This window comes from Neoarius graeffei, chromosome 20 (genome assembly GCF_027579695.1).
Source record: "Neoarius graeffei isolate fNeoGra1 chromosome 20, fNeoGra1.pri, whole genome shotgun sequence".
Lineage (NCBI taxonomy): Eukaryota > Metazoa > Chordata > Actinopteri > Siluriformes > Ariidae > Neoarius > Neoarius graeffei.
Window position 1 is genome coordinate 18,959,622 of NC_083588.1, and position 125,088 is coordinate 19,084,709.

The 125,088-nt window shown below is 41.8% G+C and overlaps 2 protein-coding genes across 3 annotated transcripts; one reads left to right on the forward strand and one right to left on the reverse strand.

Moving 5' to 3' along the window:
• Positions 1-3,069: 3,069 nt before the first annotated feature.
• hid1a (HID1 domain containing a) lies at positions 3,070-70,136 on the reverse strand. 2 transcript variants are annotated; one of them, XM_060901386.1, is made up of 19 exons: positions 69,975-70,136; positions 67,260-67,409; positions 58,648-58,818; positions 57,316-57,438; positions 44,556-44,662; positions 44,160-44,276; positions 36,516-36,723; positions 30,888-30,944; positions 30,641-30,781; positions 27,263-27,353; positions 26,981-27,132; positions 23,998-24,076; positions 23,720-23,884; positions 21,832-22,059; positions 21,606-21,751; positions 15,064-15,153; positions 12,122-12,213; positions 4,224-4,382; positions 3,070-4,070 (listed from the first exon to the last, which is right to left on the reverse strand). In XM_060901386.1, exons 1-19 carry the CDS (start codon positions 70,038-70,040, stop codon positions 4,007-4,009), a joined length of 2,406 nt encoding a protein of 801 aa, XP_060757369.1. In that variant the 5' UTR covers positions 70,041-70,136; the 3' UTR covers positions 3,070-4,006. The 2 variants fall into 2 exon arrangements, with proteins under 2 accessions (XP_060757369.1, XP_060757368.1); XM_060901385.1 differs by having other exon boundaries at positions 57,316-57,441.
• A 6,613-nt stretch (positions 70,137-76,749) lies between these two features.
• On the forward strand, positions 76,750-97,991 carry LOC132869201 (protein FAM104A). The gene is made up of 4 exons (XM_060902536.1): positions 76,750-77,132; positions 77,286-77,398; positions 77,548-77,662; positions 96,949-97,991. Exons 2-4 carry the CDS (start codon positions 77,382-77,384, stop codon positions 97,174-97,176), a joined length of 360 nt encoding a protein of 119 aa, XP_060758519.1. The 5' UTR covers positions 76,750-77,132; positions 77,286-77,381; the 3' UTR covers positions 97,177-97,991.
• The last annotated feature ends 27,097 nt before the right edge of the window (positions 97,992-125,088 follow it).

A 125,088-nucleotide genomic window follows, 5' to 3' on the forward strand; every position in this document is an offset into this window, starting at 1 on the left:
CAGGGTCTCCTTTGTTGTATTTTGCACTTCATAATATGCCAAATGTTTTAAATGGGAGACAGGTCTGGACTGCAGGCAGGCCAGTTTAGCACCCGGACTCTTTTACTACAGAGCCATGCAGTTTTAATATGTGCAAAAAGCGGTTTGGCATTGTCTTGCTGAAAAAAGGAAGGCCTTTCCTGAAAAAGATTTTGTCTGGATGGCAGCATATTGCTCTGAAATGTGTATATATCATTCAGCATTAATGATGCCTTCCCCGATGTACAAGTGACCCATGTCATGTGCACTAATGCACCCTCATACTATCACAGATGCTGCTTTTGAACTGTGCACTGATAACAAGCCGGATGGTCCCTCTCCTCTTTAGCCTGGAGGACGTGGGGTCCATGATTTCTCAAAAGAAATTCTACTTTTGATTCGTCAGACCTCGGGACAATTTTCCACTTCGCCTCAGTCCATCGTAAAAGAGCTCAGGTCCAGAGAAGGTGGTGGTGTTTCTGGATATTGTCTATATCTGGTTTTAACTTGCATTTGTGGATGCAGTAATGAACTGTTTTCACAGACGATGATTTCCTGAAGTGTTCCTGAGCCCATACAGTGATTTCCACTACAGACATGTGTCTGCTTTTAATGCAGTGTCACCTGCGTGCTTGGAGATCACAGGCATCCAATGTCAGTTTTCAGCCTTGTCTCTTGCATACAGAGATTTCTCCAGATTCTCTGAATCTTTTAATGATATTATGTATGATGTGATCCACAAATTCTTTGCAAATTTACATTGAGGAACATTATTCTTAAATTGTTGCACTGTTTGCCCACGCAGTCTTTCACAGAGCGGCGAACCATCTTTATTTTTGAGAGACTCCGCCTCTCTGGGATGCTCTTTTTATCGTCGTCGTGGTGCGGGATGACTCAGGGGGGCTGAGCGTCCGTGGCCCGTCGCACAATATCCCTCCAGCCCTCTCTGTCTTTCACCACGCGGGCAGCAGTCGAAAGCCCCATCCCGGTCAAGGCCACTACTCCGTCCATCACACGCGTCTTTTGCCAGCCTCTTCGTCGCGTTCCGAAGACCATGACAGTGATGAAATCGGCCACTGTTCCCTCTGCTCTCATAACATGGCCAAAATGCCGCAACTTCAGCTTGTCACAATACTTCATCAGATTCCAGCTGCCTCCAATCTGTTGCCTCACGTAGATGTTCGATTTCTTCTCAGTCCAGCTAATCCTTAACATTCTGCGGTAAGACCAGTTCTCGAACGCTTCGATTCTCTTCCGATCAGACTTTTTCAGCGCCCAAGACTCGGCCCCATAGGTGGCAATCGGAAATACCAGTGACCGGAGGAGGCGTAGCTTTGTGCGTTGGTGGATGTTCCTATCCGTCCATACAGGGGCCAGGCTGATAACTGCCGTCTTCACAATCGCAAGTCGCCGCCGTATCTCGGTTGTCTCATTGCTGTCTGGGTTGATCATCGCTCCTAGGTAGTTAAAAGCCTGCTCTTTTTATACCCAATCATCTTACTGACCTGTTGCCAATTAGCCAAATTATTTTTTTTAAGCATTACACAAAGTTTTTCAGTCTTTTGTTACCCCTGTCCCAACTTTTCTGAAATGTGTTGCTGACCTCAAATTCAAAACACAATAAAATTTCTCAGTTTCAACATGTGGTATGTTCTTTGTACTATTTTCAATGAAATATCGGGTTTCCATGATTTGCAAATCTTCACTTTCTGCTTTTATTTAGTTTACACAGCATCCCACCTTTTTTGGAATTGGGGTTGTACAAATATTTGTATTTCCAATCCAAAAACTGCACTTTACGAAGACAATAAAACTAAAAATCACCTTATATGGACTCAATTATAATTCCTATTGAAGTCTTTGTGCAGTGTGAAATGAAGGAGGGAAGGGAGGAAAAAAAAGCAAACCCATAACACTCACTGTGGCCTGTTTTTATGCCTCTGCCACCTTAAGGTGCAGGAGGCATTATGTTTTCAGGTTGTCCATTTGTGCATCCGTCCCGAAACCTTGTGAACACGATATCTCAAAGGCTAATGAAAGGAATTTTTTTTTTATATTTTTTGGGCTTTTTTCACCTTTATTATTGGACAGGACAGTGTAGAGACAGGAAATGAGCAGGAGAGAGAGACGGGGAGGGATCGGGAAATGACCTCGGGCCGGAATCGAACCCGGGTCCCTGGATTTATGGTATGGCGCCTTATCCACCTGAGCCACGACGCCACCGCTAATGAAAGGAATTTCACCAAACTTTCACCATTTGTGCGCTTTGGGACAAACATGAACTGATTAGATTTTGAGGTTAAAAGGTCACAGGTCAAGATTACTGTGAGGTCAAATGTCCATCCCCAAACCTTGTGAACGCCATATCTCAAAGACTAATGAAAGGAATTTTACCAAACTTTCACCATTTGTGCACTTTGGGACAAAGATGAAATGATTAGATTTTGAGATCAAAAGGTCTAAGGTCAAGGTCACTGTGAGGTCAAATGTCTGTCCAAAAACCTTGTGAACACAATATCTCCAAGGCAAATGAAAGGAATTTCACCAAACTTTCACCATTTGTGCATTTGGGGACAAACATTAACTGATTAGATTTTGAGGTTAAAAGGTCACAGGTCAAGATTACTGTGAGGTCAAATGTCCATCCCCAAATCACAACTTAAGGCGTGTAGTCTACCAGGCGGAGGCGTCGAGTTCTATCTAGTTTGTTTCCTGTCCCTACCAAAAGTAAATATATCTGCGCGCGCACACACACACACACACACACACACACACACACACACACACACACACACACATCTCAACATTCCCAATGCAGTTCCCATCCCTGGTCCCCCCCATAAATAACAACATTCATGTGATTACAGAACCACACTCATCACTGGTCACTTCCTCTTTCTGTCTGTCATTCCTGTTATTAGTATGTTGTAAAATTGCACCAAACGTCAGTTCCCAGGTTTACTACAAGGAAATTGAAGACAAATTGGTGAGACGGACCATGCAACCAAGTACAGTATAATGATTCACAGGACGTCATGATTTTGACCTCAGCATAGATTATTCGTTTTTAATATTGCGACAAAATTTTTTACTTTAAACATTGAGCACAGTATATACATTAGATCATTTCATTGACAAATCTGTTACGCAGACAAAAATAGTAATATCAGGTCACCAGAAATGATTTTCAACAGCACATAGCAGATAATTTGTTTCCACCTGAATACTGGTGAAACATATGAACCGGTACTGGCTGAAATATTTGCCAGTCTGATCGTGTTTCAAGAAATGTTAACCTGAAAAGGAGAGCGAGAGGAATGCAGACATTCCTCTGTTAACCACAAGTCATAAGTAGGGTTAAACAACACAACCTACAGAACAAACAATTACCTGTTGAACAGAGATAGCTGTAGTTATGCTGCCCTCTAGTGGCATCTTCATGGCAACACAGTCACAGCCAATGCTGAAGGTCACGCTAGCTTACAAACGTCACTCACTACTGGACTACATGCAACCAAATTCATGAGACTTTTAAATATGCTTCCATCAAATATATATATAATGTATATGTTTTTATATACAGTGGCAGTTCATACGGTAGGAAAATCATTCATTCATCCACAGTGAGAGATTCTCAATGGTTTAAGCTGCTGGACATTGTACGGTCTTATCAAAAGGCAGAGCTATATGTAGAAACGTTATCATTTGTACACCAGCCCTTCCAAGCGTCCACACATGCCAACTCGGTGAGCCATGAACACTATTAGATTTTCTGAGGTCACTGAACCCTTCAGGGTTGAGACAGAACGTCTTTTTCCATATTACTGGAGTCAATCTGTGAGATTAACAATTAGCGATTCAGCACTGCGCTGAAATTGAGGACTAAGCTTTAAATGGTGTTAGGGTGACTGGAGTGAAGATGGAAATAATCAACCAGGCCTCTTTATTCACTCAGTGACGCGCAGCCCTGTGACGTAGAGCTACCCTTCTACATTCTCTGGATCTCAAAGAGACGAACATCTGTGTCATACCAGATTGGTGGGTCCACGTTGCTAAAATAAAGAAAAGATAAAAGGTCAAACAGCTCGCCGTTTCTTCTGAGCTCATTAATCATATGTCGTGATATTTGAAAACAGAATACAGAATGATGTCTGGAATTATGGACAATTAGAGGTTGAGGTTTTTTTGTGTTGTATAGTGTTTACCGGAGATAGACGACGCCCCACATGTACGTGCGGAACCACGTGGCAGTGCCTGCGTTGGCCTGGTATTTTCTGATCAGAATAGGGTGAGGTACAGGCAAAAGCCCCACCAGGGTACCGTGCTGGAGGAATTTCAGAATCTCTGATTCGTCTGTCAAGCCCCTATAAGGAAAATACACACACACACACACGAGTTAAAAAGAGTAGATATACAGATATCTGTCAATTTGAACATTTTCATACTTATGGCAAACCGTTTAAACACTTAATAGCTAGATTGGATAGTCATTACTGATATCTGCAACATCATTTTGCTTAGTCAAAGCTCGTATTCAAGATACAGTTGTGGTCAGAAGTTTACATACAGTGACATGAATGTCATCTTGGATATGAACGTCATGGCAATATTTGGGCTTTCAGTAATTTCTTTGAACTGTTCTTTTTCTGTGGCAGAATGATTGTACAGCATACATCTTTAATTAAAAAAACACTAGAATTTGGTGCACAAGTTTTAATTTTCTTTGGGTTTTCTGAAATCAACACAGGGTCAGAATTATACATACATGGTCAAAATTTTTACATACGCTCACTTAGATTATTCATTCAGAGGTGCTGAAACTTCCAAAATGTCTTTCATCTTGCCAAGGCCGAGGTCTCTTAACTTCCTGTTAGTGATCATGATTGACTACAGCTGGTAGCTTCTCTGTGCCTTCAGGATAAAGGGTTTGTTTACAGCACTCATTGGATTGACCAACACACAGTAAAATGGGAAAGTCCAAGGAGCTCAGTGCAGATCTGAGAAAGAGGATCGCAGATATACACAACTCCGGAATGTCTCTTGGAGCCATTTCTAAACAACTGAAAATTCCAAGATCAGTTCAAACAATTGTATGCAAGTTATTGTGAGGTGTTGTCACTTTGCCAAACCACTTTGCTTCAAGAAAACCCAAACTGTCACCCTCAGCTGAAAGGAAATTGGTTTGGATGGTCAGGAACAACCTGGGAACCACCATGGCACAGCCCTGCCATGAACCGGAAGCTGATGGCTCACTGTCTACAGTTCAGATCACCATGGACTAAGAGACTGCTATCCAAGAAATAACCCCCTGCTCCAAAACTGACACCTTCAAGTTTAACTAAAGTTTGAAGCTGACCACACGGACAAAGAAAAAGCCTTCTGGAGGATAGCTGTATGGTCAGATGAGACAAAGATTGAATTGTTTGGCCACAATGGACCACCATGTACAGAGGGACACTGTACCAGCTGGTGGTGGTAGGATCATCATGCTCTGGGGCTGCTTTGCTGCCAGTGGAACTGGTTCATTGCACAAAGTGGATGGAATAATGAAGAAGGAAGACTACCTCAGAATTCTTCAGTATAAACCATCAGAAACTTGAACACAACTTGGGAGTTACAACAGGACAGTGAACCCAAACACACATCAGAGCTGGTTATAGAGGATAAAGCAGGCGAACATTAAGCTTAAAACAAGTCCTGACGTCAACTCTATTTAAAATACAGTGGCATGCAAAAGTTTGGGCACCCTTACTGAAAATGTCTGTTACTGTGAATAGTTAAGTGAGCAGAAGATGAACTGATCACCAAAAGGCATAAAGGTAAAGATGACACATTTCTTTTCAGCATTTTCTGCAAGATTTGTGTATTATTTTTGTTTTGTACAATTGGAGAGTGAAAAAAGAAAAGGAACACCATGTGAAAGTTTGGGCACCCCAATACATTTGAGTTCTCAGGTAACTTTTACCAAGGTTCCAGACCTTAATTAGCTTATTGAGCTGTGGCTTGTTCAAATTCTTCATTAGGAAAGGTCAGATGATGCAGATTTCAAAACTGTATAAATTCTCTGACTCCTCAGACTTGTCCCTAAAATCAACAGCCACGGGCTCCTCTAAGCAACTCCCTTGCATTCTGAATAATAAAATAATTGATGCTCACAAAGCAGGAGAAGTCCTACAAGAACGTAGCAAAGTGTTTTCAGGTAGCTGTTTCCTCAGATCGTAATGTTATTAAGAAATGGCAGTTAACAGAAACAGTGGAGATCAAGGTGAGGTCTGGAAGATGAAGAAAACTTTCTGAAAGAACTGCTCGTTGGATTGCTAGAAAGGCAAATAAAAACCCGTTTGACTGCAAAAGACCTTCAGAAAGATTTATCAGACCCTGGAGTGGTGGTGCATTGTTCTACTATGCAGCGACACCTGAACAAATATGACCTTCATGAGAGAGTCATCAGAAGAAAACCTTTCCTGCGTCCTAGCCACAAAATTCAGCGTCTGAAGTTTGCAAATGAACATCTAAATAAGCCTGATGCATTTTGGAAACAAGTCCTGTGGACTGATGAAATCAAAATAGAACTTTTTGGCCACAATGTGTTTGGAGGAAAAAGGGTGCCAAATTCCAGGAAAAGAACACCTCTCCAACTCTGAAGCATGGGCGTGGATCGATCAGACTTTGGGGTTGTGTTGCAGCCAGTGGCACAGGGCGCATTTCATTGGTCGAAGGAAGCATGGATTCGAATAAATACCAGCAAATTCTGGAAGCAAACATCACACCATCTGTAAAAAAGTTGAAGTTGAAAAGAGGATGGCTCCTACAATAAGACGATGATCCAAAATGCATCTCAAAATCTACAATGGAATACCTCAAGAGGCACAAGCTGAAGGTTTTGCCCTGGCCCTCACAGTCCCCTGCCCTAAACATCATTGAAAATCTGTAGATAGATTTCAAAAGAGCAGTGCATGCAAGACAGCCCAAGAAACTTGTAGAACTGGAAGCCTTTTGCAAGGACGAATGTGTGAAAATCCCCCAGGTAAGAACTGAAAGATTATTAGCTGGCTACAAAAAGTGTTTACAAGCTGTGATACTTGCCAAAGGGGGTGTTACTAGGTACTAACCATGCAGGGTGCCCAAAATTTGCTTTGGGCCCTTTTCCTTTTTTGTCATTTTGAAAATGTAAAAGATGAAAATAAAAAATTGTTTTTGCTTAAAATATAAAGGGAATGAGTCATCTTTAACTTTATGCCTTTTGGAGATCATTTCATCTTCAACTTGCTTAACTGTTCACAGTAACAGCAATTTTGACCAGGGGTGCCCAAACTTTTGCATAACACTGTATATGGACCGTACTTGTAAGTCGAGTCCATGCCAAGGGAAAAAAAAAAATAATAAATTGAACTCTACCAAGTCTACCATGAAGAGTCGTGAAATATCCAACCAGAATTCTGCCAGAAGCTTGTTCATGGTAAACAAAAATGTTTGGTCAAGGTGAATCTTGCAAAGAGACATTTTACCCAAATATTAGGTGTGCTGTATGTATATTTTTGACCCTGTATTGATTTTAGAAAACCCAAAGAAAATTAAAACTTGTGCACCAAATTCTTGTTTTTTTTTAATTAAAGATGTATGCTGTACAATCATTCTGCCACAGAAAAAGAACAGTTCAAAGAAATTACTGAAAGCCCAAATATTGCCATGACATTCATATCCAAGATGACAGTCATGCCACTGTATGTAAACTTCTGACCACAACTGTATCTGTAATTCAGTTTTGACCATTAAGATTCAAACTAATTTTGCCCTTCATTTGTATGGGGTTTCGCGTTATAGATACCTACAATTCACTTGTGGATATCTGGAACTGAATTGTGAATATCTCCAATTCCAGTTTCAGACATCTACAATTTAATTCTAACTAGTCCTAATTCGAGTTTAAGATACACTATATTGCCAAAAGTATTTGCTCACTAGGGTGCATCAGTTGCCCCCTAAAAATGAAAAGTTCCTCCGATCATGATGCATTTTTGTTTTTATGTTCCTTTTGGTAAAAAAACACACTGGGTGAAATATTTTGACAAAATTCAAAAGTTTAATGGTGGCACCAGGAGCTCAAAGTTATGGAAAAAGCTGCTATTTTATGACTTTTATGACAAAATTTCGATCACTTTTCATGAAACATTATGGCACCTTATAGAGTATACCAAATATCTTAGATACACATTTTTAGTACATATTCTAAATATATCATCAAGCACAGTTTGAGTTTTAGCTGTTCATTGAATCATTGTTCAACTACTTTTAAACAATACAAATGTATTATGAATCACATTAATGCTTCTCAATCCCTTGCAAAGGTTCTTAACATGATCTCTGGGTCACAAGAAATCAATAAATGGAGTCCAACATTGTGATTCAAACCTTACGCGAAAACATAAAATAAGCGTTTTTTGGCAAAAAATGAACCTCATGGTGCCACCATTAGACTTTTGAATATGGTCAAAAAATTTTACAGGATGTCTTTATTGGTGAAAAGGAACACCCGAACAAAAATGCATCAGATTTTATGAAAGTGAGGGCAACTGATACACCCTAATGCTCACCCATCCAAATTATCGGAATCAGGTGTTCCAATCACTTCCATGGCCACAGGTGTATAAAATCAAGCACCTAGGCATGCAGACTGTTTTTACAGTTTGGAGCTGGCCCCTTCCTCTTCCAACATGACTGTGCACCAGTGCACAAAGCAAGCTCCATAAAGACATGGATGACAGAGTCTGGTGTGGATGAACTTGACTGGCCTGCACAGAGTCCTGACCTCAACCCGATAGAACACCTTTGGGATAGTCTGGTTAACACCAGACCATATCACAAGTGAAATATGGTCTGGAATCCGCCTATTGAATTTTTCGTAGGGGAGGTGTGGTTTACGATTGTCAACGGCCGTTTATTGGATGTTGCGAATGTCTATCATTTGGCGTATACGTAGCCCATGGCCAATCATGGCAGTTGTACCCGGTGACGTAGTTAGAGCGACGAAGAAGACGAAGAGGCGAAGAAGAGAAGGAAAGAGAAGGCAAAACAAAAATAGGAAAACAATGGCACCGAACGATTACTGCCGTTTGTGCAAGACAAATATGAGAGAAGCTGGTTTGGTTAGTTTGGTTCGTATCGCTCGCCGCCATGTTAAATGTGATCCGTAAACAGTCCCAAATAAACTACAAGCTTCCGTTTGTCGAGTAGTACGCGTCACAGTCTTTCCACCCCTCCCCACTCTCTGATTGGCTCCCTAACTCAGGCGAGCCTTTAGACCATAGTTTCCATGCTGTCTTTTCAGATCGGAACGATTGTGCAAAGCAGCATGGGATTTCCCAGGCTACCTTTGGGATGAATTAGAGCGGAGACTGAGAGCCAGGCCTTCTCATCCAACATCAGTGTGTGACCTCACAAATGCGCTTCTGGAAGAATGGTCAAAAATTCCCATAAACACACTCCTAAACCTTGTGGACAGCCTTCCCAGAAGAGTTGAAGCTGTTCTAGCTGCAAAGGGTGGACCGACATCATATTGAACCCTATGGATTAGGAATGGGATGTCACTTAAGCTCATATGTGAGTCAAGGCAGGTGAGCGAATACTTTTGGCAACATAGTGTAATTCCCCTCAATTGAAGATATCTACATTGTCCTTTTTAAATATCTTCATTTAAGTTGCAGACAGTCGGAATGAAGTTGTAGATATCTTGAACTTGAATTAGGACTAGTCAGAATAACATTGTAGATATCTCAAACTGGAATTATAGATAGTCACAACATAATTATAGATATCTATTATCATCAAGTTATTGATATCTTGAAATCAATTTAGATTAGTAATATCAGATATCTTTCACGCTTTTTCTGCCTAGTCAAAATATAATTAGAGATATCTTGAATTAGAGTTTTGACTAGGCAAAATGATGCCACAGATATCTCTAGTTATGTCAGAATCAACGCTACGGCAAGTGGGAGGTGGGAAAACATAGCACCATGTCGGAGCAGCCAGAATCTCAGGTGTTTGACAAAATTTTTAATGCTGCAGCCCGTGCACATGATAAGCTCTTTCTATTTCATGGCATTTTCTAACTATCTTATCCACAGCTGGCCAAGTGGCCTAGTGGTTAGCATGTCCGCCTCTCGATCGGGAGAGTGCGAGTTTTACTCACGGTCAGGTCATACCAAAGACCATCATAAAAATGGTGCCTACTGCCATGTGGCAAGGCACGCTGCAGTACAAATGCGAGTGGGGAGTCGAACTCTCGCGGTTACCAAAGGACTAGTCCCCCACTGTAACTCTAGCTATGTAATATAGGCGAGAGGCCGAGGGCTACGAAACAGAGATCGGCGCCGCCAAACGCGCCATTGTATGGTGCAGGAAGGACTTTGACTTTTGACTTTATCCACGACTGTGACCATCATGGCCTCTGCTAAGTCTTCAAATTTGGTTCAAAACAAATGCTTTGCTGGGCCAATATCCAGTGGGAAGCCTCACATAAGCAACGTCATGCACAGCAAGTCATAACGGAAACAGAATTACAGATATCTGGAATTGTTATATAGGTTGTGTGACGAGTTGAATGTCGTTTTGAGTTACGTCACTGATGATATCTGTAATTCAGTCGCGATTAGTCAAAACCGAATTACAGATATCTGTAACTGTAGTTTTGACTAGACAGAATGACATTATAGATATCTTCAATTAAAATTCATACTCGTCACAATGAAATTACGGCTAGTCAAAATGACGTTGTTGATATCTGTAATGGTAATTCCGGATAGTCAAACTTAGCTGTTAAAGGGGAACTGAAGGCAAATTTATCATCATCAAAATTCTATTTCTTTCATTTTATTAAATATAGGAATGCATTTTTGATCGCTATTTTGTCACTGCTATAGCAAAGTTATGAGTGTTTGAAAAACGCTATGTAATATATCAGTCCATATGTCAAAGCAACGGCCGTAAACGAGATTCGTTGAGACCTGTGCGAGACATCGTAGGACGGAAGTAAAACGTACAGCGGAAATCAAAGTGACCAACATCTGCCAACGTTCCCTGTGTCCGAAATCACTCACTCGTTCACTACTCCCTATATAGGGAATTACTATATAGAGGACTATATAGCGAGCTCATTCATAAAATGAAAAAATGCTTTCGGACACCAGTCTATCGTGCTGGTATTTATGTCATTACTGTCGCACAATTAAAATGTGCCAGATTAGTCGGCTGGTGGGTTTTCAAAATAATAAATAAATCCATGCATGTATTTTTGTAATAAATCCATATTATACGGAGCGTATTTACCACATTAATCAATACAAAGTACCTGCATCTTTCAGTTTTTTTTAAATCAAGGCTGAATACTTTCTTCTTTGCCGCTGCCTTTTATTAAATCAAATTTGAGACTTTTAATTTGATTTCTTTCAGCATGACCGCAGTGCATGATGGGATATATTGCTTTGGTTAGTGACCATCGTTGTACCCTACTTTTCATGATGCATTGTGGGATACTTTAAATGCACTATATAGGGTGTAAATAATTCTCACTAAGGTTTCGGACAGTACTATAAAATGGCGTCCCCACTATATAACGCCCTATGTAGTGAGTAGGGAGCGATTTCGGACACGGGTTGTCAAAAGATGCGCACGCCCTCTTTCGAATGCTGATGTAATCAAGCCGGAAGTTTTGTTTGTTTTGATAGCAAAATCAGGAAAGTTTGAAAAAGTAGGCAGCTATCGTCATTTAAACTCGTTTTTGTGAAATATTTCATTTGGAAAACAGTTTTCAAAATGGCGGCACTGACACCTTGCTGACACTTTGAAGTCTCGCACAAGTCTCGTGAAGACCGCACGGATAAGCGACGCCTGCCATGGACCAAACAAAATACTTTCAAAATGGCTAAAAACCGAACAGGCCGATAAGTATAATGTTTAATTGCAATTGGTTGCCAATATGAGTCACGATATAAGGTTACTAAAACCGAAAACGTAATTGAATAACATGTTAATTAAGAAATAAAGCAAGTTTAAAAATGACTTCAGTTCCCCTTTAAATGTTTAAACAGCTTGCCATACATACTTGTCGATGCAGATCTTCTCCACTTGGGGCACCAGGACCTGCAGCAGGCGCATGATGGTCTGTAGAGGGAGCTTGCTCTTCCAGGAAACGACCTACACCGAAGACAGAGAGCCGAGTTTACAGTCAAGTCTGATAATACGAGTCTGATTAAGAATGCCAAGCTCATTAATAAATGAAAGCAGATGACAATCAATAAACATGGTCTTACCTGCCGTCAAGATGCTGTTCACATCACTGACTTGGCTAAAAACTCAATGGAATTGTAATAGAATGGTATTGGATTGCGGGGACTGAGCTATCAAATCTAGTTTATGCTAACCGTTTATGTAAGAGGGCAAACAACATTATCAAGGACTCAACACACCCATGTCATAAACTGTTTGTCCCCTTCCCATCGGGCAAAAAAAAAAAATTACAGGACCATCAGAACACGTACAAATAGGACTGAGGAACAGCTTCTTCCCCAGAACTGTAGCCTCCATTACCCCCGCCTCCATACACACCCCCAAGTTGCGACTAACGCACTAATCACTTTACATTCAGCACTGTAAATACAATCATTCTAATGCAATATCTGTGCAATATCTGCTTACGCTGCACTTTATTTTACTGACTTGATCACTTTACACATAGGAACGTAAATACACCTAGTACAATTGTGCAATATCTGCCTCCACTGCAATCCCCCCACTTACTTTATGTTATACTGAATTTATTTCATTTATATTCTGTTTTTTTTTTTTTTTACTGCTGCTGTTTTCTTGGAGAGCTACCAAACTAAGTTTTGTTGGATAACTACAATGACAATTAGAGGTACTGTGCCAAGGGCACAGTGGTATTCCATTTCCACACCTGAGGCCTTGGGACAAAGGTCAAGGTCACAGACCTGAGAGAAATGAGGCCACTGGTGGTCTGGAATCTGATGACAAAGGGAAAAGGATATAATACTCATCATCTCATTATCTCTAGCTGCTTTATCCTTCTACAGGTTCGCAGGCAAGCTGGAGCCTATCCCAGCTGACTACGGGCAAAAGGCGGGGTACACCCTGGACAAGTCGCCAGGTCATCACAGGGCTGACACATAGACACAGACAACCATTCACACTCACATTCACACCTACGGTCAATTTAGAGTTGCCAGTTAACCTAACCTGCATGTCTTTGGACTGTGGGGGAAACCGGAGCACCCGGAGGAAACCCACGCGGACACGGGGAGAACATGCAAACTCCGCACAGAAAGGCCCTCGTCGGCCACGGGGCTCGAACCCGGACCTTCTTGCTGTGAGGCAACAGCGCTAACCACTACACCACCGTGCCACCCCTGGATATACAGTAATACTTCCATGGTTAATAATATTAACCAAGTTCATATCTTTCACCAATTTATTGATGCAGGTCAGTGAAAAATATTCATATCATTGATCTGACCTGTCAAGGTCACTCCAGGGCAAAACCAATGTTCGCAAATGAAAGCCCATATATATGACTTCCTATTCATGGTTAATAGTAACCATAGCCTTATCTTGCTCCGTTTTTGAGATATAGGCCGTTGAAAATATGTGACCTAATATTAACCTAGGTCAAAGGTCAATAGATCAAAACTATAAATATTCATTAAAACGTTTTTCTAACGCAATGGAACAAGGCTAGCTCGCAGACCATGAAAAATAGACAAAACTCTGACTTTTTGCTATAGAGGTCACCTAATTGACAAGTTCAAGGTCACGTAACTCAGTGAAATTATTATTATTATTATTATTATTATTATTATTAATAAAACAATTAATGAATTTCGGGCCATGTGTCCCTAAATGCGCCGCTATTTTTTCCTGCTTCACTATGACCCAATTCAAGATACGATGTCATGCATCATGTGGTGGGCTTTCCCCGTTTGCACAAGGCATTGTGGGATACAAATTTGAAACAGGAGAAAAAAATGGAGGACATGAGCATGTGAATGAAACGTGAAAGACCGACTACAGTAACAGAAAGCAAGAAGAAAAGACGTTATGTTGCGAAGGAAAGAAAACGCAGGACCAAACTAATAAATATCGGCGGTCAGCGAGCACCTCGGTGTGATCAGCTGTTTGTTTAGTGACAGAATGATATAACTGTCAGTGCACGGTCAAAGGTAAACCTGTAGATGGCGGTAATGCAAGACTGTGGATGCCAGCTGCCGTAAAACCCAAAAGAAGAAGGAAAACCTGCGCATGCGCACACAGACTTCCTCTGTCTGCTTGACTGCGCAAAGCGAGCGATTTCAAGCACATTATTTGCTCGGGAATCTCCTCAAATTAAATAACTTCCCAACCACAGAATGGCCTGTTTTTTGAGATATTACAGAAATCAACATATATCACAATGACCAAATTTCAGAGGGAACTAAATGAAATCGAAAGGCCGTCTAGCTTTAAACATAGATTCTAGCCAGACTACAGACTATTCTACTACGTCTGAGGCAGAACACTACGGCTCACACCTGAAACGTTGGCGTAAACATGATGTTTCCGACATTAGAAACTTTGTTAGAAGAGGATAGTAACCATAATCATATACTCATTCATTATGTGTATGAAAGCACTTAACTCACAGCCATGCACTGTTGCATTATATTAGCGAGTACATTTTTACATAGTCAATTATGTTCACAGGCAACCAAATCATGCGACTGGGCAGCACACTGGAGCTTTTACTTGCCTGGTCTGCCAGCTAATGAATTTATGAGGACTCCTCAACGTTATTCTTAGCCAGTTTTTTTTTTTTTTATCAAGTTTTTCCTTTAAAATTCAATTTTGGAAAAAAGTGATCTTAATTCGCATTCAGTTATATGCCACAAACAGCAAAGCTCCATAACAGATAAAGGCAGAGCTCTATCGACTTCCTTACTTGCTTTATTTTTCGAATATGACAGCTTCATCGCAAAAGCTATAAAAGTTACGCACCCACTCTGGTGTTGGGACCCAGTATGTAGGGGCCGTTGATGCACTTGACAGACGTCTCCTTGCCATTTCTGCCTCTGTGTAGAAGACATCCTGTTTGGGAACATGAAATGGTTTTCACATGCATCCATTTGCACAAACAATGAAGAAAAACCCAAACACAACAGTAAGTGATAATACCAACAACCTCCACAGGGGTGAGGCATCACAGTCCACCACTCAACAAAGACTTCGAGAGCAGAAATACTACAAGATACAAACCACTCATCAGCAGTAAGAATCAGAAGGCAAGGCAAAGAAATACAGAGATGAGCCACAAAAGTTCTGGAACCAAGATGAACCTCTACCAAAGTGATGGAAAGGCCAAAGTGTGAAGAAAAAAAAAAAAAAAAGATCTGCTCGTGACCCAAAACATACAAGATCATCGGTCAAGCACAGTGGAGGTTTTCATGGCTTGGGCTTGTACGTCTGCTTCTCGAACAGGCTGACTAATCTTTACTGATGACGTAACTCATGATGACAGCAGAAGAACAAATTCATGAGTCTACAGAAACACTGTCTGCCAATTTACTGAGAAACTCATCCAATCTAATTGGGAGGAACTTCAACATGCCGCAAGACAACGACCCAAAACACACTGCCAACACAACAAAGGACTTCAACACTGGAACAAAGTGGAAGGTTTGAGACAGGCCAAGTCAAATCACCAGATCTCATTTCATCTCATTATCTCTAGCCGCTTTATCCTGTTCTACAGGGTCGCAGGCAAGCTGGAGCCTATCCCAGCTGACTACGGGCGAAAGGCGGGGTACACCCTGGACAAGTCGCCAGGTCATCACAGGGCTGACACATAGACACAGACAACCATTCACACTCACATTCACACCTACGGTCAATTTAGAGTCACCAGTTAACCTAACCTGCATGTCTTTGGACTGTGGGGGAAACCGGAGCACCCGGAGGAAACCCACGCGGACACAGGGAGAACATGCAAACTCCGCACAGAAAGGCCCTCGCCAGCCACGGGGTTTGAACCCGGACCTTCTTGCTGTGAGGCGACAGCGCTAACCACTACACCACCGTGCAGCCCAATCACCAGATCTTAAACCTAACTGAGTAGCATTTCACCTCCTGAAAGAGACTGAAAGGAAAAACTGACCAAAACAAAGACCAACTGAAAGAAACTCTGGTGTGAGTCTGGAAAAACATCACAAAAACAGTTTGGTGATGTCAGTGGGTCACCTTGCAGGAAAGAGATATGCAACCAAATATGGAGTGCTATTTATTTTCATTCAGACTATCTGTTCCTATACTTTTGCTCACCTAACAAAAGTGCTCTGAGAGCACACTATCGCCCCCGCTGGCAACTATATCTATGCTTAATGTACCCTCCTGAAATTGTCAAAGTGCAAGTTTGGTAATCAAGGGCCATAACTCTGGTAAAATGCGACTAAATTGAAAGAAATTGCAACATGCGTATTACCGACATATAACAAAGAATGCTGTCAAGTTTCATGAAATTCCTCCAAAAATTGTGAGAGGAGTTGATTTCAGAAGGTGAGCACCCTTCCTGGGACGGACGGACGGACATTGCCATGACATAATATCCCTTCAGGCCTTTCAGCCAATGGGCAATAAAAAATTGTGAGAGGAGTTGATTTCAGAAGGCAAGCACACTCATGAAATTGTCAAATTATAATTTTGTTAATCAAGGGCTGTAACTCTGGTAAAATGTGACCGAATTTAACGAAATTACAATACGCATACTACCGACATATAACGATGCCTCTTGTCAAGTTTTGTAAAATTCCTCCAAAAACTGTGAGAGGAGTTGATTTCATCGCCATGACATAACCCCCGTTCGGGCCTTTTGGCCAGCGGAGGATAAAAATTGTGTGGTCTGCCAGCAAAGGTGCCATGATACAAGTTGCCCGACACATCTCAGGAAATAAAAACTGAAATTCTGATCTATCGTCTCATGTTCATCTTTTAATCTCAAACCCACATGTCTTCAGCGTATTTACTACTTTCACATAGCCATAATTCTTTGCATTTTGGGTGGTAACCAGGTGATGTATGTTATTTACCAGCTGGGAGGTCCGTATCGTGAAATACCGTGACCGAGGTCTTGAAAGTACTGACCGAGGCCCTCTGGGCCGAGGTCAGTATTCAAGGCTGAGGGTCACGGTATTTCACCATACGGACCAACCTTAAGCTGTTAAATAATATATTTATTTTTTTCTTTACGAAATTCTAACAGAAAACGAGAATGCCCGAAAAGGGAAAACCAAGCCGAGCCGAGCCGCCATTTTGAATCCTCATTCACGGCTGTAATGCAAATTGCTTCCTCCTCGGTACACAAGAGCACTTCCATTGCAGGAAAAAAGAAACTACATTTTGCCGCCTATGTAGTCCCCTATTTATACAAATAGGAGTCATTCAGGATTCAGCCATGTTTTTGCTCGGCATTAGCAAGTTAGAGGTTTTTAGCTTTCTCCTGAAATGTTTTATTTTATTTCTTCTTCCTCAGGGTAGTAAAACTCGCTTTCATTGTGAACACTGTCGTTATCGCTATCCATGCTGTAAAATTAATGCTATTTTCCTGAGAAATGCTGGCAAAAATTTATAAGATTTTTGATAATCTTAAAAATAAATCTTAGAAAAAAAAAAGATAAATGTTGACAAAAAATGCTACTATGTTTGTTGTTGTGAACGAGCAAGTCACCAGAGGTCCGTAACTGGGGTCCATACTGTAGGATACGGACCCGCTTGCCAGCCAATCAGAGCGCAGGATTTGATGGAAACCGCACCGCGAAAAAGAATTAATTTGTTTACTAACTCCGATAACCTCAGTCATTTTTTTGAATTCACACTGGGGGGTGGGGGGGGGGAAGAAAAATTCCTGATTTAAAGTCTTCTAGAATACCTAAAGAAACTAAGCGCTGAAAAGCATGGTTGGACAGAATTCATGGTCAAAATTTTACACTGACTGACAACATGCGACTGTGTTCTACACACTTCAGTGGTGGAGTAAAATCTGATGATCCAAGTCACGAAGCATACAACCCCTCTGTCTTTGTGTTTAGTCATAAAAAGTGCAAAAACCAAAAAACAAGGACAAGTCAAAGAACTGAAAATGACAACTTTATTGAAGAATCAGCTCCCAAAACAAAGTGCAAACGATGCAGTGTGAGTAAGCTTACATGTCCTTCCTCTTTTAGTGTTTCTGTGGGTAGATCGAATGTAGTATTTGACCCTGTTGTCCTAACAGCCCAAAGATTGTCGTAATCTGGTAGCATATGAGCTCTCGGAAAATCAGAGTGAAGGAAATCAAAATCAACTTAAAGAAATTTGACAGTCCTGCTGTGTTTACAGTACTTACTTGATGGAGTGAATTCCTTGCTTGTGTTCGCATGCACGAAGCGTTTTGTATTTTCTTACGGCTCTCTCATCGTAACCAGCACCCAGCAAAAATGATTTCACTGTGGATTCTTGTATGATCAGTATCGATCTTTTGAAGCTCTTCTGCCAATCTTTTAACTTCTTCAGGTAAGTAATTGTTGGAACACCAACAATTTGTTGACAGACGAAGGCTGCTGCTGACTGTCACTCGAAGTAGAGACATTCAAAGCGTTCAGTACAATATTTACAAGCGCTTTTTTACCGACTGATTTCTCAAAGTCCACAGAAAAGGCTTTGCAGATTTCCTTAAGCTTTGGTTTAGTTAGTTTTGAAATTTCTTTGAAGGTTTTAGGGAGATTTAAATTCGAAAGATTACGGTCAGTGTGTGACGCCGTGTTTTAGTTCGTTTATATTTTGGTTACGTGCCTGGGGTAGGTGTCAATAGCAATAAACAAAAGAATTGGCCTTGCCGTTCCAATACTTTCGGAGCAGATCTGTACCTCAAGTGAACGTGAGCAAAAGGCACATCAGCGATGCCCCGACCAAGTATGGTGTCATTTATAGCACATTTAAACTTCATTTCAGGTGAGAGGATGCTGTTCAGCTTATCCTCATTCAGCAAGCTCTGCTCAGGATGCTTCGCCTATCTTGACTAATAATAAATAAATAACATATCAAGCTGTCACAATGCCAATGCGTGCATCCTTTGAGACATGCGGTGAGAGAGCAGCACATCATTTTGAACATCACTGGGCAGCTAAAAGCTCTGGGAGGAAAGTGTAAACTGTCTGTTCTTTTAAATACGAGCTCATAGACAGCCATGATGGCGAATTTTCATGATGGTCACCGAAGTGAATCATCGACAGAATTTCCACTCACATTCAGTAGAACTAATGAAGCCCCTTGGATTATCGGTAAAATGTATTCAAGATTACACTCACCAGCCACTGTATTAGGAACACCCATACACCAGCTTTTTGATGCAGTTATCTAATCAGCCGATCCCTTGACAGCAGCACGATGCATAAAATCATGCAGGTACAAATCAAGACCTTCAGTTAATGTTCACTTCAAACGTCAGAATGGGAAAAATTGTGATCTCAAGGTGTGACTTTCACTGTTGCATGGGTGTTGGTTTGAGCCAGATGGACTGGTTTGAGTATTTCAGAAACTGCTGACCTCCTGGGGTTTTCACACACAACAGTCTCTACACAGAATGGTGCAAAAAACAAAAATCATTGACTGAGCGACAGGTCTGTGGGAGGAAACAAACATCTTGTTGATAAGAGAGGTCAGAGGAAAATGGCCAGATTGGTTTGAGCTGCCAAGAAGGATATAGGTACTCATAGCAACTCTTTACAACCGTGGTGAGCAGAAAAGCATCTCAACATGCAACAGCAGACCACCACATTGGGTTCCATTCCTGCCAGCCAAGAACCTTAGACTCAAGAACAAGTTCCTATTAAAGTGGCCAGTGAGTGTACAACCCCGATTCCAAAAAAGTTGGGACAAAGTACAAATTGTAAATAAAAATGGAATGCAATGATGTGGAAGTTTCAAAGTTCCATATTTTATTCAGAATAGAACATAGATGACATATCAAATGTTTAAACTGAGAAAATGTATCATTTAAAGAGAAAAATTAGGTGATTTTAAATTTCATGACAACACATCTCAAAAAAGTTTGGACAAGGCCATGTTTACCACTGTGAGACATCCCCTTTTCTCTTTACAACAGTCTGTAAACGTCTGGGGACTGAGGAGACAAGTTGCTCAAGTTTAGGGATAGGAATGTTAACCCATTCTTGTCTAATGTAGGATTCTAGTTGCTCAACTGCCTTAGGTCTTCTTTGTCGTATTTTCCGTTTAATGCACCAAATGTTTTCTATGGGTGAAAGATCTGGACTGCAGGCTGGCCAGTTCAGTACCCGGACCCTTCTTCTACGCAGCCATGATGCTGTAATTGATGCAGTATGTGGTTTGGCATTGTCATGTTGGAAAATGCAAGGTCTTCCCTGAAAGAGACGTCGTCTGGATGGGAGCTTATGTTGCTCTAGAACCTGGATATACCTTTCAGCATTGATGGCGTCTTTCCAGATGTGTAAGCTGCCCATGCCACACGCACTAATGCAACCCCATACCATCAGAGATGCAGGCTTCTGAACTGAGTGCTGATAACAACTCGGGTCGTCCTTCTCCTCTTTAGTCCGACTGACACGGAGTCCCTGATTTCCATAAAGAACTTCAAATTTTGATTCGTCTGACCACAGAACAGTTTTCCACTTTGCCACAGTCCATTTTAAATGAGCCTTGGCCCAGAGAAGACGTCTGCGCTTCTGGATCATGTTTAGATAAGGCTTCTTCTTTGAACTATAGAGTTTTAGCTGGCAACGGCGGATGGCGCGGTGAATTGTGTTCACAGATAATGTTCTCTGGAAATATTCCTGAGCCCATTTTGTGATTTCCAATACAGAAGCATGCCTGTATGTGATGCAGTGCCGTCTAAGGGCCCGAAGATCATGGGCGCTCAGCATGGTTTTCCGGCCTTGACCCTTACGCACAGAGATTCTTCCAGGTTCTCTGAATCTTTTGATGATATTATGCACTGTAGATGATGATATGTTCAAACTCTTTGCAATTTTACACTGTCGAACTCCTTTCTGATATTGCTCCACTATTTGTCGGCGCAGAATTAGGGGGATTGGTGATCCTCTTCCCATCTTTACTTCTGAGAGCCGCTGCCACTCCAAGATGCTCTTTTTATACCCAGTCATGTTAATGACCTATTACCAATTGACCTAATGAGTTGCAATTTGGTCCTCCAGCTGTTCCTTTTTTGTACCTTTAACTTTTCCAGCCTCTTATTGTCCCTGTCCCAACTTTTTTGAGATGTGTTGCTGTCATGAAATTTCAAATGAGCCAATATTTGGCATGAAATTTCAAAATGTCTCACTTTCGACATTTGATATGTTGTCTATGTTCTATTGTGAATACAATATCAGTTTTTGAGATTTGTAAATTATTGCATTCCATTTTTATTTACAATTTGTACTTTGTCCCAACTTTTTTGGAATTGGGGTTGTAAAATACATGATTAGAACACTTCAGAATACTGAAAACCTTTATCGAGATAATCCTCTCACCTCGTTGTCTCTTCCAGAGTTGGACTCTGTGTCACTAGCCCCACTTAAGACGCCATGTTCTGGTGAGTGAGGAGTCTCTGTCTTTGGCACTGTGACCATGGTACCATCCTCCGATACTTGGGACTTCTCTGTTAGTTTATCAATACCTGAAAATAATATTTTATTAAGAGTAAGCTTTCCTTTGAATAAGGAGTTCCATTGCCATAAAAACCGGGCAGGTTGTTACCTGGCATGGCCACAAGGCTGGCCTTCAGCGTGCCTGGCTCGGCAGGTACGGCTGGCCGAGAGCCCTCCATGGAAATGGTATCCTGAGAGTTGGTACGAGAGATGGCATCGGGAGATTTCCTCTTCTTTTGCAGTGCCTTCTGGATGGATGCAGAGTCAGTGGGCAGGTTGGCAAGCTGGTGAAAGACGTTGCGCTTGCGAATGATGGCGTATACCAAGTTGCAGTTACCTGAGGTATAACGGACAGTGAAAGAAGTGTGTTGTGACGTAATTCTTCATCATATTTAAGAGCCAGATTATGGAGTATACAAATACAATGCCAATATGTACATGATATCAACGAGAAATCTTACCCGATACTGAAAGGCTGAGTATGAGCCAATACCTGTACCCATCCTAGATTCTTTTCTTTAAAAACTACTACGTTTTAAAATGTTTTGAAACATTCACGGTTAAATCCTTTCATGCAAAAATCACTTATATTGTAAATATAATAAAATATAAAAATAATAAAATCCATCCATCTATTATGTATAGTGTTTATCCGTCAGGGTCGCAGGTGAGCTGGAGCCAATCCCAGCTGACTTTGGATGAGAGATGGGGTCACCCCATCTGGACAGGTCACCAAACTAACATGGAGACAAATGACCATTCACACACTCATTCACACCTATGGAAAACTTCAAGTAGCCAGTTGACCTAATCCACATGTAACATGCAAACTCCACACAGAAAGACCCCAGTCAGCTACAAGATTTGAACCCAGAACCTTCTTGCTGTGACGTGACAGTGCTAACCATTGCACCATCATGCCGCCCAATAAACTCAATCATTAAAGAAAAAAACAGTCAAGTCTTGTTATATGTAAATATGTTCAGTTCCAAACTTTGCCAGCTTTTTGTTACGGGATCTGATATTCAGTACATTTACTCAGATTTCTTTTTCTTCCCATATTGATACTGGGTATTGGATCAGTGCCATCCAGTGTTGTAGTTGAGTCACTAAACCTTGAGTCCGAGTCCAGTCTTGAGTCCCCAGTGTTCAAGTCCAAGCCAAGCCATTTAAAATAAATAAATAAGAGTCGAGTCCACTATTGATCCGAGTCGAGTCTGAGAACAAGACTCCAACCACACCATTTGACGGTGGCCGTTTTTGCGCCATTAACATTAGTTTGTTCCTGAACATGACGTATGAACAGGTGAATGTGCATTCTCTTTCTCAGGGAGTGTGAAGTATTCTGTCAGAGATGGTTGGGAGACGGATGTAAGTGCAGAAGGTGTGTTTATTAATACAAGTGAAGACAGGTAAACAATCCAGAACGGCTGGCAAAATCGTAAAACAGGTCGAGCAAGGCACAAACAGGCTATCATAGACTCAGCAGAATCAAAGACAAGAAACAGGAAATCAGGGATCAGGAAACCAAACAAGGAAATAAGGCTCGTTAATGTGTCAGCAATGCAACTCAATACTTCGCAAAATAAGTGTGTTTTTACAGTTTTTATACAGGCGCACTGATTGCGCCTTAATCCTGTGCAGGTGCGATTTGTTTACGGTGTACGTGAGAGTCTATTTGGCATGCGCACTGTCCGGAGCGCGCCCGAAAGTCTATCTGATGCACATGCCAAGGCGCACAGGTGTGGCACTCTTGCACAAAATTTGTACAAAAATGAATGTAGATATAAATATCTTATGCCAAATTATTATGGTATGTCACAAAAAATAAAGAAAAAAATCTGAGTCCCCATCTCCAATTTACGAGTCCGAATACAGTTAATGCATGAGTCATCAGTATTCAAGTGCAAGTCAAGTCACGAGTCCTTAAAATTGGGTCCCGAGTCGGACTCGAGTACTACAAGCCTGGTGCCATCTCTAGTAACAATACATCTTACCATCAAACTGGTACTGGATAATATTATTAAAGGCTTCCAGCAAAAAGAAGACCAAGTGGTGGTTCTGAGCAGCAGAGAACAGGAACCAGTTGGTGGAGAAGGCTTCCAGAAGATGCAGCAGCTTATTGGCTGCCACCATGGACAGACTCTTCAGGTATGGAGACACTAAACAGTGCGAGGACACAATTATTTGGACATTACACACAGATGGGTGACCAGACAAAACCCACAAAGAAGAATCTGAAGTAGACACAGCTATGAATGGTGAACGCATTTACCGTTCACTACAATGGTGAGCAGGCAGTCGAAGAGTGGCTGCAGACGCTGATGGCCACTTGTGATGATCTTGTGGAAAACCTGAAAATATGTTAAAATAAAGGATAAAAAAAGAGAGATTGTAAGGGTGACAAACCTGACACATAACAGATGTTCCTTCCCAATAAAAAAAAAAAAAGGAATTCTTTACACTCACTAGCCAATTTTTTGGGAACACCTGTACAAATCATGTGGCAGATACAGCTCAAGCAAGATCAAACCAAAATTGGAAAAATTTTTATCTCAGTGACATGGCATGGCATGGTGTGGTTTGAGTGTTTCGGAACCTGCTGATATATTCACACACACAAAATACTTTCACAATGTCAAATGCACTGAGATCACATTTGTTCCTGCATTCTGAAGTTCACTCTGAATATTAACTGAACCCCTTTACCTGTATTAAGCATTTTGTTGCTGCCATATAATTTGCTGATTGAACACTTAATTATCCCAGTCCCACCAGTAGAAATGATTTTCACAATGTAACTATCATCAAGTCAAGTCAAGTTTATTTGTATAGCGCTTTTAACAATAACCATTGTCGCAAAGCAGCTTTACAGAATTTGAACGACTTAAAACATGAGCTAATTTTATCCCTAATCTATCCCCAATGAGCAAGCCTGTGGCGACGGTGGCAAGGAAAAACTCCCTCAGACGACATGAGGAAGAAACCTCGAGAGGAACCAGACTCAAAACGGAACCCATCCTCATTTGGGCAACAACAGACAGCATGACTATAATATTAACAGTTTTAACATGAAGACAGTTTCGTTGATGTTGTAACTCTTCATTGATGGAAACTTGAGTGCAAAACTGTTCATGACAACTGCAGTCCTAAAGTTAGCAAGTCAACTGTAGTCCTCAGCCATAAAAGCATTACTGTAAGAGTCCAGAGCGTCCTCCAGGTGTGACTTTCAACTGTCCACATGGGGCCGTCCTCCACAGGAGCTGATCATCTATGGGACTCTAATGTATAAACACACAGCGTCGCAATCTTGGGGTCATGACCTGACAATGGGGTTGTCAGAAATGCCACAGAGCAGAGAAGTGAAAATCTCACTGGAATCTCAACAAACTTTGTGATCATATACAGTGCTAATGTGTTTAGAATATTTAACAATTTTTCACCAAAGGTGAAGTGAATATCGGTGATTATTATACAAATGGGCCACTTTTTCCATGAAATAAAAACATGTATTCTATTCCCTTCCCTTCTAGTGGGCTTAATGATGGCATGCAATATTATCATATCGCTTATCCTACATGTATTACGTCGCTCTCCCCAATGGAGAATGAGCATGCAATATTGTTATAAATATTGCACGTTGTCAAGACAACACAACGTCACACATCGGAGCTCATGCGAAGATCCAATGACAACTTTTCTGCTGCACATGTGTACAATCATTTCTTTGTCTGCCAGAAAAGACAGATGATGATGAGGCGAATCCAGTGCTAGATTTAAACACTAAATAAATAAACTGAAAACTGAAACTAAAAGACGCACTGAACACCCGAAAGGCTACCAAAAAAGTTCATTCGATATTCTTCACGCATATTTACAAGAGAAAAACATACCAACAGACATAGAAAAACTGGGAGAGACATGTTGGAGATGTAAAACTTCCACGCTAGCGAGCAACTGTGACAGTTTGAAAACAAACATGGCCGTGAGGTTTTCTTTGTTAAAAGTAGAAGATTTAGAGAGAATTTTGAAAGAGAAAGACGTGCTGAACACCCGAAAGGCTACCAAAACTTCACTGGATATTCTTCATGCGTATTTACAAGAGAAAAACATATCAACGGACATAAAAAAACTGGAAGAGAGAGCAATAGCTGAAATATTGTCAAAGTTCTACTTGGAGGTGAGGAAAAGTGACCGAGACTTTTACAAATGGACTTCACTCGTGGACTTCACTCAGCAAAGCCCTTTTGTTTTGAACAACTGCAGTGTAACAATTAACTCCAACCAAAAGTAACCTTGAACTTGAACTGTCGACCTGGATATAGCTTGTACTGTATATAAGGTGGGTTGTTCAGGCTTTTTGGACTTGTATCATTTTTTTATTGTTAGAACTTTGTACAGTACACTGGATTGACAGTACATTGAATTACATTCGATTAGAATCAGCATACAATATTGGTAAGTTACCACCCTGTTCTTAACGTCTTGTAAAACCTATAATTGTTCCAACAAATGTGTATGTATAATAATAATATTGGCTGGCTTTGTTTCGTGGTATATCAGATCTATTCCATTCAGCTAGCATGATACTGAACTTGTCTTCGACTCTCAAAAACCACAATAACCGAGACGAAGTCGAGATACTCACTGAGCCTGAGGTGGATAATTTTATTTTAGTATAAATACACTGGTGATCATTTCAAAATAATAAACATAAATCCTATTTAAAAAATAATTTATTTCAATCTTCAAAAGCGGCATGCAAATGTAATAAAGGCACAGCGCAGACTCGTATCACTTATCTATGCCGAGTCACATAAAATACTTTGCTTTGAAATAGATAAAATAAAAATCACACTTCCACCTCACCTTAGAATAGTTTTAGCACAAACTTCAGAGCATCTTAAGTGCTTTTAGGAACAGCATTTTCTTTCATAATTTGTAATTCTTCCTCACTTACGGGTACAAAGCGATTGGCCGCTATTTTGCCAAGTCACTCGAGGTGATTATCGAGAAACGGTCTGAATTTCTTGACCAATCAGCATGTGATTTCCTACAATCACCTCCATATTTATACTAATTATAGATATCTGCATGTGAGCCTGTACTTAGCAATCTACAGGTTGTGCACTTGTACACAGTGATGCACTGTGAATTTTTCATAAGCATTTTGAGCCTTTAAAATGGGGTCACTGGGTAAAAAAGGCTGAAAAAACATCAACACCAACAACGAAACCCAGTAAGAAATCAGCACTTACTACAATGAGGAGGTCGGCATGTGTGCCGGTGAACACTGGAATATCCATCGGGACACGAAGGGAGTACGGTTTGTTCAGACGCACTCCGAAATTCCTCTCCCCACTCAGCAGCAGCAAAATGAACACCCCAATGTGCATGAGACCAACACGGGCTACCCAACAAACACAACGTTTAAGTGCCGACTATGAATCAGCGTGATGTACAAAACAAACATGTCATCTCTTGTGTCAAATAACAAACAAACAAACAAACAAACCAACACTCATGTACAGAAGACTTACACTGGTCAGCCCTGGCATCATTCAGGTAGTAGAGAATAGGCACCAGGATATCCAGCACATCACTGCTCTTCAGAACAAAGAACAAGAATTTCTGGAACAATGGAGAGACAGGAAATTGAGTTAGTGTGGTGATTTTATATCCTTAATGTAACCACACACATACAGTGCTCAGCATAAATGAGTACACCCCCTCTGAAAAGTAACATTTTAAACAATATCTCAATGAACACTAACAATTTCCAAAATGTTGACAAGACAAAGTTTAATATAACATCTGTTTAACTTATAACCCTGATTCCAAAAAAGTTGGGACAAAGTACAAATTGTAAATAAAAACGGAATGCAATAATTTACAAATCTCAAAAACTGATATTGTATTCACAATAGAACATAGACAACATATCAAATGTCGAAAGTGAGACATTTTGAAATTTCATGCCAAATATTGGCTCATTTGAAATTTCATGACAGCAACACATCTCAAAAAAGTTGGGACAGGGGCAATAAGAGGCTGGAAAAGTTAAAGGTACAAAAAAGGAACAGCTGGAGGACCAAATTGCAACTCATTAGGTCAATTGGCAATAGGTCATTAACATGACTGGGTATGGCAGCAGCTCTCAGAAGTAAAGATGGGAAGAGGATCACCAATCCCCCTAATTCTGCGCCGACAAATAGTGGAGCAATATCAGAAAGGAGTTCGACAGTGTAAAATTGCAAAGAGTTTGAACATATCATCATCTACAGTGCATAATATCATCAAAAGATTCAGAGAATCTAGAAGAATCTCTGTGCGTAAGGGTCAAGGCCGGAAAACCATACTGGGTGCCCGTGATCTTCGGGCCCTTAGACGGCACTGCATCGCATACAGGCATGCTTCTGTATTGGAAATCACAAAATGGGCTCAGGAATATTTCCAGAGAACATTATCTGTGAACACAATTCACCGTGCCATCCGTCGTTGCCAGCTAAAACTCTATAGTTCAAAGAAGAAGCCGTATCTAAACATGATCCAGAAGCGCAGACATCTTCTTTGGGCCAAGGCTCATTTAAAATGGACTGTGGCAAAGTGGAAAACTGTTCTGTGGTCAGACGAATCAAAATTTGAAGTTCTTTATGGAAATCAGGGACGCCGTGTCATTCGGACTAAAGAGGAGAAGGACGACCCAAGTTGTTATCAGCGCTCAGTTCAGAAGCCTGCATCTCTGATGGTATGGGGTTGCATTAGTGCGTGTGGCATGGGCAGCTTGCACATCTGGAAAGACACCATCAATGCTGAAAGGTATATTCAGGTTCTAGAGCAACATATGCTCCCATCCAGACGACATCTCTTTCAGGGAAGACCTTGCATTTTCCAACATGACAATGCCAAACCACACACTGCATCAATTACAGCATCATGGCTGCATAGAAGAAGGGTCCGGGTACTGAACTGGCCAGCTTGCAGTCCAGATCTTTCACCCATAGAAAACATTTGGCGCATCATAAAACGGAAGATACGACAAAAAAGACCTAAGACAGTTGAGCAACTAGAATCCTACATTAGACAAGAATGGGTTAACATTCCTATCCCTAAACTTGAGCAACTTGTCTCCTCAGTCCCCAGACGTTTACAGACTGTTGTAAAGAGAAAAGGGGATGTCTCACAGTGGTAAACATGGCCTTGTCCCAAATTTTTTGAGATGTGTTGTTGTCATGAAATTTAAAATCACCTAATTTTTCTCTTTAAATGATCCATTTTCTCAGTTTAAACATTTGATGTCATCCATGTTCTATTCTGAATAAAATATGGAATTTTGAAACTCCCACATCATTGCATTCTGTTTTTATTTACAATTTGCACTTTGTCCCAACTTTTTTGGAATCGGGGTTGTAGTTTTTGTTGTGGGGTGTACTCATTTTTGCACCACCCTAATTTGAGTAAAACTGAAAAATGTGTAATCTGACTTGTATTATTAACCTTACTTTCACGTTATAAGTTAAACAGATGTTATATTAAACTTTGTCTTGTCAACATTTTGGAAATTGTTTGTGTTCATTGAGATATTGTTTAAAATGTTACTTTTCAAAGGGGGTGTACTCATTTACGCTGAGCACTGTATGCAACCACGTACACATGCCTTGATGTTGTCATTTAAGCAATAATTTGGTTTAGGATGAATGTATTTTGATTCAAAGCCAGTCATGTTGATTTTCAGTAAAGAGTTCATGAACTTGATATTACAAATAGATTGGTCAAAGCTTTATACTGTTAATAGAACCCTGAGGCATGTGTTAAACCAGAATCGAGCCTTGTTTGGATTTAGGTTACTGGAATGACCTTAAAAGCCTTGTTCAGATACATATTTGTCACTTAGCACAGGTGGTCTGTTTTAATATTAAAGAAGAGCTAAAGGCAAGTTTTTTTATTATCAAAATTCTATTTCTCTCATTTATTAAATATAGGAATGCATTTCTGATCACTATTTGTCACTGCTGTAGCAAGTTATGAGTGTTTGGAATATGCTATGCAATATATCAGTCCATATGTCAAAGCAATGGCCATAAACGAGATTCGTTGAGACCTGTACGAGACATCGTAGGACGGAAGTAAAATGTACAGCGGAAATCAAAAAGTGACCAACATCTGCCAACGTTGTCAAAAGATGTGCGCGCACTCTTTCGAATGCTGTTGTTGGTTTTGATAGCAATCAGGAAAGTTTGAAAAAAGTAGGCAGTAATCGTCATTTAAACTCGCTTTTGTGCAATATTTCGTTTGGGAAAACAGTTTTCAAAATGGCAGCACTGACACCTGGCTGACACTTGACGTTTCGAAGTCTTGCACAAGTCTAGTGAAGATCGCACGGATAAGCGACGCCTGCCGTGGACCAAACGAACTAAATTCAACATGGCTAAAAACCGAATAAACCGATAAGTATCATATTTATTTGCAATTAAGTTGCCAATACGAGTCACGATATAAGGTTACTAAAACTAAAAACGTAATTGAACAACATGTTAATTAAGAAATAAAGCAAGTTTAAAAATGACTTCAGTTCTCCTTTAAGAACAATCAGGGAGGTCTGTCCTTGCATTAAGAACAGTACAGTCCACTTTGGAAAGATTGGGAGAGCGAGGTTGAACTGCATCCTTACATAGTGCAAGTCTGGCATTGGTGGCATACTATAAAAATGGATGATTTGAGATTTGGAACAAGTTCACTCTGCAGACTGTACTTAGCTTTTATTCATTAATTTAATAAAAAGGTCTAAACTTTTCTGCAACCTCTTTGACTTTGAATGATTTTTGCTTGGGAGAGTTTCCACGACATCAGACAGGGAAAAAAAGTCATTCAAAAGTCACATCTGATATCACATTACGCCATCAAGTGTGGTCTCCTACCTTGTTGAAATCACAAAATTTCCAGAAGAGGACCAGGAGCTCTTGGTGGAACTGGATCTTCTTGGTGGAGTTGGGCAGGTAGGTCTGAGTGAGCGGGTTAGTGAGCAGGCGAGCCAGACCTTTCAGCACAAAGTCATAATCCTGGAGGCAATTGGGCTGTTTTGTTTATTTGCTTTTTACAAGGCAAGAAACAAAAGCGATAAGCGGTACAACCCATTTGATAACATTTTCAGGATAAGGTACATACCTCCTCCCTGTGAATTCTGGACAGGTAGTTCACAAACAGGTTCTGTGGGCCTGCAGACTGCCGAAAAAAAGACGACAAGTTTAGTTGCGTAGATCATTCTTTTATATTAAATAAACACATTTCCGTGAATTTGAGCCAACTTTATATTCGTTCGCAATAAATGGCTATAAATTGATTTAAACGATCTAAAGGAGCAGTGTGTAACCTTGAACAGTTTTTCTAGACTGCTTTAAATCATATAATTTTAAAATCACCCCCACTAAATTCCTTATATCATAATTAGCTTCTTATTATTGACCACAGCTTCTGAATTTACCACCAAGTGCAAAAGAACAAACAAGCAAGCAAAAAAATTATATATAGGTTCTTTCACTTGAGAGATTTCCCAAATGTCTTCCCCCCGACCATTTTGTTCTGCCCGATTCATGCCAAGTCCTTTACCTCAACAAGCGGTATGAAAGTGACTTCTTTCCTGTTCTCTCTGTCTCTTTGTAACTGAACGGTAGTGAGATAAACTGCATTTTTAAATGGTGAGAGCAATGAGAATTACAGTTGCACTGTGACTGAGATAATCAGGATCTAGTACTATAAAGAAAGCTGTATTTTTCTCTAACACATACATATACACTACTGTTCAAAAGTTTGGGGTCACCCAGACAATTTTGTGTTTTCCATGAAAAGTCACACTTTTATTTACCACCATAAGTTGTAAAATGAATAGAAAATATAGTCAAGACATTTTTCTGGCCATTTTGAGCATTTCATCGACCCCACAAATGTGATGCTCCAGAAACTCAATCTGCTCAAAGGAAGGTCAGTTTTATAGCTTCTCTAAAGAGCTAAACTGTTTTCAGCTGTGCTAACATGATTGTACAAGGGTTTTCTAATCATCCATTAGCCTTCTGAGGCAACGAGCAAACACATTGTACCATTAGAACACTGGCGTGAGAGTTGCTGGAAATGGGCCTCTATACACCTATGGAGATATTGCACCAAAAACCAGACATTTGCAGCTAGAATAGTCATTTACCACATTAGCAATGTATAGAGTGGATTTCTGATTAGTTTAAAGTGATCTTCATTGAAAAGAACAGTGCTTTTCTTTCACAAATAAGGACATTTCAAAGTGACCCCAAACTTTTGAACGGTAGTGTACATACAATATTATATGGACATGAGCGTTTTACTGGGAAATGCACTACTCGTATTTTTCATACGAAGGGCAACCGTGACACATTTCTCAATATGCTACTTGTGAGGATATCGATAAATTGTTGAGATAAATTTAGGTACTTTTTGTTTGTGAACGTGTCTATATAATTAAAAGAAAATCAAATGTTGGCTTGAAGATATGAAGTTTATCTTCTCGTGTTGAAAAACTTGCATTTTTCATATGAAATACATTGCGGATATGAGTGATGTATTTCCAAGCCAAGAAGCCTTTATTTCTCAAACATACACTCAAGCACAGACTTAAGTACACCGTGAAATTTAACCTCTGCATTTAACCCATCTGAAGCAGTGCACGCACACACACACACACACACACACACACACACAGCAGTGGGCAGCTATGCTACAGCACCTGGGGAGCAGTTGGGGATTAGATTCCTTGCTCAAGGGCACTTCAGCCCAACCTCAGCCCAAGTCTGCCCCATGTTAACCTAACCACATCTTTCCCGATATTTCACTCAGATGATGTCACTCCCACTGTTTTCCCACTGACTAGATGCACGTTGTCAAAATGGTGAACCAGTTCAAAATGAAAATTCTTTTGATTAACTTGCATAGTTTTTGTGGATGTGTCCATATAATATAAAGAACATTACACGGTGGCACGAAGATATGAAGTTTATCTTCTTGTGTTGTAAAATATATCGCTCCTTCACTTCGCTCGCTCATGAAATATACATTCACCACTCGAAGATGAGCTTCATAGCTTCACACTACCATGTAATTAATAAATTATACATTTTTTTCCACTGGATATGAGCACTCAGATTGGCTACTCCACTACTAGGATATCAGCTCATATACCGTGAGTCAAGAAAAACAAAATGGCAGCACACGTTGCTGAACCAACTGAGGACGAAATAAAAACTCTACTTGAAAACAAAACCCCAAAAAAGAAACAATATGGAAAAGCATTTGATGGTAAGAACGTATCTTTTTTTTCCCCAAAGAATTATTGCATTTTTCACAAATTGCTACTGTCATTTCACCGGTTTGTTAACATTCTAAGTAGAAATGATTTTGTTGGACATTTTGTATTTTATTTATTGAATTTGCAAAAAATAAAAGAAAATGTTCCGTTTCTCAAAATCCAGTGAATGTGGCTAGAATAAAAACAGCTATTCCACTCACTCAATCTTGACGTACATGGCTTATAGCCAACTTGGCATGAGGTGCCTCGCCTGCGACTCGATTGCATGGAATAATTGTTTTAAAAAATTAAAATTTTAAAACATTATAAATTTTATACACACACACACACACACACACACACACACACGTGTGCACACACACAGTACTGTGCAAAAGTCTTAGGCACATGTAAAGAAATGCTGGAAACCAAAAATGGCTTTAAAAATAATTAAATGAAATATAAATGAAACAAAGTCAGTATTGGTGTGAAATGACACTTTGCTTAAAAAAAAAAAATAGTAGTCTCAGGTACAGTGAGTGTAGTTTGATAAGGAAATGAGCTGTAGGTTTTACTGAATATCTTGCAGAACCAGCCACAGTTCTTCTGGACACTTTGACTGTCACACTCGCTTCTTAATTTTGTACCAAAACCCAGTAGCCTTCATTATGTTTCCCTTTTTAATCTGAAAAGTGGTCTCTTATGGAATATGCTGCTCAGATACAGTGAGGCAAAAAAGTATTTAGTCAGTCACCAATTGTGCAAGTTCTCCCACTTAAAAAGATGAGAGAGGCCTGTAATTTTCATCATAGGTACACTTCAACTATGAGAGACAAAATGAGAAAAAATAATCCAGAAAATCATATTGTCTGATTTTTAAAGAATTTATTTGCAAATTATGGTGGAAAATAAGTATTTGGTTAATAACAAAAGTTCACCTCAATACTTTGTTATATACCCTTTGTTGGCAAATGACAGAGGTCAAACGTTTTCTGTAAGTCTTCACAAGGTTTTCACACACTGTTGCTGGTATTTTGGCCCATTCCTCCATGCAGATCTCCTCTAGAGCAGTGATGTTTTGGGGCTGTCGCTGGGCAACACGGACTTTCAACTCCCTCCAAAGATTTTCTATGGGGTTGAGATCTGGAGACTGGCTAGGCCGCTCCAGGACCTTGAAATGCTTCTTACGAAGCCACTCCTTCGTTGCCCGGGCGGTGTGTTTGGGATCATTGTCATGCTGAAAGACCCAGCCACGTTTCATCTTCAATGCCCTTGCTGATGGAAGGAGGTTTTCACTCAAAATCTCACGATACATGGCCCCATTCATTCTTTCCTTTACACGGATCAGTCGTCCTGGTCCCTTTGCAGAAAAACAGCCTCAAAGCATGATGTTTCCACCCCCATGCTTCACAGTAGGTATGGTGTTCTTTGGATGCAACTCAGCATTCTTTCTCCTCCAAACACGACAAGTTGAGTTTTTACCAAAAAGTTCTATTTTGGTTTCATCTGACCATATGACATTCTCCCAATCCTCTTCTGGATCATCCAAATGCTCTCTAGCAAACTTCAGACGGGCCTGGACATGTACTGGCTTAAGCAGGGGGACATGTCTGGCACTGCAGGATTTGAGTCCCTGGCGGCGTAGTGTGTTACTGATGGTAGCCTTTGTTATTTTGGTCCCAGCTCTCTGCAGGTCATTCACTAGGTCCCCCCGTGTGGTTCTGGGATTTTTGCTCACCGTTCTTGTGATCATTTTGACCCCACGGGGTGAGATCTTGCGTGGAGCCCCAGATCGAGGGAGATTATCAGTGGTCTTGTATGTCTTCCATTTTCTAATAATTGCTCCCACAGTTGATTTCTTCACACCAAGCTGCTTACCTATTGCAGATTCAGTCTTCCCAGCCTGGTGCAGGTCTACAATTTTGTTTCTGGTGTCCTTTGACAGCTCTTTGGTCTTGGCCATAGTGGAGTTTGGAGTGTGACTGTTTGAGGTTGTGGACAGGTGTCTTTTATACTGATAACGAGTTCAAACAGGTGCCATTAATACAGGTAACGAGTGGAGGACAGAGGAGCCTCTTAAAGAAGTTACAGGTCTGTGAGAGCCAGAAATCTTGCTTGTTTGTAGGTGACCAAATACTTATTTTACCGAGGAATTTACCAATTAATTCATTAAAAATCCTACAATGTGATTTCCTGGATTCTTTCCCCCATTCTGTCTCTCATAGTTGAAGTGTACCTATGATGAAAATTACAGGCCTCTCTCATCTTTTTAAGTGGGAGAACTTGCACAATTGGTGGCTGACTAAATACTTTTTTGCCCCACTGTACAAATATTTTTTCCTGTAACATTTAATTTTGTGCTGGAAAACGAAGGTTTGGAACTCTAAAATGTTTTTGTACTGACTTGATGATGTAGAGGTAATAAAATAGAAATCTATAACAAAGTTTGTATGAGAAAACAAACTTCTACACAGGACTCCATGTGTATATTTATATATAAAAATTCCTGAGGCTGTTCGCTAAGAGGAACGAAGGAGACTGAGGACTAATGAGCGTCAGAGCCACTATCCAGGATGAAGCAACAAAAGATACATGAGTACATCAGGGAGATATACTGTATATAAAAACACTCATTACTTCCATTTGGGCACAATGTTTCTGCCAATCTCACAGTGTTATAAGCAGAATATCTGACAGAAATATCTGAAGTAAATGTGACCTTGGTGAGCTTCAACGCTCTAAAACTCACAACCCTGAATAGTTTTTATTAAACCAGATGCAGTTACTGCACTGTTCATGCATGTTGCTGTGGCATGACCTACTGTTAAGTATAGGATGTCGCATTGAAGTGCAAACAAACTGCAATCTTACTTTCTGTATCTTTCTGCACCACGGGAAACGTGTACAAAATATATCAATGCATCATGCAACGTTCATTCACCACATTCTGCTTTTCTCGCACTAGTGCTGTTGACAAGTTGTTTGCGTTGCTACTGTCAATCAGTAGGTGATCTGACAAAAAACAGAAATTTCTCTGCTTTGAATTATGATATGATTAAATCATAAATTATGGATATACATTTCTTGAGTCTCCCATTGTCGCTTGGAGTTTTAAAGCTTAAAACACGCCACACGATGGGTTTCTTATTTGGTCATTTCTGACTTATGTTTACACTTTTCAGAAAATACCTGCTTAGCTACACCCCTTTGTTTCCTTAAGAGATGATTCACAAGGCATACATGGTTTCAACAGAAGGCCTGTGCTTAGGGTGGGCGCTAAAAATTTCAAACAGTGCTTTTAAATTAATGACTTAGAAGAAATCCCAGGCTTATAAATAATATTGCTAAATTTAAATGCATCATGGTAAACTTCAGGCACAGTGGAAGTTTTTCACACTTTCGAGCACATTGCACACGTAGGTGTGCATGTGTGTGTGTGTGTGTGTGTGTGTGTGTGTGTGTTAAAGGTGTGGTGGCGCGCCTACATCCTGCTCGTCCATACTGGAGGGGGAGGGAGCGCGCGGAGGCTGAGCATTCTCATGTTCCAGAGTGACGATGAGGATCTGCACTGCCTGCTCCACCAGCTGCTCCCGGTAGTCTGAGAACAGCAGGTGGTTGTAGGGAATGCCGTAGCCCACCGGGTCATACGCACACACCACGTTGATCAGGGAGGTAAACAGAGGCAGGGCGTGCCTGGAGAGATTGTGGAGAGAGAGACACAAACATTTACTCTGCCTCTGGACTTGCTCTCTTTTGATCAGTGATTTTTTTTTTAAATACAAGTCAAACACACACATACGTACATACATACATACATACATACATAATATATATATATATATATATATATATATATATATATATATATATATATATATACATATACATATACACACACACACACATATATATATATATTTTTTTTTAAATCAGATAACCCTTAAATGTCATTTTATCAGCTATCAGAAATTACCATTTTGTCTGATCATATTTTTCAACATGTATGTTCGGAAGATACAGCTGAGTGTAACATATGATATAATACAAAATACAGAGAAATACCAATAACGTGAGGTATTAAATTTCATCGGGGAAATTTCATTAAAAAAAAGACAAACGTTGAAGATATTAATCGCAAAATGATACAAATATGCCTGAAAGATATCCTCTTTGCAACTGTAATATAAATAAATCAGTCGGAACTTGAACTGCCGGCGCTTTGCTTTCGAACAGCTTCTGACGAGATGATGAGCTCTGAGCAGATTTGGCAAACCTTCATACTCAACTATATGAGTGTTAGCATTTGAATGAAACTGATGGCATCGTGACAGCCTTTTCTAAGCAAAGCTAATGGTGTTCAAACAGGATGTTCAGATGTACATCGAGTTGCTAGGTAACTACATTCATTAGTCTTTTAATCAGGTGAACCTACCTTATGGAACATTACATTTAACTGATTATTATTATTTAGTACCCATACATTTACTCGCTGTAGCCCATCTGTTGCTGTGCACAATTTTTCAGTCTGTCACTACCTATTCATCAGTGGATGGGGATTAGTACAGGACCACAGCTGGCCTGATTATTTAGGTGGTTTACTGCCAGCACATTGAGGACACTGATGGTGGTATGAGGTACTGGTACGGACTGTGAAACATCTAGGCTGAGATTAATAGCCTAAAACTTTAGATGGTAGGTTTACCTGAGATAATGGGTATAGATACAATGTATGTGTACCTAATAAACTTGCAATGTGTTTCTGTTTTTCCCCCCAACTGGAAAAAAAAAAATCTATTTATTGTTAAAAAAAACGAGAGAGAGAGAGAGAGAGAGAGAGAGAGAGAGAGAGAGAAACACATACTCTACTTGGACTACGAGTGACATTTAAGTGTACAATTAATTCATTTCATAAATAATTCATAGCACACAGACATCATAATAATAATAAATTAACATAATTCAGTTTGTCCATCTACACACACACACACACACACACACACACACACACACACACACAGCTACAACTCGGAGATTTGTCACATTCAGAAGTTCGCCAATGACACAGGCATAGTGGGGTGTATCAGGGACGACAGAGAGGAGGAGTATAGGAGCCTGGTGAGGGACTTTGCCGTTTGGTGCAATAAGAATCATCTGCAGCTCAACACCTTGAAGACCAAGGAGCTGGCCATTGACTTTGGGAGGTCCAGACCAAGGTCACGACCAGTTCTGATCGAGGGAGTCAAGGTGGAGGCTGTGGATTCCTACAAGTACCTCAGGCTGTGGCTGGACAGCAAACTGGACTGGACTTGCAACACCAATCACTTATACAGGAAGGGACAGAGCAGGCTATACTTCCTGAGGAGACTGCGGTCCTTTAACATCTGCAGGAAACTCCTGTGGATGTTCTATCAGTCCATGGTCGCCAGTGTCCTGTTTTACACCATGGTGTGCTGGGGGGGGCAGCACATCCAAGAAGGACACATCCAGGCTGGACAAACTGATCAGGCGGGCCGGCTCTGTGGTCGGCATGAAGCTGGACTCTCTGGTGACGGTGGCAGAGAAGAGGACTATGGACAAACTACTGAACATCATGGACGATGCCAGTCACCCTTTGCACACTGTCATCAGCAACCAGAGGAGCCTGTTCAGTGACAGAATGCTCCTTCCCAAGTGCAGGACGAACAGACTTAAAAACTCCTTTGTCCCTCACGCCATCAGACTGTACAACTCCTCTCTGGGGTGGAGGAGGGGGAACAGGAGGACAGAGGACGGGAAGGAGCAGTAGCCTAGCCTGACAAAAAGCAACGCTGGATAATGTGCAATATAAATGTGCAATATAATGTGCAATACCTCTCCTGCTAGATATTTTTCCCCATATTTTATTTTTTTATATTTGTATATGTTAATAATTAATTTATCTAGAAGTTCCCTCTATTTTTTTTCTCTGTTTATTCTGTAATGATGCTGCTGGAATTTTAATTTCCCTGAGGGAACCCTCCCAAAGGGATCAATAAAGTTTTATCCATCCATCCATCCATCCATCCATCCATCCATCCATCTATCTATCTATCTATCTATCTATCTATCTATCTATCTATCTATCTATCTATCTATCCACACACATCAATAGAAACAATGTAGCAGTAAAGAAATCATCCATCCATCCATCCATCATCTGTAGCCGCTTATCCTGTCCTACAGGGTCGCAGGCAAGCTGGAGCCTATCCCGGCTGACTATGGGCGAGAGGTGGGGTACACCCTGGACAAGTCACCAGGTCATCGCAGGGCTGACACAGACAACCATTCACACCTACGGTCAATTTAGAGCCACCAATTAACCTAACCTGCATGCCTTTGGACTGTGGGGGAAACCAGAGCATCTGAAGGAAACCCACGTGGACACAGGGAGAACATACAAACTCCACACAGAAAGGCCCCTGTCGGCCGCTGGGCTCAAACCTAGAACCTTCTTGCTGTGAGGTGACAGTGCTAACCACTACACCACCGTGCTGCCCGTAAAGGAATCAGTTAAAACAAAATTTTCCCTGACTTAACCCCATTGTTTACAGATTGCTTGGTTTAAACCAAGCATCCACTGAAAATCTCCCGAGAATCCAGGCTGAGGTGTTTGCTATGACACTGATTTAGTTATAGTTAACTAAACGGCTTCCCTTTGCATATTTGGCTAAATGTACGCAGACGCTTCATTCATTTGGTGTTCACTGCATTTTCTTAATTCCTGACGCCATATAGTGAAGCAAAAAAAAAAAAATCTGAGCAGAAACTACAGGCAAGGTGGAGTTAATGGAGATATCTGCACATTTTAAAATGTACAAATAAAGAAATAAACTGTCACAATGTGATACTGAAAAAAAATTTCAAGTCAAAACAGTGATAGTGCTTGTGACAATACAGACACGAGGCGGTGAATTGAGACGGTACAAATGCAGCAGAAGGGCATGAAAGCAAAACAAAGAGCCAAAACAAGCATCGCATGAGAAGTAGTCAAGACAAAATAGACAAAACTCAGAGAAACTCTGATAAATACAAGAAGCTTACAGATTAGAAAAAAACTCATTGACCCACTATTCATTTCAGATGGAGAATCAGTGACTGACAGATCCCTGTGCGTTTTAATTTTGAGGAACAGCAACTAAAAAAATTTAATTAACAGATTAATTGATGGGCGGCACAGTGGTGTAGTGGTTAGCGCTATCGACTCACAGTAAGAAGGTTCTGGGTTCGAGCCCCGTGGCCGGCGAGGGCCTTTCTGTGTGGAGTTTGCATGTTCTCCCCGTGTCCACGTGGGTTTCCTCCGGGTGCTCCGGTTTCCCCCACAGTCCAAAGACATGCAGGTTAGGTTAACTGGTGACTCTAAATTGACCGTAGGTGTGAATGTGAGTGTAAATGGTTGTCTGTGTCTATGTATCAGCCCTGTGATGACCTGGTGACTTGTCCAGGGTGTACCCCGCCTTTCGCCCGTAGTCAGCTGGGATAGGCTCCAGCTTGCCTGCGACCCTGTAGAACAGGATAAAGCGGCTAGAGATAATGAGATGAGATGAGATTAATTGATGTTAATTAATTTAAACACCCCCCCCCCCCCCACACACACACACACATACATTTTAACCAACCATATCAGCTTGCATTGCACACTATGGGGCAAAACAACAAGGAATCAAGGACCATTTGAAACTGCCCATATTCTTGTTTCCTATCTTCTGAAGTGCCTTCAAACTGCCTTCAATTGAAGGCAACATCAATGTATTCTTGATGCTGTCTATTACCTGTACTACTATTGATGCTTGCCGATTACTACAATACTACTATTGACCTATAAAGCACTAAATGGTCTTGCGCCACAGTACCTGAGCAAACTTCTGGTCCTTTATGACCCACCAAACCTACAACCCCAAATCCATAAATTTGGGACATTGTGTAAAATGTAAATAAAAACAAACAATGTGACGATTTTCACACCTTGGAAACCCTATATTTCATTGAAAATAGTACAAAGACAACATATCAAATGTTGAAACGGAGAAATTTTTTTTGTATTTTGAAAAACATATAATGTTCATTTTGAATTGGATATCAGTAACACGTTTCAGAAAAGTTGGGACAGGGCAACAACAACAACAAAGTTATGTAATGAGAAAAAAAACTAATGTAGTTAATTGGCAACAGGTCAGTAACCTGCTTAGGTATAAAAAGAGCATCCCAGGGAGGCAGAGTCTCTCAGAAGTAAAGATAGGGAAGGGTTCACTGCTCTGTGACTGCGCTGGCAAACAGTGCAACAATTTAAGAATAACATTCCTCAATGAAAAATTGCAAAGAATTTGGGGATCACATCATCTATGGTACATAATATCATTAAAAGATTCAGAGAATCTGGAGAAATCTCTGTATGCAAGAGACAAGGCTGAAAACGGACACTGGATGCCTGTGATCTCCAAGCACGCAGGTGACACTGCATTAAAAGCAGACACGTGTCTGTAGTAGAAATCACTGTATGGGTTCAGGAACACTTCAGAAAACCACCGTCTGTGAAAACAGTTAATTACTGCATCCACAAATGCAAGTTAAAACCAGATATAAACAATATCCAGAAACACTGCCACCTTCTCTGGGTCTGAGCACTTTTACAATGGACTGAGGTGAAGTGGAAAATTGTCCCGAGGTCTGACGAATCAAAAGTACAAATTGTTTTTAGAAATCAATCATCGACACCACGTCCTCCAAGCTAAAGATGAGAGGAACCATCCGGCTTGTTATCAGTGCATAGATCAGTGATAAGGGTGCATTAGTGCACATGACACGGGTAGCTTATACATCTGGAAAGGCATCATTAATGCTGAATGATATATACATGTTTCAGAGCAATATGCTGCCATCTAGACAAAATCTTTTTCAGGGAAGGCCATCTTTCTTTCAGCAAGACAATGCCAAACCACTTTCTGCACATATTAAAACTGCATGGCTCCATAGTAAGAGAGTTCGGGTGCTAAACTGGCCTGCCTGCAGTCCAGACCTGTCTCCCATTTAAAACATTTGGCGCATTATGAAGCGCAAAATAACAAAGGAGACCCCAAACTGTTGAGCAAATTAAATTTTATATCAGGCAAGAATGGGACAACATTTCTCTTTCAAAACTACAGCAATTTGTCTCCTCAGTTCCCAAACGTTTACAGTGTGTTGTTAAAAGTAGAGGTGATGCAACAGAGTGCTAAACATTCCCCCATCCCAACTGTTTTGAAACCTGTTGCTGACATCAAATTCAAAATAAGCATACTTTTTTTTTTTTTTTTTAAAAACAATAACATTTCTCAGTTTCAGCATATGCTGTCTTTGTACTATTTTCAATTAAATACAGAGTTTCAAAGATTTGAAGAAAACCTTTATTCGTCACATGCACACTTCAAGCACAGTGAAATTCATCCTCTGCATTTAACCCATCTGAAGCAGTCAACACACGCACACACACTCAGAGCAGTGGGCAGCCACACCAGAGCGCCCGGGGAGCAGTAAGGGGTTAGGTACCTTGCTCAAGGGCACCTCAGCCCAAGGCCACCCCACGTCAACCTAACTGCATGTCTTTGGATTGTGGGGGAAACCGGAGCACCCGGAGGAAACCCACGCAGACACGGGGAGAACATGCAAGCCCCACACAGAAAGGCCCTCGCTGGCCACTGTGTTCGAACCCGGAACCTTCTTGCTGTGAGGCAACCGTGCTAACCACTACACCACCGTGCCGCCCGTACAAATAGCAAAACATCATATTCTGTTTTTATTTATGTTTTACACAGTGTCCCAAATTTATTACTGGGTTTTACTTAGATCAAAAGGCTATCTGTTGGTACCTCATATAGTAAAGGCTACATCAGGGGACAGAGCCTTTTCTTACAAAGGTCCCACAGTTATGATATAGCCTTCCAAGTTCCAAGTGTTCAGGACTCAGACAGTCTCAATGTTTAAGTCTCGGGTGAAAGCATATCTTTTCAGTCAAACCTTTTGTTAATAGTTTTTATTAGGTAAAGGAGTAGATCTAGAGGCTCCTCAGGCATAGAGTGTTTTGGTAAACTGGGATGTATGGATGCTGTCCCCCCACTCTCACACATTCACTCAAGTTTGTTGATGGTGGAGTAGCTGGCTGTTTTATGTCCCAGGGCTCCCTCATGTCTGTGTTACCTTCTGGCTCTCTCTTTTAGTTATGCTGTCATAGTTAGTCTTGCTGGAGTCCCTGCTTGCATTCGGCGCAAAATATATACTGTTCCTAACCATTAGGTGACACTGGGCATACCCAACAACCTGTGTCCCCCCCCGAGTTGCATGTCGATCCTGAGACACCAGTGATGCTGACCTCTTCTGCTCTTCAGACCTGTCTGAGTCATCCTGATGCCCAACATCTGGCTTGAGTCTCATCACATCACTCCTGTGGATGTGATGGCGTGGGGCGGCCTTGGGCTAAAGTGCTCTTGAGCAAGGTACCGAACCCCTGACTGCTCCCTGGGCACTGTAGTGTGGCTGCCCACTGCTGTGTGTGTGTGTGCGCGCGTGTTCACTGTTTCAGATGGATTAAATGCAGAGGATGAATCTCACTGTGCTTGAAGTGTGCATGTGACTAAAGGTTTCTTCTCTTCTTCTTCTTCTGGAGGATGGCCTCATATGGACAGTTGAAAGAAACACTTAAAAGATGGCTCTGGACACTTAGTTTTGCTATGATGGCTGAGGACTACAATTGCCATGATATGACCAATAAATCTGTGCGGCAGCACCCCCAAACATCAGAAAAACTAAAAAAAAAAAAAAAAGATGGCTGACCAAACGTCACAGAAATGTTTTTCTATACAAATACAAGGTTTTTTTGTGCTTAGGGTTTTTTTTGAAAAGTTACCAAGAAACAAACATCTCTCTTATAACCTTGTGACTGTTCCCAAATAAATTTGTTTGATATGATTTGTGAGGCATCCATTAGTCAACTTGCTAACTCTTGTTACATGGCAGTCTGCTGCAAGATGTTCCCATAAATGCAATCCTAAATGGTCATTTAAAACGAATGTCCTTAGAAGATGACTTCATTTTCCTCCCCATTTGCACTTATTTACCTTATTGTAGGCTGAACAACTCACCTGTTCTCAGTGGAGCAAAAGAAAGTGACCCAGGGATTGATGATGTTGCCATCTGAAGATGGTGGTAAGTACATGGCCTCAGAGAAACAGGTCAGCAACAGCCTCAACAGCTCAGTCCTGCACACCCACACACACACTTTAATGCTCACAGTTCACTCAGAGTTCCTTGCTATAAACATGCCATAGACATCATTCTGCCTTAAAAACATCCTGCACAAGTAGGAGAAGAAAGCAAACAGCCTGGTCTGGTTGCAACCTAATAACCTCAGATGACGTGATTTGAGATAATCTCTTTGAATGGGCCTTGTGTGGTGGTTACTGATTAAAAGGTTACCCAGGAAACATGAGAAAAACACTCTCCTTTGGAAATAGAAGTACATTTGATCGCATGCTCACCTGTTAAGATCATGGAGGTAGTTGAGTGGTGGCGACTGTGCAAAGCCCACCCCTGCCTCCCAGATGTACTCGCAGCTGTCCAGCGACTGCATGTCCTCCAGTGAATCCTGAAAAGTGTAGCCATATGATTACAACTGACTTCCAGTTGATTCTCACAGAGAAACAGCGTAGTCATCATATTTTCCCCATGTTTTCAAGTCACCAGTAGAAGAGGTGGTCACTGTAAGTTCAGTGTTTCCAACATATCAATGATATTTTGCCATTGTGCCCAGGTGTTAATTAGGAGAAATTAACATGCCTTGTTTCTAAATGTTTCTTGCTGTGGGAAAATAATTACTGTGTCAAGTCAAGTCAATTTATTTATATAGCACATTTAAAAAAAAACAACAGGAGTTGACCCAAAGTGCTTTACAGGCATAGCTAGTAATAAACTTAAAAACATAGCCTAGCTAGGCTTATAGCTCAGAGCTGAGGCACCACAGAATTACAGCTGGAATAAATACATAAGAGAATATATAATAACAATAGTACAAGAACAAATAATAATAAAAGCAGTGCAAAGTTGTAAAAAAGGAAAAATCACGAATTAAAAAAAAAACAATAATACCGTAAAAGAAAATAAAAGGGGCCTCAAACTGAGTTAAAAGCAAGGGAGAAGAAATGGGTCTTGAGAGAAGATTTAAAACTAGAAATGGTGGGACATGACTTGATATGAGGGGGGAGAAAGTTCCAGAGTCTGGGAGCAGCTACAGAAAAAGTTCGGTCCCCTCTGGTCTTGAGGCGGGTGCGAGGGACAGCAAATAGATTCTGTGAGGATAACCCAAGACACGTAAAAGCGGAATGTGGATCTAAGAGCTCAGTAATGTAAGATGGAGCTAGACCATTAAGTGCTTTAAAAACAAAACATTAAAATTTTAAAAATCAATTCTGTACTTTACAGGAAGCCAATGCAGTCGGGCTAAAACTGGAGTGATGTGGTCTTTCTTCTTTGTGCCTGTTAAGAATCTAGCAGCTGCATTTTGAACTAGTTGTAGTCTGGAAATGTTGGCCTGACTAATACCAGCGTAAAGTGAATTACAATAGTCAAGTCGGGAGGAGATAAAAGCATGAATAAGAGTTTCCAGATTATAATGAGATAGGAGGGGCTTAAGTTTGGCTATTGAACACAGCTGATAAAAACTGCCTTTGACCACATTATTGATTTGTTTATTAAAATTCAAAGAGCTATCCAACATGACACCAAGGTTTCTGACCACACTGTGTAAATTAGCAGATAGGGGACCAAGAGCATTAGTCAGGTTTGAGACTGCACTTGGGGAGCCAAACAAGATTACTTCGGTCTTGCTGTCATTAAGCTAGAGGAAATTGCTAGACATCCAGAACTTTATTTTGTCTAGGCAGCTAAATAGCTTATCCAAGGCACAGGAGCTGCTAGGAGTAACAGGAAGATACAGCTGTGTGTCATCTGCATAGCAGTGATACTGAATGTTGTACTCCTTGAGTATGGAGCCTAGAGGTAGCATGTACAAAGAGAATAATAACGGGCCTAAAATAGAACCTTGAGGGACACCACAGGTAATGGGGGCAGTGGAAGACGAGTGGTTACCCAGCTCAACAGAGAAAGTTCTATCTTTGAGATAAGAGGTGAACCAGTCTAGAGCTTGGTCTCGCAAACCAACCTCATCTTTCAAATGCTTCAGCAAGATGTTATGATCGATTGTATCGAAAGCTGCACTGAGATCTAGAAGTAGGAGAATTGCACAGGAACCAGAGTCAACACAGAGAAGAATGTCATTGTGGACTTTTAACAGTGCAGATTCTGTACTATGCAAGGCTCTAAAACCTGACTGAAATTTGTCTAAAATGTTAAAACTGTTCAAGTAGGATGAGAGTTGTTGAAACACCACTTTTTCTAATACCTTGGAGATAAAAGGTAGTTTGGAGATTAGCCTGTAACTTTTTAGATCGGAGGGATCCAGGTTGGGCTTTTTTAACAGAGGTTGGACAACAGCGCTTAAAGCCAGAGGGGACAACGCCGGTAAGTAAGGAGCTATTCACTATGGCAAGAATAATAGGGCAAATGAGGGAAAAAATGTATTTGAAAAGACGAGATGGAATAGCATCAGAGGAACAACAGGAAGGCTTCAGGTGAGAGACCACCTCGGACAGCTGGGAAGGAGACACAGGTGAGAACTGATGGAGAAGGCATGCTGAGGTGTGAGACTCAGAAAGGGCAGAGTTAGGAGGTACAGTGGTGCTTGAAAATTTGTGAACCCTTTAGAATTTTATATATTTCTGCATAAATATGGCCTAAAACATCATCAGATTTTCACACAAGTCCTAAAAGTAGATAAAGAGAACCCAGTTAAACAAATGAGACAAAAATATTATACTTGGTCATTTATTTATTGAGGAAAATGATCCAATATTACATATCTGTGAGTGGCAAAAGTATGTGAACCTTTGCTTCAGTATCTGGTGTGACCCCCTTGTGCAGCAATAACTGCAACTAAACATTTCCGGTAACTGTTGATCAGTCCTGCACACCAGCTTGGAGGAATTTTAGCCTGTTCCTCCGTACAGAACAGCTTCAACTCTGGGATGTTGGTGGGTTTCCTCACATGAACTGCTCACTTCAGGTCCTTCACAACATTTCGATTGGATTAAGGTCAGGACTTTGACTTGGCCATTCCAAAACATTAACTTTATTCTTCTTTAACCATTCTTTGGTAGAAATACTTGTGTGCTTAGGGTCGTTGTCTTGCTGCATGACCCACCTTCTCTTGAGATTCAGTTCATGGACAGATGTCCTGACATTTTCCTTTAGAATTCGCTGGTATAATTCAGAATTCATTGTTCCATCAGTGACGGCAAGCCGTCCTGGCCCAGATGCAGCAAAACAGGCCCAAACCATGATACTACCACCACCATGTTTCACAGATGGGATAAGGTTCTTATGCTGGAATGCAGTGTTTTCCTTTCTCCAAACATAACGCTTCTCATTTAAACCAAAAAGTTCTATTTTGATCTCATCCATCCACAAAACATTTTTCCAATAGCCTTCTGGCTTGTCCACATGATCTTTAGCAAACTACAGACGAGCAGCAATGTTCTTTTTGGAGAGCAGTGGCTTTCTCCTTGCAACCCTGCCATGCACACCATTGTTGTGCAGTGTTCTCCTGATGGTGGACTCATGAACATTAATGTTAGCCAAAGTGAGAGAGGCCTTCAGTTGCTTCAAAGTTACCCTGGGGTCCTTTGTGACCTCGCCGACTATTACATGCCTTGCTCTTAGAGTGATCTTTGTTGGTTGACCACTCCTGGGGAGGGTAACAATGGTCTTGAATTTCCTCCGTTTGTACACAATCTGTCTGACTGTGGATTGGTGGAGTCCAAACTCTTTAGAGATGGTTTTTTAACCTTTTCCAGCCTGATGAGCATCAACAACGCTTTTCCTGAGGTCCTCAGAAATCTCCTTTGTTCATGCCATGATACACTTCCACAAACATGTGTTGTGAAGATCAGACTTTGATAGATCCCTGTTCTTTAAATAAAACAGGGTGCCCACTCACACCTGATTGTCATCCCATTGACTGAAAACACCTGACTCTAATTTCACCCTCAAATTAACTGCTAATCCTAGAGGTTCACATACTTTTGCCACTCACAGATATGTAATATTGGATCATTTTCCTCAATAAATAAATGACCAAGTATAATATTTTTGTCTCATTTGTTTAACTGGGTTCTCTTTGTCTACTTTTAGGACTTGTGTGAAAATCTGATGATGTTTTAGCTCATATTTATGCAGAAATATAGAAGATTCTAAAGGGTTCACAAACTTTCAAGCACCACTGTACAATGTTAGCTCTGATTGTATTGATCTTATTAATAAAGAAGTTTAGAAAATCTTCACCGATTTCTGGGGAGGAGGTGGTGGAAACAGCAACTGGGTTTAGAATAGAATTCATAGTTTTAAACAGAACTCTTGGTCTGTTGGCTTGTTTGTTGATTAACATGATGTGGGAGAGGGATTAAAAAAAGTCATATGCACAAACACCTCCTGGCTGTGATTGGGGGTGGGAAAGGCAGAGAAAATGAATGAGCAGACAGATAGCAGAAACAAACGCCCCTTTTACAAAGCCTGTTCAAGGCAGGAATCGTACCCCTTGCATTCTGTATAAAATGTCCAAATGCGGAACAAGGGGTCTGTGTTGTTCCACCTCTTAGCTGGTAGTAACAGAGCCGGAATCGATGTCTTTGTAAAAGGAACAGTCAGAACGGTAGGACAGGGGTGTGACTTTTTTTTTTTTGGACATCCTTCTTTCCAAGACCAGCACGAATTCAAACATGTCCGTCTACAGTGTCTAAGGTCCGTGTGCTTTTCTGCCTCAAATCACTTCCTACTTCTCTTCACTTTCTCCTCCAACATATTTCTGATCACAGAAATATGCTGCATACACGAAGTTTATCTACTCCCCTCTGCCTCCTTACCATTCTCGTTCTCTCTCTGTTTGTGAGCTCAGTTTTCTATCACAGACCCCCCCGAAAGCCAGCTCAACTAAAGGACACAATCATGTGATTTAAAAAAAATAAAAATAATAATTTATATATGAGAGAGGCTGTTACTTCCTTTACACACGAATTATTCACGTTGCATATGATGCTCAGCAACTTTGCTTGTGTTTACAGACTGGTATAAATGTGACAGCTAACAAAAGCACCTCAACACTCAATTCACCTGCTGTTCTTTTTAAAACAGCATCAGTATGATTGGGGTATTCATATTTTCCAGCACGTAGATATGTCACACTAGATGCCGGTGCTCTGTTGTGATACACCACACTTCTGGTTGTGGAACACCAGCTCACAATATTTACAAATAAATAAACAAGCTAATAAATAAATAAATGAAAGTTAAAAAATAAAAAAGCACCACCACACACTGGTGTGGCTTCATACCAGCTTTATTTTTTCAGCTGGAAAACTGGAATATTGAGGTGCCTTCTTTATGCCAATTACATAAACAGTTATTCCACAAAATCGAGTCGTACATGAGCTAGCCAACAAGGTGCATAGCGCTGAGTTGGCTATAAACCATGTACGACAAGACTGAGTGGAATAATTGTTCCATTTCATTTCTACTGACCACCAGAGGTGGTGCTTTAAGCGCCTGGATGTTAGGGGTGGGCGATATGTATCGTCTGCGATGTCATCGTGAATGTTGTTTTGACGATGTGTAATTTTGCATTATCGAGTTTTTTTAATTAAGCCGCCAAAAATCAATACAGAGCGGAGCAGACCCGGCGCCAGACACGGACTGACGGACGGGCCTTGAATTGCTTTGGGGGGGGGCACACATTTTATACGCCAAGCCAGGGCAACACAACTGTTTCTAGCAACCCAAGAGAGCAGCACAGACGTGACGAGTTAAATATTCTAAGAAACCTATAAAGCAACCAAAACAACTTTCCAAAATGTATCAAACATTGCTCAGCATATTAAAAGTTTTTTTTTTTTTTTTGCTCCGCTGGCCTCACAACGCACAAAGCTGATTTCGGGTATCTACCGGAAGATGTCGTGATATGATCCCGTCCAGCAATAAAATGTGATTGGCTGAGACAGCTGCTCATTTACCCAGATACCATCTGAAGAAAAAATGCGATTGGTCGGTTGGTTCATTCCATTACATTAACCCATTGGTTCCCAAGAAATATTAGTCCACGTTTATAGCAATGATCCAGAAATTATTACTAGTGTTTCTGTACTCACGGATAATAATAAATGAACCGATCAGCCGATTTCGAATAGTTTCAATACATTTTAAATTGAGCACATTTTTCTTTATTATTGTTATACTGAAAAACTTTGACTTGTAGTTTACGTTTTTTTTTTTGAGGGGAAAAAAAAAAACAAAGAAGCTGTGACAGACTCCTATCAGGCCAAGTGCTGTCACTCGCCAGCCACTTTCAGGCATCTTTTTCGGATTAGTGAGACCAGACCCTCTGAAAATGAATGGGAAGATATCAATACTGGACTCTGTGAAAACTAACGGTCGCGAAGAGCATATGATTGAAATCGCCATGAAAAGTTGATTATACTTGAGTGTTAGGTTGGTTCTCATGACTCAGGAAAAGCTTTAAAATCCACTTTTCTCGTAGATTATTTTGACACTGCGCAGGCGCAGTACTTCTATAATGGCAGGAGAGGGACAGCGGAGCACGAAGCTGCAAGATGGTTGGAAAGCTGTTGGTTCAGATCGACATATGATTGGTTGTTGGCAGCGGAACAGGCGGGATATTTGCAGACCCGTACTGCCGTCAGAGACGGTTGATTAGAATGTTTGCTGCCGTTACGAACTGTCAATTGAATTATTCATTTTTATTAATTTAAAGTTGTTTAAGAAAATAAATATGGCTTTTCCTTAAATACTTGTGTCACTGCAATGATTCTTTTAGTCACTGTAATTATTGTAATCTTTAAGCAAGTGTTTTTTTTTTTAAATATCGTCAAAATATCGTTATCGTTAAAATCCTAAAAAATATCGAGATATTATTTTTTGCCCATATCGCCCACCCCTACTGGATGTCCATTACGTGTATGTGCAGGTCGAATGTTTGTATCAACAAAGTCACCTGTGACCTGGGTGATGTATATCCCCTCCCCAAGCACTAAAGGCATGTTCACCTCTTGCCATCTTCTTGCATTGGTAAGCAGGTTTTTTTTTTTTCAGGAGTGTATAGGCATCGCTGGTAATCTTGTACCTCGAGACAAGTTGGAGCTGCAAACTTTCATCCTCCAAGACTGCAATTAGCCTTTTATTTACAGTTAAGTGTGTTCCATAGGCTTTCAAGCAAGCCACAGATAGTGTTATACAACAACAAATAAGTAAATCTTTTTCATTTAAGCCATATATGAGTGGACCCACTCTGATTCGGCAGTCTAAGAGGAATAATTAAGTTCATGATCAGGTGGTGTTGCTCACCTTAATGCTGATCTCGAATGCCATTGCTTTGAGTATCGGGCTGGGATCTCCCCCCGTAGCTCTCAGTGATGAAATGCAAACTGTGTCAGCATAACAGGCCTTTGTTTGAAAGTTGGAGGGTAACTATCCACTTTTATGTTAAATTGTTATTGAAGACTAGTTACTTGCCTGGACGAATTAAGAAACTACATTTAAGTTAAGGGTTATTCCCCACAATTTTCATTCATATTGTAGAATTGACATGTTGTTTGTACGGAAGCCTAATTATGTAATTAGTCTGTGTTCATTTATTATTAACTAAGTGCAAGGTGGTTGTTCACCCCTAAGTGCACAAAGTACACTTGCCACACAGTTACATAGCTACTGAGGAGAAACCTGCCAAATAGGCTAGTAATTAGGCTACTGCGTCAACCTAGGTCTAGTGGAAGCAGTAGTTGATAATATTTATTAGTGGTGTCAACAATAATCGATTCGGCAATGCATCGCAATGCGGGGCATGGACAAATTTAGTATCGATTCGGCAACATACCAGATCGATTCAGCGTATTAAAAAAAAAAAACTTCCGTGGGCATTTCCGGAGCAACATCACAGACATGCGCAGTCTGTAGCTGCACACCAGTCGAGAGAGCACTAGCTTAGCAAGATGGCTGAGGCGGAGGAAGAGGACTGCGAGAGACAGGTTATTATTAACGCATCCAAAGCTTGGAAAGCTGACATCTGGGCACATTTTGGATTCTACGAGGTTGATGGGAAAGTAGACAAGACCTGTGTGTAAAAAAGAAAGATCTGGTCTCATTCAAAGCACTAAAAAGCTGTAATTTGTTTTCTTTTTCATATTTGAAACTCTATAACATTCAATTTTATTTTGTTTAAAACAGGAGTGACACACACAACAGCCAATAAAATGTTGTTCAGTATCTGACTGCTTGTACTGCCTCATGACTACTGAAAAATTTGCCTTGCTTTCAGTAAAATTTTAACGCATCACAATGCATCGTAGAATCGGACTGAATCGAATCATTACCCTCCGAATCGTAATCGAATTGAATCGTGAGGGCTGTGCCAATGCACACCCCTAATATTTATGACACGCATTGATTGCCAAGCCTTTCCTGAGCCAGATGATGGCCATGATCAAGGTCGCTCTTGCCTTGGGGTTGAACACTTAAGGCAGGGACTCACTGAGCTGGCGTGCATGAATTGTAGCTGCATGATTCTAGCCCACCTAGAGAGCAAAATAAGCTCTCAATTGCCCTCTGCACAGAGGAACAGCGCTGTGTCTCCTAGTGCACACAAGCACTGCAGGTCTGAGTCACAGGAGGCCCCCACTAGGGGCAAACACAGGAAAATAGATCCCCTGGCCCAAAAGGTTGATACTTTGGCCTCTGAGTTTGTACAGATTAAGACCCTCCTACTTAATCTGCAACAACCGAGTGCACAGCCTGCTAGCATACCTGCTACAGCCACACAACAGTCTCCTTCTGAGGCACTGCCTCTGATACCGTCACCAGCCTTTGAGATCCAGGAAGATGCCCTCTCCACTAGGGCTTCATAGAGCCTAGTTCTCAGTGGTAGGGGTGTTGAGGAGGGGGTAGAGGAGAACTCCCACTTCTCTCATCCCAACTCCCAGCAGACAAGGCACAGTCGGGCTCTAAGACTAGCCAGACATCAGTCAGACCTGCTGTAAAGATGGCTCTAGCACATCTGGGGTTGGATACAGCACCAGCCCAGGGGACTCCTTAAAGTGCCTTTTTGAAGAAGACCTCTCAGTCTTCACCTTTCTGTGTCCTGCCTTCAGCCCCATATATTGAGGAGCTGCAGAGATGCTGGGCTGACCCCAGATATTTCTCTCATCTCCCCAGCGACAGCAGAGTGCTGGCTAGCATGCAGGATACAGCTGATCACGGCCTAGACCGCATGCCCAATATAGAGCCAGCTGTTGCCGTCATGGTGCTGTCACCTAATGAAGCATTTAGGCCCGATGCACGCTGTCCCTGGTCGCAATGCCATTTGACAGACAATCTGATTGTTAGAGAGCTACAACACAGCAGCTTATATTGGACGCATTGGGAATTCTTTGTCACACCTTATACTTGCCCTGTCCCAGACATTGCAGACCTCTGAGGTTGACCCTTCTGCCCAGAGCCTGAGTGATGCCTCTTTACAGACATTTGCCTATATGACCAGAAAGCTGGGAAGGCTAATATCTTCACTAACCCTTGCTCTGCATCAGGTATGGCTAGCCCAGTTTCTGCTTCTGGAACCCTGCAGGAAAGCTCTCCACTCTCTTTCTGTTGTTCCAGGACAGCTGTTTGGACCTGCTGCACAGCAGGCTCTGGAGTGTAACCTACAGATTACATAGGTTAGACAGCAGTTTGCCAGTCTGCGCCATGACCGCCCTCCAGACAGAGGCCCTCTGGTCACAATACATATGGCTCAGACAATACCACAGCCGATAATGCAGCCGAGGGCACAGCGCTCAGCCAGGTTTCACCAGTCAACCCACACCCAGATCCCTCGCTTGGTACAGCATGGCCAGTCTTCTGGCCATTGCTCCTCTAGGAAGGGGCGAAGGGGCAGACAATGACCGTATCTCTCCCATGGTCAGGTGCTTCACCAAGCAGCAGCTCAGGTGCTGGGAAGCACTTACATCAGACCCCTGGGTTGTGTCAACCCTGTCACAGGGTTACAGCATTCAATTCAGACGTTGACTGCCGAGGTTCTGTGGGGTGAAAATGACCACTGTCAAGGACTCGAACAAGGCTCTGGCCCTACGCCAGGAGGTCTTGACTCTCCTGGAGAAGGGTACCATCAAGCCATTAGACAGTTGTTCACAGGGAGCCCTGGTGCCTCCCTGTACAACGGGACCTCCTCTCACAGCTAGAGGGTCAAATCTGGCATCCAAATCCAGCTCGGCTGCTACTCTGGGTCTGGCCTTTGAAGGGTCAGAGCCATTGTTAGGATCCTGTAATCCAACAGTTGTGCAGACCATCAACAGCTCCCAGGCACCTTCCACCAATGTGCGCTACACTAACAGATGGGAGCTGTTTTCTGAATGGTGCCATGCACAAGATCAGGAACTGACATGCTGTTCTATACCAGTAATTCTCAATTTTCTCCAGCCCCACCTTGACGAAGGCCTTGCAACCTCCACCATCAAGGTTTACATAGCTGCTATCTCAGCTAGGCATAACAAGGTAGATGGGATGACTGTTGGGTCCCATACTCTTATGACACACTTTCTTAAGGGTGCACAAAGGCTAACACCACCTCGGAGAAACCCAGTACCCTCTTGGGACTTGCCCTTTGCATTAAAGAGACTGTGCCAACCCCCATTTGAACCTCCAGAGAGGTTGGAATTGAAGTATTTGTCTATGAAGACAGCCTTTCTCTTAGCCATGGCTTCAGCCAGATGAGTAGGTGAGTTGCACACCTTATCAGTGAGCCTACATTGGAATCCTGGTGACACAGGAGTAACCTTATGGCTTAACCCTTCCTTCCTCTCAAAGACCTTTTCATCATCTTAGACAAACCAGACCCTCAGTCTGGTAGCTTTTGAACCCCCAAATCAAGAGGATGAGCAGAGGCAGAGTGCATACTTAGTGTGCTCAGTGCAAGCATTAAAGACTTGCATTCAAACCACTGCTGACTTCCAGGAATCAGATTCATGGTTTGTCTGTCATACAGGGCATAGGCGAGGTCCTGCCTTGACTAAACAGTGGCTGTCGAAATGGACTGTAGACACTATTGTCAATGCCTATAGGGGCAGTGGTCTCCCAATCCCTCATGTGAGGGGTCACTCAATGAGGAGTGTGTCTGTGTCAGGGGTGGCCCTACGAGGGGTTCCTCTTTCAGATATTTGTGCAACTGCATCATGGACATCAACCTGTACATTTGCAAGATTCTAGAGGGTTACTGTAGTGTCTCTCAACCCAGTGGCAACAGCCATTCTTCCTACTCCTTCACAGCTCTCTTACAGGGGCAAGTAGGTCTTCCTCGTGACTTTGTTGGTATTAGTCATCCAGGTGCTTAAAACACTGCCTCTGGCAGTCAGTAGAAATGAAATAAAATGATGGTTATGTATGTAACCGTGATTCTATGAATTTTGGATGACTGCCAGAGCTTGGCAGTCACTCGCAATACTTGCAAGAAGATTGCCAAGAGGTCACTTTCTAGGTGAACGTGCCTTTAGTGCTGGGGCAGGGGGCATACATCACCCAGGTCACAGGTGACTTTGGTGATACAAACACTCCAAATGCATGTACACGTGATGGACACCCAGGTGCTTAAAGCACCGCCTCTGGCAGCCATCCGAAATTCATAGAACCGTGGTTACATATGTAACCATCATTTTATTCTATCCACATTCACTGGCTTTTGAGAAACAGAGCATTTTTATTTTTTTGCAAATTCGATAAATAAAAACTTTTTACAAAACATTCAACAAAATAATTTCTGCTGAGGCAGACTTCTTAAAAACCTATCGATGGCTGCACAAATTGACTTTAGTGTTTTTTGTTTTGTAGAAAGTGCCGTCTTGCTGAGGTATAGAATCGCTTTAGACATTTATTTAATTCTTCCTTGGACATTTCAGATATGTAATTTTCAAACTTCTTTGAGCTTTTGAACCAGTCTAAAAAAAAAAAAATCAACAAATTTTAATGCTTAAAGATGAAGAATGTAAGCAAATCGGCGAAATTACAGTAGCAATTTGTGAAGAATGCGATAATTCTTGAGAAATTAAAAAAAAGATACATTCTTACCATCAAATACTTTCTTTCTATATTTTGTTGCTTTTTTGTATTTTCTGGAGTTTTGCTTTTGAGTTTTTATTTCATCCTCAGTTGGTTAAGCAACACGCTCTGCCATTTTGTTTTTCTCTACTCATAGTATATGAGCTGATAGCCTAGTAGTAGAGTAGCTAATCAGAGCATGCAACTGCTCATATCCAGTGAATGTGGCTAGAATAATATGGAATATCTGTGGAAAAAGGGCTACAGAGAGACAGAAGGACAGAGCAGCAGTAACAAAATAATGAGAGAAATAAACAGGACAGTAGGTAAAGCATTCTAACTGCTTGTGCAAATTCACTGTACATCTACATCTCATTTTCTTTGCACACAACAATATCCACCCAACAAATGAGGACAGTCGGTTGGAAAAAAATAGATGCTGCTTATAAAACAGTAACATGGACCGAACTACTGAAGTGATGTGTTAAACAAAACAGTGAGTGATTAGTTCCCTCGTTCGTTCAAATTTATTTAGAGGACAGCATATCCTGTTCCAGCATTCATTCATTTGAAAGAATTTACTTTAATGCGAATCCATTTTCAAGCTGCAGAATTTGAATTATATTTATAATCGGTCATATCAACAAACGTACTGCACATCAGTTTGCAATAATACGTAGAATCACTTTGACTGTTCAGTTTGGAGCATCACATTAGTTATTATAGAAACTATACAAACAAACTAAAGAGATGATTGATCTAGAACGTTGCTGATCTTGTCAGTTGCAGGACTCTAACTTAATGTGAAAATTATTAATCATTCAGCTTGATACACATCCAAAATGCTTCACCTACTTCCTCATACCTGTCAGTCAGTAATCCTTTAGAGGATTACAGAGAAGAAAATGGAGAGAAAAAAAACCTTGTTCAGGTTACATATGAATAAGCAGAACCAGGAACTTAAGGGGATTTGGCCAAGTGTAACAACAAGGAAGGAGTGACGGAGTACACATGGTACAAAGATTCTGACAAGTTACTCACAGGTCCTCCTCTCTTATGGCTCTGCACGGTGAACTCGGGACAGAAGAGCAGGTCAGAGATGGCCAGAAGCAGAGACTCTGCCAGCGGCCGTGCTCCATCATCATCGTCGTCCATCTCATCCATCTGCTGAGACATGAGAGCTGACTTATAAGAAGAGCCAAATGACACCAATATAGTTAACAATTAATGAACGCAAATAGTACTGGCCTCTTATCATGGCCTCAGATTATTTCAATATTGCACAAGTGTGTGAAAACACAGTGTGTGGAATGTGAAAGAATTTTAAATTTACACTGCAAAACTTTACAGGGACTATGGCAGTGCTGTAGTGATCATCCCTGTGAAACAAACCCCAAACCCCCCACTGATTTAATTAAATAACATTCAACACCACAGGATGTACTGTTATAGGAAAATAATCCACAATGAGGTGGAGGCAAAAAAAAAAAAGTCATGATACTAAGAAACCACAAAGTACTAAGTCCTCTATCCTGAAAATACCTAAAGGGACTAAATATTAAAAAAAAAATCATTACAGAAAGCACCATTATATCAACCATTATACAGTTTTCTTTGTTAAATAACCATGCATTTTTAAAGGAGTCTCAGATTATGTACATCATCCACCACCATACAAGCCATACAAGTAAATGAGTTGTTACTATAGAAACAGTGATGTATTACAATAATGCCATTAATATAATATAAACCTATCATTTGAAATACTACCACGAGCTGATCTCTCGAGGTTACCAGAGGACTGGGCCCTCACTGCAACCCTAGCTATGTAATAGGTGAGAGGCCAAGAGCTATAGAAATGGAGACTTGATGCGCCACCCATGCGCCTCAAGAGCTGGTACTAGTACAGGAGTACTGGGACAGGAGACTGCCTGGGAAGGCCAGATCCTGGTGTGGGAGGGACTTTGACTTTGCTTTGAAAAACTGTTTGTGTTTATGTGCATATATGTTAATGCAAGACTGGACTCTAAAGATCTCAAAACCACCTTAAATAGACAATTATACTTTCCCGAACCAGTGAATACTCATTTTCTATTAAAAACCTACAGTGCCATTACGTTTCTGGTTACTTCATGCTACAAAACAGCCAGGTCCGCGTTGATCTTGTGGAAGCAAGACACCTGATACACGCAGGCCAACCTTATTCTCATACTTTCAAACAGCAGCCTGAATCAGAGCTCTGTGTGAGCCACAGCTCTGTTCCTTCACCGAGAAGAAGCACTCACCCCTCCAGCAGTGTGGGCGTCTTATCTCTGTCTTTGTAAGTGCTGTTTGAAACATACAAATCCTGCAATGCGGAGAAAAGTTACTCACTCCAGCTCGTCCGGCCCCAGGGACGGTGGACCAAAAGAAGCCCCTCCAATCCTGGTCTTCAAAGATATAGGGCAGGATGCGGCTAAGAATACGTGTGCAGTTCAGGACAATCTGCTTCTCTCTCTCGCTGGGGCATCCTGATTCTGCTGCCTGCACCAGCTTCTCCACTGCCTGCGAAACGGGAATGTATCAAGGAAGAAACCATGTATGCTAGTGCACATGCATATAGAGTACATATAAAACACAAAGTCAGGTGTAGAGACTGCTCTCTAGTCTTTCCAGTTGTTTAAAGCTACATGGCTTGGTGGAAGCCATAATGCTACTAACCTTTCACTCACAAAAAGCAACCCACTTCTTCTGATCCTTTAAGTGCTAACTGAAAGGTCATATACCAACCGAATCCAAATTCATCCATCATCTGGGCATGTAAACATATACTCAGGGTTTGAACCTATAAGACTAGTACTTTTAGTAGGCATATCAGACGCTCGCTGGCCATGCTGTGAAAACAGTGCATGCAGATGCTCATCCAAGTTTCCAAATCTGTCATGGCTTAACTCTTGAATATTTTCTATTGTGAATATGATCACTAAAACGCTTATAATTTCAGCTTTCCAAAGAAATCTCTCATTAATATCTGTTCAGTACTTTGGGAGTAACAGCAGGTTGAAGTCGGTACAACAGAGTTCACTCTTTGCTTGCAGGACGTCGGGAAACTGCTGGTGCTTTTTGAGTCACGGGAAAGTGCTCAGGCTCTCTCTCTCCTGATCGGTTTCCGACTGGATTACTCGTGAATATCAATCAGATAACTTTTATAGGGATGTTCTCTCGCTCTCACTGTTTCTGATGAAGTATTCAGCAAAATTTTCAGTCTGCTAATTTTGAGGTTATGCTTCAGGGGAGACTCTGAAGTGAGCTTTCAGAGCTTTACCTACTTATTTTTTCAAATCAAACTGATTCATGTAAATAAATAACTATTTTAGAATATAACTGTAGTTGTTTTGATGAAAAAAATATTGAGATCTTAGTGGTCAGAATGAAATAAAAAAACAGAAGTCAGAAACGCGAGTGTCAATTTCAATTCAATTAATTGGAATTTGTTTATTGGATGTGGCTCACACAGTTTTTTCGAGGTTAGCCTTGAAGCTGTGAACATTAATTGAAATAATCATTTATATTCTTTCATAGAAACACTGGTAGCCCCGACTTTTGAGAAATACAAAGGCTGACAGATCACAAAGAGGGGATTAGGAATAATCTTTTATTACTTTTTTTTCTAAATTGAGTGTACCGATTTAACTTTTTGCCCAATTAGCATAATGAATACTAATTAAATACTCATCTCATCTCATTATCTCTAGCCGCTTTATCCTGTTCTACAGGGTCGCAGGCAAGCTGGAGCCTATCCCAGCTGACTACGGGCGAAAGGCGGGGTACACCCTGGACAAGTCGCCAGGTCATCACAGGGCTGACAGATAGACACAGACAACCATTCACACTCACATTCACACCTACGGTCAATTTAGAGTCACCAGTTAACCTAACCTGCATGTCTTTGGACTGTGGGGGAAACCGGAGCACCCAGAGGAAACCCACGTGGACACGGGGAGAACATGCAAACTCTGCACAGAAAGGCCCTCGCCGGCCACGGGCCTCGAACCCGGACCTTCTTGCTGTGAGGTGACAGCGCCAACCACTACACCACCATGCCGCCACACAATCATCTATATGCCTGCCAATTTCCATGTAAATATCTTGAAAAATAGAAAAGTTATTAAGAAAAAACCTTTGATCTCATTGGCTAATGAGGCCCATTTTGGACCATGTGATCCTCATACAGAATATTACGGCAGTTTTCTAAAAATGAAGCTGGTTTTTTTTTTTCAATCTTGGATTTGTAATATCTCAAGAACGGATAAACATTTTAATTCTGCAAAAAGCATGTTGTTCTGCATTCAATTCTGAATTCAGTGGGAGCAGTTTCAACCAATTCGAATTGAATTTGAAGTATGCCTACTGAGTGAGGAATTTTCAGTTGTTTTAGTCAAGACGGGGCTTCAAATGTTGAGCAAAATGCACATGTACTTATGAAATACAATTAAAGGAGAACCGAAGGCAAATTTTTTTTATCTTCAAAATTCTATTTCTCTCATTTTATTAAAATATAGGAATGCATTTTTGATAGCCATTTTGTCACTGCTATCACAAGTTATGAGTGTTTGAAATACGGACTGATATATTACATAGCATACATCAAAGCAACGGCCGTAAACGAGATTCGTTGAGACCTGTGTGAGACATCGTAGGACGGAAGTAAAATGTACAGCGGAAATCAAAGTGACCAACATCTGCCAACATTCCCTGTGTCCGAAATTGCTCACTCGTTCACTCCTCCCTATGTAGAGAATTACTATATAGAGGACTATATAGTGAGCTCATTGGTAAAATTAAAAAATGCTTTCGGACACTAGTCTGTCGTGCTGGTATTTACGTCATTACTGTCGCACAAAAGTTTTTCCTTTACTGGATTTACTAGTTTACTGAGCTAGCGCGCTCGGGCAAGCTGGGAGCTAGCGCGCGCCGGCCGCAGGCAGGCTAGCGCGCGCTAGCTCCCAGCTTGCCCGAGCGCGCTAGCTCAGTAAACTAGTAAATCCAGTAAAGGAAAAACTTGAGACTGAAAGGTTTTAACAGTCATCCAAATGACTGAACGTAAACATTGCTACAGTAACATACTAGCTACTGTTGTTGACATTAGCTAGTGCTAACAGCTAGCTGCTAGTACACTGCTACAACTACACCGACCCTAATAATACAGTTCTTGGTCATTGCCTGGTAACAGCAAATTTATAACGGGCCATGTCTCAGCAGACTAAGAAGTTATTTCAATGACATTTAATAACATTTTGTTTATCCTGAGGACTGAAAGTAAATGGAAATGTGAACAAACCTTAGCTGTAATAAGATGGCGACCACCGGCTCCAGGGACGACCCGCTGATGTAGGCATGTTACCCAGCCTGACACAAAATATTTGTCGGCATCCAAACTCTTATACGCTTTCAGATCAATACCTGTGTATGGCGATGGGTTTTTAATGACATAGGTATACAGATCATGTGGGCCGAAGTCAGGTAAAGACGAGGGCTTCGTGTACTTCCGTACGTCAGTGAACAATCCTGGTGGAAGCAGGTAAACGTCGTTCTCTAAGCCTGCTAACCTCAATTTTTGCAAATACCTCTCCCTCTGCTCGCCCTGTAAATGCCCTACGTCGCTGGATAGTGAAGGTGTTTTCTGCATCTCGCTCCTTTTTCTTTTATGTTTTTCGTTTGTCGCCTTCCTCGCATTCAAACCGATTCGAGCCGTGCCGTCCAAAATGGCAGCATCACATGACTTGGTCACGTGGGTGAAATACCTCAATAGGGAGCGATTTCGGACACGGGTTGTCAAAAGATGTGCGCGCCCTCTTTTGAATGCTGATGTAATCAAGCCGGAAGTTTTGTTTGTTTTGATGGCAATCAGGAAAGTTTAAAAAGTAGGCACCTATCGTCATTTAAACTTGTTTTTGTGCAATATTTCGTTTGGAAAACAGCTGTCAAAACAGTGGCATTGACACCTTGCTGACACTTCGAAGTCTCGCACAAGCCTCGTGAAGATCGCGCGGATAAGCGACGCCTGCCGTGGACCAAACGAGCTAAATTCAACATGGCTAAAAACCGAATAGGCCGATAAGTATAATGTTTAATTGCAATTAGGTGCCAATACAAGTCACGATATAAGGTTACTAAAACTGAAAATGTAATTGAATAACACGTTAATTAAGAAATAAAGCAAGTTTAAAAATGACTTCAGTTCCCCTTTAATCTCATCTGCATGTACTACATACAGGTGACAACTGAAAGGAAAGCCCATCATCTCATCTCATCTCATCATCTGTAGCCGCTTTATCCTGTTCTACAGGGTCGCAGGCAAGCTGGAGCCTATCCCAGCTGACTACGGGCGAAAGGCGGGGTACACCCTGGACAAGTCGCCAGGTCATCACAGGGCTGACACATAGACACAGACAACCATTCACACTCACATTCACACCTACGGTCAATTTAGAGTCACCAGAACATGCAAACTCCGCACAGAAAGGCCCTCGCCGGCCACGGGGCTCGAACCCAGACCTTCTTACTGTGAGGCGACAGCACTAACCACTACACCACCGTGCCGCCAAAGCCCATCATAAAATATATTATTAAAGTGTTGGTTGACTACAAGCCATCCAAAACAGCTTCCGGAACATGACTGCAGGGGATGAACACCATTCTTCCCAGTGATATTCTCTCACGTGTTGTTTTAATGATAGTCATGAAAACACTCTCGAATATGTCACACAAAAACCTCCCATGTGCGTATTAACGTCATCAGTAGAACAGGTGGTCAGTGTATGTTGAGCGTTTCGAAAACAGAGGTGATATTTTGGCACTGTGCCCAGGATTACTGAAGACCAGCCAAGTACATTTCCTCCCATAAAGTAAAACCATTTCATGTATTAATACACTGGGAGATATTAACATGCTCGGTTTCTTATTGTTTCTGGCTGTGCATCAAGACTGGAATCCCATGAAACTCCCCACAAAAAAACAAACAAACCCACAAGTCAGGGAAAATGGACAATTTTTACTTTCACGTACACCGGAGCAGGTGTATGGAGTCACAGGAATAACATAAAAAAAAAATCTGCAAAAGAATAAGAAAATAAATTATTTTCTTTATTGCTTTTTCGTTTGCTTGAGTGCCCAAGTTGTCAATAAACTGGTTTTGGGCGGGCCTTCCTGCCCAGCCTGAGTACTCAGTTCCTGCACACGAGTCCTGCTTTGCGCAGTGTGAATGTGGTTGTGGTTTGAATCGAGGAGGGAAAGGAAGGATTTGCTTCGTCTGGCCATTATCTAGTCTTATTCCTTTACAGTTGTACTCTTTTTCATGGCACTCCTATGACAGTGTTCCATTTCCTCCACATTATTTTTCGGTGTAAAATGACTTGAAAATGACTCATTATTTGTTTCAACGGCTGCGTAGTGTAGCAAGGTAAAGTCACTAGGTCAGAACTCGAAAGTTGCTGGTTTGATCCTCAGCTCAGGTGAGCATTTACAACCCCGATTCCAAAAAAGTTGGAACAAAGTACAAATGGTAAATAAAAATGGAATGCAACAATTTACAAATCTCAAAAACTGATATTGTATTCACAATAGAACATAGACAACATATCAAATGTCGAAAGTGAGACATTTTGAAATTTCATGCCAAATATTGGCTCATTTGAAATTTCATGACAGCAACACATCTCAAAAAAGTTGGGACAGGGGCAATAAGAGGCTGGAAAAGTTAAAGGTACAAAAAAGGAACAGCTGGAGGACCAAACTGCAACTCATTAGGTCAATTGGCAATAGGTCATTAACATGACTGGGTATAAAAAGAGCATCTTGGAGTGGCAGCGGCTCTCAGAAGTAAAGATGGGAAGAGGATCACCAATCCCCTTAATTCTGCGCCGACAAATAGTGGAGCAATATCAGAAAGGAGTTCGACAGTGTAAAATTGCAAAGAGTTTGAACATATCATAATCTACAGTGCATAATATCATCAAAAGATTCAGAGAATCTGGAAGAATCTCTGTGCGTAAGGGTCAAGGCCGGAAAACCATACTGGGTGCCCATGATCTTCGGGCCCTTAGACGGCACTGCATTACATACAGGCATGCTTCTGTATTGGAAATCACAAAATGGGCTCAGCAATCTTTCCAGAGAACATTATCTGTGAACACAATTCACCGTGCCATCCGCCGTTCCCAGCTAAAACTCTATAGTTCAAAGAAGAAGCCGTATCGAAACATGATCCAGAAGCGCAGACGTCTTCTCTGGGCCAAGGCTCATTTAAAATGGACTGTGGCAAAGTGGAAAACTGTTCTGTGGTCAGACGAATCAAAATTTGAAGTTCTTTATGGAAATCAGGGACGCCGTGTCATTCGGACTAAAGAGGAGAAGGACGACCCAAGTTGTTATCAGTGCTCAGTTCAGAAGCCTGCATCTCTGATGGTATGGGGTTGCATTAGTGCGTGTGGCATGGGCAGCTTACACATCTGGAAAGACACCATCAATGCTGAAAGGTATATCCAGGTTCTAGAGCAACATATGCTCCCATCCAGACGACGTCTCTTTCAGGGAAGACCTTGCATTTTCCAACATGACAATGCCAAACCACATACTGCATCAATTACAGCATCATGGCTGCGTAGAAGAAGGGTCCGGGTACTGAACTGGCCAGCTTGCAGTCCAGATCTTTCACCCATAGAAAACATTTGGCGCATCATAAAACGGAAGATACGACAAAAAAAGACCTAAGACAGTTGAGCAGCTAGAATCCTACATTAGACAAGAATGGGTTAACATTCCTATCCCTAAACTTGAGCAACTTGTCTCCTCAGTCCCCAGACGTTTACAGACTGTTGTAAAGAGAAAAGGGGATGTCTCACAGTGGTAAACATGGCCTTGTCCGAAATTTTTTGAGATGTGTTGTTGTCATGAAATTTAAAATCACCTAATTTTTCTCTTTAAATGATACATTTTCTCAGTTTAAACATTTGATATGTCATCTATGTTCTATTCTGAATAAAATATGGAATTTTGAAACTTCCACATCATTGCATTCCGTTTTTATTTACAATTTGTACTTTGTACCAACTTTTTTGGAATTGGGGTTGTAATAAAAATTTCGCTTTTATTCCTGGACTCTAACTGTGTAAAAGCAACTCAGTTCATTCATTTACAACTAACGTACACATCGAAATCAGGTAAATTTAATGTTTTTTTTTTTAAATGTAATTTCATAACAGAGACTAATTTCAGGATAGGAGCAATTCCAGCGTTATGGATGTGACATTTGGACTCAAAATGGCAACAACTGACCTAGTTAATTTTTATTCCTTTCCAGTATTTTAAAATTTGTTGTATATTTTTAAGACCTCTCATATTGGAGAAGTCATGGGAAAAAAAGAATTCCCATAGTACATTTAGAACTCTAGAAAATGCCAAAAAAGACATGCGTTATGGATGTGACGGAAAAAATACCCCATTTCCAGGGTGACTACACATATTCATCAAACTCTGTGAAATTGCAAACATAATATCCAAATGCAGGCATGCATTTAATAAAGGAGTCTTAGCTGAAAATAAAAAAAGCCTTTGTTTAAAATATTTTCTATTTCAAGCAGAATCTAGGAAGAAAAAATCAGCGTTATGGATGTGACATAATTCCGTTATGGATGTGACGCGTCTGAAATAGACATGGCATATGTTTAGAAAATCAGCAATTTAACCACCATAACCCTTTGAAAAACTCTCTAAATATCAGCTAAAACTATCAAAGTTCTTAAATAATATTTAGGATGGCTATTGTTTTGCTGTTTTGTGGATTTTAGCATACATTTCTGTGGCTTGTGGCAATAATATAGAATTGTACATGATCAAAGTTGATTTTAGCTTGGGTTTTACATTATAAGAAAGACTGACAGTGACCTATTAGGTTGGTTACAAATTGGTTCAACTTATTCACATCTGTAAAATACAGGCCTAGGTGAGATCTCTGGGAGTGGTTTTGATGTATTACATGTTGCTTTATTTTTGCATGGTGAGGTTGACATTTACATGGAATTGCCCATTTACTGGCTGTAGTGATGAAATTTGTGTCCCCAGTCGAGCGTCCTGAATCAAAAACTTTGCAATATATATATATATATATATATATATATATATATATATATATATATATATGAAAATTAACTGTCAAATTGACTACTCAGACTAGGTAGGAAAGCCCACCCACAGCCAGTTGATCGACAGCTTGGACATTCAAGCAAATGAAAAAGCAATAGGGAACAGCAAAAGCAATAAAGAAAAGCATTTATTTTCTTATTCTTTTATTTTTGTATTCACTTCCTTATTATTATTATTTTTTTAAATGGGTGGTCAGATATGACGCAAAAAAAAAAAGCCACCTGGCTTTTACTTTAATTTGTCACTTGCGACTGTTGTACAGGATGTATAGCACTATATAGTATAATGTTGTATAGTATAGTGTGTAAAACAGACCTAATGTCATCAAAGATCTTGAAATAAAGATTACTGATTTCGGATCAGACACTTTCACTTGAGTGAGCTATACACGAAGGCCCACTGAAAGGGGTTATTCATGGCCTCATGAATGCCAGCATATGTACAAAGGAAAGCTGATCCTAATCGCTGCTCCTTGAAGCATATAGTCCCCAGTTCTGTCTCTGCACATTTAGAAGATCAGAGGACTGCTCTTTCAATGTTTCTTTAATGCTGCTGATAGGCAGTGTTCGAAAGGAAGCAGAAGGCTGTAGACAGGAAGGGAAGCACACAGACAGCTTTCCTGCGCCCACATGGCATGAGGACTTCATTCGCCCAAACAATCTCTGTCGCACATTAACGAAAATCAAAGCAAACTCAAATACGACTTCATTTCAGGACTATGGGATTGACTGCTTAAAATTTACACATTGCACTTGAAGTCCCTGGACACATGATGAATTTATTTTGGCTGAGAATGCAGCTACCTTATAACACAGGGTTGCCAGATTGGAAGGCGATTCCTCCCTCAGTGCTCGGATCTCTGCAGCTGGCACAAGGGCGAATACATCCTGGACTGAGGTGGCAGTGTCGGCCCAAAACTGGTCCCAGAAAGCATCATCTGTGGCTTCCACTGGCTGAAAGCAAAAGACATAAGTCAATGCAGTGTTCTGTGTGGTCCATTTGAGTACATAATAAACGCTCCTTGTCATTCGAGATGGTTTTTTGACAACACACAGACTATCAGGAAAACACATGAAGTACATCTTGCATGTCACGAGTGGACAAGCAAGAACACCGTCCTGGGCTTGGTGAGGGGTAAGGAGAGTGTAGCAGTCCATGGACATGCATCCATCCATCCATCCGTCACCTGTAGCCGCTTATCCTGTTCTACAGGGTCGCAGGCAAGCTGGAGCCTATCCCAGCTGACTATGGGTAAAAGGCGGGGTACACCCTGGACAAGTCACCAGGAACCATCATTCACACTCACGGTCAATTTAAAGCCACCAATTAACCTAACCTGCATGTCTTTGGATTGTAGGGGAAACCGGAGCACCCGGTGAGAACATGCAAACTCCACACAGAAAGGCCCTCGCCAGCTGCTGGGCTCGAACCCAGAGCCTTCTTGCTCTGAGGCGACGGCGCTAACCACTAAACCACCGTGCCACCCTCCACGGACATGCAGACTATCTGAAAAACGTCATATTAATTATGATACAACTATGAGGATCCAGGCCTACACAAGTCATATAAGAGCTTATAGCAGTATGTATAGACCATGTCGAATATCACATTAGAATGAGGTATAGTTCAAGTATTGACAGATGTTTAGATTTCATAGGTTGTGTGTGCCTTTCGGGAGGAATTCCTTCTTTAATTGTTTGTCCAAAGCTCAGGAAATATTTACTGTGAGCCTGTCTGCTTCAGTCGAAGCGAAAGTCGAAGAAATTATTTAATACTCAGGAAAGCTATTGTTTGTGTCCCTTTTCTTATTGAAATCATTAGAATACACCCACAGAAAACAGGTGTGATGACGGGCATTAAATGACAAAAACAGCAGAACTCAACAACTGTGTGGGAAAAGATACTGAAATAATAATAATAGCAAGCAAGCACAACTTTATTCATCACACACTTGTGAAATTTCCTCTGCATTTAACCCATCTGAAGCAGTGAACATACATAAGAGCAATGAGCACACACACATACCCAGAGCAGTGGGCAGCCATGCTAACAGCACCTGGGGAGCAGTTGGGAGTTATGTGCCTCGCTCAAGGGCACCTCAACCCAAGGCCGTCCCATATTAACCTAACCGCATGTCTTTGGATTGTGGGGGAAACCGGAACACCCGGAGGAAACCCACGCAAATACGGGGAAAACATGCAAACTCCACACAGAAAGGCCCTCGCCGGCTGCTGGGTTCGAACCCAGAACCTTCATGCCGTGAGGCGACCGTGCTAATCAGTACACCACCGTGCCACCCAATAATAATAATAATAATAATAATAGGCGGCACGGTGGTGTAGTGGTTAGCGCTGCCGCCTCACAGCAAGAAAGTTGTGCTTGCTTGTTCGAGCCCCATGGCTGACGAAGGCCTTTCTGTGCTGAGTTTGCACGTTCTCCCCGTGGGTTTCCTCCGGGTGCTCCGGTTTCCCCCACAGTCCAAAGACATGCAGGTTAGGTTAACTGGTGACTCTAAATTGAGCGTAGGTGTGAATGTGAGTGTGAATGGTTGTCTGTGTCTATGTGTCAGCCCTATGATGACCTGGCGACTTGTCCAGGGTGTACCCCACCTTTTGCCCGTAGTCAGCTGGGATAGGCTCCAGCTTGCCTGCGACCCTGTAGAACAGGATAAAGCGGCTACAGATCATTAGATGAGATGAGATGAGATGAGATGAGATATGAGACGAGACGAGACAACTAAAAGCCAAAGTAAAATACAGTCTAGGAAAATGCTTAACACTGCCCATGATTTCACAATGTTTTGTAATTTTGATTAACACTGTCCAGATTTAGACAGGTTATAAATTAAAAAAAAAATCAGTAAAAGTAAGGACTTTTCTTCCCCTGTATAGACGAAGCAGGTACACACATGAGCCTGGTGAGACTAAATAAAGCCTGGTGAGTTCTCTAGATAAACAAGTCGCGCGTGAACTTAAAATCTCGCGTGATCACAGGACTCAAAGTAACTGGATATTTATTTGACTCGAGTGTAATTGTTGTTATTGACGACTGACGTGGCTGATATTTCTGTTTGACACAAATAATAGTGCTTTAAAAGAGACATATGGCTACACGATCAATTGAAAAAATTTAAAAAAAAAAAGTCTAGAAGAAGAAGAAAAAACAAATAATGAAAAAAAATAAACAAAAGAGCGTCATTAGATGTAAACAATGAGGCGAAGAGAAATCGTTGTTGTTGTTGTTGTTTTTCCTTCCTGTAACGGATTCAATTCAGCTTTGGGGAAATAACATCGACAGCCAGCTGGCAGGTGCAACACGAAAAGAAATCTAAACACGAAAGCGTGTTTAAATAAATAAGCCTGTGTGTCATTAAGATTAAAACGGTCCATCAGGCCTGGAGGATTGGACTGGAGTCATGTGCGCATCCGTGATGTTGCAGAGATCATCTCCAGCCTGATTCAGCGCTCCATCTGCTAATCTCTCCGCACTCCCACACATTTATCACACACACCACCAACCTGCGTTTTCGTGGTCAGCTGGATTACCGCTTTGCGAAATTTCAGCTTTGAATCCGTATTTCCCATTTTGCTTGATTGCTCTGTAATATAATTTCTCTCTAATATAAGACAGAAGACAGCGCCACTGCTGCGGACAGTGTATAATATATTCTCTCTCTCTCTCTCTCCTCCTCCTGCGCTTGTGTCATCCGCGGAGATCAGGCACAAACTTCCGGCTTCCAGGCACGCGAGACTGTTGCTAGGTTCAATCCCAAACAGCTCGCTATTGCGCACTGCGTGAGTGCACTACAGTATGTACACCGACATAGTGCACTTGTGTTTAGGATTCGGGCTATTTTTAAGTAACATACTTTCGTTATTTTGCATCAGCAAATAAATAAATACCCCGTTTCAGCCATAATAATGACGTGGTGTAGTGGTTAGCACTGTCACCTCACCGCAAGAAGGTCCTGGGTTCGAGCCCAGTGGCCGGCAAGGGCCTTTCTGTGTGAAGTTTCCCCTACAGTCCAAAGACATGCAGGTTAGGTTAATTGGTGGCTTTAAATTAACCGTGAGTGTGAATGGTGGTTTGTCTCTGTGTCAGCCCTGTGATGACCTGGCGACTTGTCCAGGGTGTACCCCGCCTCTCACTCATAGTCGGCTGGGATGGGCTCCAGCTTGCCTGCTACCCTGTAGGACAGGATAAGCGGCTACAGATAATGGATGGATGGATAGATAGTTAAGAGCGGCAGCACGGTGGTGTAGTGGTTAGCACTGTCACTTCACAGCAAGAAGGTCCTGGGTTCGAGCCCAGTGGCCGGCAAGGGCCTTTCTGTGTGGAGTTTGCATGGTGTCTGTGTGGGTTTACCCTACAGTCCAAAGACATGCAGGTTAGGTTAATTGGTGGCTTTAAATCGACTGTGAGTGTGAATGGTGGTTTGTCTCTGTGTCAGCCCTGTGATGACCTGGCGACTTGTCCAGGGTGTACCCCACCTCTCACTCATAGTCGGCTGGGATGGGCTCCAGCTTGCCTGCGACCCTGTAGGACAGGATAAGTGGCTACAGATAATGGATGGATGGATGGATGGATGGATAGTTAAGAGCGGCAGTACGGTGGTGTAGTGGTTAGCACTGTCACCTCACAGCAAGAAGGTCCTGGGTTCGAGCCCAGTGGCCGGCAAGGGCCTTTCTGTGTGGAGTTTGCATGGTGTCTGTGTGGGTTTCCCCTACAGTCCAAAGACATGCAGGTTAGGTTAATTGGTGGCTTTAAATTGACCGTGAGTGTAAATGGTGGTTTGTCTCTGTGTCAGCCCTGCGATGACCTGGCGACTTGTCTAGGGTGTACCCCGCCTCTCACTCATAGTCAGCTGGGATAGACTCCAGCTTGCCTGCGACCCTGTAGGACAGGATAAGTGGCTACAGACAATAGATAGATAGATAGATAGATAGATAGATAGATAAGAGCGGCAGCACGGTGGTGTAGTGGTTAGCACTGTCACCTCACAGCAAGAAGTTCCTGAGTTTGAGCCCAGTAGCTGATGGGGGGGGGCTTTCTGTGTGGGGTTCCCCCTACAGTCCAAAGACATGCACGTTAGGTTAATTGGTGGCTTTAAATTGACCGTGAGTGTGAATGGTGGTTTGTCTCTGTGTCAGCCCTGTGATGACCTAGCGACTTGTCCAGGGTGGACCCTGTCTCTCACTCATAGTCAGCTGGGATGGGCTCCAGCATGCCTGAGACCCTGTAGGACAGGATAAGCGGCTACAGATAATGGATGGATGGATAGATAGTTAAGAGCGGCAGCACGGTGGTGTGGTGGTTAGCACTGTCACCTCACAGCAAGAAGGTCCTGGGTTTGAGCCCAGTAGCTGATGGGGGGGGCCCTTTCTGTGTGGGTTTCCTCCGAGTGCTCCAGTTTCCCCTACAGTCCAAAGACATGCAGGTTAGGTTAACTGGTGGCTTTAAATCAACCGTGAGTGTGAATGGTGGTTTGTCTCTGTGTCAGTCCTGCGATAACCTGGCGACTTGTCCAGGGTGTACCCTGCCTCTCACCCATAGTCGGCTGCGATGGGCTCCAGCATGTCTGCGACCCTGTAGGACAGGATAAGCAGCTACAGATAATGGATGGATGGATGGATAGATAGTTAAGAGCAGCAGCACGGTGGTGTGGTGGTTGGCACTGTCACCTCACAGCAAGAAGGTCGTGGGTTCAAGCCCAGTGGCCGGCAAGGGCCTTTCTGTGTGGAGTTCCTCCGGGTGCGCCGGTTTCCCTTACAGTCCAAAGACATGCAGGTTAGGTTAATTGGTGGCTTTAAATTGACCGTGAGTGTGAATGGTGGTTTGTCTTTGTGTCAGCCCTGCGATAACCTGGCGACTTGTCCAGGGTGTACCCTGCCTCTCACCCATAGTCGGCTGGGATAGGTTCCAGCTTGCCTGCGACCCTGTAGGACAGGATAAGCAGCTACAGATGATGGATGGATGGATGGATGGATAGTTAAGAGCGGCAGCACAGTGGTGTTGTGGTTAGCACTGTCACCTCACAACAAGAAGGTCCTGCGTTTAAGACCAGTAGCTGATGGGGGGGGCTTTCTGTGTGGGTTTCCCCTACAGTCCAAAGACATGCAGGTTAGGTTAATTGGTGGCTTTAAATTGACCGTGAGTGTGAATGGTGGTTTGTCTCTGTGCCAGCCCTGCGATGACCTGGCGACTTTTCCAGGGTGGACCCTGCCTCTCACTCATAGTCAGCTGGGATGGGCTCCAGGTTGCCTGCGACCCTGTAGGACAGGATAAGCGGCTACAGATAATGGATGGATGGATGACGTGTCACACTGGAACTGTTTTGTTTTAGATCTTTAAAACATATGTAAATGCTTGCTCTTAACTATCCATTCATCCTCTGTAGCCGCGTATCCTGTCCTACAGGGTCACAGGCAAGCTGGAGCCCATCCCAGCTGACTATGAGCGAGAGGCAGGGTACATCCTGGACAAGTCTCCAGGTTATCGCAGGGCTTACACAGAGACAAACCACCATTCATGGTCAATTTAAAGCCATCAATTAACCTAACCTGCACGTCCTTGGACTGTAGGGGAAACCAGAGCACCTGGAGGAAACCCACACAGAAAGGCCCCCCCGTCGGATACTGGGCTCGAACCCAGGACCTTCTTGCTGTGAGGTGACAATACTAACCACTACACCACCGTGCTGCCACTCTTAACTATCTATCTATCCATCCATCATCTGTAGCCACTTATCCTGTCCTACAGGGTCGCAGGCAAGCTGGAGCCTATCCCAGCCGACTATGGGCGAGAGGCGGGGTACACCCTGGACAAGTCGCCAGGTCATCGCAGGCTCTTAATTATTAAAAGACAATTTTAGGACTTCAGTAGATCTCTGACTCTAAGCTAAGATTGCTTATCAGTCAAAAGCCTCACTGCAGACAGTTTATCTGTCAAACTTTCTCTCTCTCTCTCATGTAGTATATCTTGTTTTGTATGGCGTGATGTGTATATATATATATATATATATATATATATATATATATATATATATATATAGTGGGGCAAAAAAGTATTTAGTCAGTCACCAATTGTGCAAGTTCTCCAACTTAAAAAGATGAGAGAGGCCTGTAATTTTCATCATAGGTATACCTCAAATATGAGAGACAAAATGAGAGTGAAAAAAAATCCAGAAAATCACATTGTCTGATTTTTAAAGAATTTATTTGCAAATTATGGTGGAAAATAAGTATTTGGTCAATAACAAAAGTTCATCTCAATACTTTGTTATATACCCTTTGTTGGCAGTGACAGAGGTCAAATGTTTTCTGTAAGTCTTCACAAGGTTTTCACACACTGTTCCTGGTATTTTGGCCCATTCCTCCATGCAGATCTCCTCTAGAGCAGTGATGTTTTGGGGCTGTCGCTGGGCAACACGGACTTTCAACTCCCTCCAAAGATTTTCTATGGGGTTGAGATCTGGAGACTGGCTAGGCCACTCCAGGACCTTGAAATGCTTCTTATGAAGCCACTCCTTCATTGCCCGGGCGGTGTGTTTGGGATCATTGTCATGCTGAAAGACCCAGCCACGTTTCATCTTCAATGCCCTTGCTGATGGAAGGAGGTTTTCACTCAAAATCTCACGATACATGGCCCCATTCATTCTTTCCTTTACACGGATCAGTCGTCCTGGTCCCTTTGCAGAAAAACAGCCCCAAAGCATGATGTTTCCACCCCCATGCTTCACAGTAGGTATGGTGTTCGTTGGATGCAACTCAGCATTCTTTCTCCTCCAAACACGACAAGTTGAGTTTTGACCAAAAAGTTCTATTTTGGTTTCATCTGACCATATGACATTCTCCCAATCCTCTTCTGGATCATCCAAATGCTCTCTAGCAAACTTCAGACGGGCCTGGACATGTACTGGCTTAAGCAGGGGGACACGTCTGGCACTGCAGGATTTGAGTCCCTGGTGGCGTAGTGTGTTACTGATGGTAGCCTTTGTTACTTTGGTCCCAGCTCTCTGCAGGTCATTCACTAGGTCCCCCCGTGTGGTTCTGGGATTTTTGCTCACCGTTCTTATGATCATTTTGACCCCACGGGGTGAGATCTTGCGTGGAGCCCCAGATCGAGGGAGATTATCAGTGGTCTTGTATGTCTTCCATTTTCTAATAATTGCTCCCACAGTTGATTTCTTCACACCAAACTGCTTACCTATTGCAGATTCAGTCTTCCCAGCCTGGTGCAGGTCTACAATTTTGTTTCTGGTGTCCTTTGAAAGCTCTTTGGTCTTGGCCATAGTGGAGTTTGGAGTGTGACTGTTTGAGGTTGTGGACAGGTGTCTTTTATACTGATAACGAGTTCAAACAGGTGCCATTAATACAGGTAACGAGTGGAGGACAGAGGAGCCTCTTAAAGAAGAAGTTACAGGTCTGTGAGAGCCAGAAATCTTGCTTGTTTGTAGGTGACTAAATACTTATTTTACAGAGGAATTTACCAATTAATTCATTAAAAATCCTACATTGTGATTTCCTGGATTCTTTCCCCCCATTCTGTCACTCATAGTTGAAGTGTACCTATGATGAAAATTACAGGCCTCTCTCATCTTTTTAAGTGGGAGAACTTGCACAATTGGTGGCTGACTAAATACTTTTTTGCCCCACTATATATATATATATATATATATATATATATATATATATATATATATATATATATATATATATATATATATATATATATATATAAAACAGGTTTACTTTGGGGCAGCACGGTGGTGTAGTGGTTAGCACTGTCGCCTCACAGCAAGAAGGTCCGGGTTCGAGCCCCGTGGCCAGCGAGGGCCTTTCTGTGCGGAGTTTGCATGTTCTCCCTGTGTCTGCGTGGGTTTCCTCCGGGTGCTCCGTTTTCCCCCACACTCCAAAGACATGCAGGTTAGGTTAACTGGTGACTCTAAATTGACCGTAGGCGTGAATGTGAGTGTGAATGGTTGTCTGTGTGTATGTGTCAGCCCTGTGATGACCTGGCAACTTATCCAGGGTGTACCCCACCTTTCGCCCGTAGTCAGCTGGGATAGGCTCCAGCTTGCCTGCGACCCTGTAGAACAGGATAAAGCGGCTAGAGATCATGAGATGAGATGAGGCTTTCTTTGATATTTTGCTCATGGTGCTACATCTTTATGGTGGTGTAGTGGTTAAAACTATCGCCTCACAGTAAGAAGGTTCTGGGTTCGAGCCCAGTGGCCGGCGAGGGGGGGGCCTTTCTGTGTGGAGTTTGCATGTTCTCCCCGTGTCTGCATGGGTTTCCTCCGGGTGCTCCGGTTTCCCCCACAGTCCAAAGGCATGCAGGTTAGGCTAATTGGTGGCTCTAAATTGACCGTAGGTGTGAATGTGAGTGTGAATGGTTGTTTGTCTCTGTGTGTCAGTCCTGGGATGACCTGGTGACTTGTCCAGGGTGTACCCCGCCTCTCGCCCATAGTCAGCTGGGATAGGCTCCAGCTTGCCTGCGACCCTGTAGAACAGGATAAGTTGTTAACAGGACGCTGTTGCTGCTGTTGTTTTTCTTCCTTGGGCCCTTTATAATTATTTATGAATCGTCTGTTCCAGGTGTGTGTATTTGTGTAAAACTGCAATATGAATATTTTTAATTTCAATAAGCTATTCCAATATTTATTTTATTTTTCTTATTTTCAGTCAAATACGAGTGGTTTGTCTCTGTGTCAGCCCTGCGATAACCTGGCGACTTGTCCAGGGTGTACCCCGCCTCTCACTCATAGTCGGCTGGGATAGGCTCCAGCTTGCCTGCGACCCTGTAGGACAGGATAAGCAGCTACAGAGGATAGACAGATAGATACGAGCGGCAGCACAGTGGTGTCGTGGTTCGCACTGTCACCTCACAGCGAGAAGGTCCTGGGTTCAAGCCCAGTAGCCGATGGGGGGGCCTTTTTGTGTGGGTTTCCCCTACAACCCAAAGACATGCAGGTTAGGTTAATTGGTGGCTTTAAATTGACCGTGAGTGTGAATGGTGGTTTGTATTTGTGTCAGAATACAGGATAAGTTGTTAACAGGATGTTTGTTGTTTTTCTTCCTTGGGCCCTTTATAATTATTTATGAATCGTCTGTTCCAGGTGTGTGGATTTGTGTAAAACTGCAATATGAATATTTTTAATTTCAATAAGCTATTCCGATATTTATTTTATTTTTCTTATTTTCAGTCAAATACGAGCATTAAAAAAAAACCCAACGCTTTCAAATATTCCTGTCAGCGGATACAGGAAATGACGTACGTTGTGGGGTTAGGGTGGCGCATGCGTATGACTATGTAAATAACAGTAGTGGCTAAGCGCTAGTTGTTTGGAGTTCCTAGTTAGCTGGAGTTTTACAATTAAACCACGAACTATTAATGGTATGTAGTGAAGCTGTTTGGGACCGCAAGTGGTAGGTGATTATTTCAGGGGTTAATAATCGTCACCGCTGCGAAAACCTCTTTAATAAACCTCATGTTGATAAGTTCACCCTGCTAGCTCTGAGGCTAACGGTGCGAGCTGCCCAGGCAGGAGCAGGATGACAGGTAAACCCGCTGGCTAGTCTGTGAGCGCTCCGGTTAGCTGGCTCACGGAGATCCACTGCATCGGCATCAGATGTGGTGTAGACTGAACATTTCAACATTTTAATAAGAAATAAAAGGTAAACCTGGATGTAGCTGTGTGTGTGGGTGGGTTTTTGCCTTGCTTGGCTACTTGTAAACGCCGCTAGCTAACTGAGCTAACAGTTAGCTAGTTTAATAAAAGCTTGATAATGTCATTGTTTTTTTCCCTCTTCCCCTTTTTGTGACTACAGGGTGCAGCTTATTAATTAAGTAGTGAGTTTCGGTGTATTACAATCATATCCAGTGCCTAGAAAAGAGGAAATCTGTGAACTCTAGAGGGATTCGCCATGCTATCTGAGAACAGGTCAGTCGAACTGAGAGCAGGTCTGTGTTGGAATGTATCTACGAATTGACGTGTCGGTCTTAAAAGAATGGTGATGCTGCAGAGTTGATGAGTATTTATTCGGGTTTGGATTATTATTTTTCATCAGTTCTGTGCTTGGTCTTTTTTAGGAAACGACAGCGTACTCGAGGTGATGATGATGATGCACTTATGACGCCTCAGGCCAAAAGATCAAGCACAACACTCCAGTGTTCTGAGGGAAGCAGAGAAGCGTGGGAGTCTGAGGTGAGACACACGGGGACAAGAAACTGCTCTCAGTCTTCATCATGAGGCCAAACAAAATATGTGTTTCCTGGATTTTCAAAATAGGGTGGGTAGGTAGGGGGAAAAAAAATTTGTTTATCCCAAAAGTTTACGACAAATTTTCTAGGGTAGGTCGGAGAAAGTTAGCCTGGGCCCGCCCATCCTAAGCGTGATGCAACACGAGGGCCTGTTGCGAGCTTAGTCTGGCCAGGCAAGCTATCTACAGCTCTTCCAAGCTCCGGAAAAATCGGGAGCCAATCAACTTTGAGCATCTCCAACGGCCCTGGGTAGAGGCGTGTTCAAGGCAGTGACGTAGTAGAACTGCGACCGGAAGCCATAGATTGTTTACAGAATCATGCTGTATTGAAGGGCGGCACGGTGATGCAGTGGTTAGCGCTGTCGCCTCACAGCAAGAAGGTCCAGGTTCGAGCCCCGTGGCCGGCGAGGGCCTTTCTGTGCGGAGTTTGCATGTTCTCCCCGTGTCCACGTGGGTTTCCTCCGGGTGCTCCGGTTTCCCCCACAGTCCAAAGACATGCAGGTTAGGTTAACTGGTGGCTCTAAATTGACCGTAGGTGTGAATGTGAGTGTGAATGGTTGTCTGTGTCTATGTGTCAGCCCTGTGATGACCTGGCGACTTGTCCAGGGTGTACCCCGCCTTTCGCCCGTAGTCAGCTGGGATAGGCTCCAGCTTGCCTGCGACCCTGTAGAACAGGATAAAGCGGCTAGAGATAATGAGATGAGATGCTGTATTGAAAGCATTCAACGGAGCAAAGAGCAGCCCTGGAGGCAGCCTTGCTCCCGACCGGCTTCGGTAAGAGTTTAATCTACCAGTTAGCCCTGCTAGTAGCCAAATCAATGGGGCTCAGCGAGAATCCTATCGTCGCGTCACATATGTCAGAGGAAAGAGTGCTGTGATTGGTTTAAGCTTCGTCACAGCCTTTTCTGGCTTCGACCAGTAGCAAACTGAGGCATTTCAGGGAGGCGGGTCAACCACGGGCTCTGGGAAACGGTTGGGCTGAATATCTTGGCCAGACCAATAGCTCGTAGAGCTTTGAAGTCGTGTTAGCCAGACTAGGAGAAAGTGAGAAGTTTCCTTTGAAAACTTTTTTTGCAAAATACTCGTTAAACGTTTGCAACTGATCCCAGAAGGTCAGAACTGTGTGATTTGTTATTATAATAATAATAATAATAAGTTAAATTTATATAGCGCCTTTCACAAACCGAAGGACGCTTTACAAAAGAGTTACCACCAAAAAAAAATAAATTAGGAAGAATAGTGTGAGGTAAAGAGAAGTTTTCAAGTTGGCTTTGAAGGAAGAGAGAGTGGAACAGTCACGAAGCGATTGTGGTAACGAATTCCAAAGTTTAGGAGCAGCAACACTAAATGATCTGCCACCCATTGATGCCAATTTAAAACGAGGAACAGTCAGAAGTCCACAGACAGAAGATCTGAGGGAGCGGGAGGGACAGTACAAATGAATTAGCTCACAGAGATAGGAAGGGCGAAACCATGAAGAGCTTTATAGGTTAACAGCAAAATTTTATATTTGATCCGGGAGATAACTGGCAACCAATGCAGTTGCTGTAAAACAGGAGTGATGTGAGCAGTGTGCTTGGTGAGTGTGAGGATTCTTGCTGCTGAGTTTTGGATGTACTGCAGGCGATTGAGCAATGTGGCAGGGAGACCATAAAAGAGAGAATTGCAATAGTCCAGACGAGAAAAAATAAATGCATTGACCAACATATTGGGCGGCACGGTGGTGTAGTGGTTAGCGCTGTTGCCTCACAGCAAGAAGGTCCGGGTTCGAGCCCCGTGGCCGGCGAGGGCCTTTCTGTGCGGAGTTTGCATGTTCTCCCCGTGTCCGCGTGGGTTTCCTCCGGGTGCTCCGGTTTCCCCCACAGTCCAAAGACATGCAGGTTAGGTTAACTGGTGACTCTAAATTGACCGTAGGTGTGAATGTGAGTGTGAATGGTTGTCTGTGTCTATGTGTCAGCCCTGTGATGACCTGGCGACTTGTCCAGGGTGTACCCCGCCTTTCGCCCGTAGTCAGCTGGGATGGGCTCCAGCTTGCCTGCGACCCTGTAGAACAGGATAAAGCGGCTAGAGATAATGAGATGAGACCAACATATTGGCATCAGTTTCCAAAAGAAAAGGGCGGAGACGAGAAATATTGCGGAGGTGAAAGAAAGCATTCTTAGTAATTAGTTTAAGATGGGGTTCAAACGTAAGGGTGGCGTCAAAGATAACTTCAAGGTTTTTTATAACTTGGGAAGGATGAATAGACACACCATCTACATCAATAGTAAAACTGGAGAAATTCTGAACCTGTCTTTTGGTACCTACTAATAGAACCTCAGAACTAATAGAAAAGTGAGAAGTTTCCTTTTTGAAAACTTTTTTTGCAAAATACTCGTTAAACGTTTGCAACTGATCCCAGAAGGTCAGAACTGTGTGGTTTGTTGTAGGAAACAATGTTGTAGTTACTCTATAGTTCTTCATTTGGAAATATTTTTAATTGTCGTAAATATCTTTTGCATTGCAATAGGCTGATTTGACAAGCAAACATTTCTGTCCAGTGTCGCTTTTTGTTCCGAGGCGAACCTCCATTTTATAGGCACCCGAAGAATCGATGAAATATACTGCGCATGTGCAAGCAGTCATTTACATCTGACCCTTCGAGGCATGAACACAAGGGTGGCCAGTTTTTCTACTTAAAAATCTAAGATAATCATCATTGTAACACTAGCAAGAATACGCAGCATTGTTCAGCTATGTATTTGATTGCATCCAACGGTGACCCCTGTCTAGAAATGGCTACGAAATTTGGCTTTGCTGCGACCTTCGGTGTCCGAGTTATAAACGTTTAAAGGTGGGCTGGAGCCATGGATCAAATCAAAACTTAAGTCGCTGAGCAGCGCTTGCACGGTGGCGAATGACTGGCCGAGGCACCGTCCTACCAGGCCGTGCCCGTGCTGGTTTGAAAGGGCTGAGGTAGAGGGAGGTGCGTGTTGGTTGCCAGTTTACTCCTGACGGACCTCGTGTCTTTCGGCAAATACCAAGTGGTTTATATGACACGCCCTAGCGGTTCTCGTTTGACTCGCCAGGTGGCTGCCAAGCAGGTAGGGTTGGGCGCGAGAAATAGTTTGTTTATCGTGGTCATAAACAGTTGAAGGGTCGCAGTGTTTTTACAGGGTCGTTCGGGTAACCGGAAACACATTATTTTGTTTGACCTCAAGAAGGTTTCACTCAAAAAACAGCTGCTTTTGAGATCAGGGGTTTTCAGATTGTAAGAAAGTGAGCCTCCTTTCAGAGAAAGACAGCTGAAACTAGAAAAGCACTCGGAGAGCGCAGACCTCCGCCAAGAATCCTTTAAAAAAATTCCGGGATCCAGACGGTGATCTGGATCACCGCCAAAATGTAATGGATTGTTACTTGTGCCCAGTCACACCTCTGGAAAAAAATTCAGAGCAATCCGTTCATAACTTTTTCCGTAATGTTGCTAAGAGACAAACAAAAAACAAACCCGAAAACATCACCTCCTTGGCGGAGGTAACTACACCATATAGGAAAGTTCGGCGTGACGTCACCAAATGGTCACGTGACGTTTTGGTTGGCAAGAGGTTATTTATAAACAGAGGCTCCAACTGTAGGGAACATTTAGAAAATCCTCCCGACCTCCTGCTGATGACATAAAAATCTCCCGTCCGCCCTTACTACACATGATTTGTTAAAAAATATATATAACTTGATACGCTTATGTTGACAAATTAATAGTTGACTTTCCACTTTTCGTGTGTCTGACATTGTATGGATGGACTCAAGTGTGTACCCGCGGTATATGCCGATTCCCCGGTCGGTACACAGATCGATCAGCGCGCGTATGAATCGAGCAGAATTCGGTACACCGCGGGGTACACACTCGAGCCCACCCAATGTCTTAGCAGTTACCGATAAAGCATACAGATGGCACTATTAATAATATGCGCGGGAGAACGAGAAAACCCACGACACTCAACCGTTTTGTTTGTTTTTTGCGTCTGCATTTATCGCCTGCTTGTCTTTTAACTTTGTTCTCCTGAATGAGATAATGAAGTTCCGTTGGTGGAAATGGCGAAAGCCAAACTACAAAGAAAAAATATCAGAAAATCACAAAGATAAAGTCTGGCTCACCCGTCGCGATGGTCGCCAGGGACGAATGGCGGACTATTTTGGATGGCAGCAAGATGACCCTATATCTGACACGGTTACAGGGTTTTTTTCTAGAAAAATTTAGTATGAGGGCGCTCACCATGGCGAGGGAGCGAAGCGGGGGGGGGACGGTGCTGGTTGTCCCCCCCCCCCCCCCGCCATGCAAAGCCTTTTAAAAATTGAGGCTCCAATGGGACATTCTGAGGCTATCTGAGAGGGAAATTGTAACAAATTGTCTGTCAACATTGAAAAAGAAAGAAGTAATCTTCTGCCCCGGACGGTCTTTGGCTTTCTTCCGCTTCGTGCCGCGGGATGACATCTGTAAATGCCCAAGTGTCAACAAAAACAACTCGCGAACTACTTCTGTCAAAAGCTCCCGCGCCGGTGGGTGAAAGGTCATTCAGTCTCGCTCTACAAGTCAGCTGACCTTGTATGTAACCCATGTCAAATCTCGCGAGAGCAGCCGCGACAAGTAAACAAACATGGCGCCTCAGTCTGGAAAACGCCAATTCGGACTGTTTTTGCACCATCTGGCGGTGTATCTACTGTGATTGGAATAGTTTTGGAGTAATTATAACATATTTGATGATCAGACACATTGTCACATAGTGTTGCTGGGATGTTTTCACGGAGAAACGATTGTTTTGAGAGATTGCATGTTGTGCAGTAGCATACAAGTGCATGGCCTGAGTGTGACTTTGGGTTCAGTCGGCATTTCGGTAAGAGGGCGCACGCCGAGAGTAAGAGGGCGCAGCGCCCCTGTTCCCCGGTTTAGACGAAAGCCTGCGGTTAGATCACTAGACCAGATGTTAGAGTCTAATGAACTTGTCTGACTTTTACTAACTTGGACTTAGAATATTATTAGAACATTATCATCAGAGGGTCTACCATTGGCAATTTATAATAGTCATTATTGACATTAACATTGACTTTAGGCATATTAAAGTTTGGTTTATAGTCACTGGATTTATCTAGATCTGTTCCTATTAATAAGATTTAATTGACACGAAATGTGGTGAATCATTCATTCATATATAAAACTCGCCTACGGCGCTCAAACTTGTCTCCCTCCGAGCTACTCGCAGAGAGGGAGAATCTCCCTCTTTGCAATTTCCCAAGTTGGAGCCTCTGTATAAATGGCCAATGTTCCGTTCCAGTTTATACTTTCCGTACCGGGTTATGGGAGACGCGTACAAAAAAAAAAGGGTACCCTATGGTAGGGCTGCACAATATATCGAAAAAGTATCGATATCGCGATATCATAGTTTGCGATACACATACCGCAAAAATTACTTAAATTTCGATAAAAGGCACATTTTTCTCTGCCGTCCAATCACATTTGAATGTCAACAAGCGCCGTGGGATAACTCCGCCCCCTATTGCAAAACAAGTAAAAGCCTCGTGGTGATGGCGAAGGCGGGAGCAAGTGTGGTGAGACAAACTTGTGTGAGGAGGAACTGGTTTCCAAAAAAAAAAAAAATGCACGTCTGCTATTTGGAAGTACTTTGGATTCAGGAGGGGTGATGTACTGCAAACTCAAGTACTTTGCAAGACATGTACCTGTAAAACAGTGGTGGGGCGGCTCACTGGGACAAACACTGCTGTACAGAAGCATAAAAACATAAAACCGCGCTCTCTCTCTCACACACACACACTACCTCTCACTCTCTCACACACACACACACACTACCGCTCTCACTCTCTCTCTCTCACACACTACCGCTCGCTCACTCACACACGCTACCGCTCTCTCGCTCTCTCTCTCTCTCTCTCACACACACACACCACTGCTCTCTCACCCGCATGTGTTATTAACAGATTGTGTTTGAGTTTATGGTGAATCTGTGTCGCTCACCTTCATCTCCCGAGAGCCGCTGAAATTGCCATTTTGAATGCTTTATGTTAATGTAATGTAGTTTTCAGTTTTTTGTTTACTTCAACTTAAGACATTTTCTGCTGCGCTCACAAAAATTAAGAGATTTAAAGATGATTGATGGACACCATTGCAGCTGTAGCCATGTTTTTCCAATAAAAAATAATGTTGGAATGGAAGCGATGCATTGGGTGTTTTTTTTTAAATGCTAGATACAGGGCAGAACGGCGAGTAGAGGTAAGAAAAACATATATTTAATTATCGTGATACATATCGATATCGAGATATTCAGTCATGTTATCGAATATCGCATATTTTTCTGATATCGTGCAGCCCTACCCTATGGGTATATGTGGCTCCTGCTTATAAATAAAATTGTTTTCTGATCCCATGTCCCTGTAGTAAATCTAGCGCATATACACGTTATCAGTTGTACTCGCCTCATCTCTTGCAAGCATCACCAAGCTGTGAGCAGCATCAGGGCTTTGTTCAAAATTCAGTGCTGTGAACTATATCTATTTTCAAAATACTAAGAAAGCACTTGTTCATGAATTGTCTTAGCCTAAATATCTGCTAAAAAAAACCCCTTACAAAACCTTTCATTTGACCTTTCAGAAGAACCAAACAAAAGCGGTGATAATCAAATGGTAAATTTTCTTAAAATAAACGCCACTTACTTGATATCGCATCAGTAGCCTCGGCGAACCATGAGGTGAATTTTTGTTTATCTCTTTATCTGCTGATTATCTTCCGATACTACGAAGTTATAACAAGGTTTTTATTTCGTTTCTGGTTCTGATTAGTTCCGAAGTTTATCAAGAAATAGAATGGGTAATTGAACTTGATCAGGATAAGTGCTGATTGGTTATGAAGTTTTGCTATTATTGCACTCATTCTTATGTTCTTGTACTCATTCTTGTGTACCTTTTTGATAATGTGAGATCAGCTGTTCATATTGCGAGATCACGATTCGCCATTTTGGTAACTTTGTAATGCTTATGTGCAGTGCACTATTGTTACACCTAATTCTTACAACACGATGATAATGCGAGATCAACTGTGTATATTACGAGCTTACGATTCGCGGTTCTGGTGATTTGTAATGCTTATGTGCAGTGCACTATTGTTACACCTAATTCTTACAACACAATGCGAGCTCACGATTCGCCGTTCTGGTGATTTTGTAATGCTTATGTGCAGTGCACTATTGTTACACCTAATTCTTATAACACGATGATGACGCGAGATCAGCTGTTCATATCGTGAGATCACGATTTGCAGTTCTGGAGATTTGTAATCCTTATGCGCAGTGTGCGATTATTACACTCGTGGCACGATGACATAGTGGCCAGGGCTGCAACAACGAATCGATAAAAATCGATTATTAAAAGTGTTGGCAACGAATTTCATTATCGATTCGTCGTGTCGCGTGACTACAAAGTCACAGACCGTTTGAACAAAGTCGTTCTATTATTAAAAAAGTCTCTGGTTTGAGTTGAGCGCGGAGTTCACACTCCGGAGCAGAAGGTGGCGGTAATGCACCATTAAGCTGGATGCCAGCCAAACAAGCAGAGTTGAGCTCGGAGCGGAGTTGTTTAGAAACATGGCGGAAGCGGAGAAACCGGTGCGACCAAAATCATCTAAAGTGTGGGAGCATTTCACGCTAAACAAAACGAATAAGTGTGTTACTTGTAAAATGTGCAAAAGTGACATGACATGGCACGAGAGCACCACAGTAATGATCCAGCACCTGAAACGAAAACACGTTGGAGTCATTGATGAGGAGGACGGGAGTTCAACAGCAGGGTAATGGTACGTTCATGTGCTATGGGAATTATGGTAAATACCAAACGCCGACATGGAAAGCACACATGAACGCCCCCTCTTGTGGTATTTTCCACTGGGCAACTCGTAGAAAATTTTGATACACGAGTTGCCGAGATGAGATGAACTTGAACCTTTCAACATGGCGGCGAGCGTGGCATTCAATGTGTTAAGAAAATCTCTACTTGTCATGATCAGGAAATATTCAGCATTATTTACCTTTTGACTTTTGATAACTCATATTCCTGCTGCAGCTGATGAACAAGGCAATCTATAATTGTTTTAGCCAAATAACAGGCCTGATTCTGAATCTGGTCCACCATCTTTAATTTGTCAACAACAACAAAAGCATGTGAACACAACACACTGGTAAATACCACTTCCCAACTGGAAAATATCCCATAGCACATGAACGCAACTTAAGTCACTATTGGCCCTTTTCCACTACCCTTTTTCAGCTCGCTTCAGCTCACTTCAGCCCGACACGGCTCGCGTTTCGACTACCAAAGAACAGCACGACTCGGCTCGCTTCAGCCCTGCTTAGCCCCTAAAACTCGCACCGTTTTGGAGTGGGGCTGAAGCGAGCCGAGTGGGGCTGGGGGCGTGAGCAGACACTCCCCTGTGCACTGATTGGTGAGGAGGAGTGTCCTCACATGCCCACACACGCCCCGCGAGCACGCTGGGATCTGTAAACCTGGAAGAAGAAGAATTACGAATTACGAGAATTTCTGAAGCCTTATGCGCCTCGCCTCATCTATACGCTCTTGCCAGTATCTGTTGTCGGTGACAACAAGCCACAGCACCAAGACCAGCAACACTAACGACTCCATGTCCTCCATGTTTATTGTTTACTATTCGGGTTGTGAGACTACCGCTTAAAAGATCACTGATGTCACTGTTTGCGCCGCTTAACGACATCACGTGACGTCCACCCGCTTTCGCTAACTCCACCCAATGTGTCCACCCACTTCCAGCCAGCACGGTTCAGCGCGGTTGTAGTCGAAATGCAACTCCAACAGCCCCACTCAGCTCGACTCAGCACGGCACGGCTCAGCCCGACTCAGCCGCGTTTGTAGTGGAAAAGCGGCATATGACGCCTATGTTTGTTCCGCTTTGAAGTGATGAAACGTAACGTTAACATCCCTCCAAAGCTCGTCTGGTGCTGGTGTTTACTCGATGTCCAGCTTGACAAGTGAGCCTGAGTCAGGAGCATGTGGACATGCTCACATTTTTGCATTGCAATGCAAAGTGTCTGAGCAAAGGGAGTGAGAAAGAGTGTGTGTGAGAGTTTGTGCAACTGTGAGTGTTTTCTGATTTGTATTTTTCTTTATTTTTTTTATAATTTATTTATTGTTCTGACCACTCAGATCCCTTTAAAAAATATATACCTCTTTTTGTGCACTTTATTTTAAAAAAGCTTATATTTTTTATTATTTTTTTTTTTACTGCTCAGGGATGATCAAGGATCAACATGTTTTTGCACTTTTGCACTAAAGATTTTTTGCACTGTGAATTTTTTTTTTTTTGAATAAAGGGCTGGAAATTAATGTTTGTTTGTTTTTTATCCGCTTCATCGATTAATCGAAAAAATAATCGACAGATTAATCGATTATTAAAATAATCGTTAGTTGCAGCCCTAATAGTGGCTACCACCTCTGTATAAGGCAGTAGCCACAATAATTATTAGCCTATTATTGTTGTGGTTACTATACTGGGGGTGGGTTTCCCAAAAGCATTGGAGCACAAAGATCATTGTTAAATGGTAGAGCGAGCATCAAAATGAACGCTCTCTCTCCTAGTTAAGATGCTCTTGGCGTTAAGAGGCTTTTAGGAAACCCACCACTCTGTTACACTTGGGCATAAAACTAGTCTGGCTAACGCAACTTCAAAGCTCTGCGAGCATTGGTCTGGCAAAGATATTAAACCCAACCGTTTCCCAAAAGGCGTGGTTGACCCGCCTCGCTGAAATGCCTCAGTTTGCTACTGGTCGAAGCCAGAAAAGGCTGTGACGAAGCTTAAACCAATCACATCACTCTTTCCTCTGACGTATGTGACGCGACGGAAACTGCTTGAGTAACAGGAAGAAGATAAATACCTCCAGGGCTGCTCTTTGCTCCGTTTTCAATGAGAACTTCCCGTTGAATGCTTTCAATACAGCATCTACCGCTGTGTCAAAGGCTTGCCGCTGCTCCATGTTCGTAATGTTTCTAGTGAATGAAGCGCTTCCGGCATAGATTCTGTAAACAATCTATGGCTTCCGGTCGCAGTTCTACTACGTCACTGCCTTGAACACGCCTCTACCCAGGGCCGTTGGAGATGCTCAAAGTTGATTGGCTCCCGATTTTTCGGGAGCTTGGAAGAGCTGGAGATGGCTTGCCTTGCCAGACTAAGCTCGCAACAGGCCCTCGTGTTGCGTCACACTTAGGATGTGTGATGCCCAGGCTAGCATAAAACGGGTTTCAACAAAAAAAACCTTTTAAATGTTTTTATTTTTTGTGGCTACTGCTTCATAGAGGCAAAGCGAGGCAGTAGCCACTATGTCGTCATGTTATTAGAATGAGTGTAACAATAGCGCACTGCGCATACACACAAGCATTACAATCACCAAAATGGCGAATTGTAACTTTTGTCTGAAAGGTCAAATGAAAGGTTTTGTAGATTTTTTTTTTTTTTTTTGGTTGTTGAACGTTTTGGCAGATGTATTGAGAAGCAGATATGAAACTTCTTCTGCTATTCGCTTTAATTTTTTATTTTAGAGTCTTTACACTACATTTGTGAAATGAAATGTGCTCATTAGTACTAAATAATGCTTCTCAGACAATTCGTGAACAAGCACTTTCTTACTATTTTGAAAATATAGTTCACAGCACTGCATTTTGAACAAAATGTATGCAAAATTTACTGTATGGACATGGGCTCAGAAAACGGTTTTATTTATAAAATTGTAGCCACATGTACGCATAGGGTACCTATTTATTTTTTTATTTTTATACAGTGGAGGAAATAATTATTTGATCCCTTGCTGATTTTGTAAGTTTGCCCACTGGCAAAGATATGAACAGTCTATAATTTTAAGGGTAGGTTTATTTTAACAGTGAGGGACAGAATATCAAAAAGAATCACATTTTATAAAATATATAAATTGGTTTGCATTTCGTTGAGTGAAATAAGTATTTGATCCCCTCCGACAGACCAGTTAGACACTCTTAATCAACTCTTTACCTGCATTAAAGACAGCTGTCTTAAATTGACACCTGTATAAAAGACAGCTGTCCACAGAATCAATCAGACTCCAACCTCTCCAACATGGACAAGACCAAAGGATATCAGGGACAAGATTGTAGAGCTGCACAAGGCTGGACTGGGCTACAAAACCATAAGCAAGAAGCTGGGTGAGAAGGTGACAACTGTTGGTGTAATAGTTCGAAAATGGAAGAAATACAAAATGACCATGAATCGACCTCGGTCTGGGGCCCCCACGCAAGATCTCACCTCGTGGGGTATCAGTGATCACGAGAAAGGTGAGAGATCAGCCTAGAACTACATGGGAGGAGCTTGTTAATGATCTTAAGGCAGCTGGGACCACAGTCACCAAGAAAACCATTGGTAACACATTACGTTGTAATGGATTAAAATCCTGCAGTGCCCTCAAGGTCCCCCTGCTCAAGAAGGCACATGCAGGCCCATCTGAAGTTTGCCAGTGAACACCTGAATGATTCCGAGAGTGATTGGGAGAAGGTGCTGTGGTCAGATGAGACCAAAATTGAGGTCTTTAGCATTAACTCAACCCGCCGTGTTTGGAGGAAGAAAAATGCTGACTATGACCCGAAGAACATCATCCCCACTGTCAAGCATGGAGGTGGAAACATTATGCTTTGGGGGTGTTTCTCTGCTAAGGGCACAGGACTACTTCACCGCATCAACGGAAGAATGGACGCGGCCATGTACCGTAAAATCCTGAGTGACAACCTCCTTCCCTCTGCCAGGACACTGAAAATGGGTCATGGATGGGTCTTCCAGCACGACAATGACCCAAAACATACAGCCGAGGCAACAAAGGAGTGGCTCAAGAAGAAGCACATTAAAGCAGTGGTTCTCAAACTGTGGTACGCGTACCACCGGTGGTACGCGAGCGCTCTCTGGTGGTGTGCGGGGGAAAGTCATATTTTCGCATTAACATTTTCAGCTAAAAAAAAAAAAAACCCTGAAACATACAGTTGAACTCAAAATTATTAGCCCCCCCTTAAATTTTGGAACATTTTCCCAAATATCCTCCAAATGTTTAAAGCATTGATAAAAATTGATATACACAAACAATCACCAGTACTATTCAGATGTTTGTGGTGCATTTTGGAATATGAAATTAGTTTTAGGCTGTCTTTATATGAAATATGGTAAAAATGAGTTGGTCAAAAATATTAGCCCCCATGTGGATTCTTGCTTTTAAAACACAGTTAATTAACCAATCAGCTTTTAAACAACACCTGTGCAATCAATTGGCTTCCTAGCAACACCTGTAGTCAATTGGCTCCATTCAACAGTTTAAAAGGACTCCAAGGAACAGGACATTTGAATGAATGAGGAGGATTACTATTTGTCACAATGCCGAAGACTAAAGAAATAAGTCTTGAACTCCGACAAAAGATTGTGGAGGCTCATGACAAGGGCCAAGGCTACACTGCCATTTCGAAGAGGTTTACAGTCTCCAGAACTGCAGTTTGCTGCATCATTGCCAAGTACAAGGAGACAAATTCGGTCAAGAACAAACCTGGTCGTGGACGCAAGTGTAAGATCTCAAGAACTCTGGAAAGAAAAATTGTCAGAGATGTCCGTAAAGAGCCCCGTACATCTGCAAAGGAAATTGTTGCTGACCTGGCCTCTTCTGGAGTTTGTGTGTCAAGGCACACTGTTGTGAGGGCTCTTCATCGGAATGGGCTTCGGGGCTATCGTCCCAGAAGAACCCCCTTACTAAAACATCGTCACATCAAAGCCCGACTAAAGTTTGCCCGTGAGTACTTGAAGAAGAAAGATGAGTTTTGGAAGTCTGTGCTTTGGTCAGATGAGACGAAATTGGAGCTGTTTGGGCATATGGACATTGCCTATGTATGGCGAAGAAAGGGAGAGGCCTTCAACCCTGTGAACACAGTTCCCACAGTTAAACATGGTGGTGGCAGCATCATGCTGTGGGGCTGTTTTGCAGCCTCAGGTACAGGCAGTCTGGTTCGGGTGCATGGCACCATGAAAAAGGAAGATTACCTAAAAATACTGAAGGAAAACATGCAGAAGTCTGCTCTCACTTTGCGCTTAGGTCGTCGTTGGGTCTTCCAGCAAGATAACGACCCAAAGCATACATCTAAAATAGTCCAGCAATACTTCAAGGATACCAAGACCAACGTCATACAGTGGCCTGCACAGAGCCCAGATCTCAATCCAATAGAAAACCTGTGGCAAGTGCTGAAAAAGAACGTCCATGCACGAAAACCATCCAATTTGGGCCAGTTGGAACAGTTTGCAATGGAGGAATGGGCCAAAATTCCTCAGGAGACCTGTGCCAACCTAGTGAAAAACTATTCCAAGAGGTTGTTGTCAGTTGTGGGTCAAAAAGGGTACACAATTGACTACTAATGGTCAGGGGGCTAATAATTTTGAACATCTCACTTTTGCTGTTTTTGGTTGAAACTCAGTGTGATGATAAGATATCGTAATGAAACTTGTTGGACAATGTCTTCATAGTGCATTTATTTCAAGAATAAAAACATTTGTTGTCAATGGTCATTTTCATGGAGAAATCAAGAATTATGTTCAATTCCACAAGGGGGGCTAATAATTTTGAGTTCAACTGTACAGTGCATAATAAATACAACGTTTCAAAAGAAATGTGTAGCTACGTGTGAGAATGTGAAAAATTGTCTGGCTTTTACATTTTTGTGGCAATGCAAGTCTTCAGGATTCTTTTTTTTTCCTTTTTTTGTGCTGAGATGTTTGATGTTTCACACATCTTCTGCTGAGAAAAAAAGACTTGATGTTTGTGTTATTTGTGGGCCAGATTAGGAGCATAATTTTGTAGAGGTCGAATATGTACTGTATGGCTCTGTGCCATTTTCATTCAGTTGCAATTTGAGTGTGTATTGCGCTGTGTATGTAGGAGTATGTGAGAATTGTTGGACAGAGTTGTAAATGTCTGATTCGGTGTTAACAGCTATCAATAAATAACCATAATAAGGAATAAACATCTCTCCTGTGTGGCTGAAGCTAATAGGGAAGGCCTATGCTGCTATATTATAATGTTGGTCATCATGGTGGTACTCAGAGAGCTCAATATTTTCTCAGGTGGTACAGAGTATAAAAAGTTTGAGAACCACTGCATTAAAGGAACAGTCCACTGTACTTCCATAATGAAATATGCTCTTATCTGAATTGAGACGAGCTGCTCCGTACCTCTCCGAGCTTTGTGCGACCTCCCAGGCAGTCAGACGTGCTGTCACTCCTGTTAGCAATGTAGCTAGGCTCAGTATGGCCAATGGTATTTTTTGGGGCTGTAGTTAGATGCGACCAAACTCTTCCGCGTTTTTCCTGTTTACATAGGTTTATATGACCAGTGACATGAAACAAGTTCAGTTACACAAATTGAAACGTAGCGATTTTCTATGCTATGTAAAGTCTGCACTATAATGACAGGTGTACTAACACCTTCTGCGCGCTTCGGCAGCGCATTGATATCTGAGCTCCGTATCAATGCGCTGCCGAAGCGCGCAGAAGGTGTTAGTACGCCTGTCATTATAGTGCAGACTTTACATAGCATAGAAAATCGCTACGTTTCAATTTGTGTAACTGAACTTGTTTCATATCACTGCTCATATAAACCTATGTAAACAGGAAAAACGCGGAAGAGTTTGGTCGCATCCAACTACAGCCCCAAAAAATACCATTGGCCATGCTGAGCCTAGCTACATTGCTAACAGGAGTGACAGCGCGTCTGACTGCGTCTGACTGACTGGGAGGTCGCGCAAAGCTCGGAGAGGTACGGAGCAGCTCGTCTCAATTCAGATAAGAGCATATTTCATTATGGAAGTACGGTGGACTGTTCCTTTTAAGGTCATAGAGTGACCTAGCCAGTCTCCGGACCTTAATCCCATAGAAAACCTATGGAGGGAGCTGAAGCTCCGAGTTGCGAAGCAACAGCCTCAAAACCTTAATGATCTAGAGATGATCTGCAAAGAGGAGTGGACCAAAATTCCTCCTGACGTGTGCAAACCTGGTCATCAACTACAAGAAACATCTGACCGCTGTACTTGCCAACAAGGGTTTTGCCACCAAATACCAAGTCTTGTTTGCTAGAGGGTTCAAATACTTATTTCACGCAAAGAAATGCAAATCAGTTTATATGTTTTTATATGAAGTGATTTTCTTTTTGATGTTTTGTCTCTCACAGTTAAAATAAACCTGCCATTAAAATTTTAGAATGTTCATTTCTTTGTCAGTGGACAAACTTACAAAATCAGCAAGGGATCAAATAATTATTTCCTCCACTGTATAACATTTTAAAGCTTTTTTTTTTTTTTTAGAACACACTTTTTGAAGGCTATTTCATTCTGAATGCCTTAACATAGGTTTAAAAATTTTTTTTTTTTTTACATTTATCCAAACTTGTGCTTAAATAGTGGATGACCCTTGCTTAAAAATATTTCATCCAGTTGCAGTACAAACAGCCTTGAGTTCAGGAACCAAATTGAAAGCAGACTGCATTAAAGACTTGCATTAATGCATCGCCCTTGCACCATCAGTACGTATTCCACAACAGCGGCCCCAATCAATACGACTCTCTTGAAGACCTGCTTTCTTCAGCTGTAGTGCGAGCTGGCAGAGAACGATGAAACACACTCCTCCTGGACACTGAGCTCTTTAACATGGCGCACATACACAGTTGGCGACATCTGGCGATTCGTCCAGCTGAACGGAGAATAAAGGGTTGTCATGAATACCATCCAGCACCGGTTCCTTCACATTAGATGCCATGTCTGTCTGAGATGCAGTGCTGGATAGTATTGTCAGACACTGGGATCGCGTTTAGCATGGCAGCAGCAGCTTCTCCCATCATTACCAAACACACATCTTTAGCAGCAGGGAGGAGTAATGTTTCACCAGTGTTGTGTGGTTTCCCTGCCTTAGCTATGCGTAACACCACATAATATATGTTGCTTGAGTATTTACAGTGCTTAATGTCTCAATTACTTCTGTGAACGGAGTTCCTTTAGCTTTATCAAAAAACTCTTGCAGCTTGGCCATCAAACTTGGGCGCTTGATCTCAACGTGACGCCGGAGTTTACATGGTCTCATACTGTCGTTAGCTAGCACCTCTTTGCAAATAACACACTGAGGCAGTGGAGCATCATCTGGGCCAGTATACTGTACGAAAATCCAAATTTGAAATAATTATCGTCATACTTCCTCCATTTTCTGCTTGCACCAGACTCTTTCCTCTCTCACTTTTAGGTATGACAAATTTATCCCATCTCTCTATCCACCAGGTTTTTGAACCGGTTCAAGGAACGAAAACGAAAACCGGGAACTTTTTCTATTTCACATGGAACAGAAACGAAACCAGGAACTTAATTATTTTTTATGTTCCGGAACAGAAACGCTTATTAAAAATAATGGTAACCGGTTAATACCGGTTTTTATTTCGTTCCTCAAAGTTTCCGTAGCCTACAAATAAGTCATTCTTCTCCTGCGCAAGTTTCTATGACCCGCTGGGGTTCACTTCCTGTGTGACGTTCGCTGACTGAATGGAGAGAGCGGGAGGGTAGACTACTATCACGTCTCCACATCTTAAATAAGAGGTAAATATTGCAGTCTATTGTTATTCGAAAACGTCAATTTCAAACACGATATCAATATATTTGTCCACGTTAATGAGAGGCTCGCGAACATTAAATGACGTTAACCTCTGTTAGCCTATCAATGCATAGGGCCTGACTAGCCTTTGGTAACACACTAAACGAATTATCTTTCATTTTTGGCACTTTTTCTGTTTGTGTAGATGGGAAGACATACTGAAAATCCAAATCGCCAACATTTGAAATAATTGTTTTGAATTATTTCTTGTCTTATTTAATGAAGGTTGTAATAGAATTAGCCTACATTTGGCTTAAGCTGGATGAGACAGAGACATAATTTTATAGCCATTTGTTAAACAGCTGACAGGGAACGTAATTAACTGTTCCGGGAATGACATTTTTTTTGTTCTAACCGGTTTGGGAACGTCTATTTAATGGTGGAACCCAAAACTGGAAACGTTAAAATTCCGTTTCTGTTCGGAACGAACCAATAGGAAAAAAATTCTGGTTCAAAGCCCTGCTATCCACACATAGCTTGAGTTAGCTAAGCAGATGGATGTTTGTTTGTTTGTTTGTTTGTTTGTTTGTTCTCTCCCTGAAGTTCTTTGGCGCGGATCACTAGATGATCCTACTTGGCATCTGGACAATTACACCTTATCTCCTATTTAGCAAAATCTGGCTCATGCTTGATAGCTTTATTCAGTGTAGAGAATTAAAAAAAAAAATTAACTGGGGGAAAAAAAATTAAATCAACATCTGCCCTCGAGCTCATTCTCTACCTTTGAAAAGTTCATGTCAGTCTGAAGCATTTTTCTGACTGGTGCGAAAGGAAATAAAGGGGATTTAATTCTAAATTTATTTATTAGGCCTTTATAATGGGACATTTGTTATAAGCACATTTGTATCACACAGTAATTGGAGAACTGGTTTTTTTTTTTTTTTTTTACTTCCAGAGTTTCAGGAAAAACTACACGACACGTACAACCCAAAATCAAAAACTTGATGGATGGAAAAGTCAAATTTATTTAAAAAAAGTGATTTTTCTAAATTTACTTTGAATTGTATTTCACTGCAGATGGTCTGAACCCAAGATATTTCATGTTTTGTTGGTCAACTTCATTTCATTTGATAATATACATCCATTCTTGTGTTTCAGGCTCGCAACACATTCCAAAAATAGTTGGGATGGGGGCAATTTGGGGCTAGTAATGAGAAAACAATTAAATAATGATGTGATGTCAACAGCCGACTGTAATCATGATTTGGTGCAAAATCAGTATCCAGAAAAGGCCTCGTCTTTGAGGAGCAAAGATGGGTCGAGGATCTCCAGCTTGTCGACGAATGCATGAGAAAATTATTGCAGTGTTTAAAATCAATGTCCTTTAAAGAAAGCTATAAAGGGATTTGGATATTTCACCCCCTATGTTCCATAAGATCATTTCAAGGAAACTGGAGGAATGTGTGTGTGTGTAAAGGGCAAGGGCACAAGCCTAAGCTGAACACGCGTGATCACTGATCCCTTAGACAGCACTGTATTAAGAACGGTCATTCATCTGTAGCTGATATAACCACATGGGCTCGGGATTACTTTGGCAGACCTTTGTCAAGCACTACAATACGGAGTCACGTCCACAAATGCCAGTTTAAAATTTTACTATGCTAAAATGAAGCCCTCTGGGGTCGGCAAAGCTCGACAGGTTTTAGAATGAGTAGGTCATGTATTTTAGATAAATATCTTTTGAGATTTTCATCATACAAGCATGATAAACATATTGACAAACTTTACACTTTCCTATGTGGGCAGCACGGTGGTGTAGTGGTTAGCGCTGTTGCCTCACGGCAAGAAGGTCCGGGTTCGAGCCCTGTGGCCGGCGAGGGCCTTTCTGTGTGGAGTTTGCGTGTTCTCCCCGTGTCCGCATGGGTTTCCTCCGGGTGCTCCGGTTTCCCCCACAGTCCAAAGACATGCAGGTTAGGTTAACTGGTGACTCTAAATTGACCGTAGGTGTGAATGTGAGTGTGAATGGTTGTCTGTGTCAGCCTTATGATGACCTGGCGACTTGTCCAGGGTGTACCCCGCCTTTCGCCCGTAGTCAGCTGGGATAGGCTCCAGCTTGCCTGCGACCCTGTAGAACAAGATAAAGCAGCTAGAGATAATGAGATGAGGTGAGGGGGGAAATTAAATTCATGAGGTAAAACAAATAATAATGTGCTGTTATTTTGAGTGCAATACACTCAGTTTGTATTTCAATTTTAATGTACTGTCCCAATTTTTTTTTCCTTGATTTGGGGTTGTATTGATGTCTAATCCTTGACAAGATTACGGTTTAAGGGAAAATCCACTCAGAAAAACCTTGCATGTTAATGATACAGATTAACGTGATGCTGTAGCATTCAATTCCTTCAGTCTGACAAGCCAAGAGAGCTGGACATCAGTACGCTCCGCTTTAGTCGATGAATCCTAATACTGCCCTCAGCGCCATACATCAGCTGAGTCTTTGCCATAACCATCAGTGTGAATGATCGGTGTGTTTTTCTGAATCCTCAGTCCTTCAGCAGTGACAGCAGCGGGGTCAGTAGTCCAGAGCATGCAGCTGGGACCAGCAGCAGCGCGAGCAGTCAGTACGGAGCCGAAAACCTCAGGTCCTGCAGTCCACATAGTTCCTTGGACCAGTCTGACGCCACAAGCCTGGGTTCATACGAACATATCAACCGCGTCCTGAGAGAGGCTCACTTCCAGAGCCTCCACAACAGAAGTCAGACACGGGATAGGTGACTTTCAGAGGCTTTCCCATCTGCTAGTGACCCCTTCACTCTACCTGCGCGCCTGGCTACATTCCCCAGGAGACGGGGTAGAGATCATCTCCAAGTTTATTCTGACTTTTACATGCTAGAGCTCTCATTTGTGATTAGTGTGTTTTTTTTTCTGAATCGAAAGACCTTGTGACCTTGAACCTGTTTAAAAAAAAAAAAAAAAACTTAAAAACAACTAATGACTTATTAGAGCACAAAAGGATTCACATTGTAAGCAATAATAGCTTGGCGACAATGCAACCTTTTGTGACATACACACTGTGTATTTTTTATTTTTTTTCTTCTGAACACACCAGTTTACATGTAAATGAGAGCTTCATTGCAGGTGGAACTGCACCTGGTGCATATTATCATTTCATTGCTGGTTCACTTGTGCACTTGCGGGGTACGGGGTAATCGGATTTCCTTCGAGAAATCTTTTATTTATTGAACTCGATTGCTAAGTTGGCACATGATGTATGTTGATGCGAGGTATAAACCTATGGTCGTAATAATAACAAGCTCCTGGGTTTGTAACTCTCCAATGGAACAGCCACTTCAACTCACTGATACGCATCCTTCCCCTCACCATCTCGTACTCGCCCCTTATCTAATGCTCATGGGAATCCTCCCGTAGGTTGATCTCCAGTTAAATTGAAAGATTAATTGTTTTTACTATATATTTTTATGGAAACCTTGAATGACATTTTACATTCGTGTCACCTACATTTTAAAAATAAAGCTGGCTGTTCCCAAGTACATGAGTGCAACGTTATTAAAAATGAATGATAAAACTGCTTCATTTGTTCATTTCCTTGTCTTCTGATTACATTTCTGCTTGGTGCATTTACGAAGAAAATCTTTCATGTCTTTTTAGTCTCAGTCACTGTGTGTGATAAATAACATGTGCTAATCTGTGTGTTAATTCCAGATGACCTGTTCCTCAAGGAGACATCGGAAAAGGTCACTTTAATTAAAGCACTACATGTCCTCATCTTGTCATGTAGCGCACCCATAACAGATTACGCATATTAATGCTGCTCTGTAAGCACCGTTCCTTTTCACTGTGTGTCCTCATTAAGGTTTCCTTATAAAATGGCTCTCCTTCGAAGGAGGATCAGTGTGATGGATGTGTCTAGGCTGACCTGGGATCTCTTTATTCAGTGGAATGATGAAGGCCTTGTTTTTGTTCCTGTTGTGTACTGATTCTTCCAGTTTTCATGAATGTGCTATGCAAAAGAGCTTCGTCGGTCACTTGGAAGGGCTTTGAAGATTTAGAATTTGCAAGATTATGGAAATTTGCTGTGTGGTGTATAAGTATTCACCCCCCTTTGAATATTATTTATTATATAATTTTTCCCCCCCCACAAAATGGTCTGGAATATTGAAGTGTGTGTGGGGATGTATACGCAGCCCTCCATGCTTATTGGCACCCCTTGTAAAGATAAGTTAAAAAAAAATTACAAAAAAATCCTCCATTTGGTGAAATAGCTTCATCTCACGCTGTAAAAATTAGGAAAAAGGCCAACCTTATATATATATATATATATATATATATATATATATATATATATATATATATATATAGTCATTACATGTAAAGTGAAATATTTAAAGCCTTTTTTGTTTTAATTTTGATGATTATGGCTTATAGCTCATGAAAATCAGAAATCCGGTATCTCAAATTATTAGAATATTCCCTAAGATCAATCAAAAAAAGGATTTACAATACAGAAATGTCCAACTTCTGAAAAGTATATTCATTTACACACTCAATACTTGGTTGGGGCTCCTTTACCATGAATTACTGTATCAATGCGGTGCGGCATGGAGGTGATCAGTCTGTGGCACTGCTGAGGTGTTATTGAAGCCCAGGTTGCTTTGATAGTGGCCTTCAGCGTATCTGTATTTTTGGGTCGGGTGTTTCTCATCTTCCTCTTGACAGTACCCCATAGATTCTCTATGGGGTTCAGGTCAGGCAAGTTGGCTGGCCAATCAAACACAGTAATATCATGGTCAGCAAACCATTTGGTAGTAGTTTTGGCACTGTGGGTAGGTGCTAAGTCCTGCTGGAAAAGGAAATCAGCATCTCCAAAAAGCTTGTCAGCAGATGGAAGCATGAAGTGCTCTAAAATCTCCTGGTAGATGGCTGTGTTGACTTTGGACTTGATAAAATACAGTGGACCAACACCAGCAGATGACATGGCACCCCAAATCATCACAGACTGTGGAAACTTCACAGTGGGCTTCAAGCACCTTGGATTCTGTGCCTCTCCACTCTTCCTCCAGACTCTAGAACCGTGATTTCCAAATTAAATGCAAAATGTACTTTCATCTGAAAAGAGGACTTTGGACCACTGAGCAACAGTCCATTTCTTTCTCTCCTTAGCCCAGATAAGACACTTATGACATTGGCTCAGGAGTAGCTTGATATTAGGAATGCGAAAGTTGTATCCCCTTTCTTGAAGATGTCTGTTCATGATGGGTCTTGATACACTGACACCAGCCTCAGTCCACTCCTTGTGAAGCTCTCCCAAGTTCTTGAATCAACTTTTCTTGACAATCCTCTCAAGACTGCGGCCATCCCTGTTGCTTGTGCACCTTTTCCAGCCACCCTTTTCAGCAATGACCTTTTGTGGCTTACCCTCCTTGTGGAGGGCATCAGTGATCTTCTTGACAACAGTCAAGTCAGCAGTCTTCCCCATGATTGTGGTTGTGTGTACTGAACTAGACCGAGAAATACACTGTGTTCATACTGTTTTACTCAAACTCGAAATGAAATATTCTAATATTTTGAGATGTTTTTTTAATGTTTTTGTACTGTATGCCATACTGATTAAAATTAAAATAGAAAAATGCTTGAAACATTTTAGTTTATGTGTAATGAGTCTATAATATATAACTTTCACTTTTTTAAATAACTGATGGAAAATATTGAACTTTTTCACAATATTCTAATTTTTTGAGATGCACTAGTGTGTGTGTATATGGCAAAGCTGCAACTCTGATTAGCGGAGGCTGTCTAAAAAAAGTCAGTGATCAAGTAAGGAGGGCATGAGTCAGAAAAGCAGACAAGATGAACTTATTTAGGGGTTTCACAGCAATTGGGGTGAAGACTTCTGCAAGCACTAATTAGTTTTAAGTTTCTTGTATAGATTTCAAAATTGTATAGATTTGGCCCTATTTTGTGCAGATTTACGATATTCAATCCCAGTTAAGTCCATTTCAGTTACAGGTTTTAGCACTAGAGCATGTGGACAGTACAAAGGAGTGAACCATTTAGAATTTTCGATATTTCTGCATAAGTATGACCTAAAACAACAACAGATTTTCACACAAGTCCTAAAAGTAGATAAAGAGAACCCAGTTAAATAAATGAGAAAAATATATTATACTTAGTCATTTATTTATTGAGGAAAATGATCCAATATTACATATCTGTAAGTGGCAAAATCTGTCCACAAAACATTTTTGCAATAGCCTTCTGGCTTATCCGCGTGATCTGTAGCAAACTGCAGACGAGCAGCAATGTTCTTTTTGGAGAACAGTGGCTTTCATGCAACCCTGCCATGCACACCATTGTTGTTCAGTGTTCTTCTGATGGTGGACTCATGAACATTAACATTAGCCAATGTGAGAGAGGCCTTCAGTTGCTTAGAAGTTACCCTGGGGTCCTTTGTGACCTCGCCGACTATTACACACCTTGATCTTGGAGTGATCTTTGTTGGTCGACCACTCCTGGGGAGGGTAACAGTGGTCTTGAATTTCCTCCATTTGTACACAACTTGTCTGACTGTGGATTGGTGGAGTCCAAACTCTTTAGAGATGGTTTTGTAACCTTTTTCAGCCTGATGAGCATCAATGCTTTTTCTGAGGTCCTCAGAAATCAACTTTGTTCGTGCCATGATACACTTCCACAAACATGTGTTGTGAAGATCAGACTTTGATAGATCCCTGTTCTTTAAATAAAACAGGGTGCCCACTCACACCTGATTGTCATCCCACTGATTGAAAACACCTGACTCTAATTTCACCTTCAAATTAACTGCTAATCCTAGAGGTTCACATACTTTTGCCACTCACAGATATGTAATATTGGATCATTTTCCTGAATAAATAAATGACCAAGTATAATATTTTTGTCTCATTTGTTGAACTGGGTTCTCTTTATCTACTTTTAGGACTTGTATGAAAATCTGATGATGTTTTAGGTCATATTTATGCAGAAATGTAGAAAATTCTAAAGGGTTCACAAACTTTCAAGCACCACTGGACTTATGCAAGGCACAGTATTGTTCTTACACATACCTACTCATTCATAGGTTTTTCTGTATTTTGACTGTTTTCTACATTGTAGAACAATACTGAAGACATCACAACTATGAAATAACATTTGGCACATATATGGAATTATGTGGTAAACAAAAAAAAGTGTTAAAAAACAAAATATTTTTCATGTTTTAGATTCTTCAAAGTAGCCAGCATTTATCTTGATGACGCTTTGCACGCTATTGGCATTATCTTAACCAGCTTCATGAGGTAGTCACCTGGAACGCTTTTTAATTAACAGGTGCCTTGTCAAAAGTTAATTAGTGCAATTTCTTGCCTTCTTAATGCGTTTGAGATCAAATAGTAAATAATAATTAAATAAATACAGTAAATAGACCTATTCAACACCACAACTGTAGTAATCCATATTATGTCAAGAACTGCTCAACTAAGTAAAGAGAAACAACATCCATCATTACTTTGAGACATTAAGTGTCTTTTAATTAATAAAAATAAAGAAAAATTGTTGAAATAGAAGGTGTGTCTAAACTTTTGTCTTGTACTGTGTTAAAACATTATAGCGTCTCATGTCTGTGAAGGTTCTCGGTCATCCAGGTCATTGTAAACCGTAGGTGCTAAAGAAGGCAACTGGACTTGCTTGAAATCCTCGAAGACGTTTCACCTCTCATCCGAAAGGCTTCTTCAGTGCTGTCTGACTAGTGCGGAGTTCCAGGTATTTATCCTCTAGTGGACCAAAAGCAACCCTAAGGAGAGTCATTGAAGTCACGTGGGTCATTCAGTGCAGTGAGGAATGCACGGACCTGTACACTGGGGAAACAAAACAACTGCTTCACAGGCGCATGGCTCTACACAGGAAAGCCACTTCCTCAGGCCAGGACTCTGCAGTCTGTCTTCATCTCAGTAACAAAGGACACTCGTTTCAGGGCTGCAATGTACGCATTTTAGCCAGAGAAGACCGGTGGTTTGAAAGAGGAGTAAAAGAAGCCATCTTCATCAACCCGGGACGACCATCACTGAACAGACGAGGTGGTCTGAGGCACCACTTATCAGCCACCTACAATGCAGTCTTTGGCACACTTCCCAGGAAACTGAATACACATCCACACCAAGACTCAGGCCCTGTCCACACGGCAACGGATTCAGGTGAATCTGATAAAATTGTTTATCGTTTCGGCCTGGCGTCCACACGGCACCGGCGTTTTGGGTGCCCCGAAACGAAATCTTTTGAGAACGGGTTCCAAAGTGAAAAAAATCTGGCAACAGCGCTGTTGTGAAGTCGTCTGGATGAGTAGAACGGATTTGTTTACGATGACATCACAACCACATGACTGTCAGTGCTTCACGCCGGGTAGAAGTGTAATGAACTCGATGCGAGTTGTCAACAAATCCTATAACTTGGTTCATGAAACACGCTTACAAAATATTTTCACTGTGAATATTTATTGTGTAATGGTGCAAAGTGAGAGAGAGAGAGAGTGAGAGAATAGCCCTTAGGGCAGAGTCTTTAGTCCAAACACTGCGGAAGCAGTACCAAACCGCGCACCGCCCGTGCGCTTTCCAAAAACAAAAACAATCCCGCCAGCAAAAATAGGGGGAAAAAAAGGAACGATCTCACCTCTTCAGATGTTGGTTTAAGTCCAACAATACATTCCTCAAAAAGGGCGTAGAAGAACAAAGTAATCCATCAACGTATAGCATTCAATTTATTCCGGACCATTAAAGAATTCTGGAGGATATCAGAATGTTGGCGTACCGGCTTCCATCTACCCCCATTCATTCCTCTTTCCGCGTCTTTTGTTTTACGCTACTGATTAATAATCAAAACTTTATGTGGCTAATGCTACAGAAGAAGGGGTTTATGCGCATGCATCTACTTCTTCTATTGTTCTGGTGTCTCCAATGGGACCGTCTTACAGCGCACGTAGAGGTGTGGCATGTGTATTGCATCGTTTTCAGCAAGCGTTGCGTTGCCATATGTACCTGAAATTTTACTGATCCATTGCCCATGTGGACACGATATTTAAAAAAAAAAATCTCGTTGCCGTTGTCGTGTGGATGTAGCCTCAGATGACTTCAATAACTCCCATGATGGCAGAGAGAGCCAACGACCCACAGATCACACCAACGACCCTCTAGGCTGCTAACACCGTTCACACCCGGCCTCCAGTGACCCTAACAACCTACAGGATGACTGAGAGGGTCAATGACCCATGCGACCTCAATGACTCTCCTTTGGGTTGCTTTTGGTCCACTAGAGGATAAATACCTGGAACGCCGCACTAGTCAGACAGAACCGAAGAAGCCTTTCGGATGAGAGCCGAAACAGATTTCAAGCTAGTCCAGTTGCCTTCTTTAGCACCTACGGATTATAGCGTCTCTTGTAAGCTTAGTTGTCTTTGGCAGGTTGCAGAGCTGATGTCTGATAGCACGTATTTGAAACTTGATCCAGTTCCAGAAATGCAATATTAAGTTTTAATGCTGCAAATGTAATTTCTAAATGATTTTTTTTAATCAAGAAAATTAGCACTCTGTGTTCCAGAAGAGCTATTTGGAAATTGCTCATCCAAGAGTCCACTGAACAAATTGCTTGAGGGTACACATCATCCTGCACTTAAACTGAATTCTGGAAAGGAAGCGATGTATTGTAATAGCTCTATTACATTTCAGTGTCAGATCTAATTAGTTTCGACATACAATAGAGCCTTGGATAAACATTATAAAACATGTCTTCCTTGTAATTGTCCTCATTCATGGAGAAAATTGCAGCCCATTAAGAAAGAGGAGAAAATGGTGCTACGGTTGCTACCCTGAAGGAGAGATCTGAAAGGAATGAGCATTTTCAACTACTGAGAATTGACACTTATTAACCTTGTTGTCGGATCAAATATGTAATGCTGTCAAATCCCTCACTGCTTTTCAGACTTTCATATTTTTCAACAGTTGTGTTCAACCACTAGGTGGCAGCAGATGTTTGATCTTCAGCAAGTAAACACCGATCCTTCCTGTTCTGTGGGGTTTTGAGGATCAAGACATACCCTTTTAAAGCTTGATTTGATCAAGCCCTGACCAAGAGTAGATGTATAAACCATAGCAACCGGATCCGAGAATGATTTTATTTTAAGATTGAGTTCTCAGATGAATGTTTTTGATCGAAAATATCTCATGCGAAAACCACCGATGATCATGTTCACGCATGACGCTGTGAGGGGTTTGTAAAGACGGCTTATCATTCAATCATGTGGTTTGGCAGGAGAGAGTTAAATCAACTGTCCTTGTTTTAGTGTCTAAGTATGCACATACGTTGTTTTATTTTTACCATGGAAATCTGGGTTAGCAACAAGGGCTCCTGGTGCCTGTCCTCTCGCTTAAAATGGAGAGTTGCTGCTAGCTGAAGCATTAAGAAGGTCCAGTTCAAAATCTCATGGTAGATGACTGGACTATAAAAATCTCATTTAATCTGGAACAATAATTTGTCTGTTGTCGTCTCTGTGCCCGGCGGCATCCTTTTGAAACCAGTTAGCCATATATTCAGCTAATTGTGATGCTTCGTCTGTGTCTACAGAGCACACGAAGGAGGCTATCAAGATTTAAAGGAAAATTCCACCCTGAAAATATTTTTTATAATTAATTATTTGTGTTTAATGAGTCTGGTGCCAATTTTTCAGTTGGTGCTGTATTTTTTTTTTTGCTATTCCCGTTAGAAGTTAATGGATATACGCTGCAACGACATCACAGGAGGACAAGCTGGAGCCCATCCCAGCTGACTATGGGTGAGAGGCAGGGTACACCCTGGACAAGTCACCAGATCATCGTAGTGCTGACACATGGAGACAAACAACCATTCACACTCACATTCACATCTCATCTCATCTCATCTCATTATCTCTAGCCGCTTTATCCTGTTCTACAGGGTCGCAGGCAAGCTGGAGCCTATCCCAGCTGACTACGGGCGAAAGGCGGGGTACACCCTGGACAAGTCGCCAGGTCATCACAGGGCTGACACATAGACACAGACAACCATTCACACTCACATTCACACCTACGGTCAATTTAGAGTCACCAGTTAACCTAACCTGCATGTCTTTGGACTGTGGGGGAAACCGGAGCACCCGGAGGAAACCCACGCGGACACGGGGAGAACATGCAAACTCCGCACAGAAAGGCCCTCGCCGGCCCCGGGGCTCGAACCCAGGACCTTCTTGCTGTGAGGCGACAGCGCTAACCACTACACCACCGTTCCGCCCACATTCACATCTACAGTCAATTTAGAGCCACCAGTTAACCTAACCTGCACATCTTTGGACTGTGGAGGAAACCCACGCAGACATGTGGAGAACATGCAAACTCCACACAGAAAGGACCCCGTCGGCCACTGGGCTCGAACCCAGAACCTTCTTGCTGTGAGGCGACAGTGCTAACCACTACACCACCCACAGGACATTGCTAGAGCAATGTGACAAGGTTCAAGTTTTGCTATTAGCTCTCAGAAACAAAAGAGAAACAGCTTCTTTTCCCATTCACCATTTGTGAAGACCACGAACATTGGGCTCAGTGTAAAGCAAAAGCAAAGGGGAGTCGCATATACGATTCGTACATTGGGGGAGTGCCTGTTAGAGAGCGCACTTGTCCTGGGCCATCGGCATAGTGAGGTAGGGTGGCCAGTTCCTTTCCTCGCCGCCTTTAACTTCCCCAGTGTTTCCACCAGGTCCCCATTCATTGCTGGGTGGACAGGGAGCGAGCCCCAGATCCCCGTCGAGCCGAGGCTCGAACCAGGGACCATTCGCTTAGCGGTCAAGCGATCTAACCACTTGGCCACCTGCGCTCCCAGTGTAAAGCAGAAATACAGCAATACAAAGCAGTTGCCATGAGTTACTGCAGAGACTTGGTTTGGCGAGCCAGCAGTCTACAAGATGACATGCACATTGCTGTCGATGGCAGTATTAGCATGAAAGTCGAAGCTTTGGAACCAAATCTGAGGAGCTGAGAGAGCTGGAGTTAAAAAAACAAAAAACCCACTTTGGGATTTGTAAAAAGACTAAAGCTCTGCTGCATTGGTATTTTTTAGCTAGAGTTGATACAAGGACAAACTCCCAGTTGCACCATTATCTACAGGTTATTAAAAGCAAAAAGAAAAGAAAAAAAAATGCTGTAAATCAAGTAAGTCTGAATTTCATTACAAAATAAATCTTGGACCCAATTGATGATTACATGTTACCAATATTAAAGGTTCGGACTACAAAGTTGAATTCTGCGCAAAATGTTCCATTTCTATTGCTGTTGGAGTTTTGAGACGTTGCGATGCTGCACACACTGTGTATCCTATGTGTAAACATTTTGCTGAGATAAAAAGCGTCCCCCATTTTACGATTCCAGAGACTGCTGAAGCAAGTGAGCAACAATATCACGTGACCACCGTGGGGCATATCTGACCTACTTTTAACCAAAACAAGTCGGTGTGGGCAAACACACAGTGGTGCTTGAAAGTTTGTGAACCCTTTAGAATGTTCTATATTTCTGCATAAATATGATCTAAAACATCATCAGATTTTCACACAAGTCCTAAAAGTAGATAAAGAGAACCCAGTTAAACAAATGAGACAAAAATATTATACTTGTTCATTTATTTATTCAGGAAAATGATCCAATATTACATATCTGTGAGTGGCAAAAGTATGTGAACCTCTAGGATTAGCAGTTAATTTGAAGGTGAAATTAGAGTCAGGTGTTTTCAATCAATGGGATGACAATCAGGTGTGAGTGGGCACCCTGTTTTATTTAAAGAACGGGGATCTATCAAAGTCTGATCTTCACAACACATGTTTGTGGAAGTGTATCATGGCACGAGCAAAGTTGATTTCTGAGGACCTCAGAAAAAGCGTTGTTGATGCTCATCAGGCTGGAAAAGGTTACAAAACCATCTCTAAAGAGTTTGGACCCCACCAATCCACAGTCAGACAGATTGTGCACAAATGGAGGAAATTCAAGACCATTGTTACCCTCCGCAGGAGTGGTCCACCAACAAAGATCACTCCAAGATCAAGGTGTGTAATAGTCGGTGAGGTCACAAAGAACCCCAGGGTAACTTCTAACTGCCTCTGCATGCTCTTGCGACAAGGCTTTCGCAGACAGCTTTTCGCAGACAGTTGTAATTTATCGTTGAGCGGGGAGTAATAGGCGTGCGCGATGTTATTCACCGCCACAACGCAAAGGGGCGTGAAGTCGCGAAATCGCTAGGAGTAGTTGGTGGGTGTGGTTAGTGGAGTGTTTATCCTCCGATTACTTATAATGACTAGAACTGGAGTTGTATAGATGTACGTACTTCCTCACTTCCTCGATCAACCGCTCTTCGTGCTACTCCATCTTCACTCGTGTTTTTAAAAATGGCGGTCGTGAAAACAAACCAAACTGGGAAAGTAGGGAAGCGGAAGTGCGTGTACAGCGGATGTAGAGTGGACCAATCAGAGCCCTCTTCTCTGCGACGCTGTTTGCGAGGCTTCTGCGGTGGTCACAATTTTTGGGAGGTGCGCGCAGAGCATCTGCGAAGGTGGGGGGGCTACGCAGACGCCATCTGCGAGGACTGCGTTGTCAGCATAAATTGGCCTTAAGCAGCTGAAGGCCTCTCTCACATTGGCTAATGTTAATGTTCATGAGTCCACCATCAGGAGAACACTGAACAACAATCGTGTGCATGGCAGGGTTGCAAGGAGAAAGCCACTGCTCTCCAAAAAGAACATTGCTGCTCGTCTGCAGTTTGCTAAAGATCACGTGGACAAGCCAGAAGGCTATTGGAAAAATGTTTTGTGGACGGCTGAGACCAAAATAGAACTTTTTGGTTTAAATGAGAAGCGTTATGTTTGGAGAAAGGAAAACACTGCATTCCAGCATAAGAACCTTATCCCATCTGTGAAACATGGTGGTGGTAGTATCATGGTTTGGGCCTGTTTTGCTGCATCTGGGCCAGGACGGCTTGCCATCATTGATGGAACAATGAATTCTGAATTATACCAGCGAATTCTAAAGGAAAATGTCAGGACATCTGTCCATGAACTGACTCTCGAGAGAAGGAGGGTCATGCAGCAAGACAATGACTCTAAGCACACAAGTCATTCTACCAAAGGATGGTTAAAGAAGAATAAAGTTAATGTTTTGGAATGGCCAAGTCAAAGTCCTGACCTTAATCCAATCGGAATGTTGTGGAAGGACCTGAAACGAGCAGCTCATGTGAGGAAACCCACTGTTCTGTACGGAGGAATGGGCTAAAATTCCTCCAAGCCGGTGTGCAGGACTGATCAACAGTTACCGCAAATATTTAGTTGCAGTTATTGCTGCACAAGGAGGTCACACCAGATACTGAAAGCAAAGGTTCACATACTTTTGCCATTCACAGATATGTAATATTGGATCATTTTCCTGAATAAATAAATGACCAAGTATAATATTTTTGTCTCATTTGTTGAACTGGGTTCTCTTTATCTACTTTTAGGACTTGTGTGAAAATCTGATGATGTTTTTGGTCATATTTATGCAGAAATATAGACAATTCTAAAGGGTTCACAAACTTTCAAGCACCACTGTAGCAGACTCCACTCTCCCATTGGTTAAAATCCAGCGGAAAAGAAAAGAAAAGCCTGCCTAGTGAGTGCAACTGCAAGATGGATGACATGCAAGGTTAGATGACATCATTTTTCTGGACAGATAACTAAATCATTCTAGCTAGCACTTAGCTATCTTAGCCTTACAATGCATGGGCTTCACTCCATGGTCGCGAGTATGGAGTTATACACCTAATGTTTTGATCTTACAGAGAAAGAAACAATAAAACAAAAGCAGTAACAGAGAAAAGATATACTGTATTCGTCTTTTGTTTCACGGATCTATTTGTGAATGTCAGCCACAAATTACATCCCTGCGACTCAAAACTCTCCGAGGTCGATGCAGAGTCATGATGTTTTCCGCACATCGCCATCTTGGTGTGACACAGTACCATATTTATGCTAATTAGTTAAAGCCCCTTGTGTTCGGCTATTTCCCTAAGGCCATACTGTTTACCTCAAGAGGTAGGAAAATGGTCCCAAAATGAAGAAAAGCTACCCTCAGGACATCAAAATGATCACATCTCATCTGCATGATATTGTTCTTGTAAGACAGGAAAATCCCACACATAATAAAAAAATTTAAAATTTAAAATAACTTTGCAGTCAGCACCTTTAATATACAAGATAATATAATAAAGATTATTATTATACATACAGGACACTTTTTCAATGGAATAAAAACATGTATTCTATTCCCTTCTGGCAAGTTTCATTCATTTGGTTCGATAGCGTACAATATTGTTAGCATATCGCTTATCCTATGTGCATTACGCCACTCTACCCAATGGAGAATGAGTGTGCAATATTGTTACAATATTGCACGTTGTCAAGACAACATGATGTCACACGTCGGAGCTGATGCGAATGTTCAATGACAAAACTTTTCTGCTGTGCATGCGCAGAATCATTTCTTTGTCCGTCGGGAAAGAGAAAGACAAGGCTAATCCAGTGCTACTGCTAGGATTAGCTATGCTATAATTAAGCACTAAATAAATAAACTGAAAACCAAAGACGCGCTGAACACCAGAAAGGCTACCAAAACTTCATTATATATCCTTCACGCAGACATACAAGAGAAAAAAACATACCAACAGACATCGAAAAACTGGAAAAGAGACACGTCGGAGATGTAAAACTTCCATGCAAGAAAGCGACTGTGACAGTTTGTAAACAAACCTGTCCGCCAGGTTTGCTTCATTAAAAAAGATTTTGAGAGAATTTTGGCTGCCAGGTCGCTCCGTTGTATGTAGTTGTAAGTGTTGATTTTAAAAGTACCTAAGTAAATTACATACAGAAATGAATACTTAAGTCTGAGTGAAAAATGCTGTGAAGAGCGTGCATGGAAAAAGAGTCTGGAGACAGGAATCTTAATCTTAATCTTAGTTTCTCGGTCGTTAGTCTGTGCTAATAGCTGTCGATAGCATTGGCTTGACTGCGCTAGCATTGGCCTTTGCTAACACTACCAATGAATGCTACACCAGCTGGAAGGTAACAGCACCGAGTCGCAGGTAAGCTAGCGTTGGCCTTCGAGAATGCTGATATGAAGAGAGTGTGTATGTATAATAGGGTGCATCAGTTGCCCTCACTTTCATAAAATCTGATGCATTTTTGTTTGGGTGTTCCTTTTCACCAATAAAGACATCCTGTAAAATTTTTTGACCATATTCAAAAGTCTAATGGTGGCACCATGAGGTTCATTTTTTGCCAAAAAACGCTTATTTTATGTTTTCGCGTAAGGTTTGAATCACAATGTTGGACTCCATTTATTGATCGTAAGGTTTGAATCACAATGTTGGACTCCATTTATTGATTTCTTGTGACCCAGAGATCATGTTAAGAACCTTTGCAAGGGATTGAGAAGCATTAATGTGATTCATAATACATTTGTATTGTTTAAAAGTAGTTGAACAATGGTTCAATGAACAGCTAAAACTCAAACTGTGCTTGATAATATATTGAGAATATGTACTAAAAATGTGTATCTAAGATATTTGGTATACTCTATAAGGTGCCATAATGTTTCATGAAAAGTGATCGAAATTTTGTCATAAAAGTCATAAAATAGCAGCTTTTTCCATAACTTTGAGCTCCTGGTGCCACCATTAAACTTTTGAATTTTGTCAAAATATTTCACCCAGTGTGTTTTCTTACCAAAAGGAACATAAAAACAAAAATGCATCATGATCGGAGGAACTTTTCATTTTTAGGGGGCAACTGATGCACCTTAATGTATAATAATAATAATAATAATAATAATAATAATAATAATAATAATATTGGCTGGCTTTTTTTTTCATGGTCTATCAGATATATTCCATTCAGCTAATCATCTTCGACTCATTCATTATCATGCTAGTTGAATGTAATATATCTGATAGACCTTGCAAAGCCAGCCAATAATATTTAAATATACTAACATAAGTTATTCAGGATGGATTCTTTTTTCCTTTTATGTGATCCTATGTCCCTCATCAGGACATAATGTGTACCCTGTCTGTGCAATCAACGAGCCTGGGAGTTGTAGTGATGGGGAACCGTTTCTTGAGACAAGCCAGCTTTGTGAGAGTCCCAGCCTTCTGTAACCCTCTGTTGTGTCTACACCATAGCAGACAGGGCTGTTTAGGCAGCTGTTGGCTGGTATGAGCCTGCTGTGAAGCTGCCATGGACCGTGTGGCGTCCTCCATCTCCAGCCAACATCAACATCTGTTCTGTCCCACCACTGGAAAAAAAGTGCTTTGTTAGGATGTTTTACCCAATACTATTGCGAATGACTGAGTACGGCTGTCAATTAGTGCTGCATTGCCAAAGTAGAGCTCCAGCCATAGAGCACTGGACCGCCCTGGCACAATGAACGAGAGCAGAAGTGCAAAGGGCGTTCGAAATGTCACATTAATATATACAGCATGAGATTTTTTATAATGTGAATCTTGCAAAAATGACTCCAAAAAAGTGATTTCTTCTATGTTATAAAATAGTCTTACTTCCTGTGCACAGTTAAGATTTCTAGATTTTATTGTTTTAAAGCTAGACTGCCTTTCAATTTCATAAAATCAGTGAAATTTAGTTCCCTCTGAAATTTGTTCATTGTGATATATGTTTATTTCTGTCATATCTAAAAATACAGGCCATTCTGTGGCTGGGAAGTTATTTAATTTATTTGAGGGGATTCCTGAGCAAATAATGTGCATGAAATTGCTCACTTTGTGCAGTCAAGCAGACAGAGGAAGTCCGTGCGCGCATGCGCAAGTTTACCTTCTTCTTTTGGGTTTTACGGCAGCTGGCATCCACAGTCTTGCATTACCACCATCTACAGGTTGACCTTGACCGTGCACTGACAGTTCCATCATTCTGTCGCTAAACGAACAGCTGATCGCACCGAGGTGCTCACTGACCACCAATATTTATTAGTTTGGTCCTGCGTTTCCTTTCCATCGCAACATAAGATCTTTTCTTCTCGCTTTCCGTTACTGTAGTCAGTCTTCCACGGTTCATTCGCATCCTCCATTTTCCTGTCCTGTTTCAAATGTGTATCCCACAATGCCGTACGCGAACAGGGAAAGCCCACCACGTGATGCATGACGTAGTATCTTGAATTGGGTCATGGTGAAGCAGGAAAAAATAGCAGAGAATTTAGGGCCATGTGGCCTTAAATTCATTAATTGTTCTATTTAAAAAAAACTAATAAAATTGGAAGTCTGTGATTCGAATTCAGTAGCTTTCAGTCCACTAAACAAAAATAATTGGGTGTCAGGGAAAATTCTTTTTATGACCTACACTTGAAAAATCTGAAAGGCAGTTTAGCTTTAACGGATGTGAGTCCTTATATTTTTATCACTGTTTGAATCCTTTTCATATCAAAAATCACAATTACACATGTTTAGTTTCTGTCGCTGATCAGTGCTGTGCAGTTGTTAGGAAATATTTTTGGCTCTTATATCCTTTCAGAACTGTTTCAACTTAGTATGATTTTGCAAAAGTCTTGCTTAATTAGTCTGTTTCATGTCACACCATAGTATTTTAATGTGACTGGGATTGTAAATCATTACTCTTTTACAGCAGCTGTAATACTGTAAAGTCAAACAGTAGTAAGAGTGGAAAGCAAGTTCAGTATGACAGTATTGTAAACAGGAGTCTTGGGGTAAGCACAGGATAATCTTCATGACTGCAGCAGCAGTTCTTAAAAGATACAAATCTATAGTACCCAGGTGAGAATATAACGAGTTCATAAGCAGTCAGCTGCAACATCTTATTTAGTAAAACTGTAGACACGTGCCATAGTATTTTGCACAGTAACTCTACAACAGTGTATACGTACTGTATAAAATATACTTCAGTAGCAAACAGTGTTGTAGTCGAGTCACTAAACCTCGAGTCCGAGTCCAGTCTCAAGTCCACGGTGTTCAAGTCCGAGTCAAGTCCTAGTCTCATCTCATCTCATCTCATTATCTCTAGCCGCTTTATCCTGTTCTACAGGGTCGCAGGCAAGCTGGAGCCTATCCCAGCTGACTATGGGCGAAAGGCGGGGTACACCCTGGACAAGTCGCCAGGTCATCACAGGGCTGACACATAGACACAGACAACCATTCACACTCACATCCACACCTACGGTCAATTTAGAGTCACCAGTTAACCTGACCTGCATGTCTTTGGACTGTGGGGGAAACCGGAGCACCCGGAGGAAACCCACGCGGACACGGGGAGAACATGCAAACTCCACACAGAAAGGCCCTCGCCGGCCCCGGGGCTCGAACCCGGACCTTCTTGCTGTGAGGCGACAGCGCTAACCACTACACCACCGTGCCGCCCCCAAGTCCTAGTCATTAAAGAAAATTTCGAGTTGCGTCTGAGTCGAGTCCACTATTGATCCGAGAACAAGACTCCAACTGCGCCATTTGACGGTGGCTGTTGCTGCCTTTATGTGAAAGCGTCTCTGCTACTGTGTTGGACTAACGTTACTGCTCGACTGCCTCATTTTAGTGAATAGGCTACAGATAAAAAGCTTGTTCATCTCTCAGCAAGCCCCGCCCACTATCAACAGGGCAAATAACATGAGAGGGGGTTAACACTAGCTAGTTCATCGCTCAGCAAGCCCTGCTATCAACAGGCCAATGAACATAGCATGTCACTTCCTTCTCTGGGTGGAGTCTTGCCAAATGACGATTGAAGTTCGAGGTTGTCCCCGTCGTCTCCTCGATAGTTCTTCTACATATGGAACACACAGCAGTGCATTTCCCCCCCCCACTGCATGAGAAGTCTGTATAAACAAAGCGGGCAATCCTAGAGGCGTTCTCTCCAGGCATTTTAGCGCCATTAACGTTAGTTTGTTCCTGAACATGACGTATGAACAGGTGAATGTGCATTCTCTTGCACAAAATTAGTATAAAATTAATGTAGACATAAATATCTCATGTCAAATTATTATGGCATGTTATAAAAAATAAAGAAAAAATCTGAGTCCTCGTCTCCAATTTACGAGTCTGAATGTAGTTAATGCATGAGTCCGAGTCATCAGTGCTCAAGTCCAAGTCAAGTCACGAGTCCTTAAAATTAGGGCACAAGTCGGATTCGAGCACTACAAGCCTGGTAGCAGAAAACCCACAACTGACTAAAATTTATGCACACATCTGTGACTTCAACTTTATCTAAAATTTCATTCATTCAGTTTCCTTCCACTTTTTCACCTGAGAAGGTCAGACTTCTAGAATCCCATCCACAGATTACAGCTATATTATATACAGTGCCCTCCATAATTATTGACACCCCTGGTTAAGATGTGTTAAAAGCCTTAAAATAAATTCAATTTTTATTGCAGAAGCATAATCTCAAACTGAAAATTGTAGAAAAATGTAACCCTTCACTCCAGTGAATTAAAAAAAAAAATCCCTGACTAAGAAATAATTATTTTTCATAAAATCACCTGTTCCACAATTATTGGCACCCATAACAATTCCTAGAAAATAAATGTAATTGAAGCATTTTTGTCATTTCTACTGTAGTTTATAAAGTTGATCAGAGTATCTAGGAACCTTTAATAAGTAATTCATCACATCCTGTTTCCCTGGGGTATAAATATAATGTGACACAGAGGCCTATTTCTCTTATCCACTCTTCAACATGGGAAAGACAAGAGAACACACCATTCAAGTAAGGCAGATGTGTGTCGACCTTCATAAGTCAGGCAATGGCTACAAGAAAACAGCCACTCGCCTACACCGGCCCATATCTACAGTCAGAGGAATCATCAAGAAGTTTAAAACAACTGGAACAGTGGCAAACAAGCCTGGACGAGGATACAAGTTTATCTTGCCACCACGCACAGTGAGGAGGATGGTAAGAGAAGTAAAAAGTTCTCCAAAGTGCACTGTTAGAGAATTGCATCAAAGAGTAACATCTTGGGGTCATAAAGTCTCCATAACAACCATCAGGCGCTATCTACATGCCAACAAGCTGTTTGGGAAGCATGTATGGAAAAAGCTTTTTCTCATTTACAAGCATAAACGTAAATGTCTGGAGTTCACTAAGTGGTACTGGGACTTCAACTGGAACCGTGTGTTTTGGTCAGATGAGACCAAGATAGAGCTTTTTGGCAACAAACACTCTAATACATCACAAAAGATGAGTATGCGGAAAAGCACCTCATGCCCACTGTGAAGTATGGGGGAGGATCGGTGATGCTGTGGGCCTGTTTCTCTTCCAAAGGCCCCGGGATCCTTGTTAGGGTGCATGGCATCATGAACTCTTTAAAATACCAGGACATTTTAAATCAAAATCTGGTGGCCTCTGCCCGAAAGCTGAAGATGGGTCGTCACTGGGTCTTTCAGCGAGATAATGACCCTAAACATGTGGCCAGATCTACACAAAAATGGTTCACCAGACACAAAATCAAGCTCCTCCCATGGCCATCTCAGTCCTCATTGAAATTGAAAACCTGTGGGGTGAGCTGAAGAGGAGAGTGCATAGGAGAGGACCCAGGACTCTGGACGATTTAGAGAGATTGTGCAAAGTGGAATGGTCGAATATCCCTCTCTCTGTATTCTCCCATCTTGTGAAATGTTATTGGAGAATATTAAGTGCTGTCTTGTTGGCAAAAGGGAGTTGTACACAGTATTAACATCAGGGGTGCCAATAATTCTGGCACAAATGATTTCATGTAAAAGAATTATTTCTTAATGTGGGATTTTTTTCCCACTGAATAAATGCACTTGAATTAAAGGTTGGATTTTTCTCTTTTTTTGCATTGTTGTCCTATATTATTTAAAAAAATGAATTTATTAGAAGCCTAAGAACATATCTTAACGAGGGGTGCCAATAATTGTGGAGGGCGCTGTACATTCCCAAACCATCTATCAGATATAATCTCTCAAAATCAGTGACTCCTGGATCTGCCCTGCATTCTCCATTCAGTGGGAGTACCTGGTCGGGATACCTGAGGGATACCTGAACCACATCTACTGGTTCCTCTCGATTCATTGTGGCAGCACCTCTATGAGGCTGTCTCAGATTGCCGAGCTCCTCAGAGAGCTTCATTCATAATCTATTACTGCGTTCAAAGTGAAGTTGCAAACTTGGAATTCCCAGTCTACAACTGGGAAAAGGAACTGCAAACACCCACTCAACTTGAAAGTTCAACTCTTCAACTTGGGGTAGTCTTGCCAACTACCAGTTCCTTCCTCATTTATGGAATGACATGGTGCACACTGTGAACAGTGTAAAGTCCTCTTGTCTACTTTTAAATGCGTTTATAGCAGTATTGAATTTAGATCAGGTCATACACAGACACAGTCCTTGGTTAAATCATTGACGATACATTGACCATACTCATCACTATTTTAGTTATTAGAGTTATCACTAATGTTAATTGGCTAGCTTGTTGCTAATGCTACTCACTATTATTTGCTGTTGTTGCTGGACTGCAACTTCAATCTAAAATTTTTAATATTGAATTTTTGAAGTTCACTGGCGGCACGGTGGTGTAGTGGTTAGTGCTGTCGCCTCATAGCAAGAAGGTCCGGGTTCGAGCCCCATGGCCGGCGAGGGCCTTTCTGTGTGGAGTTTGCATGTTCTCCCCGTGTCCGCGTGGGTTTCCTCCGGGTGCTCCGGTTTCCCCCACAGTCCAAAGACATGCAGCTTAGGTTAACTGGTGACTCTAAACTGACCGTAGGTGTGAATGTGAGTGTGAATGGTTGTCTGTGTCTGTGTCAGCCCTGTGATGACCTGGCGACTTGTCCAGGGTGTACCCCGCCTTTCGCCCGTAGTCAGCTGGGATAGGCTCCAGCTTGCCTGCGACCCTGTAGAACAGGATAAAGCGGCTAGAGATAATGAGATGAGATGAGATGAAGTTCACTATAATACAACAGTAGCACTTGGACCTGTAAGTGTAAAGGTGGGGTAAAAGTAGATTTTTATGAGATTTTTGTGGCAACATCCACTTTTTTAAAATACTTTGCACATCAAACTTACCAAGTTGGGAAACTTACAAAGTATCATGAATGCAGCATAATGATGCATTTGACTAAAGTTCGTAACTCATAAACTATGATCCCTGACTAGGCAAAAACAAAATTCCTATTCTGGGTGGTTTCCTGAACCCAAATTCAACAACATGGCTGCTCACAACATGAACAATAAACAAAGCAGCACTTCAAGTATTTGATTGAGATCAATCAGCATACAGACATTAGCTTGTTCAGTCTACTGACTACATACAGTAGTTTGCTGTTCTGAGCAGATAAACATACACCACTGTGCAAAAGTCTTAGGCACCCTATTTTTTCATACAAACATTGTTATAGGGGCGGCACAGTGGTGTAGTGGTTAGTGCTGTCGCCTCACAGCAAGAAGGTCCGGGTTCGAGCCCCGTGGCCGGCGAGGGCCTTTCTGTGTGGAGTTTGCATGTTCTCCCCGTGTCCGTGTGGGTTTCCTCCGGGTGCTCCGGTTTCCCCCACAGTCCAAAGACATGCGGGTTAGGTTAACTGGTGACTCTAAATTGACCATAGGTGTGAATGTGAGTGTGAATGGTTGTGTGTCTATGTGTCAGCCCTGTGATGACCTGGCGACTTGTCCAGGGTGTACCCCGCCTTTCGCCCGTAGTCAGCTGGGATAGGCTCCAGCTTGCTTGCGACCCTGTAGAACAGGATAAAGCGGCTAGAGATGATGAGATGAGATGAGATGAGACTTCTACCTTATCGAGTCAGTACAAAAACATTTTAGAGTTCCAAACATTCATTTTTTCGGCACAAAATTAAATCTCATCTCATTATCTCTAGCCGCTTTATCCTTCTACAGGGTCGCAGGCAAGCTGGAGTGTATCCCAGCTGACTACGGGCGAAAGGCGGGGTACACCCTGGACAAGTCGCCAGGTCATCACAGGGCTGACACATAGACAACCATTCACACCTACGGTCAATTTAGAGTCACCAGTTAACCTAACCTGCATGTCTTTGGGGGAAACCGGAGCACCCGGAGAACATGCAAACTCCACACAGAAAGGCCCTCGCCGGCCCCGGGGCTCGAACCCAGGACCTTCTTGCTGTGAGGCGACAGCGCTAACCACTACACCACCGTGCCGCCACAAAATTAAATGTTACAGAAAAAAAATAAAGTTTGTATCTGAGCAGCATATTACATAAGAGAGCACTTTTCAGAGTAAAAAAGAAAACGTAATGAAGGCTACTGGGTTTTGGTGCAAAATTAAGAAGCGAGTGTGACAGTCAAAGTGTCCCATGGCTGGTTCTGCAAGATGCTCAGTAAAACCTGCAGCTTATTTCCTTATAAAACTGAAATCATTGTATCTGAAACTACTTTTTTTTTAAAGCAAAGTGTCATCTCACACCAAATATTGACTTTGTTTCATTCACTATGGCTTACTGCTGTTTATAGTATTTTTTTAATGTTGAAACATTTCATTTCATTATTTTTTAATTTCTTAAACCCAACAGACCCAGTACTGGGTCCAATAGAACGCTACTATAATCGACTTCTGGTAAATAGTTTTGAAAAAATGCTGTTTTGTTAAGTTCAATACTTACTAAAATTTTTGTAGTATGTATGTACATACTTGTTATTTCTATGGGTTTTTTTTTTCTTTTTTTTTTTTTTTTGGTCCAGCTTTAGTTCCAGTGTTGCTGAATGAAAAAGTGGCATTTCTGTCCATGAGCCCATTGCCATCATGGTGTTATCCTTTGGTTTGTCACAGTTTACTCAAATATACTAACAAGCCCAATGTTATTGACACTGGAAATATATTCTCTGAACTCTTACATATCCATGCAGACCAAAATAATGTATAATTGTGGCCCTATTTTTGATTAATTTTGGGTGTGTCTGTCTAGGTGAACCACACCTCCCAACACCCTAGGGCTTAAAAGGTTAAGCCGTTTTTGGTCTACGGCATTTCTTTATATGCGCCTAAGGCTTTTGCACAGCACTGTGCATCACTCAACACTTTTAGCTGGCTAGCTTGTTGCTGATAAACAAAAAAACCAACATTGAAACATTCTTGTTTTTTGCTCAATTTTGGAGCTCCAATGCATGCAGGTTGAAAATGATGATGTTACGAGTTCCGAATTCCCACTTGCAAGGTAACTCAAATGCAGCATAAGCTCCTGTTTCCCCAGATACACCTGTAACACCACCAGTCTCATACCTTCTGTATTCATCACTCATGAAATAAGATCTGCAGTAGTGGTTAATGCTCGTCTTTTCAGAAACAGGATCTAACTTGGGTTGGGCAGAGTTTCTGAACTGATTTCTAAGCCAAAACTACTGTCTGTACGCAGTGTTTATTTACCTGTTCGAATTAAAATAAAAAATAAATATTTAATCACAAATTATAGGGCTGAATCTAATGTTAACATGCCAGCACCGCATCTTCACTGAGTTTCCCAAAAGCATTGCAGCACAAAGATAATCATTAAATGGTTGAGCGAGCAGCACAATGAACACTCTCTCTCCTAGTTAAGATGCTCTTAGCTTTAAGAGGCTTTTGGGAAACCCGCCCTTTATTAGTTAAATTATGTTGCTAATGTTAGATGGTCTACAAAGTTTCTCAGCCTATCATCTTGCACACAATAATATAATCTGGCTATAGTTTATTTCAGTCATTTTAGAAACTTTAAGACAGTATATTTATATCATATCTAAAAATATGTAGTTTTCTGAATGCAAATTGCAGCAATAATCAAAGTAAAAACACAACACATGTCTGACGTTAAACGTTTCTACATTCAGTCTCTCAAGTTGTGCAAATGAAATGTGTTCACCTTATCATCAGCATATAGCAGGTTCCAGCCAAGGGAGTAAAGGGACAGCAGCCAAGGGATGGCATAGTCTCGCTCCCCTGTCAGTGATCATGCAACGAGCCAATCGTAGGTGTCTATGAGCTCATGTATGTGGAAGAGGGCAGAAAGCACTTTCCTCGGAATGCCTTATGCTGCCCTGTGAAGCAGCATGAGCAGCAGTTTGAAAAGATGTGAAGGCCTTCACCCTCATTGGTTGGTAGCTGTTGTGTGGGTGGGAATTTGGGGAGGAGTTTATACAGTACGTTGCTATCATAAGAAAACAATAGAAGAATAAATCATTAGTGTAACTCAAAAACTTCAAAGGTGTACAAATATACGGTACAGTTATGTTAATTTTGTTGTTTATCAAGATATTATATACAGTACTGTGCAAAAGTCTTCCGCACATGTAAAGAAATGCTGTAGATCAAAAATGGCTTAAAAATAACGAAATGAAATGTTTCAACATTAAAAAAAAACTATAAACACCAGTAAGCCAGAATAAATGAAACAAAGTCAATATTTGATATGAGATGACCCTTTCTTAAAAAAAAAAAATAGTAGTCTCAGGTACAATGAGTGCAGTTTGATAAGGAAATGAGCTGTCGGTTTTACTGAGCATCTTACAGAACCAGCCACAGTTCTTCTGGACGCTTTGACTGTCACACTCGCTTCTTCATTTTGCACCAAAACCCAGTAGCCTTCATTATGTTTTCTCTTTTAATCTGAAAAGTGCTCTCTTATGTAATATGCTGCTGAGATACAAACTATTTTTTTCTGTAACATTTAATTTTGTGCTGGAAAATGAATGTTTGGACTCTAAAATGTTTTTATACTGACTCGATAATGTAGAAGTCATAAAATAGAAATCTATAACAACATTTGTATGAAAAAATATCGGGTGCCTAAGACTTTTTGCACAGTAGCTACTGTAGATATTTCACTGTTGAGTTATGAGGTTACATTTAAGGGGTGGGGTTTCTGCATTTCAGAGAGGTCAAGTTAATTTAGACAAGTGAATATCATTTATTAAATATAACAAAAGTTTTTGTATATTATTGTGTGATCAGAGGTGCCTAACTCGCTCTGCTACTGTATCGTATGATAAACTGGATCACGTGTATCAGGCCTGGAATTAAATTCATCAAGTCAGTAGATCTTAAGCTCACATGTTGGAAACCATCTGTGTAGTCTGTGTGTCTACGTGTTCCCTAAGGTTTCATAAAATTTTTCTTCTAATGCAGCCTTCAACATTTGTCTTTTCAGTCAACTGCATGGAGTCTTACATAGCTAACACACTTATGAGTTATGTTGGTTACTTATGCAGTTGAGGCCCTCTAGGGGAAAATTCAAATACATTAAAGGCACTGCTGATGTGAGATTTGACATTCATTGGCTGAGACAGCACCCTTAGGATTCGAAAAGGTCCTTTTGAGTATACTGTCTTTACAGTATTGTGACCCCCAACCTCCTCGCTTTGAACCTTGTGCAAATAACATGCTCCCCCTGTGCAGTTGAAAGATGGGTCAATCTGCCAAGAAATCTTCCTTAGATTATAGAGAAAGCACTTAAGCAGTAATAGAAATGTTAAGCCAACCCCAAAAATACAACCCTGATTCCAAAAAGTTGGGACACTGTGTAAAATGTAAATAAAAACAAAATGCAATGATTTGCAAATCCACATACAATACCAAAACAAGATATTTAATGCTCAAACTGATAAACTATTATTTTTTGTAAATATACACTTATTCTGAATTTGATACCTGAAACACATTCCAAAAAAGTTAGGACAGGGGCATGTTTACTGCCGTGTTACATCACCTTTTCTTTTAACAGCACTCAGTAAGCATTTGGGAAATGAGGGCACTAATTGTTGAGGCTTTGAATGTGAAATTCTTTCCCATTCTTGCTTGAGCCACGACTTCAGTTGTTCAGCAGTCCAGGATCTTCACTGTCGTATTTTGTGCTTCACAATGCACCACACATTTTCAGTGGGAGGCAGGCGAGTCAGTTTAGCCCCCACACTCTTTTACTACAAAGCCACACTGTTGTAAAATATGCAGAATGTGGTTTGGCATTGTCTTGCTGGAATAAACAGGAACATCTCTGAAAAAAAGATGTCATCTGGATGGCAGCATATGTTGCTCCAAAACCTGTATGTATATTTCAGGATTAACGGAGCCTTCACAAATGTGCAAGTTACCCATACCATGGGCACTAACTCACCCCATTCCATCACAGATGCTGGCTTTTGAACTTTGCTCTGGGAACAATCTGGATGCTCCATTTCCTCTTTGGTCCGAGGACACAATGACCATGATTTCCAAAAACAATCTGAAACGTCAACTCATCAGACCACAGCACACTTTTCCACTTTACATCAGTCCATCTCAGATGAGCTTGGGCCCAGATAATTCTGTAGCATTTCTGGAGGTTGTTGATTTATGGCTTTCACTTTGCCTGGTAGATGCAGTGATGAACTGTGTTTACCGACAACGGTTTCCTGAAGTGTTCCCGAGCCCATGTAGTAATATCATGTGTACAACCATGTCAGCTTTTAATGCAGTGCCACCTGAGGGATTGAAGGTCACAGGCATTCAGTGTTGGTTTTTGGTCTTGCAAACAGAAATTTCTCTGGATTCTCTGAAACTTTTGATGATATTATGGCTTGTCAATGATGAAGTCCCTAAATTCCTTGCAGTTGTACATTGAGAAATGTTGTTCTTAAACTGTTGGTCTATTTGCCCATGCAGTTTTTTACAGTGTCGTGAACTTTGCCCCATCCTTGCTTGTGAATGACTGAGCCTTTCCAATTACCACTTAACCAGTTTACCTGTAAAATGTTCCAAACAGGTCTTTTTTAAACATTCCACAAAGTTCCCAGTGTTTTGTTGCCCCTGTCCCAACTTTTTTGGAACGTGTTGCAGGCATCAAATTTAGAACGAATTCAGCATCAAATTCAGAACATTATCTTTGAACATTATCAAACATGTTGTCTTTGTATTGCATTCAATTGATTATAGGTCGTAAAGGACTTGCAAATCATTGCATTCTGTTTTTATTTATGTTTGATACAGTGTCCCAAGTTTTTTGGAATTGGGATTGTAAAATCAAACAGTATTCTTTTGAATACCATGCAATGCCTATGGTTATTATCGATCAAACACAAGATGAAGAAACAAGACAAGATGATATTTTATATTCTAGAAGATGTACTTACGGTACTATCCTCTGGGACCTGAAGATTAGCCTCGACTGGTGTTATCAAACTTTTTGCAGCCAAGGACCCCTTTAACTATCCATCCATCCATTATCTGTAGCCGCTTATCCTGTCATGGCAGGCAAGCTGGAGCCTATCCCAGCTGACTATGGGCGAGAGGCGGGGTACACCCTCGACAAGTCACCAGGTCATCGCAGGGCCAACACAGAGACAAACAACCATTCACACTCACATTCACACCTACGGTCAATTTAGAGCCACCAATTAGCCTAACCTGCATGCCTTTGGACTGTGGGGGAAACCGGAGCACCCAGAGGAAACCCACGCAGACACGGGGAGAACATGCAAACTCCGCACAGAAAGGCCCTCGCCGGTCGCTGGGCTTGAACCCAGGACCCTCTTGCTGTGAGGCGACAGCGCTAACCACTACACCACCGTACCGCCCCCTTTTAACTACATACTATAAATTTCACAGACCCCCTTCAGGATTTATTTATTTTCTTAACATAATGCGATGATTTAAATGATAGGTTTATTAATTAAAAGTGCATAATTATATACTGCCTATTTACTTGCGCCATGAGGCTTTTATTGTTTTGTTTTGTTTTGTTAATTTCTGAACTGACAGAACACATTAGGTCTAAATTTATATTGTCTTTAGACCCTATGTCCACTGGAATGGACATGACATATTCTTTGGCTTAAACCAATAAAAATGCATGTTTTTTTTTTTTTTTCAATTTGAATAATGCTTGGTCACTGATTGATTCCTAATTATCCAATCACAATGATGTTATGACCTGTAACTTGCTCTCAGAAAATTGCAGCCATCACACAAGACAAGCATGGCTCACCATCTGGACAGGAGGAGGAGCAAGCACCTTTCAAATATTAATTTATGTCCATCCATCCATCCATCCATTATCTGTAGCCGCTTATCCTGTCCTACAGGGTCGCAGGCAAGCTGGAGCCTATCCCACCTGACTATGGGCGAGAGGCGGGGTACATCCTGGACAAATCGCCAGGTCATTGCAGGGCTGATACAGAGACAAACAACCATTCACACTCACATTCACACCTACGGTCAATTTAGAGCCACCAATTAGTCTAGCCTGCATTTCTTTGGACTGTGGGGGAAACTGGAGCACCTGGAGGAAACCCACACGGACACGGGGAGAACATGCAAACTCCACACAGAAAGGCCCTCACCGGCCACTGGGCTCAAACCCGGACCTTCTTGCTGTGAGGCGGCAGCGCTAACCACTACACCACCGTGCCGCCCAATTTATGTCTATGGTATCCTAATATATTTGCATTAAATATAATCTTAATCTTATCAAGTGATAATATTTAAAGTTAATTTAATAATAATAATAATAATAATAATAATAAGGCAATTTGTTCTGAAGGTTTCTTGATATTTCATGTTCATTTAGTCCTGGTGTCCATTGTAATGGACATGGGGAAAAAAGAATAAAAACATGAATTGGCAAAAAATAAATATTCAG

Excerpts from the sequence above, each read along its gene's own strand:
- hid1a (XM_060901385.1), bottom strand. The coding sequence starts at position 70,040 with ATGGGAAATACGGATTCAAAGCTGAAATTTCGCAAAGCGGTAATCCAG. Across the intron at positions 57,442-58,647 it reads CTGGGGCCGGACGAGCTGGA|CAGATGGATGAGATGGACGA; the intron begins GTGAGTAACTTT and ends CTCATGTCTCAG. Across the intron at positions 12,214-15,063 it reads GGGTCCCAACACCAGAGTGG|GTCGTTTCCTGGAAGAGCAA; the intron begins GTGCGTAACTTT and ends TCTTCGGTGTAG.
- LOC132869201 (XM_060902536.1), top strand. Across the intron at positions 77,663-96,948 it reads GAGAAGCGTGGGAGTCTGAG|TCCTTCAGCAGTGACAGCAG; the intron begins GTGAGACACACG and ends CTGAATCCTCAG.